We start from the raw sequence: 137881 nt of genomic DNA on the forward strand, positions 1-137881 counted from the left end.
TTCCACTCGCCGCTATTGGGCGCACATGTCAGCTGACATGTCGCGGCTTTGATGTGGGCTCACCGCCAGAGCCCACATCAAAGCAGGGGGTCTGACCTCGGACGTATTATCCCGTCCGAGGTCAGAAAGGGGTTAATTAATTGGGTGCATTGACAAACTACCGTACGTTTGCACTTTTAGGTTATGTGCACACGTTAAGTATGCATAAGCATCATTTCTGCATCTCTTGGCAAGAAAAATGCTGTGCAAAATATGAATGTTTTGCCGCAGATTTTTCCTCACTTCTAAGGGTATGCGCACACGGTCAGTAATTGGCAGCGCTTTGGACTCAAGCACATGTCCGCTCCATCCAAAGCGCTGCCGGCTTTTGAACACAGGTGATTCCGTATGTATTCACTGAACCGTGCGGAATCACCACACCCAATACATTGGATGGGTGATATTTATCTTGTGGAGACAGAGCGTTTCCGCAAGATAGACATGCTGCGGTCTAGAAAGACAAGCTTCATGTCCGTCTCTGCAGGTGAGCCGCGGGCATTGGTGCACGCATAGTGGGCATGGGGTTTCTTGAAATCCCATCCACTACACTATGCCAGGGCTCCCCAACCTGTAGCTCGGGAGCCACATGTGGCTCGCGGCCCCATGAATTGTGGCTCGCGACTGTCTGCCAGCTTGATGCATTAGGTCTAGATCTAGCAAACAGGTATCAAAACCACATCTCAAAATGGTGAATTTTTGTGAGTAGCTTTGCACAGAATTGCAGATCTGGATGCACATTTACTGGTCTTAGGGGTTTAGAGATGTTTTAGGTATGGTACGCTGGAGGTTTGTATTACCTGTTAGAGGAGGTGCTTAAAGCTGGATGTGACAGTGTGTTGAGAGAATACTGAATGGGGGTATTGTGGGAACCCCTGGATCTCAGTGTATGGCTCTGGAGTGATTTCTGTGGAAAAGCTTTAGTTATCATTATATCTGTAATGGGGCTTTGGTTGCCACTATGAAGAGGGTGGGAGCTGGATGTGGCTCGCGACCCTCTCTCTAAGCTTAATGTGGCTCTCAAGGTCAGAAAGGTTGGGGACCACTACACTATGCTATAACATCTGGACGCTGCGGATGTACGCAGCATCCAACCCGCAGCGTTTACTGACTGTGGGAACATACCCTTAGTGTGGGTGAAATATACGAACAAAATTGACATGATTTAAATCTGCTGCAGAGCTGCAGGGAAAAGATAAGCATGAGACTTCAGGAATCTCATTCACTTTGCTTGTACCAGGAAATTCTTCAGGTTTTGTGACAAAACTGGAGAAAAAAATTGTGACAAAAATGCAATGTTTGCACACATCCTCAGACAACATTGGGTCTGTGCACATATCGCCTTTTTGTTGCTTTTTTCTGAGACCTGAGAAGGCCGGTGTACTTGGAAATTAATGGCATAATGGCTGTATAATCCTTTTGGAAAGCTTAAACTTTATGTCTTCCCATCTAGCCTGATTGACAGCTCCTAAGTGTCTCTCCTGCTGAGTTCTCACACAGCTTAGTAGAAGCAGCAGCTTTCAGTCAGGATGGGTCACTGTAGAGTGAATAGAGTTAGACTCGCGAGCTATCTCTGCAAACTAACTCATAAAATGCTCATTTTAATATCGGGATTATATAGCCATTTTGACTAGGATTTTCAAAGTAAGTAGAGCAGCCTCTCAGGTGCAACAAGTCTATTTTATCACATATACAGGTTGTATTTGAAAATGTGACAGACTGGCTTTAATGCTACAGTAACATTTGCGCGAATGCACTATAGCTTTAAAAATGCGCTATGACCAGTCTAGAATCAGCAAGAAGTTGGTATATTTCAGGAAAAAAAGGAAATTTCACTATAAATAAGTGTAGAGTAGTACGCATGTCAACATGTTGCAGCTGAAGACGACCTGATTTTGCTCATTTATCCCAGCTGCTCCAGTTTTTGCTCCACCCATACAGTGTCAGTGCTGGTTTTGACGTTCTTTACTAGTGATGAGCGAGTGTACTCGTTGCTGGGGTTTCCCAAGCACGCTCGGGTGACCTCCAAGTATTTGTTAGTGTTTCGGAGATTACGTTTTCTTCGCATCAGCTGAATGATTTACAGCTATTAGCCAGGCTGAGTACATGTGGGGGTTGCCTGGTTGCTAGGGAATCCTCACATGTAATCAAGCAGGCTAGTAGCTGTAAATCATTCAGCTGCTGCGATCAAAACGTAATCTCCGAACACTAATAAATACTCGGAGATCACCCGAGCGTGCTCTGGAAAACCCGAGCAACGAGTACACTCGCTCATCACTATTCTTTACTAATGGAGCATAATATAGAGCTGCGGAAAGACACCCCTAGAGAATCCTGCCTTTACACCCCCCCTAGAGAATCCTGCCTTTACACCCCCCCTAGAGAATCCTGCCTTTACATCCCCAGAGAATCCTGCCTTTACACCCCCCTAGAGAATCCTGCCTTTACACCCCCCTAGAGAATCCTGGTTTACACCCTAGAGAATCCTGCCTTTACACCCCCCCTAGAGAATCCTGCCTTTACACCCCCCTAGAGAATCCTGCCTTTACACCCCCCTAGAGAATCCTGCCTTTACACCCCCCAGAGAATCCTGCCTTTACACCCCCCAGAGAATCCTGCCTTTACACCCCTCTAGAAAATCCTGCCTTTACACCCCCCCTAGAGAATCCTGCCTTTACACCCCCCAGAGAATCCTGCCTTTACACCCCCCTAGAAAATCCTGCCTTTACACCCCCCCTAGAGAATCCTGCCTTCACACCCCCCTAGAGAATCCTGCCTTTACACCCCCCAGAGAATCCTGCCTTTACACCCCCCCTAGAGAATCCTGCCTTTACACCCCCCTAGAGAATCCTGCCTTTACACCCCCCCTAGAGAATTCTGCCTTTACACCCCCCTAGAGAATACTGCCTTTACACCCCCCCAGAGAATCCTGCCTTTACACCCCCCCCAGAGAATCCTGCCTTTACACCCCTCCAGAGAATCCTGCCTCTTGGTAAAGACCATAAAACAAGCACTAAATAAAAAAGGACAGTATTTGTGACACCGTATTGTGGATTTTAAAAATAACGAAGTACATAAATATCCCAGAAATTCTCACGTCGGCACCAGTATTACAGGCGGAGACGAGGGCGTTCCTGTACTAATACAGCAATAAACAAGTCGTCCTTTGGTATTTACAATGTATGCTTTAATTAAGTGCATATTCGTGCATGTGTCAGGTGGCACTGCCTTGGCACAGGGTAGTACTAGTTGGAACTTATCACAGCCACACCTGTAATGCGTCTGTGGCACTACAATGAGGCACATTTTGTTTCACAGTTTTGAAAGATCTTTATCTCTGAAAGTCTCATTAAGCTCCAGTGGTTGGCAGGATGTATATTTTACAGATTTTACGCAAGGTCTATATTCACGTTTTTCCACATAGTAAAGACCAGCAGGATAATCTAGCTCCAGTATTGCATTCTCGGTCGTCATTTTTCCCGAAGTACACAGACTCCAGCATCACAGCGCTGAGTGGCCATGGAGGTAACAACATCCCAGCTGTCCAGGACGGGGTCGTAGCATTCAACACTGTTTAGTAGTGAATTACCATCATACCTAAAACCAAAAAGAATTAAGAGTTAATACCGAGGTCAGAAAACGTAGCTGACGAGCGCAACTAAGGTAAAGGTGCAGCAAGCAGGCTGCAGGATTACTCAAGCAGGACGTGACGACCTATTAGTTTCCTTTATGGCGGCACAAATATCTAGTAGTTGTTTTCAAATGTAACTGCTTCCAGGCCACGTGATTTTTTTTGTTTTGCGCTTTTATTTCTTCTGACCCTCATTTCAAGAGCCATAACTTTATTACTCTGCCAATATAGCTCTATGAGGGCTTGCTTTTGTGGGACGAGTTGAAGTTTTGAGTAACACTGTGATATTGCTGTCTATAGTATAAGTGATCAGACGATCGCAAGCTCAAGTCTCCTAAGTACAATGAAAAGTAAAAAAAAAAAAAAAAAAAGCTATGAAAAAAATAAAGTTCAAATCACCTTCCCACCCCCTCATTAAAAATAAGTGATAATAATAATTAAAAAAAATAGATAAGTGCTATAGCCGTATTTAGAAAAGTCCGATCTAGCAAAACATAAAAATAATTGACCGGTAAACCCTGTAAGTGGAAAAAATAAAAAATGCCAAAATTAAGGTTTTTTTTTTTTAGTCACTACAGTACTACAAAAATGCTGTAACAAGTGATCAAAATGTAATTTCTATGTCAAAATGGGATAATAAAAATGTCTCGCCCCAACAACAATAAGCCGTCACACAGCTCCATTGACCGAAAAATGAAAACGTTACGAATCTCAGACTATGGCGGCTTAACCAAAACATTTAAAAAAAAAAACTTCTGATTGTTTCTGCACCACTAAAATAACTTAAAAACTGGACATTTTTGTATCGCTGTATCCGTACCAATGTGCAGAATCATATCGCGATGTCATCTCTACCACATAATGTACACCATAAATTCACAAAAAACAATGGCAGAATTGTGGGTTTTTTTTTGTTTTCCACAATTTCACTTAGATTTTTTCCCCTGCTATATGGTAAAATGAATGGCGTCATTCAAAAGTACAACATGTCTTGCAAAAAAACAAGCCCTCATAGGTTTATGTGGACAGAAAAATAAAAAAAAGCTATGGCTCTGGGAAGAAAGGGAGGGAAAAAATGAAAACGGAAATTAGCCACGTTGTGAGGGGGTTAGTATGCAGTTTTGGGGAGGGAAAGGCATTGACCAAAAATCAGCAATTAGGATGTTTTTTGCTTTACGGCACAACTACCATAGGGGTTAAGTAATTTTATATTTTCATAGAACAAACTTTTATAGGTAGCAAAATGCCAAATATGTTTTTTTCTTTTTAAATATTCATCTTTATTTTTTTTAGTTAAGTCTTGAACCTTCGATCAATTGTATTATGTACTGAAGTACTGCATAGTAATAGTAAAATTACTATTCTCCTATGAAGCCCAGGGCTTCATAGAAACAAGATGGCGGCTATGGAGGCCTTTAGTAGACTCCCAGTTATCATGGCAATCCATCAGCTCCCTGCAATCGTGTCAGTTTATAAAGGGCGACAACGGCATTTACATGGTTAAGCAGCAGTGATTGGAGCTAGCTTATCCAACCCGGTATGGGATAGGCTCAGCTCCTGGGTCCGTTCTACACATCCACACGTGACCTATAACATATCAGCACATCCTACGTCAGGTATGGGTTATAGAGGTTAGTCTCCAGAGGGTCTTACTTAACCCCTTACTGACATCGGACGGGATAGTACGTCCGATGTCAGCTCCCCTGCTTTGATGCAGGGCTCCGCGGTGAGCCTGCATCAAAGCCGGGACATGTCAGCTGTTTTGAACAGCTGACATGTGCCCGCAATAGCGGCGGGTGAAATCGCGATTCACCCGCCGCTATTAACTAGTTAAATGCCGCTGTCAAACGCTGACAGCGGCATTTAACTACCGCATCCGGCCGGGCGGCTGGAAATGACGGCATCGCCGACCCCCGTCACATGATCGGAGGTCGGCGATGCTTCTCCATTGTAACCATAGAGGTCCTTGAGACCTCTATGGTTACTGATCACCGGTAGCTGTGAGCGCCACCCTGTGGTCGGCGCTCACAGCACACCTGATTTTCTACTACATAGCAGCGAACAGCAGATCGCTGCTATGTAGCAAAGGCGATCGTGCTGTGCCTGCTTCTAGCCTCCCATGGAGGCTATTGAAGCATGGCAAAAGTGAAAAAAAAAGTTAAAAAAAGTGAAAAAAATAAAAAATATATAAAAGTTTAAATCACCCCCCTTTCGCCCCAATCAAAATAGATCATTAAAAAAAAAAATCAAACCTACACGTATTTGGTATCGACACGTTCAGAATCGCCCGATCTATCAATAAAAAAAAAGCATTAACCTGATCGCTAAACGGCGTAACGAGAAAAAAAATTCGAAACGCCAGAATTACGGTTTTTTTTGTCGCCGCGACATTGCATTAAAGTGCAATAACGGGCGATCAAAAGAACGTATCTGCACCGCATTGGAATCATTAAAAACGCCAGCTCGGCACGCAAAAAATAAGCCCTCAACCGACCCCAGATCATGAAAAATGGAGACGCTACGAGTATCGGAAAATGGCACAATTTTTTTTTTTTTTTTTTTTTTTAGCAAAGTTTGGAATTTTTTTCACCACTTAGCTAAAAAATAACCTAGTCATGTTCGGTGTCTATGAACTCGTAATGACCTGGAGAATCATAATGGCAGGTCAGTTTTAGCATTTAGTGAACCTAGCAAAAAAGCAAAGCAAAAAACAAGTGTTGGATTGCACTTTTTTTGCAATTTCACCGCACTTGGAATTTTTTTCCCGTTTTCTAGTACACGACATGGTAAAACCAATGATGTCGTTCAAAAGTACAACTCGTCCCGCAAAAAATAAGCCCTCACATGGCCAAATTGACGGAAAAATAAAAAAGTTATGGCTCTGGGAAGGAGGGGAGTGAAAAACGAACACGGAAAAACGAAAAATCCCACGGTCATGAAGGGGTTAAAGATGTATTTTGGTTACACGTTATCAGCTATACATAATATAGGTGATAACTTCTAACTCAGTAGTGGTCCAACCAGTGAGACCCCATCAGTCACCAAAGCAAGGTAATAGAGCGGCGGTGTACATACTCTACCTTTGTGCCATTCATTCTGTACTGGACTACAGGAGAAAGCGACCACTGTACTCTGCTTACTCCAGCAGTCTCAGAGAATGAATGAAGCGGGGGTACAGCAGACAGTGAACAAAAGTGTCCAGTGGTCAGACCTCCACCGATCTAAAAGTTATCACCCATCTAGAATTTCTAGTAACTGGAATACTCTTAAAACAGTTATCTATTTACAAAAATAAATAAAAACAAACATTTTCTTATACTCCATACATATTTGATAGATTTGGTGCTTGTCAATTCAGGCAAATTAAAAAAGTTACAGTCAACTTTCCCCAACTGCACCCCCATCATTACAGCTGTTCACTAAAGGTTGTGTAATAATTATAGGGGATAACTCAGGAGACTCTTTGCGTGGAACAAGACAACTACAGGACACAGTTTTATAAGTGGTAAAGTCTATATTATCACACGGTGATTCAAACAGGTGCAGAGAGAAACTCAAGTCCACAACACTTGGTGCAAATATCAAATGCAGCTCAGCAGTCTATAAGAAACTTCAGAGGAAAATGCAATCACGCAGAAAGTCTATGAAGCACAGTTATTCTTGAGGATACTTGACACGAATAAATCCTTGTCTTAGTCCAAACACAGATAGCTAAGCTTATAAGGCAGTTCAAATCATATCTTAGCTCAACCAGGGAGGCCTGGTTAATAATTGAAAAAGTGTACAGTACCAACCCACAAACACTAAAAACATATTATATATATATATATTAGGATAATAATAATATATACAAGTGGAATATGGCCAATACACAAAGAAATGAGTGGCAAACCACTCGGGATAAATAGCAACCAACAACAAAAAAGAACCAAGGATAGAGAAAAGAATAATAATAATCTAGTAGTAAGGACAAGATAGTGTATAAAAAATGCCTTTATTTGGATATATATGGCAATGGCACTAACACAGTGCCTGTACTTGGAGACAAAAGATATATAAAAAAATAAATAAAACTATATATATATTGAGGACGGACTGTATACAATTGGAGTTAAACCTTAGCGTGAGACATGCATTGACCCAATATAAATGTAGCTATCCAAACATTCACCAGTATACATATATAAAAGGGGGTAATAATTAAGTATGTGCAACCACGCAGAGAGAAAAGTGCATAGTGCCAAGTAAATATGGATGCAAAAATAATCACATCTCCATAGTAATGAATCCTGCAAACAGAAAAAAATAGTGCAAACCTTTGTAAGAATTTACCAAATGTATGTAAATATACAACAATGCAAAAAATGGTGAGTATAAGAAAAAACAATATGAAAAAAATTCACAAGACAAAAGATGATGTGATGTGTGAAAAAATATATATAGGGGCAGGATAATAATTGACAATGTGATGGGATCTACAATGGTAAAGTGATAACGTGGCCAAAGAAAATGTAAGAAATTATGACATGTAAGGTGCACAGTGTAACTAAATATGCCTAGGTGCGTTGGACACCACAGAAAGATTCAGAAGCCGTGCATCAATATACAGAGCTGATATGTCACAGGAAGGTAAATCCAACGTAGAGGGGTATGCGGGAAATCAATAATAATACCTGTAATCGTCCGTCCCTCCAAGATACAGTGCACCCCGACGCGCGTTTCGGACGCTAATCCTTCGTCAGGGGATAATAGTTAATGGTTAATAGTCTCAGGTTTTTGCAGCAGTAGCAGCAGCTTACATGTCCAGCAAATGCAGATGGAAGTAAATACGAGCAGCAGATGAAGGAGGATTACTGGAACTGGTGTATGCAGCAGGAACTCAGAGCAGAGTAGCAGGATCACCACACAGGTTCACAGGAGCAGGTATATAGCCAGGGAGTAATCAGAGGTCAGGAGCTGGATGCAAGGCAGAATACTCTAGCACAGACTGAAGGCTGGCGTGGAGTTTTATAGCAGGAAGACACAGTGCACATGAGACCAAAGACGCCATCTTGGAAAAGGGCAGTAATGCACAAAAGGTAAAAAATGTTCAGAGTCCTGACAGGTTGTTATTCCAAAAGGAGTGAAGGCCTTAAATTCCAATGAACATTACTGTTTTTGGCTATGATTTATCAAGATTGGCATAGAATTTTACCCACACTGGAATAATTTATAGTGGATCTACGGAGCCTCACTCATGCAATTTTATTTTATTTTTTTATGAACGAGAGTGTAGGTACTGGAGAAAAAATACCAAGGTTTTAAATCTTTTTATGAAGTCAGTTAAGCTCCAAGCCATGACTAGATTAGGCCCTCAATAACAAGATCCTAGAAATCCCTGTTTAAATAGAGTCTGTCAGCAGGTTCTTGCTACTTACCGTAATCTGAAAGCAGCATAGTATAGGAGCAGAGACCCTGAATCCAGGGATGTATCACTTGCTGGGCTGTGTTTGCAGTTTCAATACAATCAGTGTTTTATCAGGAAATTTTCACCGCAGGACTGGACTGACATGCACGGCAGGCCAGCTAATTGGTGTAACCCCGCCCCCAACATTGATTGTCACAGGAAACTGCCAATCAGGGCTGTGGGCGGGGTTATACACAGCTTAGCATTATGAGCACCGCTTTATCTACAACAGATAATACAAGGATTCTAGCAAAACTAGAGTCAAAAGTCGAAGTACATACCCAGCTATGGCATATAGTCTACCACGTAAAACTGTGGCTCCAACATAACAGCGTGGTGTAGTCATGCTAGTCATTGTTGTCCAAGAGTCTGTACGGATATTGTAGGCTTCCACAGATGACAAATGAGCAGTGCCATCAAAACCGCCAACTACGTAGATGTGATCATTCAAAAGTGCCACCCCAGCACCTGCAATTACAGAACAAACAATGGCACATATCCTTGAGGAGCTACAGAAAAACAAAAGACACAAGTCGTCTTATTTACCTGACCGTTTAGTAGCCATGGGCGTCACGTGGCTCCAGTGCCCGGTGTGAGGATCATATCTTTCTACAGAACTCAAGATGTTTAAACCATCATAACCACCTGAAAGTCACATGCAAAGTGAAATCATGGAAAACCAGTGCCCGGCCATGCCAATCGGGCGCCTCTTCCCTCACTCACCTAGACAATAAATAACCCCATTGGCAACCACAAGGCCGGCTCCTTCACGTGCAGTCTGCATATCACCAAGCATGCTCCACTGGTCAATGTTCGGGTCATAGCGTTCCATACTGGTGTGCCGACGACTTCCATCAAATCCACCAGAGACATAAATCATATCTAAGAAAATATAAATCAATGTTACACGTTTCAATCATTCACAATAAAAAAACCTAGAGATACCAAGGTCCAGCGCTCATGGCACCATGCCCAAACCCATGCCAATAAATGATCATCGTTTTCGAAGATTGCCACAGTATTTTACCATTCCAGTACCTCCTAATGTAGTGGCTCCAGCAAGGCCTCGCCTTACATTCATGGGGGCCACAGAGTACCACACGCCATCCTCTTCTGCGGTGTAATCCAAGCACTCCACGGAGCTGAGGCGGGAACGGCCATCATATCCTCCAATAACATAGACACGGTCCCCAAGTGATACTGTTGCTACATAGCGGCGCTTGCGAGTAATACTCTACAGAGCAGAGATAATAAGAGCAGTAAGTACGACATTATCAGTCACCCCTCAGAGGTACATATCGATTTTGGTGACCAAACTTACTAACAGTTAATGTGTATTGGTTAGATACAGTCCCTCAAAACATCTTTTATGAAAAAAAATATTTATCAAAGACGTTGCAAATATGTAGAGGTTTAGAAAATGTGGCAGAAATTGTTTATTAGGTTTAATTTGATTTTTTTGTTTTATAGAGCATGTGATTTTATGTTTCTTTTCCCTTTCATGAATTTTCAGGGTGCGATACAGGTTGGCACGGGATAATTTAAGATATGACATTGTACCCTTTCTCTTTTTTTAATATTTTCAATAGAAAGTAAGGTCAAACAGTTATTATACATCAAAGTAACAGTACAAACTTTTGAATAAAATGATGGAAAACAGAACAATAAGGGGAGCTGTCAGAAAGGAGAAAAGGTGGTGGGATGGGGAGGAGGAAAGATGCCCGAGGGAGGGTAAAGGGAATATGGCTGCTGTATTCTGCCTAGGATAATCAATTTATGTACCTTATCTCTAAGTATAGCTGTTAGATGATCACATATGAAGAAATTAGCCATGTAGGGGTACATAGCTAGAACATGGAAGAAGGTGCTCTGGTCAGATGAGACCAAGGTAGAACTTTTTAGGGTAAATGCAAACACTATGTGTGGCGGATGCATATCACCCTGAAAAACACCACCCCCAACTTCAAACATGGTGGTGACAGCATCATGCTGTGGGAATGCTCTTCTTGAGCAGGGACATGTAAACTGGTGAGAGTTGATGGGAAAAGATGAATGCAGCACAATCCTGTAAAACACCTGTTGAAGGCTGCAAAAACTTGAGACTGGAGCATAGATTCTCCTTTCAGGAGGACACTGACCCACAACATACTGCCAGAGATACAATCAAATGGTTTAGTTCAAACCATGTTCCTATATTTCAATGGCCCAGTTACAGTCCAGACTTAAATCCCTTTGGCAATCTGTGTAAGACTTGAAAATTAGTGTTCACAGATGCTCCCCTCATCCAATCTCATCGAGTTAGACGTGGTTGCAAAGAGGAATGGGCAAAAATGTCAGCCTCTAGATGTGCAAAGCTGGTAGAGATATAACCCAAAAGACTTGCAGCAGTAACTGAAGACAGTTGGTCCTACAAAGTATTGACTCATGGGGGCTGAATACAAATGGACGTCACAATTTTAAGACTTCTATTTGTAAAATATTTAGAAAACCATGTATAATTTCCTTTAAACATTAAGCACATTGTCTCTTCAGAGAGGAAGAGGACTAGAATTCTTAGTGCCACCTATTGGAAGTAGCAATCCTAACAGTCAATGTCAACCCTTTAACCCTTTATATTTGCAGATTTCCCAGAGGAGCATTGCGGCTTTAAGTCTCCTCACCTCGACATGCTTATCATGTCACTCTCCACAAGGAGAAACGATACTTCTTTGATCCCTTTAAACATTACAAATACTTGCTACTTTGTGTTGGCATATCCCAATAAAATACATTTAAGTTTGTGGGAGCAACGTGAAAAAATGTGGAAAAGTTCACAGTGTATGAATACTTTTTCAAGGCACTGTATCAATCTACTCTCCCGGCTCTATAACACGGTGCCTGCAGGTTGCCTTGCATTTTCATGGTGACAGGATCCCTTTAAGTATCTCAGAATACTTGATCTCACTTGCTGTGCCAACCAGCTCTGTTCACTTTATGGTCTATTACACGTGTCAGCATTGTCTAAGGTTTGCCTCCATACTGCCACTGGAGAGAAGCAGTTGTCTCATCATCAGTCATAGTAACCAGTTGGTGACATCCACCGTACATGAATAGCACAGAGATGGAGCCAGGTTACACTGATGGTCAGGTCTGGTCGCATGCTGCTCCAACAGCAGCCTTTTTGTGGCCCGGGAAGCTGTGCAGGCTGTGGAAGGTTACAAAAGCAATTACAGGAAAGAATCTACAGTGGCTTGTGTAAGTATTCATCTCCCTTGGCTTTTTACCTAATTTCTTACATTACAACTTGTTTTAAATATTTTTGTAATCCGATTTGTGTGTTATGCATCTGCACTAAATAGTCTAAGTTGGTGACGAGAAGTGAGAAAAATATAGGAATCAATTAAATTTATGGGATCAAATAACTAAAAATTGGCATGTGCATATGTATTCACCCCTTTTCCCATGAAACCCCTAGAAATTTCTGGTGCAAGCAATTACCTTCATAAGTCACATGCTTATTGAAAGGAAGTCCACGTGTGTGCAATCTAAGTGTCACATGGTCTGTCAGTATACACACACCTTTACTGAAAGGCCACAGAGGCTGCAACACCATTAAAGGGAACCTGTCACCCCCAAAATGGAAGTTGAGCTAAGCCCACCGGCATCAGGGGCTTATCTACAGCATTCTGTAATGCTATAGATAAGCCCCCGATGTAACCTGAAAGATAAGAAAGATGAGAAAAAGAGGTTAGATTATACTCACCCAGGGGCGGTCCAGCTGCGGTGGGCGCCGCGGTCCGGGGCCTCCCATCTTCTTACGATCACGTTGTCTTTTCTTCACGCCGCAGCTCCGGCGCAGGCGTACTTTGTGTGCCCTGTTGAGGGCAGAGCAAAGTACTGCGGTGCACAGGCGACGGAAAGGTCAGAGAGGCCCGGCGCCTGCGCACTGCAGTACTTTGCTCTGCCCTCAACAGGTCAGACAAAGTACGCCTGCACCAGAGCCGCAGCGTGAAGACAAGAAGAGGACATCATCCTATGAAGATGGGACCGCGACACCCATCGGACAGCAGCAGGACCGCCCCTGGGTGAGTATAATCTAACCTCTTTTTCTTATCTTTCAGGATACATCGGGGCTTATCTACAGCATTACAGAATGCTGTAGATAAGCCCCTGATGCCAGTGGGCTTAGCTCAACTTCCATTTTGGGGGTGACAAGTTCCCTTTAAGCAAGAGGCACCACTAACCAGATAACACCATGAAGAACAAGGAGATCTCCAAACACGTGAGGGACAAAGTTTTTGAGAAGTACAAGTCAGGGTTAGGTTATAAAAAATATTCCAATCTCTGATGAGCCCCTGGAGCACCATCTAGTCCATTATCATCAAATGGAAAGAACACGGTAGCACACCAAACCTGCCAATAGAAGGCCGCCCACCAAAACTCTCAGCCCAGGCAAGGAGGGCATGAATCAGAGAGGCAGCACAAAGACCAAAAGATAACCCTGAAGTAGCTGCAGAGTTCCCAAGCAGACACTGGAGTATCTGTCCATACCACCACAATAGGCCGTACACTCCATAGAAGTGGCCTTTACGGAAAAGTGGGCAGAAAAAGCCTTTAGTTACACACAAAAATTGTAAGGCTCATTTTGAGTTTGCCAAAAGACATGTGGGAGACTCCACAAATGTATGGGGGAATGTGCTTTGGGAAGAGGAGACCAAAATTTAACTTTTTAGCCACATAGGTAAATGCTGTGTCTAACGCCAAACCATCACCCCAAGAACACCATCCCCACAGTGAAAGATGGTGGTGGCAGCATCATGCTGTGGGGATGTTTATCAGCAGCATGGACAGTGAAAATGATCCAAGTCGAGGGGAAGATGGGTGGGGCAAAATGCAGGAATATTCTTGAGTAAATACTCCAACAAGACAATGACCCAAAGCACACTGCTGAAGCAATACTCGAGTGGTTTAAGGGGAAACGTGTAAATGTTCTCAAGTGGCCTAGTCAAAGCCCAGACCTTAATCCAATTGAGAATCTGTGGTCAGACTTGAATATTGCTGTTCACTAGAGGAAACCATCTAACTTGAAGGAGCTGGAGCAGTTTTGCCACGAGGAATGCGCAAGATGTAGAAAGCTCAGAGACTTATCCAAAGGAACATAAAGGTGCTGCAAAAGGAGGCTCTACAAAGTACCGACTTTAGGTAGGGTGAATAGTTATGAAGTGAATTTCCAGCAAGAATGCCAAGACGGTGAATACTTTCGCAAGCCACTGTACAATAATAGTGTAATATATTAGTAAATGCCACAAAATCACATCCCTAATAAATTTGTTAAATGAAAGGAAGTGACCAACCCTTAAATAAATTAAATATATAAAAATAGAAAGGCTAATTGGCATCATTTCAATCTTTACATAAAACTATTATTTATACCACACAGCATACTCATAATGGAATAATTGTTTTTTTTTTCTAGGCTACCCCCCAAAAAAGCGTTAAAAAGGATTAAAAGGGAAAAGACTATCTACACTGAAGACAGATTACTTATCAATTGAGAATATTGAGACTGAAAGATCTATCCAGGAGGAGAAAAGCAGATTTGTCTGATAAGATATAATACGAAGTTTATTGTCATGTGTACATTGATTTATGAAAAAAACTAAATAAAACCGATGATTACTCTTAAGAACAATTGCAGAATAGCTGCTTTTTTATATACCCACATTAGACCACATAGCTATGGCTCACACTGCACTCTGATGCAAAAACTACAAAAAATAATTGCTGTGTCCTCAAGACCTAGAATAGATGTGTCCTGTACAGTGAATATCACTACAAGCAAAATGAAGCATCAGGTGAAATACAAAAATAAGAAAATTGTGAAAAATATATAAGACAGAGAATATGGTTCTACACCACAAGATAAAAATCATATAAAGAGATGGTGTGAAAACCACTACCAGAATCCTATGAAACTCACCGGAAGGAAACCCCACTCTTGTGTTTTGGGGTCAAATTTCTCCACTACATCTATAGGAGACTGTTGGCTACCAAATCCTCCAATGACAAGCAGCACCTCATTAGCTCCTTAAAAAATAGATAAAAATAAGAGAATTAAATACATGCCTGTAAATGTGGCTCCTACTTTGGCAGGTCCGATGCACAATGGTTATAGTCAGCCATCCATTAACCCCTTAATGACCCCAGCTTTTTTCGCTCCCCTCCTTCTCAGAGCCATAACTTTTATTTTTCCGTCAATTTGGCTATGTGAGGGCTTATTTTTTGCGGGACGAGCTGTACTTTAGAACGACGTCATTGGTTTTAGCAGGTCATGTACTAGAAAACGGGAAAAAAAATTCCAATTGTGGTGAAAGTGCAAAAAAAAAGTCCAATCCCACACTTGTATTTTGTTTGGCTTTCTTGCTAGGTTCACTAAATGCTAAAACTGACACCAAACATGTCTAGGATATTTTTTATGTAAGTGGTAAAAAAAAATCCAAACTTTGCTAAAATAAAAAAAAAATAAAAAAATTGAGCCATTTCCGATACCCATAGTGTCTCCATTTTTCGTGATCTGGGGTTGGGTGAGGGCTTATTTTTTGCGTGCCGAGCTGACATTTTTAATGATTCCATTTCGGTGCAGATAAGATCTTTTGATCGCCTGTTATTGCATTTTAATGCAATGTCACGGCGCCCAAAAAAAACGTAATTCTGGAGTTTCTAATTTTTTACTCGCTACACAGTTTAGCGATCAGGTTAATCCTTGATTTTTATTGATAGATAGGGCGATTCTGAGCGCGGCGATACCAAATATGTGTAGGCTTGATTTTTTTTTTTTATTGTTTTATTTTGAATGGGGCAAATGGGGGGCGATTTAACTTTTATATATTTTTTTACATTTTCTTTTTTACTTTTGCCATGCTTCAATAGCCTCCATGGGAGGCTAGAAACTGGCACAACTCAATCGGCTCTGCTACATAGGAGCGATGCATAGATCGCTCCTATGTAGTAGGTTTACTGCATTTCTATGAGCGCCGACCACAGGGTGGCGCTCACAGCAATCCGGCATCAACAATCAGAGATCTTCAATAGACTTCTGGTTGTCATGCCAACACATCGCTGACCCCCGATCATGTAACGGGGGTCAGCGATGCGCTCATTTCCGACCCGATGGCCGTAAGCGCTAGTTAAATGCCGCTGTCAGCGTCCCTATAGAAATGCTTCCAGTAAGCTACACAGGGTTTATATTTACCTACAGATTACCCTATATCTTCAGGTAAATAACATTTCAGGACATGACAAGTTCCCTTTAAGCTCCTGATCACCCAGCACAGTGTCTTTTTCGGGGAAACTAATATTGTATCCTAAAGAGATAAGAAATAAAAATAGACTCAAGATGCCCCAAGATCCCATCCCGCTCTCCAGACTTCATCATTCATGAATGTTCGACCAGGCGTTCAAAGGGAAGAGCATAGAAAGCCACTGCCAAAAACCTCTGGTGGCAGCTTATCTTCATATTTCACTTTTATCTGCCCCATCCTCACCTCTCTTCCAAAATAAGTTGGGGACAGAGTCGGGTGCCCCCACTTATAGACATTAGATGTAGTCCTACTGAAATTGAGGGGTTCAGTAACTTATCTAATGTGGATGGGAGCCTTTATACAGCTCTATTTGACACTAAACAGGCTTGTGGCTACATGAACATGCTCAAGCTCATAAATATCCAATCGCAGAATAACTTCTTCGGATTTGTGTTGCTCATGTGTAATTCATGAGCCAATTAGTCAAGAGACTAACAAAAAGGTTCTACACCAACGGTAGCAATAAAATCCATCATTTGACGAGCTTCTGTATACAATGTTTTCTATGACATGTCAGCTTGGAAATTGTGTTCAATCGCGGAGCATCAATCTAGAGCAATATTTCTCAACTCCAGTCCTCAAGACCCACCAACAGGTCATGTTTCAGGATTTCCTTACTATTATACAGGTGATGGAACTATTGCTTGAGCAGGTGATGAAATTATCACCTGTGCAATTCTAAGGAAATCCTGAAAACTTGACCTGTTGGTGGCTCTTGAGGACTGGAGTTGAGAAACACTGCTCTACAGAAAGAGAAGCTCAATTAATACATAGGTTTGAGCTGAAAAAGATTCCGTCAAACTTGTATTTTACTCATTAAATATTTTGACTTAAGCAGTAGGAGGTAGTCCTAATCAGTGATTGTCAGTCTTCCCTGTACAGTTTAGGACCGCACCTAAGATCTTACACTGGATGACTGAAGAGTCAACGCTAAAATAGGGACCTTGACATAAGAATGATTCCTGAACTTACCCAGACGTACTCGGGTCCTTGGACCCTGCATTTGACTCCGCAACTCTGGGCGTAAATGAAATTTCTTAGCCTCATCCACCAGGTCTCTGCATTGTAAACTATATTTGATCAAGGGCTGCAAATATGTAAACACGGAAAAAAATAGGACAAATTATTGTATAACAGTGGGAAAACACAGAAGATAAAAGAATATCCACCTATTTGCCACATACCTCTGTGTCTATTACATCTGTGATGTACCGTGGAGTCAGCAAAGGCATGCGCACGTACTGAAGAAGTTGGGAAAGGCATTTTTCCCTATGTTGCTTGTTGTGTTTCACCCAGTTTAAAACAGCCTCAAACACCGGTTCTTCAGAATCAATCTTCAAGACAAAACAAATAAATTAAATTGAAATAATATGCTGTAAACTGGCAACCCAGAGTAAGAAGGCCCAAGCCGCATACAGTATACAGACCCTACCTGAATCTCATCACATCGGATTAACTTCTCCACCTCCTCTTGCTGCAGTAACATGAACTCCTCGTGCTGTACCACCTCAGGGAAGTGCTTCTGGCTGTACACCTCAGCGGCCTGCATCAGGTCCAAGCAATTATGGGTCTCCGCAAAGTCGCGAATCCCTAAACAGTTGGATGGATCAAGCTGAGACTCCAGAAAGTCGCAGCATGCCTGCTTGACACCTGTGTAGTGGACCACACGATCAGCGGTTATACAGGATTATTTACATTGGAAATGGTACATTGCTTTGGATTCAGAGTGAAAAAAAACATTGGTCACGATGGGGGAAATAAAGCGTATACCTATATTTTATATATACACACCGATCAGCCAGAACATTATAACCTATGAATGAACAACATAGGTATGACAAGTGATGGGATATACCCAGCAGCAAGTGAACAGTCAGATGAAGTCAATGTGTTGGAAGCCAAAAAGCAGGTCCCAATAGGCTGCCTATCAGTTTTATAGCTACAGGAACGATACACTGAGAACATTTGATTTCAGCAATTTTACCATTTAGGCTGCTTGCTGCAGCTTTGAAAAAAGTCACTGATTAATCTGAAGTAGAGCTACCAGTTATTTGAGGGCTGAGCGGTGTATAATCCTGCCCAGAGCACTGATTGACAGTCGTGTAACAATGTGCATAGGCAGAAAGCAGCCAATCAGTGGTGGGGGCAGGGCTATACAGTCGTGAAGAATATGGACTACATGGCAGAAGGTTTACTAGTCCTACAGCAATAATCTCCTGCTGCTAAAACAGTGATTTTACCAAAACTAAAAAAAAAAACAGCACAGTAAGTGATAGCAATGAAATCAAGGTCTCTGGCTCTTAAGACCGGCAATTTAGTCAAAGGTCTTGATGAGGGGGCGTAGTGGTGTCACATACGATCCTGAGTTATGAAGAATTAGGAGCATCTGACGAGTGGCTTGCCCTTCCATGGAGAAAGATTTCTGGTTTAAGGAACACCACAACTCATCATGCATTAGACAAGCTTTGGTCATCAGTCAGGGTCCGACACCTAGCACCCTGCCCAATCAGCTGTTCCTGGCGATATCGGCGGCAGCCAGAACTGCTCAGTCTTCAGATAATGGCTGCAGCAGGGTAACACATATCAGCCTTCTAGTCAAATCAAAATGCGGATTTGTATTACATTGCTGCAGCCACTATCAAAAGAGCATCTCAGCAATCGAGCAGCTCCAACTAGCGGCTGCAGACACAGAGAACAGCTGATTGGTCAGGGTCCGGCACCCTCGCCGATCAATGTAGAAGTAATGGACAACCTCTTTAATATAGGATAAAAATATTGGAAGAACGTGTATATAAATAAAAAACAAAGAAACCCAGAATGCTTACACGTTTCGGATACAATAACCCTTAGGCCATGTTCACACGCTGCGGTATTTACCGCGGATCCGCAGCGTTTTTGACGCTGAAGATCTGCAGCAGTTTTCCATGCGGTCTACAGTACCATGTTAACCTAAGGAAAACCAAATCCGCTGTGCACATGCTGCGGAAAAAAATGCGCGGAAACGCAGCGTTGTTTATTCCGCAGCATGTCAATTCTTTGTGCGGAACTGCAGCATTTCTGCACCCATTGACTTGTATTGAGTCGGGCACTTCCACAGCAAAACCGCAGATGTAAAAAAAGATCTGCGGTTTAGCTGAGGAGGAAACGCTGCAGTTCGGGAGGGGGGAAAGAGTGTGGGCGGTGACTGTGTGCGTGTGTGTGCAGGCGGGGTCTGTGAGCTCTCCGTGCCGGGTCTGCGGGCTGTCCGGGTGGTCTGTGAGCTCTCCGTGCCGGGTCTGCGGGCCGTCCGGGCCGTCTGCGGCCTGTCCGGGTGTGTGTGGTACTGTGTGTGTGCAGGCATCAACAACAGCTACAAGTCCCATCCGGCTATGCCTGCTACAGTAAGTGATTGACACATTAGCCAATGATGGGACAGTAGTAGCCCCATCATCCAGCTAATGTGTTTAACTTATAAAAAAAAAAAACACAAACATACTACATACATGCAACATACTACATACATGCAACATACTACATACATGCAACATACTGCATACAGTTGTGGCCAAAAGTATTGACACCCCTGCAATTCTGTCAGATAATACTCAGTTTCTTCATGAAAATGATTGCAATCACAAATTCTTTGGTATTATCTTCATGTAATTTGTCTTAAATGAAAAAACACAAAAGAGAATGAAGCAAAAAGCAAAACATTAATCATTTCACACAAAACTCCAAAAATGGGCCAGACAAAAGTATTGGCACCCTCAGCCTATTACTTGGTTGCACAACCTTTAGCCAAAATAACTGCGACCAACCGCTTCCGGTAACAATCAATGAGTTTCTTACAATGCTCTGCTGGAATTTTAGACCATTCTTCTTTGGCAAACTGCTCCAGGTCCCTGATATTTGAAGGGTGCCTTCTCCAAACTGCCATTTTTAGATCTCTCCACAGGTGTTCTATAGGATTCAGGTCTGGACTCATTGCTGGCCACCTTAGAAGTCTCCAGTGCTTTCTCTCAAACCATTTTCTAGTGCTTTTTGAAGTGTGTTTTGGGTCATTGTCCTGATGGAAGACCCATGACCTCTGAGGGAGACCCAGCTTTCTCACACTGGGCCCTACATTATGCTGTAAAATTTGTTGGTAGTCTTCATACTTCATAATGCCGTGCACACGGTCAAGCAGTCCAGTGCCAGAGGCAGCAAAGCAACCCCAAAACATCAGGGAACCTCCGCCATGTTTGACTGTAGGGACCGTGTTCTTTTCTTTGAAAGCCTCTGTAAACTCTATGTTGATGCCTTTGCCCAAAAAGCTCTACTTTTGTTTCATCTGACCAGAGAACATTCTTCCAAAACGTTTTAGGCTTTTTCATGTAAGTTTTGGCAAACTCCAGCCTGGCTTTTTTATGTCTCAGGGTAAGAAGTGGGGTCTTCCTGGGTCTCCTACCATACAGTCCCTTTTCATTCAGACGCCAACGGATAGCATGGGTTAACACTGTTGCACCCTCGGACTGCAGGGCAGCTTGAACTTGTTTGGATGTTAGTCGAGGTTCTTTATCCAGCATCCGCTCAATCTTGCGTTGAAATCTCTTGTCAATTTTTCTTTTCCGTCCACATCTAGGGAGGTTAGCCACAGTGCCATGGGCTTTAAACTTCTTGATGATACTGTGCACGGTAGACACAGGAACATTCAGGTCTTTGGAGATGGACTTGTAGCCTTGAGATTGCTCATGCTTCCACACAATTTGGTTTCTTAAGTCCTCAGACAGTTCTTTGGTCTTCTTTCTTTTCTCCATGCTCAATGTGGTACACACAAGGACACAGGACAGAGGTTGAGTCAACTTTAATCCATGTCAACTGGCTGCAAGTGTGATTTAGTTATTGCCAACACCTGTTAGGTGCCACAGGTAAGTTACAGGTGCTGTTAATTACACAAATTAGAGAAGCATCACATGATTTTTTGAACAGTGCCAATACTTTTGTCCACCCCCTTTTTTATGTTTGGTGTGGAATTATATCCAATTTGGCTTTAGGACAATTCTTTTTGTGTTTTTCATTTAAGACAAATTAAATGAAGATAATAATAACAAAGAATTTGTGTTTGCAATCATTTTCAGGAAGAAACTGAGTATTATCTGAAAGAATTGCAGGGGTGTCAATACTTTTGGCCACAACTGTACATGCAACATACATACAACATGCAATATACATCATACTACATACATGCAGCATACTACATACATGCACCATACTACATACATACAACATGCAACATAGTACATACATGCAACATACATGCAACATACACTGTGTGCAGAATTATTAGTATTTTTATCACTGGATACTTTTTATACATGTTGTCCTACTCCAAGCTGTTCAGGCTTGAGAGCCAACTACCAATTAAGTAAATCAGGTGATGTGCATCTCTGTAATAAGGAGGGGTGTTGTCTAATTACATCAAAACCCTATATAAGGTGTGCTTAATTATTGGGCAACTTCCTTTTCTTTAGCAAAATGGGTCAGAAGCGAAATTTGACGGGCTCTGAAAAGTCCAAAATTGTGAGATGTCTTGCAGAGGGATGCAGCAGTATTGAAATTGACAAACTTTTGAAGCTTAATCACCGAACAAGCAAGCGTTTCATGGCAAATAGCCAACAGGTGTTGTGAATTCTTGGGCTCCCTCCGGTGGTTGTTGGTGGTAGTGCAGTGGTCTTGGGGTTGTAATCTGGGCAGGTGTTTCTGCTGATTGCAGCTCTATTAGGTATTTAGGTGTGCAGGCTCCATGAGTCAGTGCCAGTTGTCCATTGTACTTGGAGGGATTGCATCTCTCTCTGGCTCCTCATGCCTTGCTGCCAAATTCAGATAAGATAAGTGTCTGCTTTTTGTCTCTGTGCACACATGCAGTGTGCTTTGCAATTCAGTGCAATTTATTGTGTTTTTGTCCAGCTTAGACTTAGTTTGGATTTTTCAGTCATGCTGAATTCTCAGGAGATGCAGATATACTTTCTATGTCTTTAGTTAGATGTGGAATATTTGTATTATCTGCTGTGGATATTTTTAGGATTTTAATACTGACCGCTTAGAATTCTGTCCTATCCTTTTCTATTTAGCTAGAAGTGCCTCTTTTGCTAAATCCTGTTTTTCTGCCTGCGTGTGTCTTTCCTCTTATACTCACAGTCAATATTTGTGGGGGGCTGCCTATCCTTTGGGGTTCTGCTCTGAGGCAAGATAGAATTCCCATTTCTATCTATAGGGGTATTTAGTTCTCCGGCTGTGTCGAGGTGTCTAGGACATGTTAGGTACATCCCACGGCTACTTCTAGTTGCGGTGTTAGTTTAGGGTTTGCGGTCAGTACAGGTACCACCTACTCCTGAGAAAGTCTTTCATGCGGCTCCAAGGTTACTAGATCATAACAGTACAACTGGCCAACAATGAGTTAAATGCCTCTCAGAAGAAGGGAAGAAAGAGCCATTTTTTTTTCTGTAGTCTGCTTTGGCTTTTCTTCCCTCTTTTCCTCTGGGTGACTGAGGAGTCTTGTGCTAGCATGGATGTTCAGGGATTAGTTTCTCGTGCAGACCAGCTTGCTGCTAGGGTACAGGGTATTTCTGATTATATTACTCAGACTCCGCTTTTAGAGCCTAGGATTCCTACTCCTGATTTGTTTTTTGGGGACAGATCCACATTTTTGAGTTTTAAAAACAACTGTAAACTGTTTTTTGCTCTGAAGCCTCGTTCCTCTGGTGATCCCATTCAGCAGGTTAAAATTGTCATAACTGTTATGGTCTGGTGATTAAGGAGCGACATGCGACTAGCTCTGAGCAGGTGGTAACTATACCGACCGCAGTTCCTGATCTTAACACAGACACTAGCAGTAGCCGTGGGATGTTCCTGTCACTCCCTGGACACCTCGTCACAGCCGGAGATCTAGCTACCCCTAAAGGAAGAAGCCGGAAAGCTATCTTGCCTCAGAGAAAATCCCCAAAGGATAGGACAGCCCCCCACAAATAATGACTGTGAGAGGAGAAGGAAATGACATACGTAGTATGAAACAAGATTTAGCAAAGGAGGCCACTACTAGCTAGAAAGAATTAGTACAGGACAGAACACTGTGCGGTCAGTAATAAAAACTAGAAAAAGTCCACCGCAGAGAAATGCAAAAATCTCCACACCTGACTAAAGGTGTGGAGGGCAAACTCTGCTGCCCAGAGCTTCCAGCTTAGCTAACTAGATACATACTGATAAGCTGGACAAACGAGCAAAACATAGAAAGTGCTAAACAACAAAGTCCACAACAAGTGAACTGCAAAAAGACAAGCAAGGACTTAGCTTTGCTGAAATGGTCAGAGTGACAGGGAAATCCTCAGAGAGCCATGACTCCAAGCTCAACAATTGACAACTGGCATTGAATTAGGGAAAAGGCCAGACTAATATAGCAGAGCCAGAAAGACGATCAGTGAAAACAGCTGCTGATGCTAAATCCAAGAAGCAGCCATACCACTCAAAACCACAGGAGGGAGCCCAAGAGTAGAGCTCTATTTGTGAAGGGGTCTAAGTGCCTATTTGGAGTTCAGAAGGTCTCTTTTTTGGGGTTTATTTTTTCTCCTTCGTCTATAGAAATGGATCCTGTTAAGGTCCAAGCCATTCATGACTGGATTCAACCCACATCTGTGAAGAGCCTTCAGAAATTTTTGGGCTTTGCTAATTTTTATCGCCGTTTCATTGTCAACTTCTCTAGTGTGGTTAAACCCCTGACCGATTTGACGAAGAAAGGCGCTGATGTGACTAATTGGTCCTCTGAGGCTGTTGAGGCCTTTCAGGAGCTTAAACGCCGATTTACTTCTGCCCCTGTCTTGCGTCAGCCAGATGTTTCTCTTCCGTTTCAGGTTGAGGTTGACGCTTCTGAGATTGGGGCAGGGGCCGTTTTGTCTCAGAGGAATTCTGATGGTTCCTTGATGAAACCGTGTGCCTTCTTTTCCCGTAAGTTTTCGCCTGCTGAACGCAATTATGATGTCGGCAATCGGGAGTTGTTGGCTATGAAGTGGGCGTTTGAGGAATGGCGACATTGGCTTGAGGGAGCCAAGCACCGTATTGTGGTCTTGACCGATCATAAAAATCTGATTTACCTCGAATCTGCCAAACGGTTGAATCCTAGACAGGCTCGATGGTCCCTGTTTTTCTCCCGTTTTGATTTCGTGGTTTCGTATCTTCCGGGTTCTAAGAATATTAACCCCTTAATCCCATATGACGTACTATACCGTCGAGGTGGGGTGGGCCTTAATTCCCGGTGACGGTATAGTACGTCATACGCGATCGGCCGCGCTCACAGGGGGAGCGCGGCCGATCGCGGCCGGGTGTCGGCTGCATATCGCAGCTGACATCCGGCACTATGTGCCAGGAGCGGTCACGGACCGCCCCCGGCACATTAACCCCCGGCACACCGCGATCAAACATGATCGCGGTGTACCGGCGGTACAGGGAAGCATCGCGCAGGGAGGGGGCTCCCTGCGGGCTTCCCTGAGACGATCGGTACAAGGTGATGTACTCACCTCGTACCGAACGTCTTCTCCCTGCAGGCCCCGGATCCAAAATGGCCACGGGGCTACATCCGGGTCCTGCAGGGAGCACTTCCGGGTCGGAGCAGGCTGCAGATGGAAGCTGCAGCCTGCTCCGATGAAAGTATGATCGCAGATCTGATAGAGTGCTGTGCACACTATCAGATTTGCGATCTGTGATGTCCCCCCCTGGGACAAAGTAAAAAAGTAAAAAAAAAAATTTCCACATGTGTAAAAAAAAAATAAAAAAATTCCTAAATAAATAATAATAAAAAAAAAAATATTATTCCCATAAATACATTTCTTTATCTAAAAAAAACAAACAAAAACAATAAAAGTACACATATTTAGTATCGCCGCGTCCGTAACGACCCAACCTATAAAACTGGCCCACTAGTTAACCCCTTCAGTAAACACCGTAAGAAAAAAAAAAAAAAACACGAGGCAAAAAACAACGCTTTATTACCATACCGCCGAACAAAAAGTGGAATAACACGCGATCAAAAAGACGGATATAAATAACCATGTTACCGCTGAAAACGTCATCTTGTCCCGCAAAAAACGAGCCGCCATACAGCATCATCAGCAAAAAAATAAAAAAGTTATAGTCCTCAGAATAAAGCGATGCCAAAATAATTATTTTTTCTATAAAATAGTTTTTATCGTATAAAAGCGTCAAAACATAAAAAAATGATATAAATGAGGTATCGCTGTAATCGTACTGACCCGACGAATAAAACTGCTTTATCAATTTTACCAAGCGCAGAACGGTATAAACGCCTCTCCCAAAAGAAATTCATGAATAGCTGGTTTTTGGTTATTCTGCCTCACAAAAATCGGAATAAAAAGTGATAAAAAATGGTCACTCACGTGTCCGAAAATGTTACCAATAAAAACGTCAACTCGTCCCGCAAAAAACAAGACCTCACATGACTCTGTGGACCAAAATGTGGAAAAATTATAGGTCTCAAAATGTGGAGACGCAAAAACTTTTTTGCTATAAAAAGCGTCTTTTAGTCTGGTTTCACACTTGCGTTTTTATCTGCATGCGTTTTTTAAAAAAAACGCATGTGTGAAAAAATGCATGTAAACGCGGTAAAACGCATGCGTTTTTATAGAAGAACACAAGAAAACAAGAAAAAAACAAAAAACCCTAACCCTACCCCTAACCTGAAATACGTGGCACTGAAATACGTGGCACTGAAATATACGTTTATATACGTATATACGTGCCACGATATTTCAGTGGCCACGTATATAAGTGCCACGTATTTAAGTGCCACGTATTTAAGTGCCACGTATTTACGTGCCACGTATTTACGTGCCACGTATTTACGTGCCACGTATTTTTCAGTGCCTGAAATACGTGGCACTGAAATACGTGGCACTGAAATATCGTGGCACTGAAATATCGTGGCACTGAAGTATTTACGTGCCACGTATTTTTCAGTGCCTGAAATACGTGGCACTGAAATACGTGGCACTTAAATACGTGGCACTTAAATACGTGGCACTTAAATACGTGGCACTTAAATACGTGGCACTTAAATACGTGGCACTTAAATACGTGGCACTTAAATACGTGGCACTTAAATACGTGGCACTTAAATACGTGGCACTTAAATACGTGGCACTTAAATACGTGGCACTTAAATACGTGGCACTTAAATACGTGGCACTTAAATACGTGGCACTTAAATACGTGGCACTTATATACGTGGCACTTATATACGTGGCACTTATATACGTGGCACTTATATACGTGGCACTTATATACGTGGCACTTATGACTGTCAGAAAATGTTCAGTAAACGGTTAGGGGTAGGGTTTCAGGTAGAATTGGGGAGTTTCCACTGTTCAGGCACATCAGGGGCTCTCCAAACGCGACATGGCGTCCAATCTCAATTCCAGCCAATTCTGCGTTGAAAAAGTAAAACAGTGCTTCTTCCCTTCCGAGCTCTCCCGTGCGTCCAAAAAGGGGTTTACCCCAACATATGGGGTATCAGCGTACTAGGAACAAATTGAACAACAACTTCTGGGGTCCAAGTTCTCTTGTTATCCTTGGGAAAATAAAAATTTGGGGGGCTAAAAATCATTTTTGTGGGAAAAAAAATATGTTTTATTTTCACGGCTCTGCGTTGTAAACTGTAGTGAAACACTTGGGGGTTCAAAGTTCTCACAACACATCTAGATAAGTTCCTTGGGAGGTCTAGTTTCCAATATGGGGTCACTTGTGGGGGGTTTGTACTATTTGGGTACATCAGGGGCTCTGCAAATGCAACGTGACGCCTGCAGACCAATCCATTTAAGTCTGCATTCCAAATGGCGCTCCTTCCCTTCCGAGCTCTGTCATGCGCCCAAACAGTGGTTCCCCCCCACATAGGGGGTATCAGCGTACTCAGGACAAATTGGACAACAACTTTTAGGGTCCAATTTATCCTGATACCCTTGTGAAAATACAAAACTGGGGGCTAAAAAATCATTTTTGTGAAAAAGAAAAATAATTTTTATTTTCACGGCTCTGCGTTATAAACTGTAGTGAAACACTTGGGGGTTCAAAGTTCTCACAACACATCTAGATAAGTTCCTTGGGGGGTCTAGTTTCCAATATGGGGTCACTTGTGGGGGGTTTGTACTGTTTGGGTACATCAGGGGCTCTGCAAATGCAACGTGACGCCTGCAGACCAATCCATTTAAGTCTGAATTCCAAATGGCGCTCCTTCCCTTCCGAGCTCTGTCATGCGCCCAAACAGTGGTTCCCCCCCACATAGGGGGTATCAGCGTACTCAGGACAAATTGGACAACAACTTTTAGGGTCCAATTTATCCTGATACCCTTGTGAAAATACAAAACTGGGGGCTAAATTTCATTTTTGTGAAAAAAAAAAAAAAAAATTATTTTCACGGCTCTGCGTTATAAACTGTAGTGAAACACTTGGGGGTTCAAAGTTCTCACAACACATCTAGATAAGTTCCTTGGGGGGTCTAGTTTCCAATATGGGGTCACTTGTGGGGGGTTTGTACTGTTTGGGTACATCAGGGGCTCTGCAAATGCAACGTGACGCCTGCAGACCAATCCATTTAAGTCTGCATTCCAAATGGCGCTCCTTCCCTTCCGAGCTCTGTCATGCGCCCAAACAGTGGTCCCTCCCCACAAATGGGGTATCAGCGTACTCCAGACAAATTGGACAACAACTTTTGGGGTCCAATTTATCCTGATACCCTTGTGAAAATACAAAACTGGGGGCTAAAAAATCATTTTTGTGAAAAAAAATAATAATTTTTATTTTCACGGCTCTGCGTTATAAACTGTAGTGAAACACTTGGGGGTTCAAAGCTCTCAAAACACATCTAGATAAGTTCCTTAGGGGGTCTACTTTCCAAAATGGTGTCACTTGTGGGGGGGTTTAATGTTTAGGCACATCAGGGGCTCTCCAAACGCAACATGGCATCCCATCTTAATTCCAGTCAATTTTGCATTGAAAAGTCAAATGGCGCTCCTTCCCTTCCGAGCTCTGCCCTGCGCCCAAACAATGGTTTACACCCACATATGGGGTATCGTCGTACTCAGGACAAATTGCACAACTTTTGTGGTCTAATTTCTTCTCTTACCCTTGGGGAAATAAAAAAATGGGGGTGAAAAGATCATTTTTGTGAAAAAATATGATTTTTTATTTTTACGGCTCTGCATTATAAACTTCTGTGAAGCACTTGTTGGGTCAAAGTGCTCAACACACATCTAGATAAGTTCCTTAAGGGGTCTACTTTCCAAAATGGTGTCACTCGTGGGGGGTTTCAATGTTTAGGCACATTAGGGGCTCTCCAAACGCAACATGGCGTCCCATCTCAATTCCAGTCAATTTTGCATTGAAAAGTCAAATGGCGCTCCTTCCCTTCTGAGCTCTGCCCTGCGCCCAAACAATGGTTTACACCCACATATGGGGTATCAGTGTACTCAGGACAAATTGCACAACAATTTTTGGGGTCCAATTTCTTCTCTTACCCTTGGGAAAATAAAAAATTGGGGGTGAAAAGATCATTTTTGTGAAAAAATATGATTTTTTATTTTTACGGCTCTGCATTATAAACTTCTGTAAAGCACTTGTTGGGTCAAAGTGCTCACCACACATCTAGATAAGTTCCTTAGGGGGTCTACTTTCCAAAATGGTGTCACTTGTTAGGGGTTTCAATGTTTAGGCACATCAAGGGCTCTCTAAATGCAACATGGCGTCCCATCTCAATTCCAGTCAATTTTGCATTGAAAAGTCAAATGGCGCTCCTTCCCTTCCGAGCTCTGCCCTGCGCCCAAACAATGGTTTACACCCACATATGGGGTATCAGCGTACTCAGGACAAATTGCACAACAATTTTTGGGGTCCAATTTCTTCTCTCACCCTTGGGAAAATAAAAAATTGGGGGTGAAAAGATAATTTTTGTGAAAAAATATGATTTTTTATTTTTACGGCTCTGCATTATAAACTTCTGTAAAGCACTTGTTGGGTCAAAGTGCTCACCACACATCTAGATAAGTTCCTTAGGGGGTCTACTTTCCAAAATGGTGTCACTTGTGGGGGGTTTCAATGTTTAGGCACATCAGGGGCTCTCCAAATGCAACATGGCGTCCCATCTCAATTCCAGTCAATTTTGCATTGAAAAGTCAAATGGCGCTCCTTTGCTTCCAAGCTCTGCCATGCGCCCAAACTGTGGTTTACCCCCACATATGGGGTATCAGCGTACTCAGGACAAATTGTACAACAACTTTTGGGGTCTATTTTCTCCTGTTACCCTTGGTAAAATAAAACAAATTGGAGCTGAAATAAATTTTGTGTGAAAAAAAGTTAAATGTTCATTTTTTTTTAAACATTCCAAAAATTCCTGTGAAACACCTGAAGGGTTAATAAACTTCTTGAAAGTGGTTTTGAGTACCTTGAGGGGTGCAGTTTTTAGAATGGTGTCACACTTGGGTATTTTCTATCATATAGACCCGTCAAAATGACTTCAAATGAGATGTGGTCCCTAAAAAAAAATGGTGTTGTAAAAATGAGAAATTGCTGGTCAACTTTTAACCCTTATAACTCCGTCACAAAAAAAAATTTTGGTTCCAAAATTGTGCTGATGTAAAGTAGACATGTGGGAAATGTTATTTATTAAGTATTTTGTGTGACATATGTCTGTGATTTAAGGGCATAAAAATTCAAAGTTGGAAAATTGCGAAATTTTCAAAATTTTCGCCAAATATTCGTTTTTTTCACAAATAAACGCAAGTTATATCGAAGAAATTTTACCACTAACATGAAGTACAATATGTCACGAGAAAACAATGTCAGAATCGCCAAGATCCGTTGAAACGTTCCAGAGTTATAACCTCATAAAGGGACAGTGGTCAGAATTGTAAAAATTGGCCCGGTCATTAACGTGCAAACCACCCTCGGGGCTTAAGGGGTTAAGGCTGATGCCCTCTCTAGGAGTTTTTTGCCTGATTCTCCTGAGGTACTTGAGCCGGTCGGCATTCTGAAGGAAGGGGTGGTCCTTTCTGCCATTTCCCCTGATTTGCGACGGGTTCTGCAGGAATTTCAGGCTGACAAACCTGACCGCTGTCCAGTGGGGAAACTGTTTGTTCCTGATAGATGGACTAGTAGAGTGATTTCTGAGGCTCATTGTTCTGTGTTGGCTGGCCATCCTGGTATTTTTGGTACCAGAGATTTGGTTGGTAGGTCCTTTTGGTGGCCTTCTTTGTCGCGTGATGTGCGTTCTTTTGTGCAGTCCTGTGGGACTTGTGCGCGCGCCAAGCCTTGTTGTTCACGTGCTAGTGGGTTGCTTTTGCCTTTGCCGGTCCCTGAGAGGCCCTGGACGCATATTTCTATGGATTTTATTTCAGATCTTCCTGTTTCCCAGAGGATGTCGGTTATCTGGGTGGTTTGTGACCGGTTTTCTAAGATGGTTCATTTGGTGCCTTTGCCTAAATTGCCGCCTTCTGATTTGGTTCCGTTGTTTTTTCAGCATGTGGTTCGTTTGCATGGTATTCCAGAGAATATTGTGTCTGACAGAGGTTCCCAGTTTGTTTCTAGGTTTTGGCGGGCCTTTTGTGCTAGGCTGGGCATTGATTTGTCTTTTTCTTCCGCATTTCATCCTCAGACAAATGGCCAGACCGAGCGAACTAATCAGACTTTGGAAACTTATTTGAGATGCTTCGTGTCTGCTGATCAGGATGATTGGGTGGCTTTCTTGCCATTGGCCGAGTTTGCCCTTAATAATCGGGCTAGTTCTGCTAACTTGGTTTTGCCCTTTTTTTTGTAATTTTGGTTTTCATCCTCGTTTTTCTTCGGGGCAAGTTGAACCTTCTGATTGTCCTGGTGTGGATTCTGTGGTTGATAGGTTGCAGCAGATTTGGGCTCATGTGGTGGACAATTTGGTGTTGTCTCAGGAGGAGGCTCAGCGTTTTGCTAACTGTCGTCGGTGTGTTGGTTCCCGGCTTCGGGTTGGGGATTTGGTCTGGTTGTCTTCCCGTCATGTTCCTATGAAGGTTTCTTCCCCTAAGTTTAAGCCTCGGTTTATTGGTCATTATAGGATTTCTGAGATTATCAATCCGGTGTCTTTTCGTTTGGCCCTTGCGGCCTCTTTTGCCATCCATAATGTTTTCCATAGATCTTTATTGCGGAAATATGTGGTGCCCGTTGTTCCCTCTGTTGATCCTCCTGCTCCTGTGTTGGTTGATGGGGAGTTGGAGTATGTGGTTGAGAAGATTTTGGATTCTCGCTTTTCGAGGCGGAGGCTTCAGTACCTTGTCAAATGGAAGGGTTATGGCCAGGAGGATAATTCTTGGGTTTTTCCTCTGATATCCATGCTGCTGATTTGGTCCGTGCCTTTCATCTGGCTCGTCCTGATCGGCCTGGGGGCTCTGGTGAGGGTTCGGTGACCCCTTTTCAAGGGGGGGGGTACTGTTGTGAATTCTGCTCTTGGGCTCCCTCCGGTGGTTGTTGGTGGTAGTGCAGTTGTCTTGGGGTTGTAATCTGGGCAGGTGTTTCTGCTGATTGCAGCTCTATTAGGTATTTAGGTGTGCAGGCTCCATGAGTCAGTGCCAGTTGTCCATTGTACTTGGAGGGATTGCATCTCTCTCTGGCTCCTCATGCCTTGCTGCCAAATTCAGATAAGATAAGTGTCTGTTTTTTGTCTCTGTGCACACATGCAGTGTGCTTTGCAATTCAGTGCAATTTATTGTGTTTTTGTCCAGCTTAGACTTAGTTTGGATTTTTCAGTCATGCTGAATTCTCAGGAGATGCAGATATACTTTCTATGTCTTTAGTTAGATGTGGAATATTTGTATTATCTGCTGTGGATATTTTTAGGATTTTAATACTGACCGCTTAGAATTCTGTCCTATCCTTTTCTATTTAGCTAGAAGTGCCTCTTTTGCTAAATCCTGTTTTTCTGCCTGCGTGTGTCTTTCCTCTTATACTCACAGTCAATATTTGTGGGGGGCTGCCTATCCTTTGGGGTTCTGCTCTGAGGCAAGATAGAATTCCCATTTCTATCTATAGGGGTATTTAGTTCTCCGGCTGTGTCGAGGTGTCTAGGACATGTTAGGTACATCCCACGGCTATTTCTAGTTGCGGTGTTAGTTTAGGGTTTGCGGTCAGTACAGGTACCACCTACTCCTGAGAAAGTCTTTCATGCGGCTCCAAGGTTACCAGATGATAACTACAGGGTGGCAAGAAGCGTGTTGGGCAAAAAAGGCACCAAATAACTGCCCATGAATTGAGGAAAATCAAGCGTGAAGCTGCCAAGATGCCATTTGCCACCAGTTTTGCCTTATTTGAGAACTGCAACGTTACTGGAGTAACAAAAAGCACAAGGCGTGCGATACTCAGGGACATGGCCAAGGTAAGGAAGGCTGAAAAACGACCACCTTTGAACAAGAAACATAAGATAAAACGTCAAGACTGGGCCAAGAAATATCCTAAGACTGACTTTTCAAGGGTTTTATGGACTGATGAAATGAGAGTGACTCTTGATGGGCCAGAGGCTGGATCAGTAAAGGGTAGAGAGCTCCACTCCGACTCAGACGCCAGCAAGGTGGAGGTGGGGTGCTGGTATGGGCTGGTATCATCAAAAATGAACTTGTGGGACCTTTTCGGGTTGAGGATGGAGTGAAGCTCACCTCCCAGACCTACTGCCAGTTTCTGGAAGACAACTTCTTCAAGCGGTGGTACAGGAAGAAGTCAGTATCATTCAAGAAAAACATGATTTTCATGCAGGGCAATGCTCCATCACATGCCTCCAACTACTTCACAGCGTGGCTAGCCAGTAAAGGTCTCAAAGAAGAAAAAATAATGACATGGCCCCCTTGTTCACCTGATCTGAACCCCATAGAGAACCTGTGGTCCCTCATAAAATGTGAGATCTACAGGGAGGGAAAACAGTACACCTCTCGGAACAGTGTCTGGGAGACTGTGGTGGCTGCTGCACGCAATGTTGATCGTAGACAGATCAAGCAACTGACAAAATCTATGGATGGAAGGCTGTTGAGTGTCATAAAGAAAGGTGGCTATATTGGTCACTAATTTTTGTGGTTTTGTTTTTGCATGTCAGAAATGTTTATTTCTTAATTTTGTGCAGTTATATTGGTTTACCTGGTGAAAATAAACAAGTGAGATGGGAATATATTTGGTTTTTATTAAGTTGCCTAATAATTCTGCACAGTAATAGTTACCTGCACAAACAGATGTCCTCCTAAGATGGCCAAATCTAAAAAAATACCCACTCCAACTTCCAGAAATATTAGGGTATGTGCACACTGTTATGATCTGGTAACCTTGGAGCCGCATTAAAGACTTTCTCAGGAGTAGGTGGTACCTGTACTGACCGCAAACCCTAAACTAACACCGCAACTAGAAGTAGCCGTGGGATGTACCTAACACGTCCTAGACACCTCGACACAGCCAGAGAACTAAATACCCCTATAGATAGAAATGGGAATTCTATCTTGCCTCAGAGCAGAACCCCAAAGGATAGGCAGCCCCCCACAAATATTGACTGTGAGTATAAGAGGAAAGACACACGCAGGCAGAAAAACAGGATTTAGCAAAAGAGGCACTTCTAGCTAAATAGAAAAGGATAGGACAGAATTCTAAGTGGTCAGTATTAAAATCCTAAAAATATCCACAGCGGATAATACAAATATTCCACATCTAACTAAATACATAGAAAGTATATCTGCATCTCCTGAGAATCCAGCATGACTGAAAAATCCAAACAAAGTCTAAGCTGGACAAAAAACACAATAAATTGCACTGAATTGCAAAGCACACTGCATGTGTGCACAGAGACAAAAAACAGACACTTATCTTATCTGAATTGGCAGCATGGCAGGAGGAGCCAGAGAGAGATGCAATCCCTCCAAGTACAATGGACAACTGGCACTGACTCATGGAGCCTGCACACCTAAATACCTAATAGAGCTGCAATCAGCAGAAACACCTGCCCGGATTACAACCCCAAGACAACTGCACTACCACCAACAACCACCGGAGGGAGCCCAGGAGCAGAATTCACAACAGTACACATTGCGGATTCTCTGCGGATCCGCAGCGTTTTTAGCAGTGCAGAAACGCTGCAGATCCGCAATTGATTTACAGTACAATGTAAATCAATGAGAAAAAAAAAAAATGCTGTGCACACGTTGCGGAAAATCCGCTGCGGAAACGCTGCGGTTTAAAAGAAGTAGCATGTCACTTCTATTTTGTGAATCTGCAGCGTTTTTTTACCCATTCCATTATAGAAAACCGCAGGGGTAAAAAACGAAGCAAATCCGCAAGAAAACTGCAGCAAAAGTGCACAAAAGAACGCTGCGGAACCGCACAAAAAACCGCAGGCGCGTTTTCTGCCAGGAGAGGCAGAATCCGCACCAGAAATTCCTAAGCCTAATCCGCAACGTGTGCACATAGCCTTAGGCCATGCTCACACAGTGCGTTTTTTACCGCGGAACCGCAGCGGTTTTGCCGCTGCGGTTTCGCAGCTTTTTTCCATGCAGGGTACAGTACAATGTACCCTATGGAAAACGGGAACCACTGTGCACACGATCCTGAATTTCCAAAAAAAAGCCGCGCTGAATAGCTGCGGGAAAAAAGAAGGAGCATGTCACTTCTTTGCGCAGAACTGCAGCGGTTCTGCACCCATAGACCTCCATTGTGAGGTCAAACCCGCAGTAAAACCCGCAGATCAAAAATATATCTGCGGGTTTTATTGCGGTTTGTGGTGCAGAACCGCTGCAGCAGGAAGTGCGGGGAAGCGGCCGGAAGTGCGCGGGCGGAAGTGCGCGGGCGGAGAGACATGGAGGCGTACCGTCGCATGGGGATCGTGTCGGCCGTTTGATTGATTTGGTATGTGTGTGTGTGTCCCCGTGTGTGTGTGTGTGTGTGTGTGTGTGTGTGTGTATGCGTGTGTGTGTGTCTCTATGTGTGTGTGTGTGTGTGTGTGTGTGTGTGTGTGTGTGTGTGTGTGTGTGTCTCTATGTATGTGTGTGTGTGTGTGTGTGTGTGTGTGTGCGCGTGTGTCCCCATGCGACGCTAGTGCCACCATTGTGCTAAGTCGCCGTATGGGACTACTACTCCCATCCGGTATTAGGATGGGAGAGTTGTCCCTGTGTCCGGCGACTTAGCACAATTGTAAAGTTACACAAAACACCTACACACAATACACATACATGACACACAGTACATACAACACATAACAGAGTATATACTCACCAACAGCACACTGGTAGGCGAAGCCCTCGATCCCCTAGATAAAATCCCAAAATAAAAAATCTAATTCATACTCCCTGTCCGCAGAATCCATAAAACGAGTGTCCCACGCCGATCGGCTGCTCTCCGGCGATACACTGCCAGGAGCGAAGCTCCTAGCAGTGTATCGCGTACTGTTCCGGAGTTCAATGGCTCCGGCGTCTCGGTTAACAGCAGTACAGCTGCGTTGAACTTTCCCACGCAGCACTGCCGTTAAGCGAGAGTGCCGGGGTCAATGACCGCCGGTAAACTCGCTCGCGCATGCGCAGTGACACACCAACAGGAACTATGGCTCCTGTCAGTGTGTTATACGTTATATATATGTGTGATACGTGGCACGTGATACGTGGCACGTGATACGTGGCACGTGATACGTGGCACTTAAATACGTGATACGTGGCACTTAAATACGTGGCACTGAAATACGTGATACGTGGCACTTAAATACGTGGCACTGAAATACGTGATATGTGGCACTTAAATACGTGATACGTGGCACGTGATACGTGGCACTTAAATACGTGATACGTGGCACTTAAATACGTGATACGTGGCACTGAAATACGTGATACGTGGCACTGAAATACGTGGCACTGAAATACGTGATACGTGGCACTTATATACGTGATACGTGGCACGTGATACGTGGCACTTAAATACGTGATACGTGGCACTGAAATACGTGGCACTTAAATACGTGATACGTGGCACTGAAATACGTGGCACTGAAATACGTGATATGTGGCACTTAAATACGTGGCACTGAAATACGTGATACGTGGCACTTAAATACGTGGCAGTTAAATACGTGGCACTGAAATACGTGGCACTGAAATACGTGATACGTGGCACTTAAATACGTGATACGTGGCACTGAAATACGTGGCACTTAAATACGTGGCACTTAAATACGTGGCACTTAAATACGTGGCACTTAAATACGTGGCACTTAGGCTATGTTCACATTTGCGTTGTGCGCCGCAGCGTCGGCGCCGCAACACACAACGCAAACAAAAACGCAGCAAAACGCATGCACAACGCTGCGTTTTGCGCCGCATGCGTCCTTTTTTTGATTGATTTTGGACGCAGCAAAAATGCAACTTGCTGCGTCCTCTGCGCCCGGATGCGTGCGCTGCAGTGACGCATGCGGCGCAAAACGCAAGTGCGACGCATGTCCATGCGCCCCCATGTTAAATATAGGGGCGCATGACGCATGCGGCGACGCTGCGGCGCCCGACGCTGCGGCGCAGACCGCAAATGTGAACGTAGACTTAAATAGCTGGATAGAGCTGGATCCGCGGGCTGTGATCTGGCCTACGCTCAGCACTCTGCGGAGCGCTGTCATTCAAAACACGTCCAACTCATTTTGGTGTTTAGTCCCAAAATGGAGGATGGAAGAAGAAAAGGGTTGGACAAGGAAATGACATAATTTCTTTTTTTTTTCCCCCCCACTGCAGTTAAAGCTTTATTTGTGTCAAACACAGACAATCTGCAGAGAAAACTGCATAAAAAACCGCATCAAAAAACGCACCAAAAACGCACCAAAAACGCACCTGCGTTTTCTGCCAAGAGCTGCGGTTTTAGTCCTCAAAAAAAAGGATTGAAATCAGGAACATGTGAACATACCCTTAAGCTTTGATATTTATGAGTCTTTTGGGTTGATTGGGAACATAGTTGTTGATCAATAATAAAAGTAATCCTCTAAAATACAACTTGCCTAATAATTCTGCACACAGTGTATATACAACATGCAACATACTACATACATGCAACATCATACATACAACATACTACATACATACAACATGCATACAACATATAGACATACAGTACATATAACATAGAGTACATACTCACCATCACTTGTCACTTTGATCCCCGAAGCCAGTGTCAACTGTAAAAAATCGTAGTTACTTACCGATAACGGTATTTCTCTGATCCCATGATGGTACCACGGAGAGAGGGGTCCGCCCCCCAGGGACAGGAAACCTACAGGTGAAAAAGGGCGTACCTCTCTCCCACATCAGTTGGTTTACAGAGCCTTTATACAGAACTTCAGCTGCAACTCAACATTTGCACAAATTAAAACTTAACCAATTTTACTTAACAGAGGCACCGTGACTAAGCTAATGACTAATACATTATAATGTGCACACCTGTGTGTGAAAAGGGAGGGAATATACGGGTGCCATCATGGGATCAGAGAAATACCGTTATCGGTAAGTAACTACGATTTTCTCTATCCCCCATGATGGCACCACGGAGAGATTTGCATAGATTGTAACTCTTAGGGAGGGACCACTGCCTTTAGAACCCTTTGCCCAAAGGTGAGATCTGAGGAGGTCAAGTCTAAGCGGTAATGTTTGAAAAATGTAGACTGGGAAGACCAAGTGGCAGCTCTACATATCTGTTGTATTGATGCGCCAGCTCTCTCCACCCAGGATGATGCCACTGCTCTGGTGGAATGGGCTTTAATATTCTCCGGAATGGTCGCCCCACAGGATGAGTAGGATAGAGTGATGGCGTCCCTTATCCACCTCGCCAGCGTGGCTTTCGATGCCTTCTGTCCCTTCTGTGGACCCTGGAAGCACACAAACAGAGTCCTATCCTTCCTGCACTCCCTAGTGGCTGACAGATATTGGACCAGACACCTTTTTACATCTAGGGTATGCAATGTTTTTTCCCCCTCATTTTTGGGGCTGGGACAAAAGGAGGGCAAAGAGATCTCTTGAGTTCTATGAAATTGCGATGACATTTTAGGGAGGTAGGCTGGGTCAGTCTTAAGAATGACTATCTTCGAGAATCTGAGTAAAGGGTGGGTATGCAGACAGCGCTTGTATATCGCTAACGCGACGGGCCGAGGTTAAGGCTATCAGGAGTGTGGTTTTTAGAGATACAATTTTTAAAGAAGCATCTGCCAAGGGCTCGAAGGGAGGTTTGGTTAGAGCATTTAACACAAGGTTTAGGTCCCAGGGAGGAGAGGTATGGAGGGGAATAGGCCTGGATCTACTTGAAGCTCTAATGAACCTCATGATCCAGCGATTTCTGGCTAAATCATGGTTGTACAGAGCCCCCAAGGCTGCTACTTGGACCTTTAGAGTGTTTGTAGCTAGACCTTTTTCTAGTCCCTTTTGCAGGAATTCAAGGATTTTTTGTATTGGGATTTCCCCTGTTGGGTCTGCGCCGGATACTGACATGAATTTTTTCCACACTTTCCCATATATTTTGGTGGTTACAAGTTTCCTACTCTGCAGTAGAGTTGATACTAGATTGGGGGAGAAACCCTTATCGCTTAGTAGCTTCCTTTCAAAAGCCAAGCTGTCATGTGTAGGCTCTTTACATTGGGGTGGAAAACTGGTCCCTGGGATAACAGGTTCGGAGTGTCTGGTAGGACCCAAGGGCTTGATATGGACATTTTTCTTAGCCACGAAAACCATATTCTGCATGGCCAGAATGGAGCTATTACTATCACTGTTGCTCCCTCCTCCCGAATCTTCCTCAGTACTAAGGGAATGAGGGATATCGGGGGAAATGCGTAAGCGAGACGATAGTTCCAGGGAATTGTGAAGGCGTCTAACGCTACTGGGCCCCCCCGGGGATCGATTGAGCAGAATGTCTCTACTTTCTGATTTTGACTGTTCGCAAACAAGTCTATTTCTGGACGCCCCCAACGTTTTATGATCTGGTTGAACACTGATTGTTTTAGCTCCCACTCCCCTTGTTTTAAGCATGTCCTGCTCAAGAAATCCGCAGTTCGGTTTTCTGAACCTTTTACAGGTCCTTCTCAAAAAATTAGCATATAGTGTTAAATTTCATTATTTACCATAATGTAATGATTACAATTAAACTTTCATATATTATAGATTCATTATCCACCAACTGAAATTTGTCAGGTCTTTTATTGTTTTAATACTGATGATTTTGGCCTACAACTCCTGATAACCCAAAAAACCTGTCTCAATAAATTAGCATATCAAGAAAAGGTTCTCTAAACGACCTATTACCCTAATCTTCTGAATCAACTAATTAACTCTAAACACATGCAAAAGATACCTGAGGCTTTTAAAAACTCCCTGCCTGGTTCATTACTCAAAACCCCCATCATGGGTAAGACTAGCGACCTGACAGATGTCAAGAAGGCCATCATTGACACCCTCAAGCAAGAGGGTAAGACCCAGAAAGAAATTTCTCAACAAATAGGCTGTTCCCAGAGTGCTGTATCAAGGCACGTCAATGGTAAGTCTGTTGGAAGGAAACAATGTGGCAGAAAACGCTGTACAACGAGAAGAGGTGACCGGACCCTGAGGAAGATTGTGGAGAAGGACCGATTCCAGACCTTGGGGAACCTGAGGAAGCAGTGGACTGAGTCTGGTGTGGAAACATCCAGAGCCACCGTGCACAGGCGTGTGCAGGAAATGGGCTACAGGTGCCGCATTCCCCAGGTAAAGCCACTTTTGAACCATAAACAGCGGCAGAAGCGCCTGACCTGGGCTACAGAGAAGCAGCACTGGACTGTTGCTAAGTGGTCCCAAGTACTTTTTTCTGATGAAAGCAAATTTTGCATGTCATTCGGAAATCAAGGTGCCAGAGTCTGGAGGAAGACTGGGGAGAAGGAAATGCCAAAATGCCTGAAGTCCAGTGTCAAGTACCCAGTCAGTGATGGTGTGGGGTGCCATGTCAGCTGCTGGTGTTGGTCCACTGTGTTTCATCAAGGGCAGGGTCAATGCAGCTAGCTATCAGGAGATTTTGGAGCACTTCATGCTTCCTGGCACCTGCTCACAGTGCCAAAACCACTGGTAAATGGTTTACTGACCATGGTATTACTGTGCTCAATTGGCCTGCCAACTCTCCTGACCTGAACCCCATAGAGAATCTGTGGGATATTGTGAAGAGAAAGTTGAGAGATGCAAGACCCAACACTCTGGATGAGCTTAAGGCCGCTATTGAAGCATCCTGGGCCTCCATAACATCTCAGCAGTGTCACAGGCTGATTGCCTCCATGCCACGCCGCATTGAAGCAGTCATTTCTGCCAAAGGATTCCCGACCAAGTATTGAGTGCATAACTGAACATTATTATTTGATGGTTTTTTTGTTTGTTATTAAAAAACACTTTTATTTGATTGGACGGTTGAAATATGCTAATTTATTGAGACAGGTTTTTTGGGTTATCAGGAGTTGTAGGCCAAAATCATCAGTATTAAAACAATAAAAGACCTGACAAATTTCAGTTGGTGGATAATGAATCTATAATATATGAAAGTTTAATTGTAATCATTACATTATGGTAAATAATGAAATTTAACACTATATGCTAATTTTTTGAGAAGGACCTGTATGTGGAGAGCTGTCAGGGATTTTAGATTGTGTTCTGCTATGTGGAATATGGATTGGGTCACCCCCATTAATGCCCGAGACCTGGTACCCCCTTGGTGGTTTAGATATGCTACCACTACTTGGTTATCTGAAAAGACTTTTACGTGAGTAAATGAGATTTAGAAAGTGCGTTAGGGCCAGTTTTACCGCTAACAGTTCTTTCATGTTTGAAGAAGCTAGTTGTTGATTTTGGCTCCAATTCCCCTGTGCCACTTGATCGTCTATGTGTGCTCCCCACCCCCAGGGGCTTGCGTCCGTTGTTAGGATTTTTTCCGTTGGTAGTGCCCAAGGAACCCCTTTGGTTAAATTCACTGGGTCTGCCCATCATAGTAGGGAGTGTATCGTGTTTGACGAGATACTTAATCGCCCGTCTAAATTTCCGCGCAGAGACATGCTTGAATCTAATGTTTCCCATTGCAGGTCCTGGGTGTGACATTGTGCCCACTGTACTGCCGGGATACAGGCGGTCATAGATCCCAACAGGGACATCGCTTTTCTTAGAGTAGTGACCGGGGATGTTGTCATCTGTAACACTATCTGTGTCATTTTCTGGATCTTCCCCTGTGGAAGATAGCATTTCTGCGTGGTTGAGTCTAGGACTATCCCCAAGTACTCCTGTACTTGGGTTGGCACTATTCTGGATTTGGGTATGTTCAGTAGCCAACCTAGACTCGTCAGTGAAGCCATGACCATCTCCAACTGTTGTTTGCAATGTTGGGATGAAGTTCCTACCACCAAGAGATCGTCCAGATAGGGAACTATTAGAACATTCTGTTCCCGTATGTGGGCCATTACCTCTGACATTATTTTTGTGAACACCCGTGGTGCGATGGCTAACCCGAATGGGAGAGCCATGAACTGGTAGTGTTTTACTTCCCCCTGGATAGTCACTGCCAGTCTGAGGTATTTTTGATGGTTGTTGTGGATAGGCACATGGTAATATGCGTCTCGTAAATCTAAAACAGTCATGAAGCACAAGGGAAAGAGCATCTTTACACAAGATTTTATTGTCTCCATATTGAAATGTTGAATCTCGAGGAAATTGTTTAATCTTTTGAGATTTATGATCGCCCTGTGCGATCCGTCCGGCTTTTTGCGGAGGAAGAGGGGAGAGTAGAAGCCCATGCCTTTTTCCTGGTTGGGGACTTCTTGTAACACTCCCTTCTGAATTAAGTTCACAATCTCTTCCTGCAGAGCTGACTGTTCGTGTGATTGTCTCTGAGGTGTTATCATGATGGAATTGCCGGCAGGGGTGTGGAATTTTAGTTTGAGACCTTCTCTTATTATGTTTAGTATCCAGGTACTGTTTGAATTTTTTCCCAGGCTGGAAGAAAACAGGCCAATCTCCCTCCGACCCGGGGAATACCTTCAATGTGATTTTTTATTGTCGGTGGGGGGCTTGTTGAGTATGAAGCCTTTGTTCTTATTTCTTCTATCCTCCCAACCATCTTTGTTCCTTTTTGGGGGTTTTCTCCGCATGAACTTTCTGCTCCGAAAAGGCAGCCTGTAGGACTGATTGGGGAACCCGGGAAAAGATTTCTTCTTATCCCCGGCTTTGTCTAGGATGTCATCCAATGTTGACCCGAATAAGAACTCGCCTTCACATGGTATTGAGCATAATTTGGTTTTGGTTTGCAAATCCCCTGGCCAGCATTTTAGCCACAGGGCACGTCTTGCGGCATTTGAGGAGGAGGCTGACCTAGCCGCCAGTCTGGCTTAATCAACTGATGCATCGGCCAAAAATGCTGCTGCACCTTTCATAACAGATACTGACTTTTGAATTGTCTCTCTTGAGACCTTTTCTTTTAGTTGGGAATCTAAGTGCTCGAGCCATACCATTAAAGCACGGGCAGTGCAGGTGGCCGCAATGGCCGGTTTTAATCCACCTCCTGCTGCTTCCCAGGAATTTTTAAGAAAGTCTCGGCTTTTTTGTCCATCAGGTCCTTTAAGGTACCCATATCTTCGAATGGCAGGGCGAATTTTTTAGAGGCCTTTGCTATGGCCACATCCAATTTTGGCACCTTACTCCAGGATGAGCAGGCTGGGTCGTCGAAGGTATATTTTCTCTTAGGGGTTAAGAGAACTTTTTTGTCTGGTTTCTTCCATTCTCTTTTAATTAGGGAGTGAATCTTTTCCTTCATTGGGAACGCTCTCCTTTTCATTTGTTCCAGACCACTGAACATGATATCCTGCGCCGTTTTTTTAGGGCGTTCGTCTACCAGACCCATTGTTGCCCTGACGGCTTTTACGAGGGCGTCTGTCTCTTCGATAGGAAAGCAACTGCGTCCCCCTTCTGAAGATAACGAAGAGGATTCGGAATCTGATGAATCACTAGAATCAGATATTTCGCTTCCCGACTCGTCTATACTGGATTCAGGGGACCTATGGCTTGATTTGCGTTTTCTCTTTGAGGTCTTAACGCCCCTAAGGGTGCTTTCCACCTGGCTCCTTATTAATGATTTTAAGTTAGAAGCAAACGCTGGGGATTCTTCCTGAATTGTTTTTTCTATGCAATTGCTGCATATTTTTTTTCTCCCATGAGGAAGGTAACTCTTCCGGGCATATAGCACATACCCTGTGCTTTGATTTGGTTATGCATTTCTTTCTCTAAAAGAAAAGAGTGACCCTGTATTAAACTCAGGACTTTCACGTAGATCACTCACCCTCCTGTGAACAAGAGATACCGTCTCGGGCCTGGGAACTATATCCATGGATTCGTCACAGGTCGTGCGGTTTTCGCAGAAGCTCAGCTGCGTTGTGATCCTGAGCGTCTGCTGCGCTGCTGGGAGGAAGAGTTTCCTTTGCGCTGATGCTGTGTGCGCTGGTGCCGCTGTACCTGCGCTTGCTCAGGTGATAGCTGTATGATCTCCTGCGCATCTTGCTGCTCCTGGTCGCTCAGTCTCCACACTGTTTTCAGTGAGAATAGCTGAGCAGCGATTCCAGGCTGCTCAGCCGTTTAAATTTCCCGCTCGCAGCGCCTAACTTCCGGTTTTCCAGGCCCCTGCACTGACCCGGAAGTGCTCCCGCCGCGCCTGCGCACTAATTTGCGGCCAGTCTCACGCGCCATTCCTCTGCTGTGCGCCCTGCTAGTCGCCGGCTCCTGGGGCCCGCTGCTGCCTTTATTGCAGGTACACCTGCCGGTTGCCGCCACCACCATCCTTCAGTGCCCCTCGGCGTCTCCTGCCTTGGCGGCGATGGCGCCGGCGTTCCCTCGGTCCCGCGAGTCCGGCCTTCAGCTTCACCGGTATCTCGTCTGGGACCCCATGGATCGGTAGCCGCCGCTACCCCCATGCGCCGCTGTGCAGCGGTACGGAGGCTATCTTGGTGACCACTGTCACCTGCCTCCTTCCTCCTTTTTTTTTTTTTTTCCGGGAAGACAGACTTGATCCTTTTCACTGCCTTCCCCTCCTCACTCACCCTCCAGGTCCACCGACCCCAGCGGTGGTGCTTCAGGGAGGGAAAAAAGGGGGGGGGGGGGGGAGAGAAAAAACCGCTCGACCCAGCCGTGACAGGGACAGGAAACCAACTGATGTGGGAGAGAGGTACGCCCTTTTTCACCTGTAGGTTTCCTGTCCCTGGGGGCGGACCCCTCTCTCCGTGGTGCCATCATGGGGGATAGAGAAAAAATATTAAAATAATAAACAACCAATATACTCCCTGATCTGCAGAAATCCAATTAAAACGAGTGTCCCACGACGATCTCCCGTGGAGAGCAGCAGCATTGGCTAATGCGACCGCTCTCCAGGGGCTCCAGGAATATAATCATGGATTCCGCACTGTATTCCTCCTCCACTGTAAAAAATAGTCTCTAGTCTCACTTGTGGCACTGCTGTGTGAGAAAGTTCCCACGCAGCAATGCCATAAAGTGAGACCAATGAACTCAGGTAACCTCAGTGATGCACTGCAGGAGCTATTGTCTCCTATCAGTGTGTCACTGGAGGGTCTATAGAGCAGTGACATCACCCGATGTCACTGTTCTATAGGGGAGATCGTTGTGGGACATTCGTTATTAATTGGACTACGGCGGACAGGTAGTATACGGTTTATTATTTTTAATTTTTTGCAGGTGATCGAGTATGGTAAGTATGGTTAAATTAAGAATATTAAAATACTTTTTTCTGGCTGTATCTATTTTTTTTATTTTTGAACTCTTTCACTACTATAGGATTAATAATGGATAGGCGTCTTATTGACGCCTCTCCATTATTAACCCGGCTTAATGTCACCTTACAATAGCAAGGTGACATTAAACCCTTATTACCTCATATCCCACCGCTACACGGGAGTGGGAAGAGAGGGGCTAAGTGCCGGAATTGGCGCATCTCACATTTCTGGGGCAGCTGGGGGACTGGTATTTGTAGCCGGGATTTATTTTTTCTCATAGAGAAAAACGGATCTGTTTTTTTTCCGCCGGATCCATTTTTTCTCATAGAGTTGTATTAGCGCCGGATGGCCTCATGTTTCATCCGTTTTTTGCCGGATCCGTCAGAAAAGCTGTTTCCAGCGGATGGAGAAAACGTGCAGAAGAACGGTTTTTCTGTCCGGTGAGAAAACGCCCAGCGACGGATCCGGCGAAAAAACGTATGAAACTGAGATGTGAAATGATGAATCCGGCCTCCGAATCCAGCTTTTCATGCATTTTTCCATTGAAATCATGCACATTTTCCATTCGCTCTCAAAAAAACGGATCAGTTGCACAGGTTTTCACTATCTGCAACGGATCCGGCCTGATGGATAGATGTAGATACATATATGGATAGTTAGGCTACTTTCACACATCAGTTTGTTTCCGTCAGGCAGGATCCGGCAAATTGTGTAAAACTGATGCAACTGATCCGTTTTGTTTTTTTGTTTTTTTTAGAGAGAGCGCGAGAGAGAATGGAAAATGTGCATGATTTCAATGGAAAAAATGCATGAAAAACCGGATTCATCATTTCACATCTCAGTTTCACACGTTTTTCGCCGGATCCGTCGCTGGGCGTTTTTTCGCAGGACAGAAAAAAAATTTCATCTGTATGTTATCACCGTCCGCCGGAAACAGTTTTTTTTTACAGATCCGGCAAAAAACGGATGAAAAGTGAGGCCATCAGTCGCAATCCGGCGCTAATACATCTCTATGAGAAAAAATGGATCCGGCGAAAAAAAAACTGATCCGTTTTTTTCAAAACTTGACGGATTATGCCTGACGGCAAAAACCTGATGTGTGAAAGTAGCCTTACTATCCATATATCTATCTACATCTATCTATCCATCTGTCTGTCTGTCTGTCTATCTATCTATCAATCTGTCTATGTCTGTCTATCTATGTGTGTAATGGAGTGTGGGTTGGAGAAATGTAAAAGAGGAGGTTGGACAAGACATGACATCACAAATTTTTTTTTTGTTAAATAATACATCTCTATTTAGCTTTCAAAAACGCATACAAAAACGCACCAAAACCGCGCATAAAACGCATCAAAAACGCACCTGAGTATTCTGTCAAGAGCTGCGGATTTAGTGCAGAAAAATCCGCAACGTGTTCACATAGCCTTAATCATAGCCGACAGCTTAGTGTGAGGTACACAGCGAGGAATTGACAAGGCAAATGGATCCACACTTGTAAACATGCATTCCATAATATATGTATATATTTATTATCTATAAAATAACGCTGGGAGCGTCACTCTGTCCGAAGCCTTTATAGACTGGACCCCACAGAGTAACGCTCCCAGGAGATTGCGGTATGCGTAAGCACTGAACGCACACCGCGATCTCCAACGGAGAAGCAGGGACGTGCCAGGAGGGCGAGTATACAATATTCACCTGTCCCCCCCGTTCCACCGATGTGCGCTTCTCCGTCCTCCACATCCTCTGCCTGTGACGTTCAGGTCAGAGGGCGCGATGACGCGCTTAATGCACGCCGCCCTCTGACTGAACAGTCACAGGCAGAGGACCCGGAAGACGGAGCGGCACGTAGCACTGGATCAGGGCCAGGTGACTATAGCAAGTGCCGGGGGCCTGAGCCAGCGGCGACTCCGGCACCTGACCCCCACAGCACGCCGGTGTCCCCGCCTGCTCAAGCCCCCCAGCACTCGGCACCCAGCGATGATAGGTGAGTATGTTATTTTTTTTTTTTATTGCTTCAGCATACAGGGCATATAATCCTATGGAGCATCTTATGGGGGCCATGAACCATAATGGATCTGCATACAGGGCATATAGTACTATGGAGCATATTATGGGGGCTATCAACCATAATGGATCAGCATACAGGGCATATAGTACTATGGAGCATCTTATGGGGGCCATCAACCATAATGGAGCAGCATACAGGGCATATAGTACTATGGAGCATCTTATGGGGGCCATCAACCATAAAGGAGCAGCATAGGAGGCATATAATACTATGGAGCATCTTATGGGGGCCATCAACCATAATGGATCAGCATACAGGGCATATAATCCTACGTAGCATCTTATGGGGGCCATCAACCATAATGGATCAGCATACAGGGCATATAATCCTACGGAGCATCTTATGGGGGCCATCAACCATAATGGAGCAGCATACAGGGCATATAATACTATGGAGCATCTTATGGGGGCCATCAACCATAATGGAGCAGCATACAGGGCATATAATACTATGGAGCATCTTATGGGGGCCATCAACCATAATGGAGCAGCATACAGGGCATATAATACTATGGAGCATCTTATGGGGGCCATCAACCATAATGGAGCAGCATACAGGGCATATAATACTATGGAGCATCTTATGGGGGCCATCAACCATAATGGATCAGCATACAGGGCATATAATCCTACGGAGCATCTTATGGGGGCCATCAACCATAATGGAGCAGCATACAGGGCATATAATACTATGGAGCATCTTATGGGGGCCATCAACCATAATGGAGCAGCATACAGGGCATATAATACTATGGAGCATCTTATGGGGGCCATCAACCATAATGGATCAGCATACAGGGCATATAATCCTATGTAGCATCTTATGGGGGCCATCAACCATAATGGAGCAGCATATGAGGCATATACTATGAAGCATCTTATGGGGGCCATCAACCATAATGGAGCAGCATATGAGGCATATACTATGGAGCATCTTATGGGGGCCATCAACCATAATGGAGCAGCATACAGGGCACATAATACTATGGAGCATCTTATGGGGGCCATCAACCATAATGGAGCAGCATACAGGGCATATAATATTATGGAGCATCTTATGGGGGCCATCAACCATAATGGATCAGCATACAGGGCATATAATCCTATGGAGCATCTTATGGGGGCCATCAACCATAATGGAGCAGCATATGAGGCATATACTATGGAGCATCTTATGGGGGCCATCAACCATAATGGAGCAGCATATGAGGCATATACTATGGAGCATCTTATGGGGGCCATCAACCATAATGGAGCAGCATATGAGGCATATACTATGGAGCATCTTATGGGGCATATGGATGGGAGCAGCACATTACAGAACTGTGGCGCAGGATGGGAGCAGCACATGACAGAATAGAGCAGCACATGACAGAACAGGGGTGCAGGATGGCAGCAGCACATGACAGAACGGGGGCGCAGGATGGGAGCAGCACATGACAGGATGGAGGCGTAAGATGGGTGCAGCACATGTCAGAATGGGGGCGCAGGATGGGAGCAGCACATGACAGAACAGGACCGCAGGATGGTAGCAGCACATAACAGAACTGGGGCGTAGGATGGGAGCAGTACATGACAGAATGGGGGCTCAAGATGGGAGCAGCGCATGACAGCATGGGGGCACAGGATGGGAGCAGCACATGACATAACGGGGAGGTAGGATGGGAGCAGCACATAACAGAATGGGGGCGCAGGATGTCAGCAGCACATGACAGAATCGGGGCTCAGGATGGGAGCAGCACATGACAGAACGGGGGCGCAGGATGGGAGCAGCACATGACAGAACGGGGGCGCAGGATGGGAGCAGCACATGACAGGATGGAAGCAGCACATGACAGGATGAGGGCAAAAGATAGGAGCAGCACATGGCAGGATAAGGGCGCAGGATGGGAGCTGCACGTGACAGGATGGGGCGCAGGATGAGAGCAGCACATGAAAGGATGCGGGTGCAGGATGGGAGCACCAAATGACAGGATGAGGGCGCAGGATGGGAGCAGCACATGACTGCATGGGGGAGCAGGATGCAAGCACTACATGACAGGATGGGGGTGCAGGATGGGAGCACCACATGACAGCATGGGGGCACAGGATGGGAGCACATGACAGGATGAGGGCTCAGGAAGATAGTAGCACATAACAGGATGGGGGTGGAGTATGGGAGCACCACATGACAGGATTGGGGTACAGCATGGGACCACCACATGACAGGACTGGGGTACAGGATGGGAGCATGTGACAGGATGAGTGCTCAGGAAGACAGTAGCACATCACAAGATGGAGGCACACAAAACAGGATGGGGGCTGCACATGACAGGATGGGGGCGCAAGATGGTAGCAGCACATGACAAGATTAGGGCGCAGGATGGAAGCAACACATACCAGGATGGAGACCATATACCAATATAAATGCTCGCCACCCGGGCGTAGAACGGGTTCAATAGCTAGTATACATATATACACACACACCGTATTTTTCAGACTACAAAGAAGCATCAGACTGTAGGATGCACCCAGGTTTAGACAAAAGGAAACAGGAAAAAATATTTCATAGTAATTAAAACTTCCATGAGGACCTAATAAGTAGGAATAGGGTGCGGTAAAGTCTTGGGCCATGTGCACATGCTGACTACCTACAGAGGATTAATCCACACAAAACACCAGAGTCTTGGCAGGAAAAACCATGCATAAAATAAATGTGCATTTTTGATACGTTTTCACTTGCTTTGAAAAACACTGCAAAGCACAAAGTACTAATTGATCCAAAGAAAAGTCTCAATGGTTCAAATATGGAAGACAAAAATAAGCAGCGTATGTATGAAACCTCAGAGATCCCATTCACCCTGCTGACTCACCTTTGGTGTTGGAGAACATGTTCTTCTAGACCAGGGGTGAGGAACCTCAGGCCCCAGGTCCATATACGGCCCTCGATGACCTTTTATCAGGCCCCCGAGCAGATTCTCAGGGACCACATTCTTGGGCAGGGAGCTGTATTTTGATTACCACCTACTCATTCATTTCTTCTTGCTCTGTTAGCACACGCATGCAGTGTTCATTACTGAACACTGAAGAGCATGCAATGGAAGATTACGTCCTGACACCAGTGCCAGAGTCAGGATGTACTTTGTGGGCGGAGTTTGTACGGCCCCCGAAGGATAGTATAAATATCCAAATGGCCCTTGGCAGAAAAAAAAAAAGATTCCCCACCTCTGTTCCAGACAATTGAGCGTTATTTGACCTGGAAGCCAGACCAGGGCATACTCCTTGGACCACATCTAGACCACAGTGTCTACACTGGAAGTCTCCTGGGATACTTATCTCTAACACAGGAATGGTGAGCTGAATTGACACTTTCTGTTTAGAACATTCCTTAGCCAACCATTAAGGCTATGTGCACACGATGCGGATTTGCTGCAGATCCGCAGCGGATTTTTCCGCGCAGAAACGCTGCAGATCCGCACTGTGATTTACAGTACCATGTAAATCAATGTAAAAAAAATATAAAGTTGTGCACATGGTGCTGAAAAATCAGTGCGGAACTGCTGCGGATATAAAAGACGTGCATGTCACTTCTTTTGTGCGGATCTGCAGGGTTTCTGCACCCCTCCATGATAGAAATCCGCAGTGGCAAAAACTGCATAAAATCCGCATCAATTCTGCGGCAAATCCGCACAGAATCCGCATAAAAACGCGGCAAATCCGCAGCTGCGGATTCTGCCAGGAGATGCGGATTTTGTGCAGAAAATTCTGCACCACTTTTCCTACGTGTGCTCATAGCCTGATAACCTAATTTTTCGCATGCTGCCAAGGCGTGTAAGCGTGTGTATTTCTACAGATAGCATTCACATGTTTATCTACGTGTGTGTGTTTCCAAGAACCGTAAAAGTAATATGGCTCATGGAAACAGACAATGAAAGAAATGCCATGTTGCCAACAGATTAGTTTTTTTTTTTTTTAGAAAAAAAATGTAATAGCAGGTAATTACTAAGGATATGTGCAGACAGACATTCAGAAATTGGCAGTGCCTTGGACGCAGCACATGTCCGCTGCCTCCAAAATGATGCTGGCTATTGAACGCAGGTGATTCCCCGTGTGATCACTGAACCGTGCGGAATCACAGCGCCCAATACATTGTACGAGTGATATTTATCTTATGGAGACTGAGCGTCTCCGCAAGATAAATAGACATGCTGCAGTCTGGAGAGCCGCGCCGCATGTCCGTCTCCGCGGCTGAGCCGCAGGTGTCGGTGCACACATAGTGGACATGGGATTTCAAGAAATCACATCCACTATGCTCTAACATCTGGACGCTGCGCAAGTCAACAGCGTCCAACCCACAGCATTTAACGATCGTGTTCACATACCCTAATTCTTGCAGAATGGCTTGAGAAGTAATGAGATGTAACAGGCTTACCTTTTAGCTGAAGTAAGCAGGCAGCTGGCAGGAGCTCCTGTACATTCTCCACAGTAACGTGAACAGTCTCAGTATATACAAAATCAAGTAGGATCTCCATGGTACATGACGTAAGACCCTGGATATCCACATACGGTTTGCCTTTCTCAGATAGCTGTGGATGAAAGTGGTAATATAAAGAAATGTAATAAAGCCGAAGATGTGACAATCCAAGGTACCTTATTTTGCTCAGATTTAAAAGGAAATTATTACTCTAAGTTAATCGATACCTTTCTTGCAGAAATACAAAAATTAAAGTTCTATGCAAACTGACTGCAAGTGCATTGGAAAGTGTTAAAGCATTTCCACTGCTCCGGCCCTCACTCCTCATTCTCTGCACAGCGCCTTGCTCCTGCATTTGATTGACAGGTCAGTATAGTCTGAGTCAGTAAACCAAAACATATTCAAGATACCGTTATGTTAATAAAAGAAGCCTCACATCCTAATTGGGAGTAACGGTTTAGGAATGACAGCTTTTTAATATGCAGATGCCTCTTTCTAAAGGAACCAAAAGTAATTGGACCATTATATCAAAAGCTCTTTAATGGGCAAAAAGGGCTAATTCTTCTTTTTCTTTTAATCAGACAAGTTATTGAACATAAAACTTAGAACAGATATGACATGACAATACTCATTTTACAAAATTACAGAAAAATCCCCCCCTTCCCTTACACCCCCCAAGGAGACCTTTCCCAGTACAATCAACACTTTGTCCATTTTTTTACCCCCTCCCACTCCGCCATATAGTTTACCGCGTTTTTAACGCTACAATAGTAACGTATTTTGCGGATTATAAAATGCACCCCAAATTTTGAGGAGAAAAACATGATTTTTTTTTTTCTTCTTTTAATAAAATGGTGATGCTTCTTATAATCCATGCGTCATATTTCTTATTGGGGGTGGTGGCTGCGGTGAAGCAGGGTCGCTGCTGGAAGAGGCAAGAGCGGAGCGTTCCTGAGCCACAGGATGGATAGGGGGGGTGTTTGGATGTGCGGTGCGCCGCTTCTGATGTTCGGTGGTGCGGGGGCCCTGCCCACATTTTGTGAAAGCCCAGAGCCCCCGCTCTTACATGGTTTACTATGCGGTGGACTCCGGGAAAATGGCTGCCGGGGGCGATGCATGCGCAGATGGAGATCTTGGCACCAAGTTCACGCAACTATATAAAAACTTTCATTATAAGAAAAACTATTAAAGGTGCTAATCAAACTTAGCTTTAGGATATTGACACACACTGCTAGCATAACTGAGGACACAGAACAAAGACACAAGAGGAGGACAGGGAAGGGGTGAGAAGAAGCTCCAAGCTTTGTTGAGCCCAAAAATAGTCCCAAGCTACACAGATTGTCTCAAATGAGTCAAACCTTACATTAAATATGGCAGTCGTGTTCTGTGCACTGAATAACACAAATTATTCTGAGATATTCTTGGTGAAATATTTTTTTATGTATCTATACACACACTTACAGTACCAGTTAAAAGTTTGGACACATCTGTTCATGCATTAATTTCTTTGCTGGTATTTGAATGTAGATTTAGACTGAAGGAAGCAAAACCATGAAGGTACACATATGGAAACAAAGAGTAAGGAAACACATGTGAAACAAACCGGAATGTATGCTAAACCTTAGATTCCTTACAGTACAGTACAAGCTTTACTCTAATGACAGCTTTACACCCCTCGGTATTCTCTCAAACAGATTCAGTCACCTGGAATGGTGTCTTATGAACATACATGCCTCGTCAAGAGTTCATTTGTAGAATCACTGGTCTCCAAAAAAATGTTTGTAACCATCGTGAGTTTTGCAGTGTTGATACACAGTTGAAAACAGTGCAGATTCCTATTCCTCTACTGTTCAAGGCCACAATATGGCAATAACCACTCAAATAAGTACAGACAAATGATAGTCGTTCATTACTTTAAGAAATGAAGATCAGCCAATGTGGAAAATTGCTAGAACCTAGAAGGTATTCTCAAGTGGAGTTAAGAAAACCATAAATCACCATCACTGGTGATGCAGTCGCAGGTAAATGAGACAAAGAATTACCTCTGCTGCAGAAGATAAATACATCAGTTAGGAGCCTCAGAAACCACAGATTGACAGCATCTATAATACAATGGCTTCATAAATGAAGTTGTAGACACAAGCGATGAGTGAACGTGCTCAGATGAGGTCTTATCTGAGCATGCTCGCGTGCTAACAGTGTCTTCGGTGTGAGGGTGATCTCTTAAAGTGAGATCTATATGATTGCTTGTACCTGACCAAATATAAGCTGAGTGCTAGCTTAGAGAATGTATCAAATTCACAAAGACGATACACACACAGCCTCTCTCAGCGATGGCTCACAACAACTGGTTTATTCTGAACAAAGGAACATTCTAAAAACAGGAAGAAGGGGAGGTCGCACAACTTCAGAATAGTTAGTGTCACTCTGATTGGTTCATTCCAAGCTTCTTTTCCAAATATGGGGTATTCAGTTTCTTTGTCCAGCAACGTCTTCACATTCCAGAAGTTCCTTCCAGTGTGCTGCTGATCAGGAAATAGACTCCATTTTGCTACACAATATCTGAACTGACTTATATAAGGTTTAATAATTGATTTCATTAGACATTTTCTCCTTCACAGTCCCCCCCCTAAATCAATTATTAACCTGATGTCACAATATAATATGACCAAATAGCTGGTCAGTCCATGAATGCATAACACACAGAAAAAGGGATGGAAAATGGGGAAAGGAAGGCCTTACCGATAGGGAAATGGGGAATGGTCACCACCTGAATTTCACCTGAACCTGTCCCTGCACTGCCCTAACGCCCTAAGTGGGTCCTTCCCCCCCACCGCCGCCAGGAACCTCATCTCTCACTGATACCTAACTCTGACCTGACTAGTGCACTGGCCGGCAAGGGACGCTAGCCTCACCACTGCAGATAATACACACAGGGGACAGTGAAACACAAAAAGAACAAATAGAAAACACAGTATATGGATTGTGACATCTGAGCTGTCCCTTAGACGACATTGTTAAGCTTTTACCCCCCTTGATACAGTCTCTATTCATGTGGAAATCAGATATATATATTTATCCCTATTTAATAAATCGAATTGGTCTTCAGGGATTTTATAGTAGAATCATGGCCATCATCATCATCTTCTTGGAAAGCCAGCATAGGGGTTGGCTGTCCACGCTCTTGGTAACCATCTGTTTAACACAAAGAAATATACAACAAGAAACCACAAACATGAAAATAAGGATTACCATAATAATTGTACCAATCTGTGTCAACGATTTCTGCCATCCTGCCATCCACCCAAACCAAGTATCCTAAAGATCACCAATTCCTGATTTATTCTTAAGTTCCTCAGATAGGGATTCAAGTTTTTTTTTATAGCTAAGGTAACCTTTCCATTCAGACCTGTGTTATCGGGGATAAAGTTACAAGTTTCTCCAATCATTTTACATACCCCTTTCTCTGATAGTAACATATCCAAAGCCATCCAATTTTGGAAAGCTATAGTGGATGTAGCTTCTAACTGTTCAGCTATCCCCTTTAATGCATCCTTAGTATAATTTATGAATCTTTGTTGGTTATAATATATGTAGTTAATCCTATCTACGTTTTTATTGACAGTTACAATATGGATTATAGACTCAAATCCTGCTTTAATCTGGTCCCTTGCTTTAAACTCATCAGGGACCCCCCTTGGTACTCCTATAGCATCAATATACACATGAGGGTCAAAGCTTTCTTTGGGGGCAATTCCACTTTAATATGTTGGGGCTGTTTCTGATTAGTCAAAAGCGAACCTTCAGGGATAAGATGAAAAGGCATGATGGCCCTCCGCGTAAGTAAGGACTTCCCTTTATTACTCTTTTGTTTGAAGGCAGGGGATCGGTTTATATCCCCACCCTTTATCACTTGTATCCCATCCTACAGATGTCCAAGAACCACAGTTTTTATTTCTTCTTTCCCAATTACCACAAATAAAGAATACAAACTGTTCTGTCTTTCGCGAGAGTCGTGACGCTTCTGGCTCCCCACACCCACTTCCCTGTATTATATCACGGGCATCAAACCCATAAGTAGCTACCACTGTACTCGAGGAATTGTACCAGAAAGTAATAATTCCCTTTTCTTTAGTTACAGCTCCCTGTTACCCATTTCCTATACATAACAACATTAGGTAGATGATGGCAAGGATATGTATTACTCGGGTGGTTGGTCCACTTTTTTTGCAATGTGAAGCGTGGATCCATGTTGATCTCCCTTCGAGTTTCACTGATGTAGGCGTTGTCAGGAGAACTTGGTACGGACCCTCGTATCTGGTCTCAAGAGGTGATTTTCTAGTGAACCTTTTAACCAGGACGAAGTCCCCGGGTTGCAAACTGTGGGTAGACTCGTCTTGGTCAGGATCTATTCGCCATAATCCATCTTGACCTTTCAGTGCCTTCTTGATGATCCATTGGTCTATTTCCTCAGGCTCCATTTGGTCGTGATGTAACTTTAGTTTGGTCACGGGAGGTAGCTGTGGTTCTTCATTTTTCCGCATTGCTTTGTTTTTACTTCTTGTAACCACATACACCCCTACTTCCTCTTTCCCTGGTTCCCACAGGGCTGCCTGTTTTGCCATCTGATCTACAAAGTAGTTTCCTTTTGCTTCTGCAGAGAACAACTTGCCATGAGCCTTGGACTGCTACTGTCTTTGGGAGCATCAGAGCCTCCATTAACTGGCGAATTGCTTCGGCATTCTTCACAGGGGTCCCAACTGAGGTTTGGAACCCTCTAGTGGCCCACAGTCGTCCAAAATCATGGGCAACTCCAAAAACATATCTGGAGTCTGTGTAGATGTTAATCACCTTCCCCTCTGCAATCCTGCAGGCTTCAGTTGCAGCTTTGAGTTCGGCTTCCTGTGCTGACATTGAAGGTGGCAAGGATCCATCTGAAATAAGTTGTTCTTGGGTCACTACAGCCCATCCGGTGTGAAATCGTCCAATATCATCAGCATATCTGTATCCATCTGTATACACCAAAAGGTCGGCTCCTGGTAGCGGTGTTTCCGATACCCTAGGTAAATGTTGAGTCTCTGATAGCATGTGCTCAAAACAGTCATGATTGAAGGGACCTAGTTCATCTGGTAAAAGGTCATTTGCAGGGTTGGTGGTTTCTGGCCATGGATGGTCGAGGACCACTGAATCCCCCCTGGAAAGAGGAAGTAGGGTGGATGAATTCAGCTGATGCACGTCTGCATTTTCATTAGGATCTGGAATGGATGACAATACAGGTTTATGCACCACATTAAGTCTTTTTCTGCAAGGCCTGGACATAGGCTGTAGTACTTATGGGAAGTACAGACACGTCTTTGGGGCACTACCAAGCAGGACTTCAGAAGGAGATAAGCCTATCTTTCTATTTGGATTGCGTCTGACTGAAGAGAGTGCAAGAGACAAACACTCTACCCAATTCTTTCATGTGTGTCATGGCCTTCTGAATTTTTAAGTTTAACCCCTTAGTGACGAAGTCAAATTTTTGAAATCTGACCAATGTCACTCTATGTGGTAATAACTCTGGAACAATTCAACATATCCCAGTGATTTTGAGATTGTTTTTTTCGTGACACATTATACTTTATGATAATGGTAAATTTAGGTCGATATGTTTTGTGTTTATTTATAAAAAATATCAGAAATTTGAGAAAAATGTTAAAAAAATTAGCAATTTTCTAACTTTGAATGATTATCCCTTTAATCCAGATAGTCAAACCATAGCAAAACATTAATGAATATAATTTCCCACATGTTTGCTTTACATCAGCACCGTTTTTAAAGTGTTCTTTTATTTTGGTAGCATTTTAGGAGGTTTAAAAATGTAGCAGTAATTTTTCATTTTTTTCAAGGAAATGTACAAAATTTATTTTATTTAGGGACCTATCCATGTTTGAAGTGACTTTAGGGGTCCCATATATTGGGAAACCCCCAAAGTTATACCATATTAAAAACAGCACCCCCTGACAAATTGAAAACTCCAGTCAGGTAGTTTATTAACCATTCAGGTGCTTTTCAGGAATTAATGCAAAGTGGCATGACAGAAATGAAAATGTGTATTTTTACCACCTAAATGCCTCACTTCTGAACAGGTTGCAACAGCCGGCAGACTCTTAGGCCGCTATTTGGTCATGAATTGCCATGACAAACATTAGGACCACACAATCATGATCTAAGGGCACCAATTGGGATAAAGAGGAAGCCCCCACACTCTGTTAACCATTTATAATGATGTAGTCACTATTGACAGCAGCATCTAAGGGGTTAAACAGATTTGTACGGTGCAAACACTGATCATGGCTGATGCAGCTATTTGTCAGCTATAGAATACAGCCGACAGCTGCAGGATTGTCACCTGTATGGGTGTGCTATTCTCTTATATCTCAGGTCAGTTAAAAGACATATTGGCTGTCATTAAGGGGTTAAGTGTCATTTTAGCATTAATTAGCACATTTTACTGGATGGGCTTCCGGCCAACCAGAGAACAGATCTACACATACTAGGACATATTCACACACTCCTACCTTGGGTAGCTGTATGTACCAGTCTGCAGTCTCTGAAACGGGTAGAGAGGCCCGAGTGTCGCTTTCTTAGGGACCTTTTTTTTTTTTTTTTTACCTGGTTTGTGCTGTGCACAGATGAGGCATGACTGTACAAGTTTCGCCGCTACGTAACTGAAACCAGGAGCGATCCAGAAGGCATTTACCATGGTACACATGTGACATTTTGAGGCGTGACTGGGGCCATGTGTTACTTGCGCCATTATTAGGAACAGGGACCTTGGTATATACAATTTATCCTTATTCTCCCATACTCATTTCGAGTTCAGCTCCCATTCTCCCCCGTGTTCCTTCTCTGTTTGGGCAGCTGGAGGGATTTCAGGACATCTAGGCTCAGTGTGGCTGGAATACGCTGTCTCCTCGCGACCGTCCACTGCTCCCTAGGCCGCCTTACTGCTACTTTAGCAGCCTCGTCTGCCCTTCTGTTGCCCTCTACCTCCACGGAGTCACCATTTGTGTGTGCTTTCACTTTGACAATGCCAACCTGGACTGGTAACATCAATGCCTCCAATAATTGTTCCACCAGCTCTGCATTGTTAATGGGCTTACCGGCTGATGTAAGAAACGCTCTGCTTCTCCAGATAGGGCCATAATCATGGGATATTCCCCATCCATAACTCAATCTGTGTAAATATTAGCGACTTTACCTGCAGCGGCTCTACACGTCTCAGTGAGTGCCTTCAACTCTGCATTAGTATCAGGTTTATCATGGACATGTGCAAAACCCAGTCTCCTGACTCATCTATGCAGTCATGTTAGTGCGTCACATCAGAGTACTCTTCCTGGACCGCCATGTGTGGGGGCAACGGTTCCACATTTATGGTTTCATGGACCAACAGCATATTCGGCGTAGAACTGGTCATCCACACAATACTGCAATCCATCCACAAAGAGCTCATGGACTGGGTAATCTAGTGGGACATCGGTACCATGACTGAAACCCCCCTGTGGGACATTATGTGTACACAGTCATGGTCCTGTTATAGTACAACTAGCAGGTCCGGCAGGTTCCACTACCACCCACTTCCCTCCTCTTCCCCCAGAGGCAGCAAGATGGCTGGAATTAGTAGTGCGCCATGAATGCTGATATTATCAGACACAGTGAAACTTGAGATCTCAGCACTGAGAGAAGGGGGAGAGAGGGAGGGGCTATCCCAGCAGCACAGCTTCATGACCCTGACTGACCCTAAGAGACTGAAGAGGGGAGAAGGAGGGGGCTATCCCCCTGCGCAGCGTCTGTGTGCATTCTTTACACATATAGGAAAGATATATATCAACCACTGAGGACTCTCAGTTCTAAATATATTTCTACTTTACACATTAAACTTCTTTGCCCTTGCCTGGTCTATGTAAGAGAGGTTCTAGACCAGGTTTTTAAGTTATTAGAGCTGGGAATATGACTTTAATACTCTAAGTGGGACATTATTAGTGGCTCTACAATCACAGACTTTAAATCTTTAACTTTGCCAGAGCCGGGTATAATATTTTCTCCTGATTCAATAGAATCCTGCTGGATATCATGAAGGATGACTTTCTGGAGGCTAAACTGTTCCTCTAAATCTCACCAGCAACAGCAGAAGGCATTACCATTTTTTTTTCTCTCATTTTTTTTTTTTTTTTCCTCTGTAACAAATGACATGGGAAATATTCCAGGGTCTTTCATTCTACTCATTATGGCCAGCATTTCACTAGGATCCCAGGGACGCCATACACTCTCCTGGGGCTCCACCATAACTGATCCCCTAGGCTCAGATGTAAGATCTCGTGGCTATAACCCAGTTAAGCACTGCAAAAGAACAGAAGGGGGTTGAGGTGGGCTGCCCACCCTGGCCGAGTAATTGTCCTAGTGAGTCTCATATGGCAGTAAAAGACAGACGTATTAATAACTGCTGCATCCATTTGGATTTTATCAAGAAAAGAACTAGAGGGCAGGGCCTGAAGGCCCCGCTGGTGCCATCCAGTGCAGGTATAATACTCATTGAGGGCATGGCCAAGACTTATGGGGGCGTAGCATTTGGGGCACTGGACAAGAGGCACACTATGCACATGAATGGTGTGTGTGGGGGGGGGGGGATAACAAAGGATACAATCCTAGCTTAGAAGTAGGTTTAATTGTTCCTATGTGCCAACAGGGGGCACCACATACAGGACAGGTCTCCACCCAAACTAAATTCTAGTTCCTACATACACAATATGTTCATCCTCTAGGGACAAAGGGAAAGGGGTGGAGACAAACTGGGAGCAGCATGGCGTTCAGCACCATCTTTGTTTCATACTTTCTTATACTAAAACATATCACCATGTTTTTCTTCCTGCACATCACCTCTAATTACGCAGGTTTTTTCCATAATATCTCAGACTGATCTAACAAGCCAGCATCATTTAACCCCTTAAGCCCGTATGACGTACTATACCGTCGAGGTGGGGTGGGCCTTAATTCCCGGTGACGGGATAGTACGTCATACGCGATCGGCCGCGCTCACGGGGGGAGCGCGGCCGATCGCGGCCGGGTGTCGGCTGCATATCGCAGCTGACATCCGGCACTATGTGCCAGGAGCGGTCACGGACCGCCCCCGGCACATTAACCCCCGGCACACCGCGATCAAACATGATCGCGGTGTACCGGCGGTACAGGGAAGCATCGCGCAGGGAGGGGGCTCCCTGCGTGCTTCCCTGAGACGATCGGTACAAGGTGATGTACTCACCTCGTACCGAACGTCTTCTCCCTGCAGGCCCCGGATCCAAAATGGCCGAGGGGCTGTATCCGGGTCCTGCAGGGAGCACTTCCGGGTCGGAGCAGGCTGCAGATGAAAGCTGCAGCCTGCTCCGATGAAAGTATGATCGCCGATCTGATAGAGTGCTGTGCACACTATCAGATCTGCGATCTGTGATGTCCCCCCCCCTGGGACAAAGTAAAAAAAAAAAATTCCACATGTGTAAAAAAAAAATAAAAAAATTCCTAAATAAATAATAATAAAAAAAAAAATATTATTCCCATAAATACATTTCTTTATCTAAAAAAAACAAACAAAAACAATAAAAGTACACATATTTAGTATCGCCGCGTCCGTAACGACCCAACCTATAAAACTGGCCCACTAGTTAACCCCTTCAGTAAACACCGTAAGAAAAAAAAAAAAAAACGAGGCAAAAAACAATGCTTTATTACCATACCGCCGAACAAAAAGTGGAATAACACGCGATCAAAAAGACAGATATAAATAACCATGTTACCGCTGAAAACGTCATCTTGTCCCGCAAAAAACGAGCCGCCATACAGCATCATCAGCAAAAAAATAAAAAAGTTATAGTCCTCAGAATAAAGCGATGCCAAAATAATTATTTTTTCTATAAAATAGTTTTTATCGTATAAAAGCGTCAAAACATAAAAAAATGATATAAATGAGGTATCGCTGTAATCGTACTGATCCGAAGACTAAAACTGCTTTATCAATTTTACCAAGCGCAGAACGGTATAAACGCCTCTCCCAAAAGAAATTCATGAATAGCTGGTTTTTGGTTATTCTGCCTCACAAAAATCGGAATAAAAAGTGATAAAAATGGTCACGTGTCCGAAAATGTTACCAATAAAAACGTCAACTCGTCCCGCAAAAAACAAGACCTCACATGACTCTGTGGACCAAAATGTGGAAAAATTATAGGTCTCAAAATGTGGAGACGCAAAAACTTTTTTGCTATAAAAAGCGTCTTTTAGTCTGGTTTCACACTTGCGTTTTTATCTGCATGCGTTTTTTAAAAAAACCGCATGTGTGAAAAAATGCATGTAAACGCGGTAAAACGCATGCGTTTTTATAGAAAAACACAAGAAAACAAGAAAAAAACAAAAAACCCTAACCCTACCCCTAACCTGAAATACGTGGCACTGAAATATACGTTTATATACGTATATACGTATTTAAGTGCCACGATATTTCAGTGGCCACGTATATAAGTGCCACGTATTTAAGTGCCACGTATTTAAGTGCCACGTATTTAAGTGCCACGCATTTAAGTGCCACGTATTTAAGTGCCACGTATTTCAGTGCCACGTATTTACGTGCCACGTATTTACGTGCCACGTATTTACGTGCCACGTATTTTTCAGTGCCTGAAATACGTGGCACTGAAATACGTGGCACTGAAATACGTGGCACTGAAATATCGTGGCACTGAAATATCGTGGCACTGAAATATCGTGGCACTGAAATATCGTGGCACTGAAATATCGTGGCACTGAAATATCGTGGCACTGAAATATCGTGGCACTGAAATATCGTGGCACTGAAATATTGTGGCACTGAAGTATTTACGTGCCACGTATTTTTCAGTGCCTGAAATACGTGGCACTGAAATACGTGGCACTGAAATACGTGGCACTGAAATACGTGGCACTGAAATATCGTGGCACTGAAATATCGTGGCACTTAAATACGTGGCACTTAAATACGTGGCTCTTAAATACGTGGCACTTATATACGTGGCACTTATGACTGTCAGAAAATGTTCAGTAAATGGTTAGGGGTGAGGTTAGGGGTAGGGTTTCAGGTAGAATTGGGGAGTTTCCACTGTTCAGGCACATCAGGGGCTCTCCAAACGCGACATGGCGTCCAATCTCAATTCCAGCCAATTCTGCGTTGAAAAAGTAAAACAGTGCTCCTTCCCTTCCGAGCTCTCCCGTGCGTCCAAAAAGGGGTTTACTCCAACATATGGGGTATCAGCGTACTAGGGACAAATTGAACAACAACTTCTGGGGTCCAAGTTCTCTTGTTATCCTTGGGAAAATAAAAATTTGGGGGGGCTAAAAATCATTTTTGTGGGAAAAAAAATATGTTTTATTTTCACGGCTCTGCGTTATAAACTGTAGTGAAACACTTGGGGGTTCAAAGCTCTCAAAACACATCTAGATAAGTTCCTTGGGGGGTCTAGTTTCCAATATGGGGTCACTTGTGGGGGGTTTGTACTGTTTGGGTACATCAGGGGCTCTGCAAATGCAACGTGACGCCTGCAGACCAATCCATTTAAGTCTGCATTCCAAATGGCGCTCCTTCCCTTCCGAGCTCTGTCATGCGCCCAAACAGTGGTCCCCCCCCACAAATGGGGTATCAGCGTACTCCAGACAAATTGGACAACAACTTTTGGGGTCCAATTTATCCTGATACCCTTGTGAAAATACAAAACTGGGGGCTAAAAAATCATTTTTGTGAAAAAAAAAAATAATTTTTATTTTCACGGCTCTGCGTTATAAACTGTAGTGAAACACTTGGGGGTTCAAAGCATCTTAATTCCAGTCAATTTTGCATTGAAAAGTCAAATGGCGCTCCTTCCCTTCCGAGCTCTGCCCTGCGCCCAAACAATGGTTTACACCCACATATGGGGTATCGTCGTACTCAGGACAAATTGCACAACAACTTTTGTGGTCTAATTTCTTCTCTTACCCTTGGGGAAATAAAAAAATGGGGGTGAAAAGATCATTTTTGTGAAAAAATATGATTTTTTATTTTTACGGCTCTGCATTATAAACTTCTGTGAAGCACTTGTTGGGTCAAAGTGCTCAACACACATCTAGATAAGTTCCTTAAGGGGTCTACTTTCCAAAATGGTGTCACTCGTGGGGGGTTTCAATGTTTAGGCACATTAGGGGCTCTCCAAACGCAACATGGCATCCCATCTCAATTCCAGTCAATTTTGCATTGAAAAGTCAAATGGCACTCCTTCCCTTCTGAGCTCTGCCCTGCGCCCAAACAATGGTTTACACCCACATATGGGGTATCAGTGTACTCAGGACAAATTGCACAACAATATTTGGGGTCCAATTTCTTCTCTTACCCTTGGGAAAATAAAAAATTGGGGGTGAAAAGATCATTTTTGTGAAAAAATATGATTTTTTATTTTTACGGCTCTGCATTATAAACTTCTGTAAAGCACTTGTTGGGTCAAAGTGCTCACCACACATCTAGATAAGTTCCTTAGGGGGTCTACTTTCCAAAATGGTGTCACTTGTTAGGGGTTTCAATGTTTAGGCACATCAAGGGCTCTCTAAATGCAACATGGCGTCCCATCTCAATTCCAGTCAATTTTGCATTGAAAAGTCAAATGGCGCTCCTTCCCTTCCGAGCTCTGCCCTGCGCCCAAACAATGGTTTACACCCACATATGGGGTATCAGCGTACTCAGGACAAATTGCACAACAATTTTTGGGGTCCAATTTCTTCTCTCACCCTTGGGAAAATAAAAAATTGGGGGTGAAAAGATCATTTTTGTGAAAAAATATGATTTTTTATTTTTACGGCTCTGCATTATAAACTTCTGTAAAGCACTTGTTGGGTCAAAGTGCTCACCACACATCTAGATAAGTTCCTTAGGGGGTCTACTTTCCAAAATGGTGTCACTTGTTAGGGGTTTCAATGTTTAGGCACATCAGGGGCTCTCCAAATGCAACATGGCGTCCCATCTCAATTCCAGTCAATTTTGCATTGAAAAGTCAAATGGCGCTCCTTTGCTTCCAAGCTCTGCCATGCGCCCAAACTGTGGTTTACCCCCACATATGGGGTATCAGCGTACTCAGGACAAATTGTACAACAACTCTTGGGGTCTATTTTCTCCTGTTACCCTTGGTAAAATAAAACAAATTGGAGCTGAAATAAATTTTGTGTGAAAAAAAGTTAAATGTTCATTTTTATTTAAACATTCCAAAAATTCCTGTGAAACACCTGAAGGGTTAATAAACTTCTTGAAAGTGGTTTTGAGTACCTTGAGGGGTGCAGTTTTTAGAATGGTGTCACACTTGGGTATTTTCTATCATATAGACCCGTCAAAATGACTTCAAATGAGATGTGGTCCCTAAAAAAAAATGGTGTTGTAAAAATGAGAAATTGCTGGTCAACTTTTAACCCTTATAACTCCGTCACAAAAAAAAATTTTGGATCCAAAATTGTGCTGATGTAAAGTAGACATGTGGGAAATGTTATTTATTAAGTATTTTGTGTGACATATGTCTGTGATTTAAGGGCATAAAAATTCAAAGTTGGAAAATTGCGAAATTTTCAAAATTTTCGCCAAATATTCATTTTTTTCACAAATAAACGCAAGTTATATCGAAGAAATTTTACCACTAACATGAAGTACAATATGTCACGAGAAAACAATGTCAGAATCGCCAAGATCCATTGAAGCGTTCCAGAGTTATAACCTCATAAAGGGACAGTGGTCAGAATTGTAAAAATTGGCCTGGTCATGAACGTGCAAACCACCCTCGGGGCTTAAGGGGTTAAAGATCCTCTTTTTTTACTTCAACACTTTTCCAGAAAACCCTCATTAAGTCAGTCACCCAACTTTCCTTAGACAGATTTTCTGTTGTGGTTCTGCACCTTTCTAATCTTACTTGCAGCAATTCCTCATCTTCCAACTTCCTTTCTTTTCTTTAATAACTCCCTGCCATTCTAACTACTGTAATCTGCCTTTCTCAGGGAATACACATATTTTCATCAAATCACCTCATATTCTATATATACACTTCTTCCCCCCCTCTGGCAAACACTATCATGCAGCAGTCTTATCTGCCATCATCACATTCCCTTCTCTTTTACGGAACTGCAAAAACTTCTCCATTTTCTGCTGGCTTTAGACAAACAAAAAGACGGAGTTGTTATCCAGTCACCAGAAGTCCCAGCCCAAATCTATGAACTGCACAGAGAAAGAGTCGTGTTTGCCGTACGCAGTGTCTCCCCTCGGCCTGTTCCGAGTTACCTGGTACCACACAGAATTTGCGCACACTCCAGCACCAACACAAATCTCGCCGTTCCACATGCGGTCAGAGACAGGACGGCTAATTCTGGAAGAGGGACAACACTCTCAGACACACATAACCAGACGGACGGACAAACACAAAAACTGACCGTCCTCTGTAACTGGGATTTCTATCTCAGACCTTGTGCACAATGCTAGGGTTCAAAGAGGTTTCTACCGTTTTTTGCACTACGTGGTTCGACCACCCGTGATACTATCACGCCATGCTCCGCACCCGAGACTTCTAGGAGCAACTTTGCGCTCACCGTATCATAGACAACCTCCTATCCCCCTGCCTGCTACACACAGGCAGAGACTCAGATAGCCCAGCACACAGTGCTGGTATTAGACATGACATGCAGGTTACAAGCAGTCAATCACGGTTTGTGTTCCTCACAGCCAGTACGCCGTGGGTTCTTTTAAGGCCACCAGGTGTACGTATCCCACACCCACCGTGTCAGGGCAACACAGACAGTCGGCAAACACAAGTACAGAACACACAGAATGGTTCGAGAAACACAGGCAAGTACTACAGATTCATAAAGGAATCAGCAGACTTACCGTGTTTTTATGGAGGTGATCAGTCTCCTAGTCGAACCACTCTGGACGCTCTTCCTCGATCCATTCCGGGTGTCAATGTCTGAGGAGTGTACAACCTCAATGAGCCCCACGTTGGGTGCCAAAGATGTGAGGGTGATCTCTTAAAGTGAGATCTATATGATTGCTTGTACCTGACCAAATATAAGCTGAGTGCTAGCTTAGAGGCCCAGAATGTATCAAATTCACAAAGACGATACACACAGCCTCTCTCAGTGGTGGCTTATTCACAACAACTGGTTTATTCTGAACAAAGGAACATTCTAAAAACAGGAAGAAGGGGAGGTTGCACAACTTCAGAATAGTTAGTGTCACTCTGATTGGTTCATTCCAAGCTTCTTTTCCAAATATGGGGTATTCAGTTTCTTTGTCCAGTAACGTCTTCACATTCCAGAAGTTCCTTCCAGTGTGCTGCTGATCAGGAAATAGACTCCATTTTGCTACACAATATCTGAACTGACTTATATAAGGTTTAATAATTGATTTCATTAGACATTTTCTCCTTCACATCGGCATGCTCGAAAAATATGTTTACGCCCCCGCATGTCTCGTGGCTGTAAACAGCCTCAACACATGCAGGGATTGCTTAACAGACATTTTAGGCACGAGTTGCATCTGTCTAACAGCCGCGAGACATGCAGCCGTGGGGACTCTAACTCTCGGCTGTATTTGTACACACAAATATAAACGTATTATTTTCTTTTTGCAGATTAGAATAATACATTACCTGTGTGTATAGACATGTGGTGTAAAAGTGTGAAAACTGCACTTTTTACAAAACTTTTTCATTTTTAATCTTGGGCACTACTTACCTCACTAGTAAACATTGCACAAAAGTAATCGCTGCAGGCAGCAAGCACAATTCGGTGAGCAGGAAAATCCTTCATGTTTACCCGGAGTGTCACATCACATAATGTCTGGCTCTTGCGCAGAGAGTTCATAGTATTTAAGATGGACTTGGCATGAGAGTTTGTCATGATGTCTTTGGGTGACATCGCTTCCACAGGCATCCTGGAATCTAAAAGTAAACAACAGTCACTGGATGCAAAGAATTAGAAGGGTTAAGAAAACATGAGAAATACATTACATGAAGCCCACTTCCCACATGGCATTTGGACATTGCGTTTTTTAGGAAAAGAAAAATATTTCCATATTAGATCAGTTACATAACTGATGCAAACGGAAGAAGAGGACCCCCCTAATTCCTAAACGGTCTTATTGGATTTCGTTATGTATCCGTCTATGAATGATAAGAAGAAAGCGCCTCATAACACAAAAATCCAAACAGACTCCATAATTAATGAACAATCGGTTCCTCCGTAGCCATTTGCATCAGTGACGCAGTTTTCAGTTTGCAAGCACAAGTGCCTCAGGAGCAGATTTTAACCCCTTTACAACCTTGGACATATACTGTAACTACATCCACAGTCGCCTTCCCCTGTTCAAGTTTTCCGGCACGTCAGCTGATTACATCAGCTGACATGTGCCCCTAACAGCCGCGGATGGAATCGCGATTCACCCACGGCTGTTAACATGTTAAATGCCACTGTCAATCTCTGACTGTGGCATTTAACCTCTTTCTGCCATCGGACAGAATAGTACATCCGATGCTAGATCCCCTGCTTTGATGCGGGCTCCGGCGATGAGCCCGCATCAAAGCCAGGACAGGTCAGCTGTTTTGTACAGCTGATATGTGCCCGCAATAGCGGTGGGTCGAATCGCGATTCACTCACTGCTATTAACTAGTTAACCCCTTCATGACCCAGCCTATTTTGGCCTTAATGACCTTGCCGTTTTTTGCAATTCTGACCAGTGTCCCTTTATGAGGTAATAACTCAGGAACGCTTCAACGGATCCTAGCGATTCTGAGATTGTTTTTTCGTGACATATTGGGCTTCATGTTAGTGGTAAATTTAGGTCGATAATTTTTGAGTTTATTTGTGAAAAAAACGGAAATTTGGCAAAAAATTTGAAAATTTCGCAATTTTCACATTTTGAATTTTTATTCTGTTAAACCAGAGAGTTATGTGACACAAAATAGTTAATAAATAACGTTTCCCACATGTCTACTTTACATCAGCACAATTTTGGAAACAATTTTTTTTTTTGCTAGGAAGTTATAAGGGTTAAAATTTGACCAGTGATTTCTCATTTTTACAACAAAATTTACAAAACCATTTTTTTTAGGGACCACCTCACATTTGAAGTCATTTTGAGGGTTCTATATGGCTGAAAATACCCAAAAGTGACACCATTCTAAAAACTGCACCCCTCAAGGTGCTCAAAACCACATTCAAGAAGTTTATTAACCCTTCAGGTGTTTCACAGCAGCAGAAGCAACATGGAAGTAAAAAATGAACATTTAACTTTTTAGTCACAAAAATGATTTTTAGCAACAATTTTTTTATTTTCCCAAGGGTAAAAGGAGAAACTGGACCAGGGACGTTGTTGTCCAATTTGTCCTGAGTACGCTGATACCTCATATGTGGGGGTAAACCACTGTTTGGGCGCACGGCAGAACTCGGAAGGGAAGGAGCGCCATTTGACTTTTTGAATGAAAAATTGGCTCCAATCTTTAGCGGACACCATGTCGCGTTTGGAGAGCCCCCGTGTGCCTAAACATTGGAGCTCCCCCACAAGTGACCACATTTTGGAAACTAGACCCCCCAAGGAACTTATCTAGAAGCATAGTGAGCACTTTAAACCCCCAGGTGCTTCACAAATTGATCCGTAAAAATGAAAAAGTACTTTTTTTTCACAAAAAAATTATTTTAGCCTCAATTTTTTCATTTTCACATGGGCAACAGGATAAAATGGATCCTAAATTTTGTTGGGCAATTTCTCCTGAGTACACCAATACCTCACATGTGGGGGTAAACCACTGTTTGGGCACATGGTAAGGCTCGGAAGGGAAGGAGCGCCATTTGACTTTTTGAATGGAAAATTATCTCCATCGTTAGCGGACACCATGTCGCGTTTGGAAAGCCCCTGTGTGCCTAAACATTGGAGCTCCTCCACAAGTGACCCCATTTTGGAAACTAGACCCCCCAAGGAACTCATCCAGAGGCATAGTGAGCACTTTAAACCCCCAGGTGCTTCACAAATTGATCCGCAAAAATGAAAAAGTACTTTTTTTTCACACAAAATTTCTTTTAGCCTCAATTCTTTCATTTTCACATGGGCAACAGGATAAAATGGATCCTAAAATTTGTTGGGCAATTTCTCCTGAGTATGCCGATACCTCATATGTGGGGGTAAACCACTGTTTGGGTGCACGGCAAGGCTCGGAAGGGGAGGCGTGCCATTTGACTTTTTGAATGGAAAATTAGCTCCAATCGTTAGCGGACACCATGTCGCGTTTGGAGAGCCCCTGTGGGCCTAAACATTGGAGCTCCCCTACAAGTGACCCCATTTTGGAAACTAGACCCCCCAAGAAACTTATCTAGATGCATAGTGAGCACTTATAACCCCCAGGTGCTTCACAGAAGTTTATAACGCAGAGCCGTGAAAATAAAAAAATAATTTTTCTTTCCTCAAAAATGATTTTTAGCCCAGAATTTTTTATTTTCCCAAGGGTAATAGGAGAAATTGGACCCCAAATGTTGTTGTCCAGTTTGTTCTGAGTACGATGATACCCCATATGTGGGGGTAAACCACTGTTTGGGCGCACGGCAGGGCTCGGAAGGGAAGGCACGCCATTTGGCTTTTTGAATGGAAAATTAGCTCCAATCATTAGCGGACACCATGTCGCGTTTGGAGAGCCCCTGTGTGCCTAAACATTGGAGCTCCCGCACAAGTGACCCCATTTTGGAAACTAGACCTCCCAAGGAACTAATCTAGATGTGTGGTGAGCACTTTGAACCCCCAAGTGCTTCACAGAAGTTTATAACGCAGAGCCATGAAAATAAAAAATAATTTTTCTTTTCTCAAAAATGATTTTTTAGCCCACAATTTTTTATTTTCCCAAGGGTAACAGGAGAAATTGGACCCCAAAAGTTGTTGTCCAGTTTCTCCTGAGTACGCTGATACCCCATATGTGGGGGTAAACCACTGTTTTGGCACACGTCGGGGTTCGGAAGGGAAGTAGTGACGTTTTGAAATGCAGACTTTGATGGAATGCTCTGCGGGCGTCAGGTTGCGTTTGCAGAGCCCCTGATGTGCCTAAACAGTAGGAACTCCCCACAATTGACTCCATTTTGGAAACTAGACCCCCAAGGGAACTTATCTAGATGTGTAGTGAGCACTTTGAACCCCCAAGTGCTTCACAGAAGTTTATAACGCAGAGCCGTGAAAATAATAAATGTGTTTCCTTTCCTCAAAAATATTTTTTTAGCCCAGAATTTTTTATTTTTGCAAGAGTAACAGGAGAAATTGGACCCCAAAAGTTGTTGTCCAGTTTCTCCTGAGTACGCTGATACCCCATATGTGGGGGTAAAGCACTGTTTGGGCACATGCCGGGGCTCGGAAGGGAAGTAGTGACGTTTTGGAATGCAGACTTTGATGGAATGGTCTGCGGGCATCATGTTACGTTTGCAGAGCCCCTGATATGCCTAAACAGTAGAAACCCCCCACAAGTGACCCCATTTTGGAAACTAGACCCCCCAAGGAACTTATCTAGATGTGTGGTGAGCACGTTCAACCCCCAAGTGCTTCACAGAAGTTTACAACGCAGAGCCGTGAAAATAAAAAATCATTTTTCTTTCCTCAAAAAAGATGTTTTAGCAAGCAATTTTTTATTTTCACAAGGGTAACAGGAGAATTTGGACCCCAATATTTGTTGCCCAGTTTGTTGTGAGTACGCTGATACCCCATATGTGGGGGTAAACCACTGTTTGGGCACACGTCAGGGCTCAGAAGGGAAGTAGTGACATTTGAAATGCAGACTTTGATGGAATGGTCTGCGGGCGTCACATTGCATTTGCAGAGCCCCTGATGTGCCTAACCAGTAGAAACACCCCACAAGTGACCCCATTTTGGAAACTAGACCCCCGAAGGAACTTATCTAGATGTGTGGTGAGCACTTTCAACCCCCAAGTGCTTCACAGAAGTTTATAACGCAGAGCCGTAAAAATAAAAAATAATTGTTCTTTCCTCAAAAATTATGTTTTAGCAAGTAATTTTTTATTTTTGCAAGGGTAACAGGAGAAATTAGACCCCAACAGTTGTTGCCCAGTTTGTCCTGAGTACGCTGGTACCCCAAATGTGGGGGTAAACCACTGTTTGGGCGCACGTCGGGGCTTGGAAGGGCGGGAGCACCATTTGACTTTTTGAACGCAAGATTGGCTGGAATCAATGGTGGCGCCATGTTGCGTTTGGAGACCCCTGATGTGCCTAAACAGTGGAAACCCCTCAATTCTAACTTCAACACTAACCCCAACACACCCCTAATCCTAATCCCAACTGTAGCCATAACCCTAATCACAACCTTAACCCCAACACACCCCTAACCACAACCCTAACCGCAACACACCCGTAACCCTAATTCCAACCCTAATCCTAACCCTAATCCCAACCGTAACCCTAATCCCAACCCTAACCACAACTGTAACCCCAACACACCCCTAACCCTATCCGTAACCCTAACCACAAGCCTAATCTTAACCCTATTTCAAACCCTAGCCCTAATTCCAACCCTAACTCTAATCCTAACCCTAAGGCTATGTGCCCACGTTGCGGATTCGTGTGAGATTTTTCCGCACGATTTTTGAAAAATCTGCAGGTAAAAGGCACTGCGTTTTACCTGCGGATTTACAGCAGATTTCCAGTGTTTTTTTTGTGCAGATTTCACCTGCGGATTCCTATTGAGGAACAGGTGTAAAACGCTGCGGAATCCGCACAAAGAATTGACATGCTGCGGAAAATACAACGCAGCGTTTCTGCACGGAATTTTCCGCACCATGGGCACAGCGGATTTGGTTTTCCTTAGGTGTACATGGTACTGTAAACCTGATGGAAAACTGCTTCGAATTCGCAGCGGCCAATCCGCTGCGGATCCGCTGCCAATCCGCGGCCAATCCGCTGCGGATCCGCGGCCAATCCGCTGCGGATCCGCGGCCAATCCGCTGCCCATCCGCTGCGGATCCGCGGCCAATCCGCTGCGGATCCGCGGCCAATCCGCTGCGGATCCGCTGCCGATCCGCTGCGGATCCGCGGCCGATCCGCTGCGGATCCGCGGCCGATCCGCTGCGGATCCGCGGCCCATCCGCTGCGGATCCGCGGCCCATCCGCTGCGGATCCGCAGCCGATCCGCTGCGGATCCGCTGCCGATCCGCTGCGGATCCGCTGCGGATCCGCGGCCGATCCGCTGCGGATCCGCGGCCGATCCGCTGCGGATCCGCTGCCAATCCGCGGCCGATCCGCTGCGGATCCGCGGCCAATCCGCTGCGGATCCGCGGCCAATCCGCTGCCCATCTGCTGCGGATCCGCGGCCAATCCGCTGCGGATCCGCGGCCAATCCGCTGCGGATCCGCTGCGGATCCGCGGCCCATCCGCTGCGGATCCGCGGCCGATCCGCTGCGGATCCGCTGCGGATCCGCTGCCGATCCGCTGCGGATCCGCTGCCGATCCGCTGCGGATCCGCTGCGGATCCGCGGCCGATCCGCTGCGGATCCGCGGCCGATCCGCTGCGGATCCGCGGCCGATCCGCTGCGGATCCGCTGCGGATCTGCGGCCGATCCGCTGCCGATCCGCTGCGGATCCGCGGCCGATCCGCTCTGTGTGCACATGCCATAACCCTACCCCTAACCCTAACCCTACCCGTAACCCTAACCCTACCCCTAACCCTACCCCTAGTTCTAACCCTAGTTCTAACCCTAACCCTAGTGGAAAAAGAAAAAAAAATATTTTCTTTATTTTATTATTGTCACTACCTATGGGGGTGATAAAGGGGGGGGGGTTTATTTATTATTTTTTTATTTTGATCGCTGTGATAGAACCTACCACAGCGATCAAAATGTACCTCTAATGAATCTGCCGGCCGGCGGGCGCACTGAGCATGCGCCCGCCATTTTGGAAGATGGCGGCGCCCATGATGGAGGCGGACGGGGACCGGGAGCCTCGGTAAGTATAAGGGGGGGGAGATCGGGGCACGAGGGGGGCGTCGGAGCACGGGGGGGTGACATAGGAGCAGGGGGGGAGCGGGCAGGAGGACGGGGGAGCGGACAGCAGGACGGGGGAGCCGGCAGGCGGACGGAGGGGACCGGACCCTATAACGGAGCACTGGGGGGGCGATCGGTGGGGTGTGGGGGGGTCACATTAGTGTTTCCAGCCATGGCCGATGATATTGCAGCATCGGCCATGGCTGGATTGTAATATTTCACCAGTTTTTTAGGTGAAATATTACAAATCGCTCTGATTGGCAGTTTCACTTTCAACAGCCAATCAGAGCGATCGTAGCCACGGGGGGGTGAAGCCACCCCCCCTGGGCTGAAGTACCACTCCCCCTCTCCCTGCAGATCGGGTAAAATAGGAGTTAACCCTTTCACCCGATCTGCAGGGATGCGATCTTTCCATGACGCCACATAGGCGTCATAGGTCGGATTGGCACGGGTTTTCATGACGCCTACGTGGCGTCAAAGGTCGGGAAGGGGTTAAATTCAGCTGTCAAACACTGGCAGCAGCATTTAACAAGCGCTTCTGGCCATCGGGACGGAAATGTGCGCACCGCTGACCCCCGTCACGTGATCGGGGGTCAGCGGTGTGTTGGCTTAACAACCAGAGGTCTCCTGAAGACCTCTATGGTTGTTGATGCCAGATTGCTGCGAGCGCCACCCTGTGGTCGGCGCTCATAGCAATGAAGCAATTCTACTATATAGGAGCAATCTGAGCATCGCCTGTATGTAGCAGAGGCGATCGAGTTGTGCCAGCTTCTAGCCTCTCATGGAAGCTATTGAAGAGCATGACAAAAGTGAAAAAATAATGTTTTAAAAAACATAAAAGTTCAAATCACCCCCCTTTCGCCCTATTCAAAATAAAACAATAAAAAAAATTAAAAAAATCAAACCTACTCATATTTGGTATCGCCGTGTTCAGAATCGCCCGATCTATCAATACAAAAAAGGATTAACCTGATCACTAAACGGCATAGCGAAATAAAATTCGAAATGCCAGAATTACATTTTTTTTATTGCATTAAAATGCAATGTGAGCCTTCGCGGGCAGGGTCCTCACTCCTCCTGTACCAGTTATGACTTGTATTGTTTAAGATTATTGTACTTGTTTTTATTATGTATACCCCTCCTCACATGTAAAGTGCCATGGAATAAATGGCGCTATAACAATAAATAATAATAATAATAACAGGTGATCAAAAGAACGTATCTGCACCGAAATGGTATCATTAAAAATGACAGCTCGGCACACAAAAAAATAAGCCCTCACCCAACATGAGATCCTGAAAAATGGAGACGCGACGGGTCTCGGAAAATTGTGCAATTTTTTTTTAAAGCAAATTTCTGAATTTTTATTTTCACCACTTAGATAAAAAATAACCTAGACATGTTTGGTGTCTATGAACTAGTAATGAAGTGGAGAATCATAATGGCAGGTCAGTGTTAAGCGTGCCCTAAAAACTCATTTGTTCAGATAGGTTAATGCGTTGAGGCGGTAGGCCAAACTATCCCTGTGTGACCCATTAAAAAAAACAAAAAAAAAAACCATAATCAGGTTCCCCGCATCATGTTCTCATACATTTCATGCAGTTAATCGCCCTTTGTGTCTGTACTGCTACATACTTAGGCAGTAAACTGGTTCATGCAGCTTTACATGAACACCAGAGCCTTAAACTATGGCTGGTCCGAATAACTAAAAGCAATTGTTACCATCCACCTCTCGTGTCTCCCCTTTTCCTCATAGATTTACAATCTGGCTTCCGGTCACACCATTCCACTGAAACTGCCCTAACTAAGGTCACCAATGACCTCTTAACCGCCAAGAGCAAGCGACACTACTCTGTCCTCCTCCTCGACCTGTCGGCTGCCTTTGACACAGTGGACCATTCCCTATTATTACAGACCCTCTCATCCCTTGGCATCACAGACTTGGCCCTATCCTGGATCTCATCATACCTAACAGACCGGATCTTCAGCGTCTCCCACTCACACACCACCTCCTCACCTCGCCCCCTATCTGTTGGAGTCCCACAAGGTTCAGTCCTAGGGCCCCATTTCTTCTCCACTTACACCTTTGGCCTGGGACAGCTCATAGAATCTCATGGCTTTCAGTATCACCTCTATGCTGATGACACACGGATCTACATCTCTGGACCAGATATCACCTCCCTACTAACCAGAATCCCTCAATGTCTATCCGCTATTTCATCCTTCTTCTCTGCTAGATTTCTGAAACTTAACATGGACAAAACAGAATTCATCATCTTTCCCCCATCTCACGCGACCCCCCCCACAAACCTATCCATTACAGTAAATAGCTGCCCACTCTCCCCAGTCCCACAAGCTCGCTGCCTCGGGGTAATCCTTGACGCTGATCTCTCCTTCAAACCACATATCCAAGCCCTTTCCACTTCCTGCCGACTTCAAGTCAAAAATATTTCACGAATCCGTACATTCCTCAACCAAGAATCTGCAAAAACCCTAGTCCATGCCCTAGTCATCTCTCGTCTTGACTACTGCAACCTCCTGCTCTGTGGCCTCCCCTCTAACACTCTCGCACCCCTCCAATCTATTCTAAACTCTGCTGCCCGACTAATCCACCTGTCCCCCCGCTATACCCCGGCCTCTCCCCTCTGTCAATCCCTTCACTGGCTCCCCATTGCCCAGAGACTCCACTAGAAAACCCTAACCATGACATACAAAGCCATCCACAACCTGTCTCCTCCATACATCTGTGACCTCGTCTCCCGGTACTTACCTACACGCAACCTCTGATCCTCACAAGATCTCCTTCTCTACTCCCCTCTTATCTCCTCTTCCCACAATCGTATACAAGATTTCTCTCGCGTATCACCCCTACTCTGGAACCCTCTACCACAACACATCAGACTCTCTCGCCTACCATCGAAATCTTCAAAAAGAACCTGAAGACCCACCTCTTCCGACAAGCCTACAACCTGCATTAACCACCGATCGACCAAACCGCTGCATGACCAGCTCTATCCTCGCCTACTGTATACTCACCCATCCCTTGTAGATTGTGAGCCTTCGCGGGCAGGGTCCTCTCTCCTCCTGTACCAGTTATGACTTGTATTGTATAAGATTATTGTACTTGTTTATATTATGTATACCCATGTAAAGCGCCATGGAATAAATGGCACTATAACAATAAATAATAATAATAGATTGTAAGATTGCAAGCAGGGCCCTCATTCCTCTTGGTATCTATTTTGAACTGTGAGGCTGTAATGTCTATTGTCTGTACAAGTCCCCTCTATAATTTGTAAAGCGCTGCGGAATATGTTGGCACTATATAAATAAAATCATTATTATTAATAAAGATATCAAAACTGTGTGGTGTTTTAGTTAATTAAAATACTTTATTCTGCATATGTGTGTTTTATTAACCCTTTCGCAACTATAGGTTTAGTAATGGTAGGTATCTTATTGACGCCTCTCTATTACTAAGCCGGCTTAATGTCACCTTACAAAGCTGACATTAACACCTTATTACCCCATATGCCACTGCTACAGGGCAGTAGGAAGAGAGAGGCTAAGCACCCGGAATTGGCGCATCTTACAGGTGCACCTTTTCTGTGGCGGCTGGGAGCTGGTATTTGTAGCCAGGGTGGGCCAAAATCCATGGCCCCTTCCTAGGCTATGAATATCAGCCCGCAGCTGTCTGCGTAGCCTTTCTGGCTATAAAATATAGGGGGATTGTTATAGCCAGTAAAGGCTAAATAAACAGCTGCGGGCTGATATTCATAGCCTGGGAAGCTCCAAGGGTATAACTCCTTCCCAGGCTACAAATATCAGTCCCCCAGATTCCCCTCTCTGGCGCAGAAAATTGCGCGGGAGCCCACGCCATTTTTTTTATTCAAATTTTTAAAAAAAATTAAAACAGATATTGCGTTTAAGGCCGGGGTCACACTTGCGAGAAACACACGAGTCTCTCGCCTCAATACCCGGCACTGCCGCAGTCACTCGGGACCGGAGCGTTCACCTGCATAGAAATACATGCAGCTGCACACTCCGGTCCCGAGTGGCGGTGGCAGTGCCGGTTATTAAGATGCGAGACACGTCCAAGTTTCTCGCATGTGTGATCCCGACCTAACTTTATTAACATTTTATTATGTTTATTACTAAACATTGGGCTTGGTATTATCTATCTATTATCTATCTATTGTATCTATTATCTATCGATATATGTATCTAGCCAGGGCCGGACTGGGACTAAAATTCAGCCCTGGCATTTGAAGTTACACAGGCCCACTTGTCACATGGTGACTGTATAATATCTTTGTACACTTGTAGGCAGGGCCGGTTTTAGGCAAAGTGGGGCCCTAGGCAAAGTTTAAAATGGGTCCCCAAATGCTAACATATTGCACATCACACAGAAGCCTTTCTGTTGTATTTACGTGCGCTGAGTTCAGGCCGCTAAACGAGTTTGATCGACAATACTGAAGTTGTTCAACGCTTGTTTCCCGGCCTCTTTCCACCAGCTGAGGAATAATGATGAGACAGAACGATCACTAATAGATCACCATACAGTATCATGTTTTCAGCAGCACATCTACAGTTTACACTGGCAATGTGCTGCTGACAACAAGGCTTTTTGTTCCAGCAAAAACAATCCGAATATGCAGCATTTTACTTGTTTAGTAAAATACACCCCATAGTCCTCCATATATTATAATGTGCTCCATAGTCCTCCATATAGTATAATACACTCCCTATAGTCCTCCATATATTAAAATACACTGCTCAGTCCTCCACATAGTATAATACACTCCTCATAGTCCTCCATATAGCATAATACAATCCTCATAGTCCTCCATATAGCATAATACAATCCTCATAGTGCTCCATATAGTATAATGCACCGCCACAGTCATCCATGTAGTACAATTCACTTCCCATAGTATAATGCACCCCATAGTTCTTCATATAGTCTAACGTATTCCCCATAGTCCTCGATACAGTATAATGCAGCCCACATATAGTATAATGCAGCCACCCCAGAGTATAATGCAGCCACCCCAGAGTATAATGCAGCCACCCCAGAGTATAATGCAGCCACCCCACAGAGTATAATGCAGCCACCCCAGAGTATGTAACCCCCATAGAATATAATACAGCCCACCTCCCCATAATATATAATGTAGCCCCCCATAGAATATAATGCAGCCCCCCATAGTATATAACGCAGCCTCCCCCATAGAATATAATATACCCCCACAATAGTATATAACACAGCCACATAGTACATAACATGGCCTCCCCCATAGAATATAATATACTCCCCATAGTATATAGCAAAGCCCGCATATTATATAGCACAAACCGCATAGTATACAGCACAGCCTGCATACTATAGCACAGCTCGCATAGTAGATAACACAGCCCACACAGCAGTATTCAGCACAGACCACACAGTAGTATACAGCACAGACCACACAGTAGTATACAGCACAGCCCACGTAGAAGTATACAGCACAGTCCACACAGTAGTATACAGCACAGCCCACAGAGTAATATATACAGCACAGCCCACAAAGTAATATATACAGCACAGCCCACAGAGAACTATATACAGCACAGCCCACAGAGAACTATATAAAGCACAGCCCAGAGTACTATATACAGCACAGCCCAGAGTACTATATAAAGCACAGCCCAGAGAGTACTATATACAGCACAGCCCAGAGAGTACTATATACAGCACAGCCCACAGAGTACTATATACAGCACAGCCCACAGAGTACTATATACAGCACAGCCCAGAGAGTACTATATACAGCACAGCCCAGAGAGTACTATATACAGCACAGCCCAGAGAGTACTATATACAGCACAGCCCACAGAGTACTATACACAGCACAGCCCACAGAGTACTATATACAGCACAGCCCACAGAGTACTATATACAGCACAGCCCACAGAGTACTATATACAGCACAGCCCACAGAGTACTATATACAGCACAGCCCACAGAGTACTATATACAGCACAGCCCACAGAGAACTATATACAGCACACAGTAGTATACAGCACAGAGCACAGCCCACAGAGAACTATATACAGCCCACAGTAGTATACAGCACAGAGCACAGCCCACAGAGAACTATATACAGCACAGAGCACAGCCCACAGAGAACTATATACAGCCCACAGTAGCATACAGCACAGAGCACAGCCCACAGATAACTATATACAGCCCACAGTAGTATACAGCACAGAGCACAGCCCACAGAGAACTATATACAGCACAGAGCACAGCCCACAGAGAACTATATACAGCCCACAGTAGCATACAGCACAGAGCACAGCCCACAGATAACTATATACAGCCCACAGTAGTATACAGCACAGAGCACAGCCCACAGAGAACTATATATAGCACAGAGCACACAGTAGTATACAGCACAGAGCACAGCCCACAGAGAACTATATACAGCCCACAGCAGTATACAGCACAGAGCACAGCCCACAGAGAACTATATACAGCCCACAGTGGTATACAGCACAGAGCACAGCCCACAGAGAACTATATACAGCCCACAGTGGTATACAGCACAGAGCACAGCCCACAGAGAACTATATACAGCCCACAGCAGTATACAGCACAGAGCACAGCCCACAGAGAATTATATATAGCACAGAGCACACAGTAGTATACAGCACAGAGCACAGCCCACAGAGAACTATATACAGCCCACAGTAGTATACAGCACAGAGCACAGCCCACAGAGAACTATATACAGCCCACAGTAGTATACAGCACAGAGCACAGCCCACAGAGTACTATATATAGCACAGAGCACACAGTAGTATACAGCACAGAGCACAGCCCACAGAGAGCTATATACAGCCCACAGTAGTATACAGCACAGAGCACAGCCCACAGAGAACTATATACAGCCCACAGCAGTATACAGCACAGAGCACAGCCCACAGAGAACTATATACAGCCCACAGTAGTATACAGCACAGAGCACAGCCCACAGAGAACTATATACAGCCCACAGCAGTATACAGCACAGAGCACAGCCCACAGAGAACTATATACAGCCCACATCTCTTCTCTTCCTCCCCTCCCCTCCTCCGAGAATGGCCCCACAGTCCAGAAAAAAAAAAAACTCTCCTCACCTCTCCTCGTGCCCAGCGTTGCTTCCTGGTTCCTGCTCCTGTCTCAGCAGCTGCAGTCTGCCCGGGACACAGCAGGTGCGCGATGATATGACATCATCGCGCACCCGCAGTGTCAGAGGCAGAGCGGGGAATGATGGGAGAGGAGCGTCTGTAGACGCTCTCTCCTCCATCATTGCATTCAACTGTACCGGCGTCTATACGCCGGTATAGTTGAATGCGACGGCGGGGGCGGCGGATTGAGCGGCCCACCACTGGCACCGGCCCTTCTGGCATTTGCCAGAAGTGCCCTATGGCCAGTCCGGCCCTGTATCTAGCTATCTATAGATATATCTATCTATCGATAAATAAAGAAAATTAGAGCAGCACAAAGAAAGAGTTCAGGTGCAGAGCCCCCAAGCAAATACCAAACCTCAATTATTCTGGATTTCTATCTATAGATAGATATATCAGTAGATAATAGATAGATAATAGATAAGATACGATAGATAGATAGATCTATCGATCTATCATCTATCTATAGATCTATCTATCATCTATCTTATCTATCTATATATGTATCTATCTATCTGTGTGTGTAAACATTATTCTTCAATGGCGTATGTAAATGAAGAGGTTGGACAAGAAATGACATCACTTTTTTTTGGTATATCTTTATTTAGCTTAGAAAAACACACACAAATCTGCATGAAAAAAAAAATAAAAAATCGCTTCAAAAACGCAGGTGACCTGCTAGTGACCTCAGGTGCAGATTTGTTGCAGATATTACCTGCGTCAAATGCTGAGGAAATACTGACCGTGGAAACATACCCTAAATGTAAAAAATATAAAAGTTTAAATCACTCACATTCACCCCATTCAGGATAAAAAATTTTTTTTTTTTTTTTTTTTTTTAAACATGCTTATCGCCCGATCTATCAAGATATAAAAAGAATTAAATGGAACCTGTCACCACCCCCAGGCGTTTGAAACTAAAAGAGCCACCCTGTGCAGCAGTAATGCTGCATTCTGACTAGGTGGCTCTTAGTTCTGGGTGCTGTAACTGCAGAAATAATCCATTTTGTAATTTGTCCCAAATACCTTTTCTTCAGACAAGGAGGCAGGCGTTTCCCCCCTGCTGCAGATGCCACACAGCCGTCACTCAAGTCTTCTTGGCGCCGGGCACCGCCTCCTCAGCGCTGTTTTGAAATGAGCCGGCGCCTGCGCTCTTTTCTCCTGCCTTGGGCAGGCGCAGTGAGCGCTGCCCGTCTGTCCTCATATGCAGTCTAGCTGACTGCACCTGTGCGGCCGTCCTGCCTGTGAATCCCAGCCCCGCAATGTGAATAAATCAGAAGACACTGCGGGGCTGGGATTCACAGGCAGGGCGGCCGCACAGGCGCAGTCAGCTAGACTGCATATGAGGACAGAGGACGGGCAGCGCTCACTGCGCCTGCCCAAGCCAGGAGAAAAGAGCGCAGGCACCGCCTGATTTCAAAACAGCGCTGAGGAGGCGGCGCCCGGCGCCAAGAAGACTTGAGTGACGGCTGTGTGGCGTCTGCAGCAGGGGGAAAATGCCTGCCTCCAGGACTGAAGAAAAAGTATTTAGGACAAATTACAAAACTGATTATTTCTGCAGTTACAGCACCAATAACTAAAAGAGCCACCTTGTCAGAATGCAGCATTACTGCTGCACAAGGTGGCTCTTTTAGTTTCAAATGCCAGGGGGGGGGGAGGGGGTGACAGGTTCCCTTTAACCCGCTCGGTAAAAGGCATAATGAGATAAAAGTCAAAGAGACAGGATAAGGTTTTTTTTTGGTCACTGCAACATTGCATTCAAATGCAATAACGGGCGATCATAAAATCGTATCTACACCAAAATAGTATCAATAAAAACATCAGCTCGGCGCGCAAAAAATAAGCCCTTACCCAGACCCAGATCATGAAAAATGGCATTTTTATTTATTTTTATTTTATCTATTTTTTTTTTTTTTTTTACAAACTTCGGATTTTTTTCACTACATAAATAAAAAAGAACCTTTACATGTTCGGTGTCTACGAACTCGTAATGACCTGAAGAATCATAATGGCAGGTCAGTTTTAAGCTATGTGCACACGTAGCAGATTTTTTGCGTTTTTTTCGCTATAAAATCGCGAAAAAAATGCTCACATTAAGCATCCTATTTAATAGAATGTAATCCGCATTTTTTGTGCACATGCTGCATTTTTTTCCTGAGCGGAATCGCATTCCAGAAAAAAATGCAGCATGTTCATTAAATTTGCGGAATCGCGGGGATTCCGCACACATAGGAATGCATTGATCTGCTTACTTCCCGCATGGGGCTATGCCCACCATGCGGGAAGTAAGCAGATCATGTGCGGTTGGGTACCCAGGGTGGAGGAGAGGAGACTCTCCTCCACGGACTGGGCACCATATAATTGTTAAAAAAAAAAAACTATTAAAATGAAAAATCGTGATATACTCACCCTCTGATGGCCCCGGAGCCTTCCCGCCTCTCAGCAGTGCACGTGGCCGCTTCCGTTCCTATAGATGGTGTGTGTGTGAAGGACCTGCGATGACGTCACGGTCACATGACCACGAAGTCATTGAAGGTCCTGCACACACACCATCTATAGGAACGGAAGCCGCTGAGGAGATCGGCTGTTTGCGGAAGGCGAGTATAACCATTTTTTAAAATTATTTTTAACATTCTATCTTTTACTATTGATGCTGCATAGGCTGCATCAATAGTAAAAAGTTGGTCACACTTGCCAAACACTATGTTTGACAAGTGTGACCAACCTGTCAATCAGTTTTCCAAGCGATGCTACAGATAGCTTGGAAAACGCTAGCATTCTGCAAGCTAATTATGCTTGCAAAACGCTAGTTTTCTGCGGGAATATGCATGCCAATTCCGCATGCGATATACCCGCGGTAGGAGCTGCAGAATTGCGACGGAAATTTCCGCGGCAATTCTGCAACGTGTGCACTTAGCCTTAGGGTGCGAATCCACGGTCTGGATTGTCGGCGCTTTGGACAGAGTGGAAACCCCGCTCTGCCCAAAGCGCTGACCCCTTCTGTACATGCGGTGATTCCGGATGTGTTCATTGTACACATCTGGAATTGCAGCACCCTATACATAGGAGCGTCACCGCAAGGTAAACAGACATGCTGCATTCTAAACGCATGTTTAGACATGTCCGTAAACGCAGGGCCGCCGGATGCATGTTCGCACGCATAGTGGAGACGGGATTTCATAAAATCCCCTCCACTATGCTGTAACATCTGGACGATGCGGGTTGAATGCTGCGACTGTACGCAGCATTCAATCCACAGCTAATCCGGATGTAATTCGGCCCGTGGACACATACCCTTAGCATTTAGTGAATACGGTAAAAAAAAATTAAATTGAGGAATTGCATTTTTTTCGCAATTTCACCGCACTTAATTTTTTCCCTATTTTCCAGTACACCAATGGTGTTGCTCAAAAGTACAACTCTTCCCACAAAAAACCCTCACAAAGCCCTTACACGGCCATATTGACTGAAAAAAAAAAGTTATGACTGTGGGAAGAAGAAGTGCAAAAAACCCCGAAAACTCAAATGCAAAAACCCAAGGTGGTGAAGGGGTTAAAAGGAACATATGGCAATTTGCACATCAATAGCTCTTAACTCAAATCTGGCAGGTATACTGGAAGCCTGACTATAGAGATAAAATGAAGTTTCCCAGGAACCATAGGTTAATCTGCTGACACTAACAAAAGATCTAAAAAGAAAATCGGCTCCTCTCCAGCAGACAATACCGCGCCTGCTAGCATCAAGCCCGCTCAGTTTAGCTTACTGTCATTCTTAAAGGCTGCTTTCACACATCAGTTTTTTGCCGTTAGTCACAATCCAGCGAATTTTGCTAAAATGGAACCCCATGGCGCCGGATCCATCAAATGACGGAATCCGGCGACGGATTACGTTTTTTTTTTAACTGAGCATGCTCCGATTTTTTTAGGATCCAATTAGCTGGATCAGCTAGTCAGATCTGTCACATCAGTTTTTCACAATCTGTGACGGATCCGTTTTTTTTTTGTTTTTTTTTCAACATTCGATGGATTGTGACTGATGGCAAAAAACTGATGTGTGAAAGCAGCCTAAGGCTGACATGGGTCTGGGTCTCAGACCTGTCTTTGCCTTGGTTAGGAGCTAACCTTATCCCCTTTTGTGTTAAGACCTCGGATGATTGTTAGGATAGGTAACAGAGCGTGGTGTTGTCACTCTTTCACCCTATGGAGCCTATACTTGTCAGCCTGTATCCTCTCATGTTGGTGTAATAATAATAACAACAATAATAATTTTATTTCTATAGCGCCAACACACTCCACAGCACTTTACATTTTAGAGGGGACTTGTATAGACAATAGACATTACAGCATAACAATAAACACATAGATCAACAGATACTAAGAGGAATGAGCGCACTGCTCGCAAGCTTACAATCTATGAGGAAATAGAGGAGACACAAAAGGTGGATGGTAACAAATGCTTTCGTTGTTCAGACTAGCCATAATATAAGAAATTGGGTGTTCATGTAACGCTGCATGAACCGGTTATCAGCCAGAATATGTAAAAGTACAGACACAGAGGGCTATTAAATGCATAAGGCGTACAAGAGCATGATGCAAGGAACCTGACTATGGTAAAAATTTTGAATGGGCAACACACGGATGGTTAGATTAATGTGTTGAGGCGGTAGGCCAGCCTGAAGAAATGAGGATTAATCGAATTATCCTTGGTAGTGCATTCCAAAAAATTGGCGCCGCACGTGAAAAGTCTTGGAGACGAGAGTCGGAGGTTCTGATTATTGAGGCTTGCTCTTAGATCTATCCCTATTTTACCTCGTTCGCAATCAAATCAACTAAATTAAGACAGCAGGAGACAATAAATGAAAACACAAAAACATTTCCAGGCCCACATGGATCATAACATTTTTTGATAAGATTACATGACCTCACAGCATTAAGGGACAAGCAAAGTATGGAAGGGTTGTGTATTTAACCCTTCTGTTCGTATTGCCTATACCCTTGTACTATTAAAGTGTGTGTTAATTTTGACATTTGCTACTCTGTGTGTATTATTTGAATACCAGTTGTATTATTTAACTGTGATCATGGTTGGTCAAACACAAATTAAGAATAAAAATAGAAACTTCAGATTGACGTATTTTCTTTAGAAAATGGATGTACGTGTTCACTTATTGCTATATTCAGGCATTCTTACATTCTGCACAGAAATAACTCACATGTGCTTTACATAAATATTTACCAAGACTAGAACATGCAATATTTGTTTTATCACAGGAACATGGAAAAATGCTGCATCTTTTACTTTCAAGGCTTTTTCCAGTGCTGGTGGAGGCCGTGGGTTCGCGTTGTTGAGCATGCTGCAGGATACAGGTTACTATGGCTGTTGCTCCTTCACTTCAGGGTTTTACTTTTCTTCCTAAAATAGATGGCATAACAAGCGACTTTCCTAATTCTCCCAGAAAGTCTTTGTTTTTGCCATTTATGGGCTTTCCAATGGGGGTATATTTCATGTCATATAACAAATGTATCGTATGTTATAAAATTAAAACCATTGGCCACTGATTGGTTTTGCATTTGCTTGTGTACGGAGCTATTAGCTAATCTAGTGCATCACATGCCCCTTTGATGGAATCATAATCTAATATCATCTGCGGCTATTTGTCATCTCGACTATTTACTGCATTGTCATGGTGCATCGTGCTCATCAGAATGACTTGTTTTGCTTTTTATGGGGAATGTAAGAAACAGCTGTCGTATCTGCAGTAAGGCAAAAATGTTGTACTATGAACATTTCTTTTACCAAGGATACCTTGCGGCAATTCAGGCTTGATTTTTCTTACAGTGCAGTGCCCGGCGTTGTAAGTTTTCATTTTAGCAACAGCTGCACAGTTGGTGTGATATAAAAAAAAGTTGTCACATTTTGTCCTTGGTCCATACGTCAAATCCGAAGCGACTCACATACCAGAATTCTTTTCAGGTTCTTCTCCAGGCTTTTTTCCTGTATATACCGGATGTGGTGCAGCGGGGTTGGTGCAGTGTGACAGACAGGCAGTGACCACAGGAAAGTTCAAAACAAAGTGACTTTAATATCCAACGTACTTACAAACTGAAAACAAATGGTATCCTCCAGACCGCAACCGGGATTCAAGACAGTCCGTACCAGAGACCGATTGCCGTGGGCGACTGCACCACAATGTCACACTGAGGGGGTGCCAGGCCTTTTGGTTTCACTTAGCTCCGTGTTACTTCACACAGGCTGAGCCTTGCAGAGCCACCTTCTCTGCAGTTTGCAAACCAAAAATTACACGCCCAAGCCTTTTCTGTAGTTTTTTTTTTTTTTTTTTTTAAATGGAATCTGCGGCCATAGGCCAATTGAAAGACCCAGTCTGGAGGGAGCTAACTGCACCACTGCCATGCTGTAGTTTGCTCCAAAAATAAAAGCCCATGCCGGGTTTTCTTAAATCTGCGTTTGGCAAATAGCTTATTCAAGACCACACTTATTCTGCATTGAAACCACAGCTATATCTGTGACTGAAATGCACTCCAGAGGCCTTAATACGCTTCTATGCGCATCCCGGGGGACACATAGGGACCCTCGCATATAATACCTGTCAAACTTGTGGGGATGAACATTTGTCACCAAACAGGGGGCCCATGAGAAGGGCATCCGCATTTCCCTGAGACTTCCCCGCCCGATATTCCACGGTGAAATTAAAATTCTGCAGAGAAACCATCTGGTGACCTGAGCATTCCTCTCCTTGGCATTTCTCATCCATACCAAGGGTGAATGATCTGTCACCAAGCAAAAAGGTCGACAGAGTAAATAGTGTAGGGACTTCAAGCCAGCCCACTTAATGGCGAGGCACTCCTCCACTACACTATAATTTTTCCCAGCCGAGGTGACTTTCCTACTTAGGTAGATGACTGGATGTTCCTCTCCGTTCACCTCCTGTGACAGGACCGCTCCTAGGCCCACGTTAGAGGCATCCGTCTGCACGAATCACGATGATGCGTTTCTGGAAGTTGGGACTAATGAGGACGGGCTGTCAGCACAGCGCCACCTTCATGGATTGGTACACTTTCACTGCCTGGGGGTCCACTAAGCCATGACTGACTTCTTCCCCTTGAGGAGATCGGTTAGGGGTTGTAACAGACTGGTTGGCGCGGGCGTCCGGGGGTTTGGACCTACAGGACCACTGACCTGACTACCCTGGAAGGGGCGTAACTAAGTAGCTTCCTTGGTGTTCGCTGGAGCCTCTAATGGTGTGGTCAGACTTGTGCGGCAGGTAGCTACCAGGTAACACTCCAGGGTGGTGTCTGGCTGTGGATGCTGATCCCACCGGGGAACAGGACACAGGCAGGCATGGCTGTGACACTGGCTGGTGGATGGGTACGGCAGAGGCCCTGACGGGCAGACGGACTTGACGGAGACACAGGCAGGCGGGCATGGCTGGCACTCTGGCAGACAGGCGGGCACGGCTGGCACTCTGGCAGGTCAGACGGACAGGGCTGATACTCTGGTAGGAACTGGTATACAGGCAGGTGTATGGAAACAGGTAAGAACCTGTTCAGACTGAAGGGTATACGTGAACAGGTAGGGACATGTTCAGACTGGTGAATATAAAGAAACAGGTAGAGACCTGTGTGGCAAGTTGCAGAGCGGAGATAGAGCAAGACCGCAAAAGCGGATGCAAAGCAGAGCCAAGAGCAGGAGGCGGAGCCAAGAGCAGGAACGCAGGGGCGGAGCCAAAAGCAGAAGGCGGAGCCAAGAACAGAAGCGCAGGAGGCAGAGCCAAGAGCAAGAGGCAGAGCCAAGAACAGAAACGCAGGAGGCAGAGCCAAGAGCAGGAGGCAGAACCAAGAACAGAAACGCAGGAGGCAGAGCCAAGAGCAGGAGGCAGAGCCAATAACAGGAACGCAGCTAAGAGCAGAGAAGGAGAAGACAGAGCCAAGAGCAGAGACGCTGGAGGCAGAGACGCTGGAGGCAGAGACGCTGGAGGCAGAGACGCTGGAGGCAGAGACGCTGGAGGCGGAGCCAAGAGCGGAGACGCTGGAAGCGGAGCCAAGAGAGCGGAGACGTTGGAGGCGGAGCCAAGAGCAGAACCGCTGGAGGCAAAGAAAAGAGCCAAAACCGCAGGAGGCAAAGTCAAGAGCCTGAAGGCGGAGAGCCACAGGTTGTGGCAAGCAAAGCAGAGAAGCACAGAGCCACAGGTTGTGGCGAGCAAAGCAGAGAAGCACAGAGCCACAGGTTGTGGCAAGCAAAGCAGAGAATCACAGAGCCATGGGTAGTGGCGAACAGAGCAGAGAGGTGCAAAGCCACAAGTAATGGCGAGCAGAGCAGAGAAGTGCAGAGCCACTGGTAGTGGCAAACAGAGCAGAGAGATAAGGCAGAGGTACACACAGCAGAGTGGGAATGACAACAGACAAAGGAACAGGAACGGACATAGACCAGAGTTCAGACAGGAACGGACATGGATATACAAACAGAACACGGATAAAGGCCTGCGTATTGCAGCCCTCAGAGACAGGAAACGACCTGGCAGCTCAGTAGCAAATACTAACTGAGGTAAATAGTTTGCTCAGGCGTCCTCTAATGGGTGAGGACGGCTTAAGTATCAGAGGCCTCGAAGCAATTGGCCGGGGACGTGCATACAGTCTCAATAAGAATCTGGATTTGCCAGCGCCGCCCCCCCTATGCACACAGCCAGGAAGTGTACACAGTGAGCAGCCATGAGGCACATGGTATGGAGCCGGCAGCAGACAGAACTCACAGCATGGCCCGGGGTGAGTGAGTGATGTATCAGGCAGGTGGGGGATGGAAGGCCATGTAGTGATGCCGACAGGGTTGTTACAGGGGTGTTGTTCTCGCCGAAAAATAAGGTATAAACCTCTGGTAAATCCAGACGATTCCGAGAAACACTATCACCTGTTCGCTAGTTACAGGTCAGCGCCAGCTCTGAATTGCCCCAATTTTATTTATTTGGGGTTTGATAACTCCACAGCCAATCATGTATTTTAAGTACTGGGCTTCCTCGAGCCCTATCGCACATTTCTTGAGATTCGCCGTCAAGCCTGTGGCCCTGAGCAAATTCACAACCGCTTGTACCCGGGACAAGTGCCAGTCAGTACTAAAGATGATGATGTCACCATCCAAGTACACTGGCGCATACATCCGATGGGGTTCTAGCACTATGTCCATCAACCTCTGGAACATGGCTGGGGCCCCATGTAGTCCAAAGGGCAAGATGACACAGTTTTACAGAACCTCTGGTGGTCATTTCATTTGCCATCTCCGTAAGAGGCACCTGCCAATAACCCTTGGTCAGATCGAGCGTGGTAAAGTACTGAGCCTGACCCAGTCGCTTGATCAGTTAGATAAAGGTTGAACTTCGAAACCTCATTTAATTTACAGAAGTCATTACAGAACCGTAATGATCGGTCGGACTTCGGGATTAGCCCAATCCGTCCGTGATTCCTCAATTACTCCCAGCTGGAGTATTTGTCTTACCTCACTCGCAATGGCTTCTCTCCGGGCCTCGGTATGGTTTTATTCGCACCCCTATGTGAGGCTCGGTGACAATGTCATGCTGGATGACAGAGGTATGACCGGGTAGTTCCGAAAATACATCTGCATTCTCTTGTACTAACGTATGTAAGATAGCGCTTACTGAATGTATTGGGGGACACTCACTTGGCTGCGAGATTTAAGGCACACAGGAACACTTAAACAGTCTATGCAGTTTATTATACAGTCATAAACCGTACCACGAACAGTCCATTACACACTGTATCGGAACATGACATTAAGTTGCGATCACTAAACATACTGAATAGTGATGAGCGAATATACTCGTTACTCGAGATTTCCCGAGCACGCTCGGGTGTCCTCCGAGTATTTTTTTAGTGCTCGGAGATTGTTTTCCTCGCCGCAGCTGAATGATTTACATCTGTTAGCCAGCATAAGTACATGTGGGGGTTGCCTGGTTGCTAGGGAATCCCCACATGTAATCAAGCTGGCTAAAAGATGTAAATCATTCAGCTGCGGCAAGGAAAACTAAATCTCTGAACACTAAAAAAAATACTCGGAGGACACCCGAGCGTGCTAGGGAAATCTCGAGTAACGAGTATATTCGCTCATCATTAATGCTGAACCTTACTCCATCAAGTTACCATGGGTGACCGTACAGTTCATTAACTGACCCTCGTCAGTACACACAGTTCCCCAACTCTGGGTTACCTTCCTGGTGCTGCTGCTCCACACGTTGACCTCCTGTCAGTCATCTCTCCTGGGGAAACTGTCTTACTGGGATCACCGTCCTTGTGACCAGGGCACTCAACAGTCCAGACCCGCAGACGAAACGGTAGCTTCCCCAACGCAGTGCCTTCACAGACTCTGCACATACGACCTCTCTATGTGCTATTCAGTAAGTCATACTCCCAGCATCTTCCAACACAGGTTGTGCTATTCAGGAAGTCCTACTCCCAGGATCTTCCAACACAGGCCTTCAGATCCATGGCCTTACCATGTGCTCTTCAGGGATCCAATCCTACTCCCAGGATCTCTAAACACACCGGCCATCCAGGAACTTACACATAGACCATTGAGGTCCATACAGTCTCTACCATGTGACCACACCATGGTCACATTATGTACCTGTAACCACTCCCATAGATGGGAGGTGTGTGGTTAGTCAGATCCAGCCAGCTCTCTGACTAACCCTGTAAGCCTCCCTTTAAAGCTACACAAACACAACTTTTATGGAACTACAAGTCCCAGAACAACAATACTGGCTTACAGCACAGACTCCCTCTGCGACACATACCGGCCATTTACAATCATGCCGGATACATGTCCTTGACAAATTCTGGGAAAAGATGACCACCGGCTATGTGGAATGTCTGGGCGATTGTCCACAAGTAGACAGATGATAACTGGAACACAGGGACATCTTGCATAATACTATTAATTTCTATTTTATTTGGAATGGAGATTAACCACTTCTCTAACAAAAACCAGTTACGCCTCCAAGCGTATCCTGAGGAGCCCACACCGCGCCCCCTAGCTGCAGCATGGGTCACTGCATCACACTTCCAAACCTCTCGACGCTGCTGTTTCGAGAGTCTCCTATTTTTACCTCTCTCTCGGCCTCGTCCTTAGCTGGTGACAGAGGGTTCCCTGTTGATATGAACAGGGTCACCTCCACGACCAAACTTTCCCGATCCTTCCATGCTTTTAGTAGGTTCACATTATATAGCTGTTCGGGTTTCCTCTTCCTGGGCTGGTTCACTTCCCCCACTTTTTCCCGAACCTCATATGGACCTTGCCACTTGGCCATAAATTTACTCTCCGCAGTGGACAGGCACTAGCACTAAAACCCGATCCCCTTCTTTCAAGGACCTGACCGTGGCCCTTTTATTATATGTGCGGCCCGCCCTGGGCATCCATCAGATGCACCTTTACTATGGGCCTGACTGCCGCAATCCGGTCCTGCATACTTGCCACGTGCTCGATTACCCTCCTATGTGGTGTTGGCTCCTGTTCCCATGTCTCATTAGCTACGTCCAGCAACCCCCGCGGATGCCTGTCATATAATAGATCAAAAGTAGAGAAACCGATGGAAGCCTGTGGGAGCTCGCAGATAGCGAACACCAGATGGGACTTGTTATTGCCCCAACCCCTCCCGTCCTTGGAGACCACCTTTTTGAGCATGGACTTGAGGGTTTTGTTGAAGCGCTCAATTAATCCATTGGTCTGAGGGTGATACACCGATGTGCGCATCTACTTTATCTTGAGGAGCTTGTACAGTTCCTTCATCACCTTGGACATGAAAGGAGTCCCCTGCTCAGTAAGGATCTCCTTCAGTTGCCCAAGGCGACAGAACATGGCAAACAACTCCCGGTCTTAGTCGAGGCGCGCCGAAGCGAAATGGCCTACGGGTGGTGTAGACCAAGACCACTAATATGTGTTGGCGGCCCCAGGCAGATTTTACTATTGGCCCTACCAGATCCATCGCAATCCGCTCAAAAAGGTACCTCTATAATGGGCAGAGGCACCAATGGACTCCGGTATTTTGTGGTGCGTGAGGTTAGTTGGCACTCCGGACACTTGACACAGTACCTCTGGACCTCAGCATAAACCCCAGGCCAAAAAAAAACTCTGCAGTCTGCGCTCCTCTGACTTTTTGGCCCCAAAGTGCCCTCCCAGCATGTGGGTGAAAGCCACTTCGAGCAGCGCCCGACAATAGGATTGGGGCAATACCAGTTGTTCCACCACTTCATCCCGGATTTTATCCACCCTGTATAACAAATCCTGGTGAATAGCAATGCGGGGGAAAACTGCCTTGGCACCTGGTTGCTGAGCCACTCCACTTATTTCTATCACCCAGTACCTCGTACCCGGGCCAGAGTGGGATCCTGGAGCTGAGCTGTCCTGAACGTACCAGGGGACACTTCCAGCTCTGGGATCGGTGGGGGTCTCTTTGACCTCTCCTGCCAATACCTCTAGGGAAAACCTATTGGGGTTACACTCTATGTTGGCGACCCCTAGGGAAGGTATCCCTGACTCGGGATCTTCGGGTTCCGCACCTGGAATAACATTTACCCTGGGAGGTTTAACCCTGGTCTTCCACAGGGACCAGAAAAGGGGCAAGTCTCTTCCCAACACAGTCCCATATGTAAGGGTCTTCACCACTCTCACACGTTTTGTGTGGAAAAAGTAACCTCTGCGGTCAGGTATGCTCAGACTTCCCCATGTATACACACCACCCCCACATTCCGTCCATTGGGGTTGTCCCCGGCAACAAGTGACCCATGGGCCAGAGTCTCTAAGCTCCCGAGTCCAAGAGAGCCTCCGTTTGGTACACGTTGATGAGTACCTGGCACAGTTGGGGTTCGCTGTAGTTGCAGTGCAGACAGGTAGGGCGTACATAGAGACTCAGTCCATAGGTTCAGAAGTCAGAGGGCAGTTGGCAGCCACATGTCCAAGCCCTTGGCAACACCTAATGGCGGCACGACTGGACTTCGGGACCAGTTTAGGGGAAACTGGGCTTTTGTCACCCTCACTTCGGGGTACCCCCTCAGAAAGGGCTCAGTTATGATTAGCCCCAATAGATGGTCGTGGACTTTCCCAGGCTCCTGGGCTGGCGGTGCCCAACGTGACAGCGAAGTGGAGCAGTGTCCCCTATAAAGGCCTGAGTGGCCGTATACTGCTCAACCAGTCCAACCACCTAGTCCAGAGTGCCCGGGTCCCCTTGCCCCACCCAACGCTGTAAGGCTGCTGGCAGAGTCCTCACCAGCCGGTCGACCACCATGCTACCATCTGGAAAGGGGTTACGGTCTAAGGCTGAAGCCATTTTTTTACCAGCAAGCCATATGCCCGAGATCTGGCGGGGTGAGATTCCGCAAATGACCATTGGCACACCCGATGAGCCCGAACATACAGTGGGTGCGGAAAGTATTCAGACCCCTTTAAAATTTTTCATTCTTTCATTGCAGCCATTTAGTGAATTCAAAAAAGTTCATTTTTTTCACATTAATGTACACTCTGCACCCCATCTTAACGGAAAATAGAAATTTAGAAATTTTTGCAAATTTAATAAAAAAGAAAAACTGAAATATCACATGGCCATAAGAATTCAGACCCTTTGCTCAGACACTCATATTTAAGTCACATGCTGTCCATTTCCTTGTGATCCTCCTTGAGATGGTTCTACTCCTTCATTGGAGTCCAGCTGTGTTTAATTAAACTGATAGGACTTGATTTGGAAAGGAACACACCTGTCAATATAAGACTTCACAGCTCACAGTGCATGTCAGACCAAATAAGAATCAGGAGGTCAAAGGAACTGGCCAAGGAGCTCAGAGACAGAATTGTGGCAAGGCACAGATCGGGCCAAAGTTACAAAAGAATTTCTACAGTACTCAAGGTTCCTAAGAGCACAGTGGCCTCCATAATCCTTAAATGGAAGAAGTTTGGGACCACCAGAAGTCTTCCTAGATCTGGGCGTCCAGCCAAACTGAGCAATTGTAAGTAAAGAACCCCAAGATGACTGTGGCTGAACTCCAGAGATGCAGTAGGGAGATGGGAGAGAGTTCCACAAAGTCAACTATCACTTCAGCCCTCCACCAGTTGGGCCTTTATGGCAGAGTGGCCCGACGGAAGCCTCTCCTCAGAGCAAGACATATGAAAGCTCACATTGCTAAAAAAACACATGAAGGACTTCCAGACTGAGAAAAAAGATTCTCTAGTCTGATGAGACGAAGATAGACTTTTTTGGTGATAATTCTAAGCGGTATGTGTGGAGAAAACCAGGCACTGCTCATCACCTGCCCAATACAATCCCAACAGTGAAACGTGGTGGCAGCATCATGCTATGGGTGTGTTTTTCAGCTGCAGGGACAGGACGACTGGTTGCCATTGAAGGAAACATGAATGTGACCAAGTACAGAGATATCCTGGATGAAAACCTCTTCCAGAGTGCTCTGGACCTCAGACTTGGCCGAAGGTTCACCTTCCAACAAGACAGTGACCCTAAGCATAAAGCTAAAATAACAAAGGAGTGGCTTCAGAACAACTCTGTGACCATTCTTGACTGGCCCAGCCAGAGCCCTGATCTATACCCAATTGAGCATCTCTGGATAGACCTGAAAATGGCTGTCCACCAACATTCACCATCCAACCTGACGGAACTGGAGAGGATCTGCAAGGAAGAATGGCAGAGGATCCCCAAATCCAGATGTGAAAAACTTGATGCATCATTCCCAAGAAGACTCATGGCTGTACTAGCTCAAAAGGGCGCTTCTACTCAATACTGATCAAAGGGTTATGACCATGTGATATTTCAGCTGTTCTTTTTTAATAAATTTTCAAAAAATTATACATTTGTTTTTTTTTTCAGTCAAGATGGGGTACAGAGTCTACATTAATGTGAAAAAAATGAACTTTTTTCAATTCACCAAATGGCTGCAATGAAATAGAGTGAAAAATGATAAGGGGTCTGAATACTTTCCGTACCCACTGTATGTGAAAAAATGGACCAATTTTTATCAATATCTGGATCAGATTTTCATCATTGTTTAGTACTAAGTTAAAAACGGACAGTACACATTGATTTTCACAGACCCATAGATCGCAGGCGGTGTAATGAACTAGCGATTGTGGCATATTTAAATTTGGATTGTACACATTGTTGGCTACTGTGTCCCTCTTCCTTTTCTTGCTGAGCATTCGGCACGCTGATGAAGGTCTTCTTAGGCTGCCGTCACACTAGCAGTATTTGGTCAGAGTTTTTCAGCTGCAGGGACAGGACAACTTGTTGTCATTGAAGGAAACATGAATGCGGCCAAGTACAGAGATATCCTGGATGAAAACCTCTTCCAGAGTGCTCTGAACCTCAGATTTGGCTTAAGGTTCACTTTCCAACAAGACAATGACCCTAAGCACACAGCTAAAATAACAAAGGAATGGCTTCAGAACAACTCTGTGACCATTCTTGACTGGTCCAGCCAGAGCTCTGAATTAAACCCAATTGAGCATCTCTGGAGAGACCTGAAAATGGCTGTTCACCATCCAACCTGACAGAACTGGAGAGGATCTGCAAGGAAGAATGGCAGAGGATCCCCAAATCCAGGTGTGAAAAACTTGTTGTATCATTCACAAGAAAACTCATGGCTGTACTAGCTCAAAAGGGTGCTTCTACTCAATACTGAGCAAAGGTTATGACCATGTGATATTTCAGTTTTTCTTTTTTAATACATTTGCAAAAATTACTACTTTTCTGGGGGGGGGTTTCAGTCAAGATAGGGTGCAGAGTGTACATTAATCAGAAAAAAAAAGAACTTTTTTTAATTTACCAAATGGCTACAATGAAAGAGTGAAAAATGTAAAGGGGTATGAATACTTTCCGTACCCACTGTATGTATTAACCCACAGTCGGGCAAGGATCTCACCTCTCAGCTTCTCATAGTCCAGGGCATCATCCCGACTGAGGTCCAACTAGGCCTTCTGGGCATCTCCCGTCAGGAAGGGGGCCACCACTTCAGCCCACTGGGACATCGAAAAGCTCTCCCGCAATGCTGTGCACGCAAATACGGTGAGGAACGCCTCCAAATCATCCTCAGGACTCATCTTCCTCAGCACTGACCGGACTTTGTACCGGGCCTCCGAAGGGAACATGCTCACTGGTGAGGATGTCTCTTGCAGAACCGCAATCTGCTGCATCAACAGGTTATTTGTCTGCTCATTATGCTGCTGCTGGAGCTCAAGCTGCTGCTGAAACTGCAGATGCACTCCTGTTGATGCTGCTGGGTGAGGGCCAACTGCCAGAGTATTTCCTCCATCTTGTTAGCAGGCCTGAGCCATAGCGTTGCAGGCTTAATCACAGACATGCAGCATGCTTTGGGGTATGCTTCAGTTCACACTGCCTGCATTCTCCAACCATATGTGGTGCAGCAGGGTGGGTGCAGTGTGACAGACAGGCAGTGACAACAGGAAAGTTAAAAAAAAAAAAAAAGTGTCTTTAATGTCCAACGTACTCACAAACGGAAAACAAATTGTATCCTCCTGATTGCAGCTGGGAATCAAGACAGTCTGTATCCGAGACCGGTTGCCGTGGGCGACTGTACCACCATGTCACGCTGAGGGGTGCCGGGCCTTTTGACTTTGCTTGGCTCCGTGTTACCTCACACAGGCTGAGCCTTGAAGAGTCACGTGCTCTGCAGTTTGCAAATCAAGACTGGCACACACCCAACCCTTTCTTGCAGTGTTTTTTAAATGTAATCTGTGGCCATGGACCCGGCCTGGAGGGAGCGAACCGCCCCACTATAATCCTATAGTTCACTCCAAAAAATAGAACTAGTCTCACCAGTAATTCGGTTTCTAGGAACCTTCCACGACAGCGGTACAGGAGGATGTCTCCCCGCCCTAATGGGGGACAGGAAACACAAAGAGGTTAAATACCCTCCCCTTCCTGCCACCTCCAGTGTTTTTTCTGGACACAGTAGCATGTATAATTACCACTTAGGTGCAGGAACCATTCAATAAGCATTATCAATAGGGAGGGAAATTAATGCTGTCGTGAAAGGTTCCTAGAAACCGAATTACCGGTAAGATTAATTCTATTTTCTCCAGTCACCTTCCACAACAGCGGTACAGGAGTAGTACCAACACATAATTTCTTAGGGGGGGATAACAGCCTGCAGAACTCTTCTGCCGAATGTTAAATCCCTGTCAATGTCTAGCCTGTAGTGCCTGGTGAACGTATACGCATAGACCGAAGACCAGGTGGCGGCTCTGCATATCTGCTCCGTAGATGCGTCTTCTCTCTCTGCCCATGATGTCGACACTGACCACATAGAGTGGGCCTTTAGGATGAGATAGGTTCTGAGATGAATAGGCGAGAGATAAGGCTTGCTTGATCCAACTGGCAATTGTATTCTTTGCCGCCTTTTTACCCTTGTTCTTTCCTGAGTGCTAGATAAATAAGTTCCGGTCAATTCTCCAACTCTCAGTCTGTTGAAGGCAATAAAGAACCGCCCTTCGGACGTCCAGAGTGTGGAAGGACTCTTCTCTCTGGTTGGAAGGATCGGGGCAGAACGAGAGCAGGACTATGTCCTGACCTCTATGAAAACCTGATGTAACTTTAGGTGAAAACGTAGGGTCTAGTCGGAGGATTATACTATCAGTTGTTACCCTTAAATAAGGTTCTTGCATGGATAGGTCTTGTAGTTCCCCTATCCGTCTAGCGGAGGTAATTGCCACTAGAAAGACAGTTTTGAGGGTGAGAACCTTTAAACAAGTTTCTGACAAAGGTTCAAACGGATCTTTCGTTAGACTATTTAGTACCAGATTTAGGTCCCAGGGGGAATACAATTACGAACTCTCGGACGGATTCTACTGGCTGAAGTCATGAAGTGTCTTATCCAACGATGGTTGGCTAAGTCTTGGTCAAAGAATGAACTAAGAGCTGAGACCTGAACCTTTAAAGGTACTAGGCCTAAGCCCTAACTCTAGACCTTTCCGGAGGAAGTTTAAGATCTGGGCAACATCCGGATGGAATGGGTCAGGAGTGTCCGGAGAACACCAAGAAGAGAATTTCTTCCATACTTTGCCATAAATGGCATTTATTACAGGTTTTCTACTTCTTTGAAGAGTCTGGATTACTTCATAGGAAAAGACCTTTTGCTCTTAGTATTTCGGCTTCAGTAGTCATGCCGCAAGGTTCAACCTGTGTAGGTTTGGATGTAATAAAGGACCCTGATGAAGCAGGTCGCTCTTCTGAGGTAGTAGTAGTGGATCCTCCTGGGCCATGTCCAACAGTGTGCTGTACCAACTCCTTCCCGGCCACATGGGGGCGATCAGAATTGCAGTGACCCGCTCGGATCGGATCTTCTGTAGCGTTCTTGACAGAATCGGGATTGGAGGGAAGGCATAGGTGAGGCTAAACTCTCAGGGATGTGAGAAAGCATCCATGCCCAGAGCTCTGTCTGTCTTGTTCAGGGAAAAATACACATGTAGTTTAGTATTCTGGCTGTTGGCGAATAAGTCTACATCCGGGATTCTCCATCGAGAGACTAGGGAGAGAAAGACTTTCTGATCCAGGCACCATTCTCCCGGATGCACATTCCTTCTGCTGAGAAAGTCTGCTTGGGTATTGGCAGACCCCTTTAGATGGACCGCTGTGATAGATAAGAGGTGTTTTTCCACCCAGGAAAACATTCTTGCAGCCAGAGACTTTAATTTTTCGAATTTCGTGCCTCCCTGATGACGGAGGTACGCTACAGTGGTCATGTTGTCGGAGTATATTTTGATATGGTGACCCTGGACAAGAACCAATGTGGCTTTTAAGGCCTCTTCCACCGCCTTCAGTTCTCTGAAGTTCGATGAGATGGCTCTAGTGTCTCAAGAACTGCATACCTTCAGGCTGTCCTAACATGTGACTAGGATAAGCTGAAGTTTAAATTATATTACAGGATTACATTATTGGAGAAACCCTTTAACCCCTTCACCCCCGGAGCTTTTTCCGTTTTTGTTTTTCGCTCCCCTCCTTCCCAGAGCCATAACTTTTTTATTTTTCCGTCAATTTGGCCATGTGAGGGCTTATTTTTTGCGGGACGAGTTGTACTTTTGAACGACATCATTGGTTTTACCATGTCGTGTAGAAAACGGGAAAAAAATTCCAAGTGCAGTGAAATTGCAAAAAAAGTGCAATCCCACACTTGTTTTTTGCTTGCCTATTTTGCTAGGTTCACTAAATGCTAAAACTGACCTGCCATTATGATTCTCCAGGTCAGTACGAGTTCATAGACACCTAACATGACTAGGTTATTTTTCACCTAAGTGGTGAAAAAAAATTCCAAACATGGCAAAAAACAAAACAAAACAAAATTGCGCCATTTTCCGATACTCGTAGCGTCTCCATTTTTCGTGATCTGGGGTCAGGTGAGGGCTTATTTTTTGCGTGCCGAGCTGGCATTTTTAATGATAGCATTTTGGTGCAGATACGTTCTTTTGATCGCCCATTATTGCATTTTAATGCAATGTCGTGGCGACCAAAAAAACGTAAATCTGGCGTTTCGATTTTTTTTCTCATTACGCCGTTTAGCGATCAGGTTAATGCTTTTTTTTTATTGATAGATCGGGCGATTCTGAACGCGGCGATACCAAATATGTGTAGGTTGGGGGTTTTTTTTATTGATTTATTTTGATTGGGGCGAAAGGGGGGTGATTTAAACTTTTATATTTTTTTTATTTTTTTCACATTTTTTTTTTTTACTTTTGCCATGCTTCTATAGCCTCCATGGGAGGCTAGAAGCAGGCACAACGCGATCGGCTCTGCTATGCAGCAGCGATCATAAGATCGCTGCTACACAGCAGAAATGCCGGTGTGCTGTGAGCGCCGACTACAGGGTGGCGCTCACAGCCACCGGCGATCAGTAACCATAGAGGTCTCCAGGACCTCTATGGTTACAATGTACAAGCATCGCCGACCCCCGATCATGTGACGGGGGTCGGCGATGCGCTCATATCCGGCTGCACGGCCGGATGCGGTAGTTAAATGCCGCTGTCTGCGTTTGACAGCGGCATTTAACTAGTTAATAGCGGCGGGTGATCGCGATTTCACCCGCCGCTATTGCGCGCACATGTCAGCTGTAAAAAACAGCTGACATGTCGCGACTTTGATGTGCGCTCACCGCCGGAGCGCACATCAAAGCAGGGGACCCGACATCTGACGTACTATAACGTCAGATGTCGGGAAGGGGTTAAAGGGAACCTGTCACTCCCAAAATCGAAGGTGAGCTAAGCCCGCCGGTGTAGATAAGCCCTCGATGTATCCTGAAAGATGAGAAAAAGAGGTTAGATTAAACTCACACAGGGGCGGTCCGGGTCCGATGGGTGTCGCGGTCCGGGGCCTCCCATCTTCTTACGATGACATCCTCTTCTTGCATTCACGCTGCGGCTCTGGCGCAGGCGTACTTTGTCTGCCCTGTTGAGGGCAGAACAAAGTATTGCAGTGCGCAGGCGCCGAGAAAGGTCAGAGAGGCAGGGCAGACAAAGTACACCAGCGCCGGAGCTGCAGCGTGAATGCAAGAAGAGGACATCGTAAGAAGATGGGAGGCCCCGGACCGGACCGCGACACCCATCGGACCCGGACCGCAGCGGGACCGCCCCTGGGCGAGTATAATCTAACCTCTTTTTCTCATCTTTCAGGATACATCGGGAGCTTATCTACAGCATTCCAGAATGCTATAGATAAGTCCCTGATGCTGGTGGGCTTAGCTCACCTTCGATTTTGGGGGTGACAGGTTCCCTTTAAGCAAGTGACTGCTGACCCTACCATATTGTAGACTGCCTGCTACCAAACCAAAAGATCAGATGATACCAATATCTTACCTTAGTAGCTTATTTATTGGAAGTGATCTTCAAGGCACAAAGCTGCATGACAGGAGTAGGGGGAAGTGCCTGTTATCAGACAAGAGGCCTCATGGTCAACTTTGAAATTTCATCCTAAGAATAAAAACACAGTTGTCTAGCGGTTTATGACTTTGTAATAGAATATTCATTCTTTTCTACCAATTATTGGGGTCTTATTACTTCCAGTATCTTGAATAAAAGCAACTAAAAAAAAAAGTGAAAGGATGAAATAGTATTAAAGAGCTGTTCTTCCAGGTTTCCGGATGTTGCTCTCCTGCTTGATTGACAGCTGTCCCCTGGCCTAACTGTGCATTCTCACATGCTACAAACATAGGGAACTTTACCTCTGCAGAATTGGAGGACAGCAACTGCGCTAAAACTGACCGGATCGGGAGTCAACAGTGCACTTCTTGCAATCCGGCCAGCTTCAGGGCAGTGACTACAAGCTCAATAGAAAAGAGCTTGGAAGCGCTGAGCATGGTAGGCTGCTGCTACTAGAATCTAAAAGCAGGGATTTTTGTGTACTCACTGTAAAATCCTTTTCTCCGAGCCACTCATTAGGGACACAGACAATGGGTGTATGCTGCTTGCCACTAGGAGGCTGACACTAAGTTAAGACAAAAAAAATGTTAGCTCCTCCTCTGCAGTATACACCCTTGTGCTGGCTCCCAGAGAACCAGTTTGGTGCAAAAGCAGTAGGAACAAACAGTAACAACATAGAAGAGTACAACATGTCACCTTAAAAGGACAGGCAAAAGCCATATAAGCCATTACGCTAACAGGAAGGGTGCTGTGTCCCCCAATGAGTGGCTCGGAGAAAAGGATTTTACGGTGAGTACACAAAAATCCCTGTTTCTCCTTTGCCTCATTGGGGGGCACAGACCATGGGATTCCCAAAAAAGTCCCTGGGTGGGAAAACAACACAAAGTATTAGGCTTCATGCAACAACTGCCTAAATGTGCGCCACCGCTGCCTGCAGAGCTCTTCTGCCCAGACTCGCACCCGCTGAAGCCTGAGAGTGAATATTATAGTGCTTTGTGAAGGTATGTGAACTGGGCCAAGGCGTAGCTTTACAGACCTGCTCCAACGTCGCCTGATGCCGAATGGCCCAAGAAACCCCCACCGCCCGAGTGGAGTGTGCTCTGATCCCCACTGGGATGGGCTGACTTCTGACTCGATATGACTCCTGGATGGTGGAACGAATCCACCTGGCTATTGTGGCCTTAGAAGCGGCAAGACCCTTCCTGTGACCTTCCGGGAGATCGAACAGAGCATCTGTTCTTCTGAAGGACGCCGTCTTGAGACGTACCTTCGTAGAGCTCTGACCAGGTCCAGAGTGTGGAGAGCTCTTTCAAACCTGTGAATAGGGGCCGGACAAAAGGAAGGAAAAACAATGTCCTTGTTAATATGGAAGGACGAAATGACCTTTGGCAAAAAGGACGGCAATGGCCTGAGGAAAACCCTTGTACTGAAGGAAATTAAGGAAAGGCACCCTGCAGGATAAGGCGGCTAATTCCAAAACTCTTCTGATCGATGTGATGACCACAAGGAAGGCAACCTTCCAGGACAGAAAAACCAACGAAATGTCCTGAAGCGGTTCAAAGGGAGGTTCCTGAAGGGCACTTAGCACCAAGTTGAGGTCCCAAGGCTCTAAAGGCATGCGATAGGGAGGAGACACGTGTGACACCCCCTGAAGAAAGGTCTTAACTTGAAGTTTTGACGCGATACATCTCTTAAATAAGACAGAGTGGAGATTTGGCCCTTGAGAGAGCTGAGTGCCAGACGGAGTCCAGACCGGCCTGTAGATACTCTAAAATGGTGGGAACTGAGAAGACAAGAGGGGAAAACCGCGATCCTTGCACCAAGCAAAAAATGTCTTCCAGGTACGGTGATAGATACGGACCGATGTGGGTTTACGGGCACTAACCATAGTGGAAATGACCTGTTAAGAAAACCCAGCCTGGGTCAAGACCCAGGATTCAAACGGTCACACTGTTAAACACAGGGCCCCTTAGTTCTGGTGGTAGATCAGGATCTGGGAGAGCAGATCTGGCCGCACCGGCAGCCTCAAGGTTATGTCAGCGAAGAGGCGTACCAACTCTGCGAACGACGCACGGCGAATCGGGAGCGACCAGGATCACTGGGACTCCTTCCGCCTTACTCCCCAGAGTAATCAGGAAGATCAACGGTAAAGGGGGAAAAAAATGTACAGAAGGCAGAATTGGCGCCACGAAAGAACCAGATTGTTGACACCGATAGCTTTCGGATCTTGAGACCTTCGCTATAAACTGGGGAACCTTGGCATTCAGTCTGGACGCCATGAGAGCCACATCTGGGAACCCCCAGCAAAGACAGATCTGGTTGAAGACTTCCAGATGAAGCTCCTGACGGCTGAGGAAGTCCGCTGTCCAGTTTTTCACTTCTTGAAATGTGCACCGCTGAGATCACCGAGTGGTTGTTCTCTGCCCATCAAAGGATGTGAGTTACCTCGGACATGGCTGCCCTGCTGCGGGTACCCCCTTCATGATTGATGTATGCCACAGCGTGGCATTGTCTGAATGAATACGGATGGGGTGACCCGCTAGAAGATGATGGAACTGTTGCAGGCTCAGCGGAATAGCACAGATCTCAAGAACATTGATCGGTAGCTTCGATTCCTGAATTGACCAGCGGCCCTGAGCAGTGTGGTGGCGGAAGACTGTTCCTCAGCCCAAAAAACTGGCATCGGTAGTCACCACCAGCCATTGAATAGGTAGGAAAGACTTCCCCTGATTGAGGGAAGAGTTCAACGTCCACCACCTGAGAGCCTGCCTGACCTGCAGGGACAAGTGGCACCTGCGGTCGAGAGAGAATGGGTTTCTGTCCCAAACTGCCAGAAGGGCATGTTGCAGGGGATGAAGGTGCAGTTGGGCAAAAGGGCTCGCTTCCACTGCAGCCACCATCTTTCCTAGTACCCTCATTGCAAACCGGATGGGAGTAAGGGGAAGACTGACGAAGCACTTGGGCTCCTTGTTGAAGGGCTAAGACCTTGTCTAGAGGGAGAATTACCAACCCCCGAGACGAGTCCAGGGACATTCCTAGAAAGGAAATCTGTTGGGTTGGGACAGGAGAGGATTTGCTTAAGTTTATCAGCCAGCCGAGGCGAGAAAGGGTATCACAAGTAATGCAAACGGACTCCGCATCAACAAGTCGTCCAGATAGGGCAGAACGATCACGTCCTGAGAGTGCAGGATGGACATGACAGCCACCATGACCTTTGTGAACACTCTGGGGGCCGTAGCAAGGCCAAAGGGCAGGGCCATGAATTGAAAATGCAAGTCGTGAACGGCGAAGCACAGGAATCTCTGGAGAGGGGGAAAAAAATATCGGAATATATAAGCGTCTTGGATGTCGATTGAGGCCAAGAATTCTCCCTCTTCCAGGGAAATGATAACTAAGCGCAGAGATTCCATGCGGAAATGACAGACCTTGACAAACTTGCTTGAGGTCTAGTATGGGTCTTACCTTTCCGTCCTTCTTTGGGAAGACGAAGTGGTTTGAATAGAAACCCTGAAACCTTTCGCTTTCTGGGACGGGGACAATGACACCAATGCGTCTTTGGCCTGGGAGAAAGCGTTTGCCCTTGCCTCTGAAGAGGGAGGATGGGAGGGAGTGAAACGTGAAGGGGGGTGCGTAGCAAAGTCGATCTTGTATCCAGATGACACCAGATATCTGACCCACTCGTCAGAGACGACGGAAAGCCAGACCTGACGAAAGAAGTAGGCGGCCGCCTACCCTGCCAGTGTCGACCGGATAGCGCTGGTAGTCAGCGTGAAGAAAACCTCAGACCTAGGACCTTTAGGTCTCGACTGCTTGTTTCAGGGCCTTGGGTCGGGACTTCCCTTCGTGGAGAACGCCCTGAACTGGACGAAGTAGTGGTAGTGGCCCAGCCTTGAGTGGAGCTAAAAGAACGGAAACAGATTTGTTGCCGTCTCCGAAAGGGACGCCTAAGTCTCTGTTGGGGAAGAAATTTACTTTTCCCTCCCGTAGCATCGGAAATAAGCTGATCCAGCTTTTCTCCAAATAAGCGACTGCATTGATAAGGAAGGGAGGTGAGAGACTTTTTTGATGCAGAGTCCGTCTTCCACTCTCTGAGCCATAATGTCCTTCTGATAGTGATGTCATTGGCTGCTGACTGAGCAGCACAACCGGCAGCATCCACGGATGCATGTACCAAGTAATCACCTGCCTGGGAAATTTGGTTGGCAAGGTGCCCCGCCTCAGAAGGAAGGTTACTGCTCCGAAGTGAAGTAGCTAAGGTCTCTGACCAGAAAACCATTGCCTTAGCTACCCATGCTTCGGCAAAGGATGAATAGAGAGCCGAACCTGAGGCTTCAAAGACAGAGCGAACCAAACTTTCTATCTGACGGACCGTGGGATTTTTGATGGATGAGCCATCCGGCACGGACAGGAGAGTTTTGGATGCTAGGCGGGATACTGGGGCATCTACCACCGGAGATTCAGCCCAATCTTTTTTCAGATTAGCTGAAAAAGGATACTTTGCTTCAAGAGGCCTTTGTCCTGTGAAGCGTTTATCCAAGAGTTCTCTGTGCCTATTAACTATGGCTCTAAATTCAGGATGAATACCAAATGCCTTATGAGAGCATTTAGTCCTCTTAAGGCTATGTGCCCATGTTGCGTTTTTTTTTTTTTTTTTTAAGTGTTTTTCCGCTGCGGAAATGCTTAAAAAACGCATCCCATCATTTTTATGGCATTCCGCAGTTGTTATGCCAATGCTGCATTTTTTTCGGCAGCGGAAACGCATCGCTGAAAAAAAACGCAGCATGTTCATTAATATTGTGGAATCGCGGCGATTTTGCCGCTATAGAATTGTATTTGGACGCATGCAAAAAAAACGTGAGAAAAACACGACAAATACGCAAAAAAAACGTGAGCGGATATCCTGGCAAGGGAGTCCGGTTTTGATGAGGAAAATTCTGCAACGTGGGCACATAGCCTAAAGGACACAGTTTGATCCAGAGCGGAGCCGGAATCTTCCTCAACCTTTAAAGGCTGGTTGACAGCCTCAATCAGCAAATCCACTGTTTTCTGAAAATCTGGCGAATCCGGATCTAAGGAACCATCAGATTCACACTCAGATTGGCGTTCGCTACTGACGTCTGGAGAAGGAGAGCAAGAAACAGAGGTCTGAAGCGACAAGGCAAGTGTCTGCTCAGGAGACGTGCTACGGATCCGTTTTCTAGGTGCCTGACGGCTTCTAGAGTGCTTTCGGCCCCTGCTAACCGACTGCTCCCGGCTTGGGGAGAATCCGTCTACATTAGTTCTACAAACGCTCCGGTCCCCCGAAGGATCATGGAGGGATTCAATTGCTTTGGCCAGCGAAGCCATGGATTAGACAGTGATGAAGCCCACTCACGGGGATGAGCTACACTGGGCTCGGTGGCGGCGAAGGGCTCCTGAGCGCAGTCGGGGTCACAGGCATTGCAAAGCGGCAAACTCTGAGCCTTAGGGAACGCAGACTGGCAGGAGGAGCATGAAGTAAAAATTATAGCCATAGTCTTGATAGACTTTTAGATGTCTTAGGCTGGGACATGATGTACCCTTCAATGTGGCCCTATAATAATAGGGGCTGCTGAGAAGGGATACTGCTGAGAAAAGGAGGTACAGCAGGGAGGAGGATGTATAATGCAGCGCTCCCTTACCCAGGTCTGTGCCCTCGCTCCTTCTGCGTTTCTCCAACTGCGTGGCCCCTGCGGTGAAAACACTTGCTGTCAGGTGCTTTCCGTCCTTCCCGATGGCAGTTAGTGTGTCTTGAGGTGGTCTGGGGGGAGAAAGATGGCCCCCGAGATCTCAGAGACTCCGCATCGCGTCAACGCATGGGCAGAGATAGGGGTTGTGGCCTAGTACAGGGCTGAAAACGGGGACTAAATTTGGGACACCGACCGGCACCAATGCAGGAAGGGGCCAAATATGCGCTACCGCCGTCAAAATGGGTCCCCATTAACCAGCATTGCACCAGAAGCTGCTGGATGGCAGGTAAGGCAGCTTGCTGAAGTCCTACTGTGCTGCTGCTGGTTTGGACGGTTCCTGGGTAAGGGGAAAAAACTCTCAATCCACCATACCTTTAGAAGGGAGGTGGAGAAGGACCATCCGCCTCCTCGTACCGTCCACTTTAACAGTGGTGGTGCAGTGGGGGCAGCTCGGATGCCAAAAAAAAGGGTCAAGGGGTTAAATCCCCTAGGATGGGACAGGGCTAAATGTTCGGCATTAGGCCTGGCTGCGGAAGAGTATACGTGGAGGCGACATTCCATGTGCTCGTCCGTTAGGGGTGTGGGGAGATCAGTGCCCTAGAAGGGAACCGTCGCCCTAAAAAAAAAAAATGCAGCCCAGGCATGGCGTCCCACGTCGCAGGAGAGGATATGGAGAGGCGACACTCTCTGTGCTTGTCTGTTGATGGTTCGGGGAGATCGGAACCTTGAAAGGATCCGTCGCCCCTTCATTCCAATTGGAAAAAAGTAAAAATTGGTAAAAATAAAATAAAGATCTTTTGGTCTGAAGACCAGACCAGTGTGTCTCCTATGGACACTAAGCAAAAACTGGTTCTCTGGGAGCCAGCAGGAGGGTGTATACTGCAGAGGAGGAGCTCACTTTTTTGTGTTAACTTAGTGTCAGCCTCCTAGTGGCAGCAGCATACACCAATGGTCTGTGACCCCCAATGAGGCGATGGAGAAATACCAATGTTCTTAAGAAAAGGGGCTTTAAAGAGGTTGCCCACTACTTTTTCAATGATGACCTATCTTCAGGATAGGTCATCAATGTCTAATCGGTCGAGGTCCGACAATCGGCCTCCCCGCTGTTCAGCTGTTATAGGTGTCGGTGGTGGCTGACAATACTTGTGGAGCTGCTCCGTCATCTGATAATGGCCGCGGCAGGTTACTACACATCTGCCTCTTATTAATTTGGAGGCGAATGTGCAGAACCTAGAATCAGCCACTACCATAATACGGCCAGCTCCACAAATAAGTAAATCCGGCCTGCGTCTGCCAACACCGATATCTGCTGATCAGTGGGGGTGCTGGGTGTCAGACCCCAACTAATCAGACATTGATGACCTATCCTAAGCAAAAGTCATCAATTAAGAAGTACTGGACAACCTCTTTAACAAATAAATTGCCAGATCACTTGTTTTTACAAGCACTTTACAATTTTTCCCTCTAAATAAGGCGACAACCCCTTTAATCAAGAAGCGAGAAGTAACAAGTCACTCACACGGCACATATAAACCACGGCAGGATACAGCTATGGATATTCAAAAGGCCGGGGTGTGTGTGTGAGTGTGTGTGTGTGTGTGTGTGTGTGTGTGTGAGTGTGTGTGTGTGTGAGTGTGTGTGTGTGTGTGTGAGTGAGTGTGTGTGTGCGCGCATAGATAGATAGATAGATAGATAGATAGATAGATAGATAGATAGATACACACTCACATACTGACACACACATACACATACATTTGTACACAAACACACGTTTTTGCTTTTTAGTCTGTAGCCCCTGCCCACAACTACACTCACTCTCACATAGCCAGCTCTGCCACTCGGCCCGATCTTACTAGAGCAGGGGCCAGACATGACAACTCCAGCTGTCTGCAGCAGCCCATAGGCGTTGCCATGACAACCCTATTTGTAATGAGGCCATCAGTGCTAATTAATGGGCAGTTATGTGCCCCCTTTGCTGTGAGCCTTCTCCATGATGCCATGTACGTACCAGTGGGGCATATGGAGACAGACATTCCGTAGGAAGGACAGGACTCAGCTCTCCGGAGCAGCCACAGGCAGTCAGTCCCCGCTCCCTCATACTTGCCTTCCAGTTATCACGACATGGCCGCGGCCTCCCTTCCACTCTCCAGGCACATCACATGCAGCCAGCACGCTCTGTAACGCCGTGTCTCAGGCTCCTGTTGTTGCCGGCGGTGTTTGATGACATCTCTGCGCTTCCTGGGACATCGCTATAGCAGCGAGTAGTTGCCAGACATCCCGGAAGTGCTGGCCGCCATCTTCTCGGAGGCAAATATCCCTGCAGTGCCAGGAGCGTGCTACACAAACAGGGATCCTTAGGATGGGGACGTCTGAGGATAAGGTCTATTCCTTATGTTGCACATTGGCCCGGCTGGCACAGGTGCTGGGGAGACGGCAGGCTGACCGTCATGTCTGCACACTAGTGTGGACACGGCACAGCACTAGGATGGAGCTACGAGGCTGAAGTTGGTTTCTTATTCGGTCAGTTTCTTATTCGGCAATTTTTTCTTTTCTGTTTTTTATAGGTTTAACAACAAAAAATAATCATCACAATAATAAAACACAATGCAGCGAGGAGCCCTGATGTAAATACGCTTAAAAACGGCTACAAAAACAATAAAACTGGCACAAAAATGGGCATCAAAGTGGGCACCAAAGTGCGCTGAAGAAAGGGTTAAATGCCTTTGGGCCACAGATCTCACACTGCAGACATATAGAACAGGGAGCCCCATATCCAAACCAGTTAGTTCCAGCCTGGCCCAAATGGGTTCTGGGCACCAGAACTGGCATCAAAGTGGGCAAACAGCCCATTTTTACAGATTTGAATAAGTAACTGATGTTTTTAAGGGGTTAATTGCCTTTGGGCCACTGATACAACACTTAAAATTCGCAGACTGTGATGCCCTGCATCAAACCCAGGTCCCTCCAGCCTGGCCCAAATGGATTCTGGGCACCAGAACTGGCATCAAAGTGGGCAAACAGCCCATTTTCACAGATTTTAATAAGTAACTGATGTTTTTAAGGGGTTAAGTGCCTTTGGGCCACTGATCTGACATTTAAAATACACAGATATTGATGCCCTGCATCAAACCCAGGTCCCTTCAGCCTGGCCCAAATGGGTTCTGGGCACCAGAACTGGCATCAAAGTGGGCAAGCAGCCCATTTTTATTGATTTGATTAAGTATCTGACTTTTTTAAGGGGTTAAATGACTTTGGGCCCCTGATCTGATGCTTAAAATACACAGATAATGATGGCCTTCATCAAACCCAGGTCCCTCCAGCCTGGCCCAAATGGGTTCTGGGCACCAGAACTGGCATCAAAGTGGGCAAACAGCCCATTTTCACAGATTTGAATAAGTAACTGGTGTTTTTAAGGGGTTAAATTCCTTTGTGCCACTGATACCAGAGTGCATACATATAGAACAGGGAGCCCCACAATAAAACCAGGTCTCTTCAGCCTGGCCCAAATGGGTTCTGGGCATCAGAACTGTCATCAAACTGGGCAAACAGCCAATTTTAACAGATTTGAATAGGGACCTGCTGTTTTTAAGGGGTTAAATGGCTTTGGGCCACTGATCTGACACTTAAAATACACAAATAGTGATGCCCTGCATCAAACCCAGGTCCCTCCAGCCTAGCCCAAATGGGTTCTGGGCACCAGAATTAGCATCAAAGTGGGCAAATATAGTGGGTTGGTGTTGGGAATGCCTTGGTTACAGCATCAAAACCCTGTTATTAACTGGGTTACTGAGGAAATTGTTCAATGGTCCTTATCTAAGTCCTTGAAGTGTGTATCTGTGTTGTCTGTCGGTCTGGAAGCTTTTCCGGAGTATCTGAAGGTCTTTGAAGACGTGTTCTCTGAAAGCGAGGCTGAGGTTCTACCGCCACATCCATCTTTTAATTGTGCCATCAATTTAATCTGTCTTGTCCTGAGCGGCTGGCCATGAAGGAGTATATTGCCGAGAGTCTTCGTAAGGGGCATATCCGCCCTTATGTTTCTCCTGTGGCAGCTGGCTTTTTCTTTTTAAAGAAAAAAGATGGTGGTTTGAGTCCTTGCCTCGACTTTCGGGAACTCAACAAAATCACTGTGAGAAACACTTACCCACTTCCTCTCATTCCTGACTTATGTAACCAATTGTCTGGGGCCAAATGATTTTCAAAGTTGGATTTGTGGGGAGCCTATAATTGGATAAGTGTTTGAGAGGGAGACGAGTGGAAGACGGCGTTTCTCACGTGAGAAGTTCTTTTTGAGAATCTTTTTACGTCTTTCGGGCTAACAAACACCCCTGGCCATTTTTCAAAATTTTATTAATATTGTGTTTGCTGATCTGATCGGTCACTTTGCGGTTATTTACCTTGACGACATCTTGGTTTACTCCCCTGACAGTGAAACCCATTTTCACTATTCGCGTACTGTCCTTCATAGACTCAGGGAAAAACTACTTTTTTCAAAATTTGAAATGTTAATTTTTTGTACAGGAGTTATCATTTTTGGGTTTGATTGTTTCCAATGAGGGGTTTCGCATGGATCCCAAGAAGGTGCAGGCTATTAGTGATTGGGTTCAGCCCCGTGACTTGAAGGGTTTGCAACTAGTGATGAGTGAGTATACTCGTTACTTGGGTTTTCCCGAGCACACTCGGGTGGTCTCCAAGTATTTATGACTGATCAGAGATTTAGTTTTCCTTGCCTCAGCTGCATGATTTACAGCTACTAGACAGCTTGATTACATGTGGGGATTCCCTGGCAACCAGGCTACCCCACATGTACTCAGGCTGGCTAGCAGCCATACATTATGCAGCTGCATCAACAAAAACTAAATCTCTGAGCAGTCACAAATACTCGGGAGACCACCCGAGCGTGCTCGGGAAAGCCCGAGCAATGAGTATACTCGCTCATCACTATTTGCAACGCTTCTTGGGGTTTGCAAACTACTATCGAAAGTTCATCAAGTGTTTTTTGCAGGTAGTTAATAGTGATGAGCGAATATACTTGTTGCTCGGGAAATCTCCGAGTATTTATGACTGCACAACAGTGCACAGAGATTTAGTTTTTGTTGACGCAGCTGCATGATTTATGGCAATTATGGCACTTAGCCTCTCTCTTCCCACTGCCCTGTAGCGGTGGCAATGGGGTAATAGTTGGGTGGTTGATGTGACCTTTGAATTGTAAGGTCACATCAAGCCCGGCTTAGTAATGGAGAGGTGTCAATAAGACAGCTATCCATTACTAATCCTATAGTTGTTAGAGGTTCAATAAAGGCACAGCCAGAATAAAGTCTTTTAATTAAATAAAACAATAAACACAGTTTGCCATCTTTATTATTCAGCTAATCCATGAGAAACCCTCGATCTCCTGTAATGAATAAAAAAAAAAAACAACAATATACCATACCTGAGCAATGAATTAAGCGCCCGGGTTATCATTACTTATCACACTTGTGTTTCTTTTTCCCGGGTTTGACTTATTATGTTTTCGGCTTCTTTAATATCATTAATTGTTTCTGTGTGGTTCACAGCTTTTCTCGTTATTAGTATGGACTTTCGTGCACGCGACCGCACCTGGCGTGCACAACTTAATGAGGTACTTCATGACAATACTGAAGGGGACATCAACGGGCCCACTAGAGAGCTACAGGAGGTCATCATACGCTTCAAAGATCTACTGCGCAAAAGAACACGTATATGGTGGAATTTTGAATTTCTTGACCGTTATATCCAAAAGGATCTCATCCCAAGGGGACTCCGTATTCAGGTGTTCCCCTCCTTCCCGATTGAGGATGAGGAGTTTAGGGGTAAATGGGAGGGCCTTACCAACACCTGTTCCAAAGGATTCATGACCCTCCTTAAACAGTTAAATCAGAAGTCCCTTGATTCCATCGAAATTGAAATTGATGGCCTACAGGCCACCTTGCTTAAAGATATGCCAGGTGAGGCATTGAAAAAACTTAATGATGAAATCGATGGGGATCTTCAGAGGTGGGCTAAAGAAATACAGGCCACCAAAGCTAAAAAATTCCAGCGGGATATACTGGACAAGCAACAATCCAGAATGTATAGGTGGCAGAATCCGTCTGGACGTTCCCGCAACAGGTCAAGAAGTGCCTTTCAATCGAGATCCAGGTCTACTTCCAATCGATCGAATAAATCCACCCGTGATGACGATACTAATACCAGTCATCAACCTAGCGGCTCTGCTCTATTGGGCCCTGGCGATGGTAGAATGACCACGAGACAGCACAGCAAGGCCCACATGACTGGGGGGAGGGCTGCCCAGGTTGGTACACGGGGTTGCTTACAAGTGCTAAATTTGTCTACCCATACCCTTACTGAGGACCAAATATATGTCCTCAGTATGGGTCTTACGTTTTCTCCAACTAACTCTTTCAATTATTTTGCAGCACTAAAAGACCTGCATTTATTCTCCCGCAAACTCATTTTGAAGAAATTGCACTCCAGCAGGGACCATATGGCTGGTTTGAGTGAGGTAGAGAGGGAGACCCTTCGTGATTTGGAGGATTTACTTGAGGAACAACAGACATCTGATGTAAGTAAATTTCCCCCTTTCGCCCGGCCCAGATCGACCAGGTTTCCCCTCTTGTCCCTATCACCAGCCATAGAAGTGTTCACCAAATTGGTGAGCGAGGACTTCAAAAGATTATCAACACGGCGGACCTATGACAATTTGACCTTTAGGCACCGCCGGGCAATACAACAACTTCAATCTTTGAAAGATGTGGTTTTTAAACAAGCGGACAAGGGGGGGAACGTGGTGATCTGGCCGTGTGCTAAGTATGAACGGGAAGCCCTCCGGCAGCTTAAAGATTCAAATACTTACCTCAGGTTATTCTCCAATCCGACGGCCCCCTTCCTACAAGAACTACAAAACATCTTGGTTGGGGCCCTTGATGACAATATTATCTCCAAGCAGGTGTTTGACGGTCTGCTTGTGAGGTCCCCGAGGGTCCCAACTTTTTACTTATTGCCCAAGATCCATAAGGATGCCCTCAACCCTCCGGGACGTCCTATCGTGTCAGGGATTGACGGCATTTGCGATCCGGTATGCCGTTTCATTGACTTCTACCTCAAACCCTTAGTTGAGACTCTACCGTCTTTTGTTAAAGACACGACGGACGTCCTGTCTAGGGTTGACGGCATCCTTGTGGATCAGGGCACCATTCTTGTCACGGCCGACGTCGAAAGCCTTTATACATGCATAGATCACTCGCATGGCCTGGCGGCCATCCGTCGCTTCCTGGGGGCCTCCGGCCTGGGCGGCCCTTTGTGTGGGCTGATCCTCGAGCTGGTGGGGTACATCTTCTCCCACAACTTCTTTGTCTTTAAAGATCATTTTTACCTTCAGAAGCGCGGCACAGCCATGGGCGCAGCGTGTGCGCCCTCGTACGCCAACCTCTTCCTGGGCGCCTGGGAGAGGGAACTTTTTGGCGACGAGGGTCCTCCGCTAGCTGCCCATGTGCTGTGCTGGCTTCGTTATATTGATGACATTTTGTTTTTGTGGAGTGGGTCTGCACGCCAGCTCGAGGAATTCATGAGGCACCTTAATGAGAATACTTTGAACATACGTCTCACCCATCAGTGCAGTGTGGCCGCGGTCGATTTCCTGGATGTCCGCCTGGAGGTCGATTCTGACCGGCGCATCCAGGCGGACGTCTACCGGAAGCCGACTGCCGTCAATTCCTTACTGCATGCCTCATCTGCTCATTATCCAGCTACCATTAGGGCCGTCCCGGTCGGACAGTTCCTCAGGGTGCGGCGGATTTGCTCCACTGAGGCCAAATTTGAGTCTCAGGCACTGGACCTAAAAGACAGATTTGCTGTCCGTGGGTACAGTCGCAGGTCTATTAAGGCCGGATATGACCGGGCACGATCCACGCAACGCAGTGATCTGTTGCATTCAAAGGCTCGACGCCGCACTGTGGGTGGAGATGGACACATCAGATTCATCTCCACCTACAATCATGAATGGGAGAATATGCGGTCTATTCTGATAAAACATTGGCCGGTCCTTCAGGCCGAGCCATCCCTGTGTGCTGCCCTGGGCACCTCTCCCCTCATGACCCCCAAAAGAGGCACCAATCTTAGTAATTTGCTCGTGAGGAGCCATTACATTCCGGCTCCGGAAAGGAATTTTTTCGGCACAAGTGGCCCCCGTGCAGGCTGCACCCCCTGTGGGCACTGTCTTGCCTGCGCCAATGTCCTGCGCTGCTCTGATTTTACTAACAGTGATGGTACCAAAACATTCCAAATTAAAGAACGTATATCCTGTGGCACTACGAACGTTATATATTATGCTACGTGCCCGTGCCCCAGGATATACGTTGGCCTCACTACCCGTGAACTTAGAGTTCGGGTTAGGGAGCATGTGCGGGACATTGGCGCGGCCAGGACGGTGTCACCGGGGGTTGAGATTAAAACAATCCCCCGTCACTTTAGGGCATATCATCACTGTAATAGTGGTCTGCTCAAGGTGAGGGGGATTGATGTGCTCCATTTGGGGATCAGGGGTGGGGATAATAAAAAACGATTAGCACAGATCGAAACTAAGTGGATCGTTTTGCTTGATACAATGACCCCTAGGGGCCTTAACGAGTCCCTTAGTTTCGCTCCCTACCTCTGATTTGTCGCCCTTGCTGTGCTCTCTTTTCCTTTTTACCTAGTGGTCTTCTCCATCTCCTCCGGTGGTTTTAGTGTTTTGGTGTTTTTATTTGTTTTTATATTTTTTATCACTTTTTTTCTCTATTTTTAGTATTCTCTTCCGGGTCCTGTCTTGGTTCCCTTCTCCCTGGTTCACGTTATCCGATCTCAGCGCGACATCTGATTCCATCGCACCAATGTATGGTGTCTGGACGGCTTTCTGGACATCAGCCACAAAAAAGAAAACAGTCATGAATATGGATTTTCCGTATATCCTATTGACAGCAATATGTGCATGGGCTCGTGCCCATATATGGTTTTCCTTGTTGTTGTCCACCTATATTTATAACTTTGTACTTAGTACTGCTTATCTTAACTATAGTGCGTTTTTTCTATATATGCCGCACTGGGTTTTCTTTATTACCTCCACCACTGTGCGGGCCCCCATGTGGCCGTGCGCGTCGCCCTGTGTGCGGGCGGCTGCCGCGCTGGGACGGGTGTCTGACAGGCTTGCTGCGCGGGCCTGGAGATTTTTCTCCTGGTCTGCGCATCTGGCTTGACGCCAGGTCCTTGTGCGGCGCTGCTCTGCCGCAGTGCGCATGCGCCGACAGAGCCAACATGATTGGAGGCCACCGGTCATGTGATCAAGGTCAGGGAAGGTAAAAGCAGGTCCTTCACTCTCTACACACTACTTCCCCTTGATAAAGCAGCGTCTGAGCGCTGCGAAACGTGCGTTGGGGCTTTTCCACCGGTGGGACCCTCTCCTGTCCTCCTCCCTTCATTGTGGTAAGCATAGTACTTCTCTATATTGTTGCTGTGTGGCGGATCTATAAATAAATATACTGGGCACTGGCCCTGAGACTGTGTGCGTTATGTTCAGCCACCCAGCAGCTTTTTCACAATATGTACTTTGTGCTTTCCATCCTCCTAGTACCACGTGATGTATTGGCACCCAGTATTTGTCAGCTTTTGTTCATATTTATCAACATTGGTTACATCTAGGGCTGGGGGGTGGACGGGTAGAGTTGTCCTTTTTTGTTGTTCCCCTCCAATTCTATTGTCGTGATATCCTCACTCTTTTGCTTAGTCTTATGTCCTATATTGTATCCTAAAATAAAGCATTTTTGTACATTTGTACTCTAGGCTCCTGTTTCTCCTTTTATATAATATACCATACCTGTCCGTCGTTCTGTCCACGCAGTAATCCATATCTGGGGAAAATACAGTTTGCAACCAGGACTGTGCTAAGATGAAACCAGCCCAGCTGCAAACTACTGGGGAATGAGGAGATGCTGCCAGCGCAGCATCAGTGACTAGCGGTGAAGTCACTGAGTCTACCCTCCCTGCTTGCCTGACCCGCGCTGAACTGTGGAGCGTGGGAAAATGCCAGTTCATTTTCCCACGCTGCAGAGTTCATTACAGTTCAAGCCGGAAGGGAGGGCAGACTCAATGACATCAGCGCTAGTCTCTGAGGCTGCGCTGGCAGCATCTCCTCATTCCCCAGTAGTTTGCAGCCATGGCGGTTGCATTTCAGCACCGCTCCTAGTTGCAAACTGTATTTTCCCCAGATATTGATTACTGCGTGGGACAGAACGACTGACAGGTATGGTATATTGTTGGGTTTTTTTGTTTGTTTTTTTTTAATTACAGGAGAACAAGGGCGTTGTATGTATTAGCTGGATAATAAGGACGAAAAACTGTGTTTAGTGTTTTATTTCATTAAAAGACTTTATCCTGGCTGCGTCTTTATTGAACCTGTAACAACTATAGGATTAGCAATGGATAGGTGTCTTCTTGACACTTCTCCATTAATAAGCCGGGCTTGATGTGACCTTACAATATAAAGGTCACATCAACCCCCAAACTATTACCCCATATACCACCGATACAGGGCAGCGGGAAGAGAGAGGCTAAGTGCTGAAATTGGTGAATCTTAAAAATGCAACATTTCTGGGGAGGCTGAGAGCTAGTGTTTGCAGCCATGAGGGGTCAATATCCATGGCCCCTTCCTAGGCTATGAATATCAACCCGCAGCTGTCTGCATAGTCTTTTCTGGAATTTAATTATAAGGGTACCCAATGTCATTTTTGGGGGGCCACCCTATTTTAATAGCCAGTAAACACTAAAAATACAGCTGTGGGCTCATATTCATAGCCTGGGGAGATCCATGGGTATTAACCCCTTCTTAGGCTATAAACATTGGCCTCCAGTCGCTGGCTTTCCCTCTCTGGATTGGAAAATTACGCGGGAGCCCGCAACATTTTTTCCCCCCAAAATAATCTTTTATTAATTACATACATGTCCTCTAATTTGCACACACACTATACTAATTGTATTGATCACTGACATATACAGTACATATCTAACTATTCTGCATCTACTTAGTGTATGTAAACCATGTCTTCTATCCTGTCGGCTCTAGCAGTGATTTTAAAGAGGCTGACAAATGAATTACCGGCTATTCTTCTATGTATCTCTCTCTGCAATATAAAGACTATATATACACTCACTGGCCACTTTATTAGGTACACCTGTCCAACTTCTTGTTAACACTTAATTTCTAATCAGCCAATCACATGGCGGCAACTCAGTGCATTTAGGCATGTAGACATGGTCAAGACAATCTCCTGCAGTTCAAACCGAGCATCAGTATGGGGAAGAAAGGTGATTTGAGTGCCTTTGAACGTGGCATGGTTGTTGGTGCCAGAAGGGCTGGTCTGAGTATTTCAGAAACTGCTGATCTACTGGGATTTTCACGCACAACCATCTCTAGGGTTTACAGAGAATGGTCCGAAAAAGAAAAAAAATCCAGTGAGCGGCAGTTCTGTGGGCGGAAATGCCTTGTTGATGCCAGAGGTCAGAGGAGAATGGGCAGACTGGTTCGAGCTGATAGAAAGGCAACAGTGACTCAAATCGCCACTCGTTACAACCAAGGTAGGCCTAAGAGCATCTCTGAACGCACAGTGCGTCGAACTTTGAGGCAGATGGGCTACAGCAGCAGAAGACCACACCGGGTACCACTCCTTTCAGCTAAGAACAGGAAACTGAGGCTACAATTTGTACAAGCTCATCGAAATTGGACAGTAGAAGATTGGAAAAACGTTGCTTGGTCTGATGAGTCTCGATTTCTGCTGCGACATTCGGATGGTAGGGTCAGAATTTGGCGTAAACAACATGAAAGCATGGATCCATCCTGCCTTGTATGGAGCATCTTTGGGATGTGCAGCTGACAAATCTGCGGCAACTGTGTGATGCCATCATGTCAATATGGACCAAAATCTCTGAGGAATGCTTCCAGCACCTTGTTGAATCTATGCCACGAAGAATTGAGGCAGTTCTGAAGGCAAAAGGGGGTCCAACCCGTTACTAGCATGGTGTACCTAATAAAGTGGCCGGTGAGTGTATATACAGTATATATATATATATATATATATATATATATATATATATATATATATATATATATATATATATATAACCATATGCAAGAAGAAAGAGAAGGCACTCACCGATCTAAATTTCCCAACTTTATTTCATCTTAATGTTAAAAAAATTCCATGGCCGGGGGAGTGAGGAGCGGAGTTCTTGTGAGCAGGGATAGACGACGGCCGTTTGTGCTTGCGCTTCCACGGGTCAGTATTTTTTTAACATGAAGATGATATAAAGTTGGGAATTTTAGATCGATGAGTGCCTTCTCTTTCTTCTTGCATATGGTCATGGATTTTTGTGTATTTTCAGAAGAGCACCAATGATATTGATGCATGGCTGATGCTAGGACTATTATTCATTAATACCTGAACCCGAAATTTTTGGATAACCTCGTTTCACAGACAGTGCCGTTCGTTTTTGGTCTTCTTGGCGTTAGATATATATATATATATACACACACACAATAGCTATTGAACCTGTTCTACGCCTAGGTGGCGAGCATTTATATTGGTATATGGTCTCCATCCTGGTATGCGCCTCTTCCATCCTGCCCCCTAATCTTGTCATGTGCTGCTACCATCTTGCACCCCCATCCTGTCATATGCTGCTCCCATCCTGCGCCCCCTTCCTGTCATGTGCAGCCCCATCCTGCACCCTCATCCTGTTTTGTGCGCCTCCATCTTGTCATGTGCTACTCTTTTCCTGTGCCCTCATCCTGTAATGTGCTGCTCCCATCCTGCGCCCCCATCCTGTCATGTGCTGCTTCCATCCTGCGCCCCATCCTGTCATGTGCTGCTCCCATCCTGCGCCCCCATTCTGTATTGTGCTGCTCCCATCCTGCGCCCCCATTCTGTCATATGCTACTCCCATCCTACACCCCCATTCTGTCATGTGCTACTCCCATCCTGCGCCCCCATTCTGTCATGTGCTGCAACCATTCTGCGCCCCCATTCTGTCATGTGCTGCTCCCATCCTGCGCCCCATTCTGTAATGTGCTGCACCCATTCTGCGCCCCCATTCTGTCATGTGCTGCTCCCATCGTCGATGGCCCCCATAAGATGCTCCATAGCATGATATGCCCCGTATGCTGCTGCTGCGATAAAAAAAAAAAAAAAAAGACATACTCACCTCTCGTCGCTGGGTGCCGAGTGCCTAAGCAGGCGGGAACACCAGCGCACTATGGGGGTCAGGTGCTGGAGTCGCTGCTGGCTAAGGCCCCCGGTGTAACAGCGTGTCCCTCCCCCGGCCTGTGTCCCTGGACTGCTATGTAATCAGGCTTGAGTCAATAACCAGAAGGGGGAGCCTTCCCTCATGGAGGGATGGATCCCAGGACACAGAACAATAGACTCATGTGTTGGCTGATTCAATTGTGTGGTGACTTGTGACGTGCTGGGATCGTATGCTGAGGCGAGATCCTGGTGCCCGTGTGTGGAGGGTTAAAAGCTGCCACGTGGAATGGTGTTGTGTCCCTCATCTGTTGGATCCAGTAAACCCATCCCAGGATTATTTTTCTTTTCCCTGGCGTCGGATTGCCAGGTGGCGCCCCCGGATCTGCTCCCTTTGTGTGGACTCATTGTAGACTAATTACGGACGCTGCAGAATTACTTTGATTTGTGTTGTCCCAGTTCCCTGTTCCGATAAATTTTATTGGATTGATTACTGGCGTGGTGTCTCTTCCTGCTCTGTCGCATGCCCCGTGACACCCTGCACTTGCGATATTCACCTGTTCCACCGCCGCGCGCCACTCTGTCATCCGTGTCCTCTGGCTGTGACTGTTGAGGCAGGGGGCGAACACTAACCACATCATCGCGCCCTATGACCTGAACGTCACAGCCAGAGGATGCGGAAGACCCGGCGGTGGAACGGGGACAGGTGAATATAGCATAGCTCACCCTCCCCCTACATACTCACCCTCCTGGTGCGTCTCTGCTTCTACGTTGGAGATAGCGGTATGCGTTCAGTGCTTACTCATACCGCGATCTCCTGGGCCACAATCCTCCTCCCCGGATGCATCACACTGCGAGATCCAGACTGTGCAGACGCGTCGCGCTTGTGCAGTCTATAAAGGCTTTGGACAGAGTGACGCTATCAGCATTATATTATATATATATATATATATATATATATATATATATACAAACACACACACCCCACACATTTATTCTATGTGTATATCTCTATTCTATCGTAATCTAACCTGTCACTCTGATTAAAATGTACGTGGCTGATCATTTGCCGGCTTTTAATCTATCTATCTATCTATCTATCTAGTATATATATACGTTTTGAAGAATATTACGTTTTAAAACTATGTGTAAATGATTAATAACATTTCTGTATGTAAAATCTCATGTTAAAATCGCACTGCAGTCGGATGTAGATCGGGTGTTAGGTGTGAAAAGTCAGATTGTACTCGCACAAAAAACGCCTGACACTCACATGACACTTGCATTGCACTCGTCAGACTTTCCTAGTGTGTAAATTGCTCGTGTGTCTCCAGCCTGTGTATGTAATAGTGGTGTGAGATCAGTGGCCAAGGTCATTTAACCCCTTAAAATTCAGTTACTTATTCAAATCATTAAAATCAATGCCAACTTTGATACCAATTCTCACGGCCAGAACCCATTTGGGAAAAGCTAAAGTGACATGAATTTTATGCAGGGCATCAAAATGCATGTAATAATGGTGTCAGATCAGTGGCCCAAAGGCATTTAACCTCTTCAAAAATCACTTACTTATTCAAATATGTGAAAATGAGCTGTTTGCCCACTTTGATGCCAGTTCTGATGCCCAGTACCCATTTGGGCCAGGCTAAAGGGACCTGAGTTTGATGCAGGGCATCACTATCTGGGAATTTTAATCGTCAGATCAGTGGCCCAAAGTCATTTAACCCCTTGAAAACATCAGTTGCTTATTCAAATCTGTGAAAATGGGCTGTTTGCCGACTTTGATGCCAATTCTGGTGCCCAAAACCCATTTGGGCCATGCTGAAGGGACCTGGGTTTGATGCAGGGCATCACTTTCTGTGTATCTTAAGTGTCAGATCAGTGGACCAAAGGCATTTAACCCCTTAAAAACATCAGCTACTTATTCAAATCTGCGAGAATGGGCTGTTTGCCCAGTTTGATGCCAATTCTGGTGCCCAGAACGCATTTCGGCCAGGCTGGAGGAACCTTGGTTTGATGCAGGGCATCACTTTCTGTGTATTTTAAGTGTTGTATCAGTGGCCCAAAGGCATTTAACCCCTTTTAAACATCAGTTACTTATTCAAATCTGCGAAAATGGGCTGTTTGCCTAATTTGATGCCAGTTCTGGTGCCCAGAACGCATTTGCACCAGGCTGGAGGGACCTGGGATTGATGCAGGGCATCACTGTTTGTGAATTTTAAGTGTCATATCAGTGGCCCAAAGGCATTTAACCCCTTAAAACATCAGTTACTTATTCAAATCCGTGAAAATGGGCTGTTTGCCCACTTTGATGCCAGTTCTGATGCCCAGAAGCCATTTGGGCCAGGCTGAACAGAACTGTTTTTGATGTGAGGCTCCCTGTTCTATATGTATGCACTGTGGTATCAGTGGCCCAAAGGTATTTAACCCCTTAAAAACATCAGTTACTTATTCAAATCTGTGAAAATGGGCTGTTTGCCCATTTTGATGCCAGTTCTGGTGCCCAGAACCCATTTGGGCCAGGCTAATGGGACCTGGGTTTGATGCAGGGCATCACTTTCTGTGTACTTTAAGTGTCAGATCAGTGGCCCAAAGTCATTTAATCCCTTGAAAACATCAGTTACTTATTCAAATCAGTGAAAATGGGCTGTTTGCCTACTTTGATGCCAGTTCTGATGCCCAGAAAACATGTGGGCCAGGCTGAAGGGACCTGGGTTTGATGCAGGGCATCACTTTCTGTGAATTTTAAGTGTCATATCAGTGGCCCAAAGGCATTTAACCCCTTAAAAACATCAGTTACTTATTCAAATCCGTGAAAATGGGCTGTTTGCCCACTTTGATGCCAGTTCTGATGCCCAGAACCCATTTTGGCCAGGCTGAAGAGACCTGTTTTTGATGTGGGGCTCCCTGTTCTATATGTATGCACTGTGGTATCAGTGGACCAAAGGCATTTAACCCCTTAAAAACATCAGTTACGTATTCAAATATGTGAAAATGGGCTGTTTGCCCACGTTGATGCCAGTTCTGATGCCCAGAACACATTTGGGCCAGGCTGAAGGGACCTGTGTTTGATGCAGGGCATGACTTTGTGTGTATTTTAAGTGTCGTATCAGTGGCCCAAAGGCATTTAACCCCTTAAAAACATCAGTTACTTATTCAAATCAGTGAAAATGGGCTGTTTGCCTACTTTGATGCCAGTTCTGATGCCCAGGAAACATGTGGGCCAGGCTGGAGGGACCTGGGTTTGATGCAGGGCATCACTTTCTGTGTATTTTAAGTGTCAGATCAGTGGCCCAAAGGCATTTAACCCCTTAAAAATATCAGTTACTTATTCAAATCTGCAACAATGGGCTGTTTGCCCAGTTTGATGCCAATTCTGGTGCCCAGAACGCATTTGGGCCAGGCTGGAGGAACCTTAATTTGATTCAGGGCATGACTTTCTGTGTATTTTAAGTGTCGTATCAGTGGCCCAAAGGCATTTAACCCCTTAAAAACATCAGTTACTTATTCAAATCTGCGAAAATGAGCTGTATGCCCAGTTTGATGCCAGTTCTGATGCCCAGAACTCATTTGGGCCAGGCTGAAGAGACCTGTTTTTGATGTGGGGCTCCCTGTTCTATATGTATGCACTGTGGTATCAGTGGCTCAAAGGCATTTAACCCCTTAAAAACATCAGTTACTTATTCAAATATGTGAAAACGGGCTGTTTGCCTACTTTGATGCCAGTTCTGATGCCCAGAACACATTTGGGCCAGGCTGAAGGGACCTGGATTTGATGCAGGGCATCACTTTGTGTGTATTTTAAGTGTCGTATCAGTGGCCCAAAGGCATTTAACCCCTTAAAAATATCAGTTACTTATTCAAATCTGTGAAAATGGGCTGTTTGCCCACTTTGATTCCAGTTCTGATGCCCAGAACCCATTTGGGCCAGGCTGGAGGGACCTGAGTTTGATGCAGGGCATCACTGTCTGTGAATTTTAAGTGTCATATCAGTGGCCCAAAGGCATTTAACCCCTTAAAAACATCATTTACTTATTCAAATCCGTGAAAATGGGCTGTTTGCCCACTTTGATGCCAGTTCTGGTGCCCAGAACCCATTTGGGCCAGGCTGAAGGGACCTGAGTTTGATGCAGGGCATCACTGTCTGTGAATTTTAAGTGTCGTATCAGTGGCCCAAAGGCATTTAACCCCTTAAAAACATCAGTTACTTATTCAAATCTGTGAAAATTGAATGTCTGCCCACTTTGATGCCAGTTCTGATGCCCAGAACACATTTGGGCCAGGCTGGAAATAACTGGTTTGGATGTGGGGCGCCCTGTTCTATATGTGTGCAGTGTGAGATCAGTGGCCCAAAGGCATTTAACCCTTTCTTCAGCGTTCTTTGTTGCCCACTTTGATGCCCATTTTTGTGCCAGTTTTATTGTTTTTGTAGCCGTTTTTAAGCGTATTCACATCAGGGCTCCTCCCTGCATTGTGTTTTATTATTGTGATGATTATTTTTTGTTGTTAAACCTATAAAAAACAGAAAAGAAAAAATTGACGAATAAGAAATTGACGAATAAGAAACCAACTTCAGCTCCGAATAAGAAACTGAACGAATAAGAAACCAACTTCAGCCTCGTGATGGAGCTGACATAGGAGCTCCTCATACACTCCATTCTAATCTCCTCATGACAGAAGTGGCTGGAGTGGGGTCACTGCTGTGAGGGGGACACTGAGGCTCAGGAATAATGACATTACAGGGGTCACTGCTGTGAGGGGGACACTGAGGCTCAGGAATAATGACATTACAGAGGTCACTGCTGTCAAAGGGACACTGAGACTCAGGAATAATGACATTACAGAGGTCACTGCAATGAGGGGGACACTGAGACCCAGGAATAATGACATTTCAGAGGTCACTGCTGTGAAGGGGACAATGAGGCTCGGGAATAATGACATTACAGGGGTCACTGCTGTGAGGGGGGGACACTGAGGCTCAGGAATAATGACATTACAGAGGTCACTGCAGTGAGGGGGACACTGAGACCCAGGAATAATAACATTACAGAGGTCACTGCTGTGAAGGGGACAATGAGGCTCGGGAATAATGACATTACAGAGGTCACTGCAATGAGGGGGACACTGAGGCTCGGGAATAATGACACTACAGGGGTCACTGCTGTGAGGGGGACACTGAGGCTCAGGAATAATGACATTACAGGGGTCACTGCAATGAGGGGGACACTGAGGCTCGGGAATAATGACATTACAGAGGTCACTGCAATGAGGGGGACACTGAGGCTCGGGAATAATGACACTACAGGGGTCACTGCTGTGAGGGGGACACTGAGGCTCAGGAATAATGACATTACAGAGGTCACTGCAATGAGGGGGACACTGAGGCTCGGGAATAATGACATTACAGAGGTCACTGCTGTCAAAGGGACACTGAGACTCAGGAATAATGACATTACAGAGGTCACTGCAATGAGGGGGACACTGAGACCCAGGAATAATGACATTACAGAGGTCACTGCTGTGAAGGGGACAATGAGGCTCGGGAATAATGACATTACAGGGGTCACTGCTGTGAGGGGGGAACACTGAGGCTCAGGAATAATGACATTACAGAGGTCACTGCTGTGAAGGGGACAATGAGGCTCGGGAATAATGACACTACAGGGGTCACTGCTGTGAGGGGGACAATGAGGCTCGGGAATAATGACATTACAGGGGTCACTGCTGTGAGGGGGGGACAATGAGGCTCGGGAATAATGACATTACAGAGGTCACTGCAATGAGGGGGACACTGAGGCTCGGGAATAATGACACTACAGGGGTCACTGCTGTGAGGGGGACACTGAGGCTCGGGAATAATGACATTACAGAGGTCACTGCTGTGAGGGGGACACTGAGGCTAGGGAATAATGACATTACAGGGGTCACTGCAATGAGAGGGACACTGAGGCTCAGGAATAATGACATTACAGAGGTCACTGCAGTGAGGGGGACACTGAGACTCAGGAACAATGACATTAGAGAGGTCACTGCAGTGAAGGGGACAATGAGGCCCAGCTATAATGACATTACAGGGGTCCCTGCTGTGAGAGGGATGCTGAGGCCCAGGGAATAATAACATTACAGAGATCACTGCAGTAAGGGGGACACTGAGACTCAGGAATAATGACATTCCAGAGGTCACTGCAGTGAAGGGGACACTGAGGCCCAGCTATAATGACATTACAGGGGTCACTGCTGTGAGGGGGACACTGAGGCTCGGGAATAATGACATTACAGAGGTCACTGCTGTGAGGGGGACACAGGCCAGGGAATAATGACATTACAGAGGTCACTGCAATGAGGGGGACACTGAGGCTCAGGAATAATGACATTACAGAGGTCACTGCAGTGAGGGGGACACTGAGACTCAGGAATAATGACATTAGAGAGGTCACTGCAGTGAATGGGACAATGAGGCCCAGCTATAATGACATTACAGGGGTCCCTGCTGTGAGAGGGATGCTGAGGCCCAGGGAATAATGACATTACAGAGGTCACTGCAGTGAGGGGGACACTGAGACTCAGGAATAATGACATTCCAGAGGTCACTGCAGTGAAGGGGACACTGAGGCCAGGGAATAATGACATTACAGAGGTCACTGCAATGAGGGGGACACTGAGGCTCAGGAATAATGACATTACAGAGGTCACTGAAGTGAGGGGGACACTGAGACTCAGGAATAATGACATTCCAGAGGTCACTGCAGTGAGGGGGACACTGAGACTCAGGAATAATGACATTACAGGGGTCACTGCTGTGAGGGGAAACTGAGGCTCGGGAATAATGACATTACAGGGGTCACTGCTGTGAGGGGGACACTGAGGCTCGGGAATAATGATATTACATGGGTCACTGCTGTGAGGGGGGCACTGAGGCCAGGGAATAATTACATTACAGGAGTCCCTGCTGTGAGAGGGACACTGAGGCCCAGGAATAATGACATTACAGAGGTCACTGCTGTGAGAGGGACACTGAGACCCAGGAATAATGACATTACAGAGGTCACTGCTGTGAGAGGGACACTGAGACTCCGGAATAATGACATTACAGATGTCACTGCAGTGAGGGGGACACTGAGACCCAGGAATAATGACATTACAGAGGTCACTGCGGTGAGAGGGACACTGAGGCTCGGGAATAATGACATTACAGAGGTCACTGCAGTGAGGGGGACACTGAGGCTCGGGAATAATGACATTACAGAGGTCACTGCTGTGAGGGGGGACACCGAGGCCCAGGAATAATGACATTACAGGGGTTTTTTCTTGCCTAGGAATTAATTCCTATATATAATGATTTCTTGTTTTTTGTTTTTTTTTGGTTCTTACTGAAGACACAGCAAAACTTGCATGTGAGGATTTTTTTTTGCACTTTTATTTTTTTCACTTTTTTGTAATATAAAAATTTACACACAGCGCTGATTGTTCAGTTTTGCCTGAATCCGACATTCACTGTAAACATACAAGTCTCGGCCAGCACCATCATTTTGAAGAGTGGACAGAGCTTCGTGGAGAGGGGTGGAACGGAACGCAGCCGACAGAATAATCTAATTTACAACACAAAAGTTACGGAAATTATGACAGAATTGTACGAGGTCACTGGAGGATGTTTCTGTCGTAATTTAATGGGAACCTGTCACCCCCAAAATCGACAAAGAGCTAAGCCCACCAGCATCAGGGCTTATCTACAGCATTCTGTAATGCTGTAGATAAGCTCCCGATGTAACCTGAAAGATGAGAAAAAGCGGTTATATTATACTCACCCAGGGTCGGTCCCGGTCCGATGGGCGTCGCGGTCCGGTCCGGGGCCTCCCATCTTCTTACGATGACGTCCTCTTGTCTTCACGCTGCGGCCCCGGCGCAGGCATATTTTGCCCTGTTGAGGGCAGAGCAAAGTACTGCAGTGCGCAGGTGCCGGGAAAGGTCAGAGAGGACCGGACACCCCCCCCCCCCAGGTGAGTATAATCTAACCTCTCTTTCTCATCTTTCAGGATACATCGAGGCTTATCTACAGCATTCCAGAATGCTGTAGATAAGCCCCTGATGCTGGTGGCTGCAGCTCATCTTCGATTTTGGGGGTGACAGGTTCCCTTTAAGCCATCATGGCCCTTCCCACAAAGCTGCGCCCACCTTTCAAAATGGTGGTGCTGGCCGAGACTTGTGTACTTAAGGGAAAAGTCAAATTCTGTCAAAACTAAACAATCAGTAGTATGTACGATTTATTTATATTACGATAAGCAATAATAAACATGGACATTTTATTAATTGCAAAAACGAAAATGCACAAAGTGCCACAGCTTTGTTCAGATAACCCTTCCACAGCTTTGTTCAGATAACCCTTCAGTAAGTCTGGCATGTAAAATACCAGTTTTCATGTATTAGGGCGGTAATCTTGTGTAACTGTCTTCCCAGAAATAATGAAACTCCATACAGTAATTCTATTCTAGCTGTCTCACTGCAGAGATGAGTAGATCAGAGTTGCTGCACTGAGGCTCATGATTTCTGGGTACACTGTGCTGTCTATAAAGACGTCCTCTGTACAGCAACTCTATTCTAACTGTCTTACTACAGAGATGAGTATAACGGAGTTGCTGCACTGAGGCTCATGATTTCTGGGAACAGCACTGTCTATAAGGATGTCCTCTGTTCAGCAACTCTATTCTAGCTGTCTCACTGCAGATATGACTAGATAGGACTTGTTGCACTGAGGGTCATGATTTCTGTGCACACAGTACTGTCCATAAGGACATCCTCACTGCAGCAACTCCATTCTAGCTGTCACACTATTGTGGTTACTAGATTCAGTTGCTGCACTGGGGTGTCTGTGCACACAGTACTGTCTATAACGGGTGGCGATCCTCCAGCCAGCGGGTCGTAAGCATTGTTTTCTCCGACGCCCGTGCCGATTCTGGGAATGCAGTGCTCAGTCGCTTGTCCTTTAATTTCCACTGACACTGCATGCATGTTGCATTCATTTTTGAGCGCTGCTGCATGTGGAATAAAGGATCGCTTGCTACGTCAGGACAAACTTTGCAGGCGGAGTCAGTGCGTTCCTATACCATAAATGACAAAAGCAGCAGAAGCCCCTGTCCCTCCTGTAATGTATATAGGCCCCCATCCCCTCCTGTAATTTATATGGGCCCCAGCCCGTCTTGTGATGTATATATAGGTCGTCAGCCCCTCCTGTAATGTATGCGGCCCGGCATCCCCTGTGTTGTATCTAGGATGTAGGTCTCTTCTACGTGTTCCCTATTTTTGTAAGAAACAGAATCCGACACTCTTACAGCTGCAAAGAATATTTTAGTTTTAATGAGAATCGCAATCCAGCAAATGAAATTAGTGACGTTTCAGTCAACAAGACCTCCTTCAGACTTAAATCAGTATAGTAAATCCAAGTATGTGATACAATAAAATTCATCTATACATACTATAGTGGTAAGACAGTATTGTAAATGGGAAAATTAGTATAATTCCTTATTAATTATCATATGAATGCAGTAGAGGGTAATGATGAAGTGAGACCAACTGAAGGAGTCATAGACTAAGGTTAGCCTTAAAGCAGTATTTAGGTGAAGAACCAAATCAACATACTGAAGAGAACTACGATAAACTATGTGTGGTTCCACCATTACTCCCAATCAACATGCGCGCTGCCTTGGGGTCATCCTTGATTCTGAGCTTTCCTTCACCCCCCCACATCCGATCATTGGCTCGCTCTACTTATCTGCATTTCAAAAACATTTCTAGAATTCGCCTATTTCTTACTTTTGACTCTGCAAAAACTCAGTGTCACTCATTCATTCTCGTCTTGACTATTGTAACTCTCTACTAATTGGCCTCCCTCTTACCAAACTCTCCCAGCGCCAATCTGTCCTGAATGCTGCTGCCAGGATTATATTCATCACCAACCGTTACACCGATGCCTCTACCTTGTGCCAGTCATTACACTGGTTACCCATCCACTCCAGAATCCAGTACAAAACTATTACCCTCATCCACAAAGCACTCCATGGCTCACATCTCCTCTCTGGTCTCCGTCTACCACCCTACCCGTGCTCTTCATTCTGCTAATGACCTGAGGTTAACATCCTCAATAATCAGAACCTCCCACTCCCGTCTCCAAGACTTTACATGTGCTGCGCCGATTCTTTGGAATGCACTACCCAGGTTAATACGATTAATCCCCAATCCCCACAGTTTTAAGCGTGCCCTAAAAACGCATTTGTTCAGACTGGCCTACCGCCTCAACGTATTAACCTAACTATCCCTGTGTGGCCCATTAAAAAAAAAAAAAAAAAAAAAACATAATCAGGTTTCTCACATCATGTTCTCATACACTTCATGCAGTTAATAGCCCTCCGTGTCTGTACTGTTACATATTTAGGCAGTTAACTGGTTCATGCAGCTTTACATGAACACCCGATCCTTACACTATGGCTGGTCCGAACAACGAAAGCAATTGTTCCCATCCACCTCTCGTGTCTCCCTTTTTCCTATAGTTTGTAAGCTTGCGAGCAGGGCCCTCACTCCTCTTGATATCTATTTTGAACTATGTTTTTGTTACGCTGTAATGTCTATTGTCTGTACAAATCCCCTTTACAATTTGTAAAGCGTGGCGGAATATGTTGGCGCTATATAAATAAAATTATTATTATTATAAACTGCAGAGTAGTAATGGATTAAGAGGGAGCCAAAGGATTAGATTGTAATTAATGCAATGTTGGCTGACAGATTGGATTGATTTATTATAGGTCTACTATAAATGTGATCAAGGAATACCACTGCGTACTTAAAGATAGACTTACTGGATTGCAATCAGAGTACTGTATGCAATAGCTCTATGTAGTATAGGGATATGCTGCCCAGGAGATTTGTGCTAGAATGGATGATGTGGAACATGTTGTAAATAGGTAAGAGGTGTGTGCCATTTCCGGGGTCAGCGTGTGCGAGGCTGGGGGTGTTACCAACTTGTGGTTGTAAGTTGTAGTGTAGTGATGTCACTTCCTGACGGCGGAACCGGAAGTGATGTGCGGTGGAACGCACGAGGAGTGCAATGCTGTAAGAGGCTTAGATCATACCACCCTCATTGTTAATGCCACCAGCTTCGCACATGCCGATTCAGCAAATCTCCTGGGTAGCATATCCCTATGTTTCTGTTAGCAGATGACAGACCTAACCTGTCTGTCTTAAAGTTCTCACACTCACGGTGCTGTCAGAAAGGTCCTGGGAGTTCACAGCCAATGAACTCCCTTCACCTTCAACTGACGTCTGAGAACTCACAGGGCCTTTCTGACGGCACCGTGAGAGTGAGAACTTTCTAACACTCGCGGTGATGGGACATGCTGCTCGGTGTCTCTGCTGGATGGCAGGCTGTATGGTTGCAACCATGCAGCTTGCCCTCTAGATGCTGCGGTAACAGACTGTAAGATCACATCCTGTTGTCCTTAACTTTTCTGCAGCAAAAACGCTGCAAAAAATGATACTTGCGTTTTTAGTGCATTTTTTCACCACCCATTCAAGTCAAAGCGTGAAAACGCTGAAAGAATTGAAATGCTTTATGTCTAAAAATAAACATGCAAAGCAGAAAATACTGATGACAAAAAAACTGTGTGTGCATGAGATTTCTGAAATCTCATAGGCATTGCTGGTACTGTAATTAGCAGCTGAAAATTAGCATAAAAAAGCAAAAACGCCCATTGTGAAATTAGCCTTATTCTTCTGGTCAATACGATCACAGCAATACTACATTTATATAATTTTTTAGTGTGTTGTCACTTCTACACAATAAAAACTATTTTATAGAAAAAATATTATTTTTGCATCTCTTTATTCAGAGAGCTATAAATTTATAGCTCAGTCAGGAGGTGAATGAAGATAGAGTTTCCCTCCTTTCCCCCATAGAGGCTACAAATAACATCTCTTCCGTCAACAAGGTTACAGAATATCCTGAACGCAGAGCTTGAACAGATGTTATCATCTGCAGTAATCTCGCCGGTTCCAGAAACAGAGCGGGGCCAGGGTCATTACTCCTGTGTGTTCCCAAAATGGAACCTGTAGAACCTACAATCCCATTGATCAGGAAGGACTTTGCCATGGCTACTATAGACTTCCAGGATGCATACTGCCATGTACCCATTCATCCAAGCTACCATCGATATCTGAGGTTTGTGGTCACTCTAGTCCAAGAGATGAGTCATCTCCAGTTCAGGGTCCATCCCTTCAGCATATATTCTGCTCCGTGAACATTCACAAAGATCATGGCGGACGTAGTTGCCTTTATCAGGAAGGAAAACATCTGCATTGTTCCCTACCTGGATGACTTTCTCATCATGACTCCTTCTATTGTAATCCTAAGGACACATCTCCAGTCAGTCCTACATACCTAACATCTTTAGGCTGGATCATAAATCAGAAAAAAATCAGATCTGACCCCATTAGCCGAGAAGGTCTTTTTAGGGATCCTCTTAAGGTACCGTCTCACAGTGGCACTTTGGTCGCTACGACGGCACGATCCGTGATGCTCCAGCGTCGCTCCATTATCGCTCCAGCGTCGTAGACTGCGGTCACACTTCGCAATGCACGGCGCTAGAGCGATAATTTCATGACGTATTTGCGATGTAGAAGCCGTTGGTTACTGTGCGCACTGTTGTGGATTCTGTTTTTGGGCTCCCTCTGGTGGTTACAACTGGTACTGGGTGACTTTGGTGGGTTGCGGTCTCTGGTTTCCACCTGTCCATCAGAGGCTGGGTGTTTCCTATTTAACCTGGCTTTCCTGTCATTCCCTTGCCGGCTATCAATGTATCAGTGTGTCTCTGTTACCTTTGCTACCTGCTCCTAGGCCTTCAAGACAAGCTAAGTCTGGATTTCCCTGTTTCATGTTTGCTTTCATGTTTTTAGTCCAGCTTGCAGATATGTAATTCTCTGCTGCTGGTTGCTCTAGTGGGCTGAAATTACCACTCATGTACCATGAGTTGGCACATGAGTTCAAGTAATTTCAGGATGGTATTTTGAAGGGTTTTAAGCTGACCGCGCAGTTCACCTTTTGTATCCTCTGCTATCTAGCTTAAGCGGGCCTCATTTTGCTGAATCTGTTTTCATAACTACGTTTGTGCCTTCCTCTCATTTCACCGTCATTATATGTGGGGGGCTGCTATTTCTGTGGGAATATTTCTCTGGAGGCAAGATAGGTCTGTGATTCTTCTGATAGGGGTAGCTAGATCTCCGGCTGGCGCGAGACGTCTAGAGTCCCCCCAGGAACGTTCCCCGGCTGCTGTTAGTTGAGTGTTGAGGTTCAGGATCGCGGTCAGCTCAGGTTCCATCACCCTAGAGCTCGTCCTGTTTTTGCTCGTGTTATGTGTTTAATTCCCTGCCATTGGGAACATGACAGTATAGCCGGCCCACAAAGTGTTAATTGTTTGGGCTGAAGCAGGAGAAAAAGAAGTGTTGAAGGGAAATTTTTTTTTTTTTCCCCTCAGAGTTTTGCTGCCTAGCCCTTAATTGCTGTCTAGCTGCTTCTTACCTCCTCTTAACCCTTGAATGGCTCTGACCTTAGCTGTTTAACATGGATGTCCAGAGTTTGGCTTCCAGCCTGAATAATCTTGCTGCAAAAGTTCAAAACATACAGGATTTTGTTGTTCACACTCCTATGTCTGAACCTAGAATTCCTATTCCAGAGTTTTTTTCTGGAGATAGATCTACCTTCCTGAATTTCAGGAACAATTGCAAATTGTTTCTTTATTTGAAATCTCGCTCCTCTGGAGACCCTGTTCAGCAGGTCAAGATTGTAATATCTTTCCTGCGGGGCGACCCTCAGAATTGGGCATTTGCATTGGCACCAGGGGATCCTGCATTGCTCAGTGTGGATGCGTTTTTTCTGGCACTGGGATTGCTCTATGAGGAACCTAACCTGGAGATTCAGGCTGAAAAGGCTTTATTAGCCCTCTCTCAGGGGCATGATGAAGCGGAAGTATATTGTCAAAAATTTCGGAAATGGTCGGTGCTTACTCAGTGGAATGAGTGCGCCCTGGCTGCAAACTTCAGAGATGGTCTTTCTGAGGCCATTAAGGATATTATGGTGGGGTTCCCTGCGCCTACAGGTCTGAATGAGTCTATGGCTATGGCCATTCAGATTGATCGGCGTTTACGGGAGCGCAAACCTGTGCACCAGTTGGCGGTGTCTTCTGAACAGGCACCTGAGACTATGCAATGTGATAGAATTCAGTCCAGAAGTGAACGGCAAAATTATAGGCGGAAAAATGGATTGTGTTTTTATTGTGGTGATTCAGCTCATGTTATATCAGCATGCTCTAAACGCACAAAAAAGGTTGATAAATCTTTTGCCATTAGTACTCTGCAGTCTAAGTTCATTTTGTCTGTAACTCTGATTTGTTCACTGTCATCCATTTCCGTCGATGCCTATGTGGATTCGGGCGCTGCCCTGAGTCTTATGGATTGGTCATTTGCCAAACGCTGCGGTTTTAGTCTGGAGCCTCTGGAAGTTCCTATTCCTTTGAAGGGAATTGACTCTACACCATTGGCTATGAATAAACCGCAGTACTGGACACAAGTGACCATGCGCATGACTCCCGTTCATCAGGAGGTGATTCGCTTCCTTGTACTGTATAATTTACATGATGTACTAGTGCTTGGTCTGCCATGGTTACAAACTCATAATCCAGTCCTGGATTGGAAAACTATGTCTGTGTTAAGCTGGGGATGTCAGGGGGTTCATGATGATGCACCTCTGATTTCAATCGCTTCATCTACTCCTTCTGAGGTCCCTGCGTTTTTGTCTGACTATCGGGATGTTTTTGAGGAGCCTAAGCTCAATTCGCTCCCTCCTCATAGGGATTGTGACTGTGCTATAGAATTAATTCCTGGCAGTAAGTTCCCTGAGGGTCATTTTGAGTATTTGGTAATGCCTTTTGGACTTTCTAATGCTCCTTCAGTCTTTCAGTCCTTTATGCACAATATTTTCCGTGAATATCTGGATAAGTTTATGATTGTGTATTTGGATGATATTTTGGTGTTTTCTGATGACTGGGAGTCTCATGTTCTACAGGTCAGGAAGGTGTTTCAAGTCCTGCGGGCCAATTCTCTGTTTGTGAAGGGCTCAAAATGTCTCTTCGGAGTCCAGAAGATTTCTTTTTTGGGGTGCATTTTTTCTCCTTCTACTATTGAGATGGATCCCGTTAAGGTTCAGGCGATTTGTGACTGGACACAACCTACATCTGTTAAGAGTCTTCAGAAGTTCTTGGGTTTTGCTAATTTTTATCGTCGGTTCATTACTAATTTTTCCAGTGTTGTTAAACCTTTGACTGATTTGACTAAAAAGGGTGCTGATGTTGCTAATTGGTCTCCTACGGCTGTGGAGGCCTTTCAGGAACTTAAGCGCCGGTTTTCTTCTGCTCCTGTGTTATGTCAACCAGATGTTTCACTTCCTTTTCAGGTTGAGGTTGATGCTTCCGAGATTGGAGCGGGGGCGGTTTTGTCACAGAGAAGTTCCGATGGCTCGGTGATGAAGCCATGTGCGTTCTTTTCTAGAAAATTCTCGCCCGCCGAGCGCTATTATGATGTGGGTAATCGGGAGCTTTTGGCCATGAAGTGGGCATTTGAGGAGTGGCGTCATTGGCTTGAGGGTGCTAGACATCGTGTGGTGGTCTTGACTGATCACAAAAATCTGATTTACCTTGAGTCTGCCAGGCGTCTGAATCCTAGACAGGCTCGTTGGTCGTTGTTTTTTTCTCGTTTCAATTTTGTGGTTTCGTACCTGCCAGGTTCAAAGAATGTGAAGGCAGATGCTCTTTCCAGGAGTTTTGTGCCTGACTCTCCTGGAGACTCTGGGCCTACTGGTATCCTTAGGGATGGGGTAATATTGTCCGCCGTCTCCCCAGACTTGCGATGTGCATTGCAGGAGTTTCAGGCGGATAAACCTGATCGTTGTCCACCAGAAAGACTGTTTGTTCCGGATGATTGGACCAGTAGAGTCATCTCCGAGGTCCATTCTTCTGTGTTGGCTGGTCATCCTGGAATATTTGGTACTAGAGACTTGGTGGCCAGGTCTTTTTGGTGGCCTTCCTTGTCAAGGGATGTGCGCACCTTTGTGCAGTCTTGTGAAGTGTGTGCTCGGGCTAAGCCTTGCTGTTCTCGGGCCAGTGGGTTGTTGTTATCCTTGCCTATCCCGAAGAGGCCTTGGACGCACATTTCCATGGATTTTATTTCAGATCTCCCTGTCTCACAGAAAATGTCCGTTATCTGGGTTGTGTGTGACCGCTTTTCTAAGATGGTTCATTTGGTACCCTTGCCTAAGTTGCCTTCCTCCTCTGAGTTGGTCCCTTTATTTTTTCAGAACGTGGTTCGTTTGCATGGGATTCCGGAGAATATCGTTTCTGACAGGGGATCCCAGTTTGTGTCTAGATTTTGGCGGACGTTTTGTGCTAAGATGGGCATTGATTTGTCTTTCTCGTCTGCATTCCATCCTCAGACGAATGGCCAGACGGAGCGAACTAATCAGACCTTGGAAACTTATTTAAGGTGTTTTGTTTCTGCTGATCAAGATGACTGGGTTGCCTTTTTGCCACTGGCCGAATTTGCCCTTAATAATCGGGCTAGTTCTGCTACTTTGGTTTCTCCTTTCTTTTGTAATTCGGGGTTTCATCCTCGTTTTTCCTCTGGTCAGGTGGAGCCTTCGGATTGTCCTGGAGTGGACGTGGTGGTGGACAGGCTGCATCAGATTTGGAATCAGGTGGTGGACAATTTGAAGTTGTCTCAGGAGAAGACTCAGCAGTTTGCTAATCGCCGTCGCCGCGTGGGTCCCCGACTTCTTGTTGGGGACTTGGTGTGGTT

At 45.3% G+C, this 137881-nt stretch overlaps 1 protein-coding gene across 1 annotated transcript; it reads right to left on the reverse strand.

The window, feature by feature from the left end:
- Positions 1-3201: 3201 nt before the first annotated feature.
- KLHL12 (kelch like family member 12) lies at positions 3202-110075 on the reverse strand. Its single transcript, XM_077295332.1, has 13 exons — positions 109813-110075; positions 101938-102051; positions 67555-67760; positions 51724-51877; positions 17886-18103; positions 17638-17787; positions 17426-17540; positions 15073-15179; positions 10152-10347; positions 9837-9995; positions 9660-9758; positions 9395-9581; positions 3202-3633 (listed from the first exon to the last, which is right to left on the reverse strand). The coding sequence occupies exons 3-13, from the start codon at positions 67750-67752 to the stop codon at positions 3507-3509; spliced, it is 1710 nt and encodes a 569-aa protein (XP_077151447.1). The 5' UTR covers positions 67753-67760; positions 101938-102051; positions 109813-110075; the 3' UTR covers positions 3202-3506.
- Positions 110076-137881: the final 27806 nt, after the last annotated feature.

The sequence above is a fragment of the Ranitomeya variabilis genome, chromosome 3, assembly GCF_051348905.1.
Source record: "Ranitomeya variabilis isolate aRanVar5 chromosome 3, aRanVar5.hap1, whole genome shotgun sequence".
In the NCBI taxonomy this organism is placed as follows: domain Eukaryota; kingdom Metazoa; phylum Chordata; class Amphibia; order Anura; family Dendrobatidae; genus Ranitomeya; species Ranitomeya variabilis.

Bases quoted from the DNA above. Each gene is read 5' to 3' on its own strand.
- KLHL12 (XM_077295332.1), bottom strand. From the start codon at position 67,752: ATGCCTGTGGAAGCGATGTCACCCAAAGACATCATGACAAACTCTCAT. The intron at 10,348-15,072 runs GTGAGTTTCATA...TCTGCTCTGTAG, and splicing joins AAGAGTGGGGTTTCCTTCCG to AGTATTACTCGCAAGCGCCG. The intron at 9,582-9,659 runs GTAAATAAGACG...CTGTAATTGCAG, and splicing joins CATGGCTACTAAACGGTCAG to GTGCTGGGGTGGCACTTTTG.